This window comes from Triplophysa dalaica, chromosome 8, assembly GCF_015846415.1.
Source record: "Triplophysa dalaica isolate WHDGS20190420 chromosome 8, ASM1584641v1, whole genome shotgun sequence".
NCBI lineage: Eukaryota > Metazoa > Chordata > Actinopteri > Cypriniformes > Nemacheilidae > Triplophysa > Triplophysa dalaica.
In genome coordinates, this window is record NC_079549.1 from 2,147,698 (window position 1) to 2,291,876 (window position 144,179).

Sequence of the window (144,179 nt, forward strand, 5' to 3'; positions counted from 1 at the left end):
CATTTTCTATTCAGTGCTCTGATGAGGTCAGTCATGACAGAGCAATATGATCAAGAATAGCCCGTTAGACAAATGTATGTGGTACCTCTAAAGTAGTGCATGAAAAGGGAGAAGAAAGGGCACCTGTAAACCGATCGGGAGATGATGTACTTGAAGAAGTCCAGCAGTACGAGTTCAGTTTTGTTAGTGTAACTCTGATCATACTATACTCTATAGATATTCAAATTAAGGAGGAGCCTGATTCGGAGGAGTGGCCTCTGGACAGTAGCTCTACGCTGAATGCCAATGACCTCTCTCACCTTCGTGTTCGTTTAGTGGAGGAGGAGATGGAGGGCTTGAGCCAGGAGGGCAAACGGCTGCGCAGGGTCGCCTGCACCTGCCCCAACTGCAAAGAGGGAGGCGGGAGGTGAGACGTTTTTTTTACACCGTTTGCATTTTTACATTATGCCGTTTTTTCACTGGGTCAAAGCAGTGTGACACTTCCCTGGTTTTTAGATCTTGTTCACTCATGCATTCAAATGCGATGAAACATGCGGCGGTTTGAACAATTTTAGGCGGGTGCAAAACTGTTTAAAGGGGACGTTATCAACAACAATTAAAGAGGCTCCTGTACATTAATATTAGCCGTCTGTTTTGCAGTTTCTACTGCAGTAGTAATAAATAAAGCACCACAGTGCAGTAACCATTACAGCCAATGTTGGTAGATTTCACAAAGACTAAATGTTAGCCTGTTTATCAGTCTTCGTTGTTTGGTTTGTTGAATTTTTTATCATTAGATGTGTGTAATATACTTTTGTTCCGACTACATTTTCGAATGTGTTGAAGGGGGTCTAACATGGGCAAGAAGAAGCAGCATGTGTGTCATATAGTCGGTTGTGGAAAGGTGTATGGAAAGACGTCTCACTTGCGAGCTCACCTGCGCTGGCACTCAGGGGAAAGACCCTTCGTCTGCACCTGGATGTTTTGTGGAAAAAGGTTCACACGCAGTGATGAATTACAGCGACACAGGAGAACGCACACCGGTACTCTCAACCTCTCTCACACACACAGTAGTTCTTGCCTTCCTGTCTTCAGCTCTGTTCCAGAACCTACTTGCATCCGCTAACTTTTTTTGTGGTGTGCCCTCTGTGACAGGAGAGAAGAAGTTTGTGTGTTCGGAGTGTTCGAAGAGATTCATGCGCAGCGATCACCTGGCCAAGCACATAAAGACGCACCAGAATAAGAAGGTAGGGGGCGGAGCAGTGGTGGCTAGCGTGGGCGGGACCATGTCCTCAGACAGCATCATCACGGCGGGGGGTACCACGCTCATCCTCACCAACATCCAGCCGGGCACTATGCAGGGCCTGGCCACCGTCAATGCTACGGTCAACACCTCAGGCTCACAGGAGCAACTGGGTACAGCGGAGATTCCTCTGCAGTTAGTCTCCGTGTCTGCCGGGGACACAGCCGAGTGACCACATGACCGGATGTGGCGCAGAGGTGGGAAGACATTCATGGGAGGAACCGCTGCTTTGGGATGCAACTTGAATGTTCTGTCGGACTGCTAAGGTTCCGTCTCTTCCTGTATGACGTCACATCCTCTGCTACGGCCTCAGACTTCATACATCACTCACGCATATACTTTGCTTTTATACCTTTACATATTTACCCTTCTTTACGTAAATATGTACATTTACGTGAATGCATATATACACACATATATATATTTTACAAATATAGAGTTATTGGGGGTTTTGTTCATCTTTTTATGGGGAAGCATTATTTCTTTTCACATACAACACTGAAATGCCTTATCTTGTATTATAAGCTGTCGTGTACAAAGCTAAAGTTCTTCAGGGGTGTTTTAAGCACCTGTTTCAGTATGTATTTGTTGGTATGAGGTTTCATTATGTTGTATAAAGAATGGAGGAGCGGTGGGGAACTGGTGGCGAATGTTCAAGTTCACAAAAAATAATTTTCATTAATTACAAACCCTCATGTTGTACCAAACCTGTATGGATTTTTCTAAAAACAATTTCATGGAGTGCAAATATCTTTAAGTAGCTCCTTCCTACAATAACCCTTTACAAAAATGATTCCTTAAAAAGGTGCTTAAAGTCTTCTAAAGCTGTATGATAGCTGTGTGTGAGGAACAGACTAAACATGTTCTCAGTCTTAACCAGTCCAGGTTTGCATCTATTCATGAAATATTACACGTCATATCGTGTAAATGTTGCTCCAGAAGACAGATTATCTGTGGAAAGCATTTGTTTTATATTTTAGACTGGAGCTTGACATATATGGTAACTTTGCATTGTCATGCGTGGATAAGATCTGTGTGTTTCAACAGAACTTCAGTTTTTTTTGTGTGTCCTTGATCAAATTGACAGCATACATGTCTGAGACAATATGAGGGTGAATACTTAATGAATGTTTTCTTTTGGGGGTGAACTTAAATGTAGTTTAACTCTAGGTTATAAGTGACATTAGTGGTGTACATTTTCCAAACGTGGAGAAAGACAACACGGGAAGGATCGACTCTGAAGTTTAGCGTTGTGCCGTAGGGAGTTGTGAAAGTGTCCAGCTGTGTCTTTAAAATGGCTCCTGAGAATGGGGTCTTATTTGATCTAGTTTTATTTTGTGTAGGGAATCCCAGGCCCAATAAATGGGGAACATAAACAATCATGTAATTAAGAACATTTTATGTATCGTTATTCTCAAACCGCTCGATCGGATCTTTAGTATGCATTTGTTGCAAATGAAGTCTTTTTCAGCAAAAAATGATATTTATATACAGTGTAATCTGGATTTTTTTGTGTGTACAATTGCTTTTCTAAGAACAACTACCTTTAGCTTCACTTTTTTAAGAACTGTATGAGTCAAGAATTGTTTGTATGACATGAATTGGTTTGTAGGTTGCCAAATTGATCTCTATTCATACCCTTTGATACCATGCGCGAGAGGAAAAACTGTTCTTTTATGTCTATATGTGAATGTGCAGACATGTGTTACAGGACCAAAAGAGCAGCTCCTCTACCTGAGCTGTGGCAAATACTGGCACCAGGTGTAACAGACTGTAAAACAACCAAATGCATTGTGGGACAGTATCTGTGTCCTTTACAGCAGGGGTCATGTCTTGGGAAGTCACATCACTAACTGACTGTGTGATGATGTAGAAAGTGTGTTTGGCTGTTATGGTGTTTTGTTGTTGTTGTAAAGGTTTTTATCTTTGTCTGCTCACCGTTACCATGTTGAGGCTCTGACGCCTTTAATCGACATCTTTCGGAGAGAAAGAGATTGTCATCCTTAAAGGAGAATTAATCCCTCTCTCTTTGTTTGATCGTTGAATACTTTGTGAAGAGTTGTCGGGGAGATGCACTCATTGCTGTCTGTTCAAACAAAAGTTTGGCTTTGTTTTCATTTGGTACCGTACAATTATTCTCTTATCTGTTATTTTTTTATTCCTTCAGATAATTATGATTGAGTACTGTTGCCAATTTTAGTTATAAGTTTTTATATCTCCCATAGCCAACAAATTTGTACACTATATCCAGTTTCATATGATTTGATTGACAGGACCCAGCAGGCAAAGGCCACCTACTGAAACACTATTTGTTTTTCTGATTTGATACGGCTTGTTCTTCAGTCACAATGATCCAGATTGCAATTTTACTGTGTTTTCCTAGTTTGTGATGTCTAATTTGCTTTTATTCATTATAAATAGCATCTTGTCATTTCACTTTTATATTTTTTATTTGGTCTTTTCTCCAAGAAAGCTTCATGCTATTGTACAATGCCCACTTTTGAGGGCAGCTGTTTATTTCACACTAAAATGACTAAACAATCCCTATGGTTGTCAGGTGTCTTATTTTGACCGTTTTGTTATATGAATGTTCTGTAGAAGTGTAAACTTTGGATGGCCACCTAACCTTTTATGAATTTATAAATGTTTTAGAATGGGTTGAATTAGTTTTAGATGTCACACAGCTGTTACGGTGTGAAATGTTATGCCAACTATCAACTAAACCTAATCGACATTTACATATGCAGTCCAGAATATGTTTAGAGTATACAAATGAAATATCTGGTTAGATTTTATGCATCGGGTGTGTTTAAAGTGTGATCTTTATGTGTGTGTAAAGTCCAGCAGATGTCACTGCAGCAGCAGCAGGGCCAGAGGAAAATCCCGCGGAATCTCTGACCAGTTCCTGGGACTCAGATTTATTCCTAGACCTAAATTAATTTGGATTCCTTTCTGACAGTCTTCAAATATTTACCACAGAGAGAGCATCCACCTACTGTTCTACACTCTTGAATTGCATTTGGAAACATGTTTATTCTTGGACCTGCTCAAGTGTGAAAGTCATTCCCCTTTTTTCATTTTCAATTTGGAAATATACTTACAGCAATTTCCTCTTTGAGGAGGTTTACAACTACGCAACATTTTATGATCAGAGAGCGTTTTTTTTTCTCTAAATGCTAAATCCAACAGTGTGGAAATTGAATTGCCTGACAAACACATTTGTGCTTCAAATGTATATTAACAGAAATGTGTATATTTCTAAAGTCCGGTTGTTTGAAAGATTTATTTAAGTGAAAAACACTTAAGGTTACAAATATATTTTTCAAATACAAAAACATCCGATGTAGTCTCAATTAATATAGTATGTTATATTAACATACCATGAAAGAGTAAGCAAAATTATGTTTAAATTGTGCTATATGTGGGGAAGACTGGGGACGGTTGCAACATTATACCTCTGGTCAGGAATGAGCTAGACTGAATGTGACCATTCCTTCTAGCCAAACCAAATTTCAAGATGGTAAAGTAATTTTTTTAATCGTCACATTTTTTCTCTGACTGTCTAAACTGTTTGTGTCAACCATTATACATTTACATAATTTATCAGTGTTTTCCTATCTTCTGAAAGGCATTGCTAGCAAGTGTCAAAGCTATTGTGTCTAGCTAGAATAGCAATTTCTTTCATGGCTGGCAGTGTAGGGACAGTTGCAACATGTATGCAACTGTCCCTTATGACAACACTGATGTCAAAACTTGTCATATTAAAATAAAACGATTCTAATTTTATGGATTGATAAATAATTATTTCACTGCCTTTTAAAGTAGATTCTGTCAGACTAGACCACAATGTAGCCTACATTAAAGACAGCTTTACAATTGCCTAAAAAAATATGATAATAATACAAAATAATAAACATGGTTTGTTACTCATTACTTGGAAATGTGTTTTTTCCAATTTAGTCTTACAATCAATTTAACTGTGGCACAAACAAACAACACACAGTTCAGAGAAGCGCGTACAAGTATTTCAGTAGGCTACGTTTTCACTTGTTTCTTATTTAAAACACTTTGCAAGTTTAACTTTTTAATGACTCTGTTAACAAGTAAAGAAATTGCAAAATTATGTTTTTTCATATTTTATATATATTTTTATTAATGTTGCAACTGTCCCTGTGTAGTGTCAACTTTTGACTTTGCGTGTTGAAGTATAAATTGTGAGTTTATTATCATGCATGTTAAAGCAGTGTAGATGGGTAGCTGACAGTGGGTTTAACATGAAACTTTTGTCTTTCTACTAAAAACAATCTCCGCGAAACTGAAGGAAATAGAAAGTGTTGCAGCCGTCCAGTCTCCCCTGTTATGTTTCACCATCGCTTTTCATGTCCACCGTCCACCGATGTTGATCTTTGGTATGAGCGCATCATGTGTGTCGACTGAGATCTTTTTTGTCAAATCAAAGTAAAAAAAGCATATGCTGGTGAGTCGATGTGCTCCAGAAATTCTTTCTTTTATTAGCGCTCATACGATACCGTCCATTTCTTGCCACCTTTCATTTGCATAATTTAATGAATTCAATTCATTGTAATGCAGTACGGAGAGCACGGCGAACATGAAATGACAGTTTGAGTTAATGAAATGTGTTAACGGTATCATCATTTACTTGTATGTTAATTAGTCCAATTAATTTCCAGTGCACGCTAATCTGAATATTGTAATAGCGCTATGCGTGTCTGAAGTCAGGTGGAGAGAGGCGCATACTTAAACGGGGTCCATGAATCATCACATCCTCACCTTTCCACCAAATGAGTCGAGCCATTATTGCCGCTTACCCAGAATTCCCTGCCGGCCCTCCACACGGCGGAGAAGATGCTCACGTGGACTCTCACCTTTGTGCTGACAGATAAAAGCCCGAGCTGTTCACACTGATGGGTGACTTTTGTTTGGATGACTTCTTTCTGATCTCCGCTCCTTCTGATAGAAAGAAAGTGATATATTCCTGGAAGAGCAGCGGGCGCGGTGCGAGCGGATCGATGCCCGTGTGGCCACGCTACAGCACTGATAAGTGAAGTCGCTCTGGTGTGGATGGAGGACTTTCTGCTGGAGCGCTCAGATAACAACTGTCGTCTGTCTTCAGTCAGTCAGTGTGGGTAGTGAGACTCAAACTATCTGTCATTGATTCGTTATGTTATGATAGTTCGTGTTAAAGTTTTAAAACGAGCTTTACAAAGCAGCATTCAAGCCATCATTTTTTGGGGGTCATTGTTATTTCACTTTTTTATTTATTAATTTAAGAAACTTAAGGGGGTCTTGTAGGTTTCCAAGTAAAATATTATTATAAGAAAATGTCATTTGAGATGTATTGTCATTTAAGCGTGGAAGTGCATTTTAAAATTCAGATTCTAAAGGAGTAGTCCACTTTCAGAATAAATGTCATCCAAGATGTTTAAGTTTTTTTTTCTTTAGTCGAAAACAAATTAAGGTTTTGATGAAAACATGTCAGGATTTTTCTCCATATAGTGGACTTAAGTGGACTCCAAAAATGGTTAAAGGTCAAAATGACCGTTTCAGTGCAGCTTCAAAGGGCCTTAAATGATACCAGACGATGAATAAAGGCGGTTTCAGACTAACACTATTGGAGCGCTCCCGGGTTCGATACACATCAGAGTCCGGTTCGTCTGGGTAATGTGAACGCTGTCTTCCGAACTAGGGTGCCCACCTGCGAACTGTACCCGAGTCTGCTTAAAAAGGGAGGTCTGGGGTGCGGTTCATGTGAACTCTAGTACGCCTCACTGCTGATATGAATGCAATCATACCAAATCGCGGTAGTGAACCGCTATTAATGATGTATTCTTTGTCAAAAATGTGTGCTTGTGTTTGTTTCACTCACTTTTCTTTCAGTGTTCTTAAGAGCATTTGCAGTACATTCACAGACGAAAGGGCCGCTGTGTACTCAGGTGTTGGAAACCAAACTAAATTCAAAACATAAATGTATAAAAGTGACACAAGCATATTTATGCATTTTGACGCCTTCTCCTGCGAGGTGCAGGCTGATGACGCAGCAATGCAAGGCTGATGGTGCAAACGACCCGCGGTTCGGACCCAAAAATAATAATATGAACGCAGTCCCGCGGGTGCAGGGGAAAGGTTTTCACCAAAAACCTTCATATCTTTTCGACTAAAGAAAAAAGACGTAACATCTTGGATGACATGGGGATGGTGTCTAGTATACATCATTTGAGATGGATAGTCATTTAAGCGCAGAAGTGCACATTAAGATTTTAACTGAAGATTGTGAGGGTATATTCATTTTTAAAAGAAAGTGACCAACATTGATTAGCTATTTTATGCACTTTAATGGGTGGAAGCAATGGATTTTGCGCTTTAGACCACAACACCAGACACAAACATCAATCATGATGGCAATCATGAAACATCATTCATTTAAAACGACTCTAAATACTGCAGGCAACTAAACATTTTCAACAACTGGATGAATAAAGTAAGCAAACTCTAAAACAGGATTCCTTTTTAAAGATTTTATTGAAAACTGAACAAAATATGCCACAATGCATACTTGGAACCTTTCTGTTTGTTGGCCTTACATAATTTTGCCAGTTTTAGACAAAAACTTGAGGGTCTAAGTCCAGATAGCTAAATAATATTTGTTAGCAACATGCTGTGGACAAATTTTTGTTCAGTACACACAGTATAGTATATTGGCTCACTCTACAAACAAATCTTTGTTGAAGTAACGTAATTACCTTTGTTAGATGAACATAATCAAGTTGGATTTTCACATTGTATAAAAGGTTAATTTCAACCATTCTGAACCATGGTTTAAGAACAAATCAACAGGCAGCTGAATTCTCCCTTAATGCAAATAACAGCGTTTATAATATTTGTACCTTATTGTTTAGGGATGTGTATGTAAATAATGCTGTTTGAATCAAAGGCTGACCCACTGTTGGTCAATACCAGAGAAATGGTCAAAAAGTAAAACCGAGTATGTTTAAAAGTAAAAGCATTGAAGAATTTAGTGGTCGCAATTTAGGATGTGATGCGTGAGGGTGCGTGTCATTTCAAGTATTCTCTTTCATCTGCAGGCTGTTTGTGGTTTGATGTGCCAAATAGCTCTTTGTGAAGTGTTGGTCCCGGACCGGCCCCCACACTTAGAATTAGAGTAATTGGACCTGAGCTCCGCTTTTTTTCAATTCATGTGTAAAGTACACATATAAGAAAACCATAAAGATCTGGTAGGCCAGGAGAAAGCACACAGAGCAATAACACAAAGGCATTTTCAGTCGCATTTGTGACACAATTTGATATTCCTGAAAGAAAGGGCTGTGAGAGAAACAGGACAATAATGAGAACAGTTGGCAGAAATGGTTTATTTTATTATATTTACTTCAGGATGTAGCACATTTCAAAAAGCCAGAGGTTTCATCTTGGTCTCTTCCATTTACTCTAACTGCCTCCCTCCCTTGCTTTTGCTCTCTCTTCTGGCGCTTTTGTGGTGGTTAAAAATGAGGCGGTAATTTCCTAAAATGGCCACTATTCAATGAGACTGAAAGAGCAACAACTTTGCGAGGAGGGTCTTAAGAAGCGTTCTGAGAGCTGTATTCATGTGCCATGTGCTCTGTGTTCATTCAGCCACTTTGTGCTATTCACACACATTTTTACCCATGGTGTCTCTCAGCTCCGGTAAATGTGTTGATATGGAGGCCTAATGTATATTTGCATGTGTGCCGTGAGAATGCCTGCCGTATCTGAACATCTCAATCTAATATCTGAAACTGTGTTCCTGATGGCCTTGTTACGTGATGCATTAATATTAATGAATAAATATAGCGAGGTATAGTTAAACAGCTCCTCTGCGTTCAATTTATAATAACTGTGGCTCGAAATTCAACTAATCTTTGGTTACGACAACAGTCATCGTTTCACCATCTACTATGCTAAACTTTTATTTTTCTGTGTCTGCGACCTAGTGTCAGATCAGAGTTCAAGACATAGTTGCTTCCAATAATCGAAAGCTTATCAGACATCCCAAAGCAAAAATCTTCATAGGAAGGTCTTTGTATTAGGCGGCCATATTTGCAGTCCCTGAAGGAGGGTTTTTCAGTCATAACAATGCATTGGGCCCTAAAACATGAACTAATGCATCTTGATATTTTTTACTAGGAAATATGCACCGATATATCGGCTAATAATCGGCAGGTTGCCGATAGTTTAAAAACACTCCATGATTAGGGCCGATATCTCTTGTATATCAAAGAAGGAAACTTTTTTGACCCATATTTAGAAAATGTTAGGAATTATCACCAGCTATCGGCATATAGTTTAAAAACAGCCGAAGATTAGGCCCGATAGATCCTGTCAATCAAAAGACGAATGAATTTGTGCCCTGGATTTAGACAACGACCCTGTTAACATGGACAACAATAATCCGATATTAACACGATTAAGATTATACTCTGATTAAGATTGTCCATGTAAACTGAGCTTTTTTTAGCTTTATCCGTCTAAACTAGTAATCGTAGTAAACACAAATCGAATTAAGACGGGTGGAGAATTCCTATTTTAGTCACACTATCAAAGTGCGGTATAGACATGTACACACCTTAATCGCACTATTACCCTGCGCATTGGAAATTTCGCAGCACTTTGCGACAGGTTACACGCACGTCAGTGGACGGCCGTTAGGTTTTACGGCAAAAACAAGCTGGCTTCAAGCAAGAAAGCACATTTTTGGTCTGAACGGGAAACATGAAAGATGCCACAATTGTAGAAAATTAATGAAACACCAAAAACTGAATGTGGAACCATTGCGAATACAAACTGTTTGTTGATACATGAGATTATGGAGGGAACGTCGAACGCCGTGGTTTAGGGATGTAATGACGTATGCCATTAATCCAACTGTGTAGTGTAACATGTAAAACTGGAACATGAAAGGTATATTCTTAAACTAACTCATGTAAACACACTAACCGTAATATTAGCTTACTCAGAATAAGTCAAATAATTAGATTGCTGATGTCAATGTAAACGTGATCACCAGTTTGATGTTCAATATTAATAGTCATTATATAAATGACTAACATTCAGAAAGTTAAGAAATCCGTATCGGTAGATATCATGCAGAATAATCAGAAAAATGTGTCATCGGTGCATCTCTATTCGGAAGCAGAGGTCATGTTTTACTACACAAAAGTGAAAATTTCCTTTTAAGGGGGTGGAGGGGTAGGTTGTTAACGTTTGTTTGCTTAAAGATAGCTGCATGATCCCTCAGTGATTGAGTCAGGCTTATGTAGTCTTCTAGAGTTTGTTTCTCCTCTAAGTGTCTTTAGAGAGAATTCTCTGCATTCATCGCACACGCGCGTCCTTGATCAACCGCAGAACTGGCGTACTCTGAACCCGATCGCTTTCCGCATGCTAGTAGACTCAGCATGGACCAACTCCATAACCTGATATTCCCCCTACGGCTGAATATGGCCAATTTTGCAGAAGGTCAGTGATTTCTCCCCTTTTCTTCAGAGCAGAGACAATTGAGTGACCTCCCCCCATAGAGCCAGCGAGGCTCAAGTGTATGCGAGAGAGAAAGAATACCTCATCCAATCTCTGTTGGAGTGATGCAAGATGTGTATGTGTGAGGGTTGGTCTCAATGTGGAGGCTACCTGTGGAGGTTAAGACAAGGTGGGTATTATGCAAATGAAGCTCCAGCAGTCCCAGAATGCTTTGCTCTGGATTGTCTCTCCCTGAAAGTTTCCTGCCATTATTTATAATCTGCATTAAACTGCGGTGTTCGCTTGGACACAAGATTGAGAGATCCGCAATTCCAAAAAGAGGGAGGGGGAGCACGAAAGCACCCTGGGCTGCAATTGTGTGATGTGTTTTGCTCTGGCCAAGAGGTGTGTTCTATTCACAGGGTCTAATTAGGTGCTTTCTTGTTTCAGAGAAAATTACAGGTTTTGTATCCCTCTACTCTACCAGAGAGGAACATTTAAATAGTTTATTCTTCGTCATCATTGTTTGCTTAGGAGTTGTTTAAGAGATACTTTGTCTGCATCTTGTGTGATGCAGGCATCGTTTTTGAGAGCACCTTTCGGTTTGTTCGATCCGGAATACTTTGCTTTACTAATTTAGTGGTGTTTGGCAAGCATCGCTATTCCTTTTTTATTCAGGGTCAGGGACGTGAACGAACCTATTACTTGACTATTGACCAAACAAAGCTATTACCTTAGGTAAGGGTGCTATTTTCGGAGTGATCGAATGTGTTTTCAGCATGGCGAGATGAAAAAGTAGCAACAACCCTAAACATCTTACACCTTATTAAAGAGACTTTGGGTGGTTGTCAAGCAAGTATCTGGCAACCACTCTGAACACCCTGGCAACACCGCATAGCAGAGTTTTGACATTTCGGACAAAGTAAATGTCACCTTTTTTGGTAAAAATCATTTGTTCCCAAAGCAAACGGTTGACAAAATCGGTTTGTTGCCAAACATGTGCAGCTTATATATGTGTGTAGTTATTTTCCATATTGCATTTACTTTTAGTCCCTCTGAAAGCTCAATTTTTCACATCCCTCTCACAGTGAAATTGCGAGTGCCTCAGAAACTATTCACTCAAAGACAGCGAGAATATCAGCCAGCAAGAAGAAGAGCGGAAATCGTCTCCGTTTTGTGGAAATGTACATTAAACGGTGTCAACCTCTGAATCGAAGGAGATCGGGACAAGGTCCCCATGGCGACAGTTCCGGGAGAACCCATTGAGAGAAATGAAAACTAACCCCTTGCCTTTAGAATGGCAGGTGGCCGATCGCTCTCTAGATCTCCCGTCACGTCTTTGGCAAGGTTGACACGGGTAATGTCCATGAGGCAGTACCATCCATACGGAGGACGATGTACATATCATTTCAGTGGCTGACTGATTGAAGACTGTAATCTGGACAGAAGACTTTCTCGCTTTGATTATAGTCGTCCATCCAGCAGGAGAAAAATGTAGCACCGCGGCCTCCTCGGCGCTCGCGCGACGCCATCAGCTTCTTCAGAGCTGCCCCGTGGGCCAGAACAATCTCCATCCCATTTGTGTTCAGGGGACACGTCGCTCGGGTCTGTCTGCGAATGACAGACACATACAGATTCATTTGACTCCCAAGGTCGTCGCGTTTCACGCAACCACAAAAAAAAGACGAGGAAACTTAAAAAAACACCTCTTTCTTTTGAGACGTGCGTCTGAAGAGCACCTGTGATTACTGAATAGGCCTCTTTAAGGGACTGACCCCGGCGACGGTCCACACTGCTGAAATGCCAGCGTGTAAGTGGATGGAATAAAGGGTGTTTTACATGAAGGAACACTTTTCTTCTGAAAGCCCGTCTCGCACACAATTCCCTCGTCTCGTCCGCGCGCAACCCCCAAGATCGAATCTATTTTCTCCAAGATGTTCGGCCTACTCCCTCCCGCTGTTGTGGGCTTATCTCTCGCATTAGGCCGGGTTCTAAATGGGCGAGATTTCAGTGTTGACAGTCGCTCGCTGCTCAGCAGACAGACTGTAGCGCATTACCACACGTTCCTTAGCACATTAGCGTGTTCCCGTGGGAGAAGTGGGTTCAAGATGATTGCCCTCTCTTACACGCGTTACTGCTCTTATACGGTGTTAGACCTGCCATCATTACCGCTTTGCGGCGGTTCCCACAGCAACTGGAAGCCGAGTATAAGCAGGTGTCGCTTTGGTGTGAGGTGAACCTGTCAGACTGGGTTGGGACGTGGCGTCCTGTTAGGACTTTTCCAGAGTCGATCGGGAATCAATAGCGGGAGTGAATGTTTCGCTTTAAAGTTTTATGAATCCTTCTTCATTCATGTCGTGAAGATTCTTGCATATTGTTTACCACTGAATCATTCCTGGTATGGTTTGTCCATGCATATCACGCCCATGGACTTCTTTTTCGACATTAAGCTTTCCCTTTAAACTAAACGTGAGTGTGTAACAGAAGTTGTATGTCACAGAATTAAAACACGGGAGTGCAGTCCAGTCTTGTGAGACTACAGGACTGCGTACGGTTACACAAACAAAAATGCATGCACACAATGGCTCCTTATCCACAATCAACACCAACATTGAACAAACGGCGAAGTCATTGTTTTATTCGATACCCATCAATCACGTTATCGTTCAGATATCCTCCACATATACTTGAGGAAGCGTCCTCCCAAACTCTTTATTCTTGTAAAGTAAGCATCAAATTAGTTTTTGACTCATCTTGTTTTTTTCCCTCCCTCAGTTTATCTCGTCAAGTCTTCTCCTCCTCCCACCCTCGTCTCTCTCCTTGTTTTTCTCCTCTAAATGAACAGCTTGAGAAATAAAGCAGAGGAACTTTACATTGTGCCGGAGAGGGGGGTGAAAATTACGGGCAGTGTCAGATAATTGAGCTTGTCTTAAGAGACGCGCTAATAACAGCCACAGATGCGGAAGCCGTGTCAGTCTGTGAACGCGCTGACAGACTCTCTCTGTCGCTGATGAGCTGCGTAGGGGAAATCGTTCCATGCAAACAGCTTCGTTATTACGATCTGGCAAGCGCCGCGCATGTGTGTACCCAATTCAGCTTGAACTGACAGAATCCGATTGACCGGGACACATTCATGCCCTTTATTCTCTTTATACTCGCCAACAATGCAGATAATTACTGCGGCAAGAAAAACTGAAAATAGAATTTCGCTGCGTGCAGTTGGTAGGGGGGGGACAATGCGGGCGCTGTCACCGGGAGCATTTCTGTGCCTGATGAAATTGGCCCAGTCACTATTTACTCACAGTGGGTGAATGTTTCGCTCTCAGACAGCTTCCTACATTTCCTGCCTACCTGTTGAACGTGCAAGTCTCTGCCGAACCTTCTAAAGACGTTAAACGCAACGAGACCCATCTTTTTGTCTTATCGCCGTGATCTGATTCTAAATCTTTTGTACCACTGTAACACTATCATTAAACCATCAGTTGTCAACATTGTGCTTATTTGGCAGCAGTGTGACCTTTGACCTGGCCTGTTCTATCTGGCATTGGGTCACCAGTGTATTAAGGAAACGTTTACAAGACACTGTTTTAAAATAAAAATGACATTTATTTTATGGGGGCCTTGTATCACCTCCATGAACAAAAACTTACAAACTTGAGAAAATGGACGAGTACTTAAAGCAACACTTTGTAGTTTTTTACCTTAAATAATGTCTTTAAAATTATTTAAGTGATAGAAGAACTCTTAACTGGACGAATTATACTCCCGCTGCTGCCTCAGCAGCCTCAGAGCGGCTACGACCACACTCTGTGTTTCGGGTCGGTACACACAGCCCCGCCCATCCCCTGCTGGCGGAAGAGTGCCACATGGTTTCTAAACAACGTTTCGGCTTTCGCCGATTTCTTCAGCTTAGTAAATAAATTCATGTGTATTGCGTCACCCACGGGGAAGCTTGTATAGCGATATTATTTACGACACTGGTAACAGACAATTGCGCTTATCAACCACATGGGGGAGCCATAAGCAAAAGCTCTAAAGTGTTGCTTTGAAAACAAAAATGTGACCCTGGATCACACAACCAGTCTTAAGTAGCACGGGAACATTTAAAAAATAAGTCAAAATACATTGTAAGGGTCAAAATTATGGATTTTTCTTTTATGCCCAAAATCATTAGAATATTAAGTAAAGATCATGTTCCATGAAGATATTTTGTAAATTTTTTTGTAAAGTGGATGGCCAGTAACAGTGCCTCTTATTAACAACAAGGCAATTTTCTCAATATTTTGATTGTTTTGCACCCTCAGATACCAGAGTGTTAGACGGTTATATCACCGTCAGATATGATCATATCCTAACAACCCATACATCAATAGAAATCTTAATTCTTCAGCTTTCAAATTATGTAGAAGTCTCAATTTCGAAAAATTGACCCATAAGACTGATTTTGTTGTCCATTGTCACAAATATCAATGCCGGACTACAGACTCCAACTTCACATTTTCTTGACATCTTGCCGCTTTATTGTCCAGGGTCACTTTGATAAATAATCTAATTTTATTGTAGGTCCAGAAAAAATTGCTCAATGATTTAGGCATTTGATTGTTCGTATGTAAAAAATGTGTATGCACACAGCCATGTAGGGGTGTTTGCAAAGTTACATCGCCAACTACCGGTCTGACATGCATGATATAAAATATTTTTAGTATATAGTTGTCATGCAATCATATCCTTAGACTACAGGAAGGTTTGATGTGTGTACTTTTTTTTATACTTGTACTTTTTGTTTACTTCTTGTTTACGTTTTGTTGATGTCTCTGTGTTGTTATTAAAGGGGTTGACTTTGTGTGGTTAACTTCAGCAGTTAACTACTTTTTTATAGAGCGTCTTTCTAGCATCTGCATCTGTTCTGCCATCTTCCTTCATAAAAATATGATGCAGTTAGGTGAAGCGTCTTAGTATTTTGAAATATTTATTGTTGTTATATTTTAGTTAATGTCCTTTCAGTGACAGCCAGTCAGCGTTGTCATGAGTCACATGACAATTACATTTAAGGTGATTGGTTCGAAAAAGACCTGTATCCAGGCCAACTTCCATCAGGATAAATAGGAATGCTAACGGATAGTTTTCTCTGGGTGTTACTGACCTCGTATCATTAGCCGGCGGGTCAGTTTAGCGCCATGAGATCCGTCAGCATTTTGCTGCCACACAAGCTTGTCGTTATCAGGAGCGGAAATGCTTCGTCCAGAGAGATGAGTGCCGCTTTGTGCTCGCCATAGACCTCCTGCTCTCTCTCTCTCTTTTTGTTGCTCTAACAAGCCCTGCTCAAGCTCCAGTGAAGCGAGAAATTGTAAACTCTGAGAGTGTAGGTAAAGATAAGGCCGTAGTGTGTGTCTCTCCCAGAGAGAGATCAGATAGCACACACCCACAGCAGGACACCAGCATCCCAGCCTCCTCCTCTAATCCACACACCTTTGTATTCACTTGCAAATCCTCCCGTCCCCATAAATATGTATTAGCACCTTAGACGCTCCTCAATAGATCCGATCAGATTTGGGTCTCTCTCACTCGTTTTGTTGCATTGTGTCCCGTTGCGTGAGCGTAGAAAGCATTTGAAGTCTTTCTGTGGTAATACACAGATACGGGATTGGATGTTGTGCTGCAGGTATTCAGGCGCACAGCGTGTTTTACGACTGTCGTTTATATAAAGACAGCACAGGAGTGAGAAAAAGTGCAAAGGGCTTTCACCTTCAAACAGAAAGAGGTAGATCAAGCTTTATCCGTGGTGCTGTTTGCTGATGCACGGGTGTATAACAGATGATGAGGCGTGACTGAGACCAAACATCAGACGATCGGGTGTGAAAGTTACAATAAATGCAAACAGGTTTCGTTTCTACTATAGTAAGTGGTAAGAATTCAATTATATCTCAGTTGGGTTCTGTTAGAAAGGGAGTGTATGTGTTACTATAAGGCCTATTCCTAGAAAATATTATGTAAGAATCTCTGCTGAAGTTTTAAGGAATCACATTTGTGGACAGTCATAACCACATCAGTGTTGTAAATCATAATGTTAAATAATAACCTTTTAATATTCATATTAATATATATACATGCACTGTTTGTTCATGTACTTTTCTTTTTTATATATATCACATCTATATACAATTGCGTATTTATTTTTATTGTTGTTAAATTTGTGATATTATACAATTCTCATCATGATTTTCAAAAAATAAAATTGGTTACACTTTATTTTAAGTGTCTTGTATTACAGTGTAATTATATATTGAAGAACTGAGTAATAATAGTTAACTACCTATACTTACTATAATGGTTAGGGTGTGGTTTAGGGTTAGTTACATGTAATCATACAAAATTTTTAGTAAATATAACTATTTTGTAAAATTGCACTGTAAAATAATGTTACCAAAAAACCTTCTGATTTCTATTTTTATTCTTAATTTAATTCTTGTATAATTGTACTGCATATACAGTGGGATGAGTGTTGTAGGTTGTATTATAAATCATACTACAAATGGATGTGTATGTAACAAATAACTTAGAAACAAATTCAGATTAGCTGTCGCCAAAAATAACCCACAACATAATATATGAAGAGTTTGGTTCCAAAATGAGAGAACTCATGTTTTTTATTATGTGATAATGTTTTATTGTGTTTCATTGTGTAAGTTAGCTGTATTTTGGTGTTATTATGGCTTAAATCAAAACCAACGGCAGTTTGATCGATATTAATATAAATGCACCATTAAAAAACATAATTTTTGAAAATGATCTCATTTTGGAAGCAAACTCTTCATATACTTTTTCTTTGGAGTATTGTGTTACAAGCATCGTTTGAGTGTCAATAAACCCAGCATATAACATTTAAATTGTTTGGAGAGTAAGTGGTCAGAGCACAAAAGTTTGTCAGAAACATTAAATATTATCACACACTTCACCGTGTGTATTTGAGGATGCATTGCTCAGTTGGTGACAGAACCTGTGTGTGTTTATATGAAGAAATAAGTGGTGCTCTGAGATAAAACTGTTTCCCAGTGGAGCAGCATCACCTGTCAAAGATGATCACAATACCCAGGAGAACACAGAACAGACAGACACGCTGTCATCATACAATTACGCCACCTATTACAACGCCACAACTGCACCTCACACACACACACACACACACGCACGCTTGCTATTCAGATCACTGTTAGTTTAACACTTAAAAGTGTCTGCTGCAATCTAGCTCTCCTCGTTCCTCTCTCTTTATCTCCCTCTGGCTTTTTATGAATATATAAATATCCACACAATCTGCGTATGCATTTCTTGTGTCATTTTGCCATCATCTCTCTGAAGGTGTCAATCTTTGCCTGGCTTATTTTTGTGCCTCTGTTCATTTTGCCTTTTGTACTCATGTTTGAAGATGAGTTCAGGACACTGGAATGTCTGGGTGGCGTACCTACAATTTTTTTTTACGTTTTGCCGTATGTAGGCTATAATATGCACAGTATGCTGTTATCATTTTCGGTATTCGTGGAACCAGGGGTGGATAAGGACTAAAAAGTGGCCCTCAGACATAATACACAAGCTTAACGATGCACAAATCATTCTATAACAGCACAGTTTAGAAACAAATGTTTCTAAGGACCTTTTAAAGACACGTTGCAAAGCCAATAAAACAACAAACATTGAACAGTAAAGGCCAGTGCAGTCTAATCATCTAACAGACATCAGAATTACATAAAAGCCTGCGTAAACATGTCAGTGTACTGCAGGATAATGTATTTGAACTGTTTTTTAATGACACTTTACTGACCGTGACATGTAACACAACTGAGTCAAAGATTCAAGTTTTACCCTGTTTTAAGTCTAAGGGTGGTGACTTTCCACTTATGACTAATTTCCAAGAATTTACTAAGATGCTGCCAAAAAGGTGTGACTAGACTTTGCTAGAAGCTCTTGTTTTATTACATGAAATATAAAGTCCAAAATCAACATACAAGTCTAAACAAAAGTGAACATTAAGAATTAGAAACGGAGAAGAGAGAAGAGAAACATTCACGCTTTGGGCTTAATAACTTCGTAGCTTCAATTAGCATCATACAACTGTACATTTAATAGTAATTTGCAATAAGCTGTATGCTATCGGTTATGTTTTCAGGCATGTTAAGTCGAATGGACATCAAACATCTTGCATTATGTGACAAACTACCTTAGTTTTCATTAAAACTGCAGCATTCACTAAAGTTAAGTAGTTTGCATCTCTTAAATCTTACCGTTTATCATTTTTGTGGTTATACAGATGGCTTTGTTATTTTTGACTTCCCATATTTCTCTACTTCAGTCATCAAACTGAATTCGCACTTGTGCTGTGTCTAAAATCGCATACTCTGACAGTACGTACTGAATTTGAATAAGTACATACCTTTAGGCCGTTAAACCAGTCCGTTCTCTATAGTATGAATACAAGCCATTTTATTACGATCATGTGATATGCTTTTTGACCTATGACGTATTAACAATAACCTATACATGAGAGTGATTAAAACCCAATTTAGTCACAAGAAATGTATTTATTGGCACTTGTATTAAAATTCGATTTACTTTTGAAATTTGATCGTTGCTCAGCTCCCGTGGCATCAAGGGATAGAGAAGTGTCCATCCGATCCACAATCACGAATCTCGGCGGAAGAAGTAGACCATTATGGGATTTTCTTGATTAATGTTTTTTGCATCATGAGGTTTCAGACATACTAATTCATGACTCATCTCATACTTCTTTTCGCCTACTATATAGTATGGAAGTAGGCGTTTTCGGATGCAGCATTGGTTTCTATTAGAGCCCGCCTACCGAACATCTGTCTTCCAGTCTTCTTCAATCTAATTAGCTGAAACGTCTGTCTTCTTCAGTTCAATTGGTATAAGTTCTGCTTGGCCTCTGTAATTTGATTGGCTAGAGTTCTCCAAACCCTGATTAATTGGCCAACCTTTTGACATTAAAGATCCCTACTACCGCTGCAGCTAGGGCACAGAAAACACAAATATAACAAATAAGCAAAATAAAATTTTACTATTATTATATTTTCTTTATATCCATACAATGGGCTGGCCCACATTGAGCGGCGGCCCAACGGGAAAACTCCTGGTCCAATTCTCACTGTTAACTAGCTGCTTATTGGCTGTTTTTCGTTACATATGAAGCATTTTTTTTTGTGCCTTATTCCACAAGACCCAAGCTCCTACCCAATACCTAAACTTAACAGCTGCCTTATACACAGTAATTTATTGAGGCAAAAGCCGTAATTAGTAGTTAAAAGTAAAAATGTAACCCTAATCTAAAGTGTGACCGTATCATAATCATAAAACTATATTTATGTGTAATGTACATGTTTTTACACTGCTAAGTAAGGCTGCACGATATATCGTTTTAGCATCGATATCGCGATGTACGCATGCGCAATAGTCACATCGCACGAGTTGAGATGCAGGGAAAGTTTTTTTTCTATATTTGCCTGATATAAAGTAATGAATTCTGATTTATAGGTGATTTTTTTTTACAAAGCACATGTTCACGTTTTTGACACGCAGCCTTTGCATGCGTGCGCATGATGAAATGAGCGAGGAACGGGAGAAAAGCACCGAAATGGACGACTTGGTCGCAAAAAGAAGCGCATCGTCAATTATTTGGAAATATTTTGGCTACAGAAAGGATGATGTTGACCAAAAACAGGTACTTTGTCGGGAGTGCCGTGCACAACACGCGGAAACACAACTAATTTGTTTGATCATTTAAGTCGGCACCACAGAGCTCTGTATGACGAGTGCAAAGCCAGATCTGATTGCCGTCCAAAGCAAAAAACTATTTCGGATGCGTTTGCCAGTGTTATACCATATGCAAAGGGTTCCAAGCAGTTCTGTATTTCTACACATCGCAATATATATCGCAGGAGAAAAAAATATCGCAATGTACGATTTTTTCAATATAGTGCAGCCCTACTGCTAAGACTAATATTATGCTTTGTTTTAAACGCATCCGAAATAGTTTTTTTAAATGTAGTGCAAAGTGTTTGCAAGATTTAAGGTTCAAAATTGCTGTATTTTCTAAATACCGTGCATGTTTGTATCTCCTCTTTGCCCCGCCTCTATGAAACATGCAGAATTTTTACAAAGCTCATGGCTCTGAAAAGCGAGGTGTGATATTATTGTCCAGTTAAACAGTGCGAAGTGATTGGTTGAATACTGCAAGCGTGTGACGGAAATGTAACGCCTCTTACCATATCTGGAACATCAGGTTCCAGAGCAATTGTGCTGACAGGTACGCCACCTTACTTGCGTATAAATTTGGGCGGTCATAGTCAAATCATACCACGAACTGACATATATTTGTGGGGGTGTGGTTACACGAGAGTTTCAGGCAGGTCTGAGTGAGCATTCGCTTTTAGATGGAATGGATCTTTTGTTCCCACACTTAAATTTTAGCAATTTTACGTGTGTCAAATACATGCATGGGCAACACACCAAAAAAGGTGGAAAACACAAATTCGCGCCATATGACTCCTTTAAATGTTGTTTTACACAGACAGTTTATTTCTGTAATTTGACTATAAAATAAACCATAAAATACTCTAAAAACGTTAAAAGCTCATTATTATTTATACTCATTATGTGGTGTCACAAATAAAACATGTTTTTTTTTTACAAAAGCGTACACTGCAATTTGTTTTCCGAAAACCTTGGGATTTTTTTCACCATAGTTTTATGGCAAATACCATATTAAATTTGGTTTCACAACACATAAAAGTGTGGGTAAAACATGGTTGATATTAATGCAGAAGTGCACTTATGATTTAACATCCTGTGTGACAGTTGAATTTGCTAATATAAGTGTCCATAAATGTCTTAACTGCCAAACGTTATGGCATTTATAAATCTATGTTTTAGTAGACAATGTTGTGTTTATACGGCACAGTATACAGTACTGTAATATTTCACTCTTTATGTTTACTCATAGTCTTCTCATCATCAAGTTGGCCTAAAAGGGTAGTTGCGGTTGTTATATTTCGATGCATGTATTAGTGAAATGGCTTCTGTAATGAGAATAACATTAACTGAACTTGACTCTGTGATGAATTCCAAAAAAAATAATGACCTGCATGGACAAATCATTTGTAATAAACACTGCAAATATTCAGTTTTGATTGAATGGTGACTGAAAACAGGTCCGACGTGTTCTGTTGATTTCACGTGTAGTAAATATGCATATGTGTTTATGATGCGTGTGTCGTATGATTAGTGTGATTGTGTGAGAGCTGGACAATCAGTATATGAACTTCAGACTTGAGTCATCACAGCGTGTTGCGGTCTGATGTATCAAATATTATTATTAACATCTAGTTAAACGGTCATTAATGAGTCATAACTAAACCGATCTTGAAGATTCGAGCTGTTTTCTTGCTGTTCTCCCCTCTGGCATCATTGAGTATGGGCTTTTTTCTCACACGCTGTGTGTATCTTGGCACAACCTCTGCCCATCCTCACTCACCTGTGTGAAGTTGTTCCCCAGATGCAGAGATGTCTTGCGTCAGTAACTACAGATTGGGCCGGTGTAAAGGACTTGGCCAGCAGATTGGATTTAACAAGCCAGATGGTTTGTAATTGTCTGATCAGTTCAGTGTTTGCAGGATTTTATGCCTTTCCTTATTATTTGTTTTGCCACTTATCATTTCCCATGCAAATTCAGCCATCCCTCAGCGGGGAAACACTGCGAGTGTCCATATGTCTGTCCACAAACACACACATACAGGCATCATGAATACATCGAGGCGGTTTTAGTGTCCTCCCTGGAGAAAGGGATCCATATGTTCCCGGGTCATTCTGTACGATTAGTGACGGAAATAATATCTGCAATTACACATTTCATAAATTTATAAAACTTGAACATTTTCAACAAAACTATGGTGATATATTCACAAACTTCTGTTTCTTCTATGTCACGAACAGACAATTTGATTGAATCATTTGTCATATATGTTACTAAAAGACATATTTATATTTCATTTGTCAAAAGAAACCTCTCAAAATGATTTGCTGGATCCGGGTTACCGTGTGTTATTAGTTTCTTTTGTTATCTGGGAATAACGAACCTGCAAATGTCGCGACTGGTCAATCAGAATCGAGCATTCCACGAGCTGTGTAATAAGCAAAAATATAATTTTTAAAAGAATTGAAAAGTATATATGCTGTTTGCAAGACGAAGAAACTTTTCTGCTACTTTTGTGATTTCGTGTTTGTCACAGTCATGTTTAACGAAGTCGGCATTTCTTTCTTCATACCCTTCGTCTGGTTACCACTGTAACCTGCGGTAATAATATCCCCTGCAATACTCCGGCTCTTCTGTGTATTGTATTTTTGGACATCCAGGAAAAGTTGACAAGTTAATATGAAGTCCACACACAGGTATTCATTTCCATCCACGCTATCATATGATTGATTTGCATTTTATGTTGAAATAGTTCTCGGCTGTCTCGGACTGAAATGCAATTTAGCCAGTGTAACACGTATGACATTTGATGGACCTTGAAAATGAGAGTGTGCTGGATCTTTATTAGTTGCACTAAGAGCACTTTAGTGAAGACATTTACCTTACACCTAAATCAAAAAGGCTTCAGAGGCTTCAGTATCTGTGCTCACTAACATGCTGGTGGTTCAGATTGTGTGGCCACTTGGTTGAGATAATTTGGAGAAAAACTTAATTGCAATATTTTTATGGTTTTGTATATAGAAATGTTTGTCATTCAGATATTTATGTGCTTCTTTATAAAAACTAGTATTTTGAAATGTAGCTCAATGGTCTGTAACTGTGCTTTTATTTTTTGTTTAGGTTTTATTTTTTCTGATAAACCTCACTTCTAATAACTGTTTTGCACTCTTTGCACTATAAGAAAGTATAAACACTCATATCTCCGTGTAAGAGATCCACCCTGTTTGTTCAACACTGGAACAAACCTCAACCCATTTTTTACATGTTTAAGTTTAGTTGTACTGACTTCCAAAAGTTGAAATAACTTGAATAATTTTGGACGAATCAATTGGATTAAAACAATAAATCAAGTTTAGTCAAAGTCCGTTTACGGTAGTCGTGTGGCCATGTTTGCAAGACCTCTGGGCAGATATTTACATCATAACAAGTCCACAGTCCGGTCTACTTGAATGGAGGCAGATATTTCTAAAATCACTGCCAAAAATCATAACTAAACGGCATATTTCTGATCAATAATTAAACGTGTCATGAACTGAATCATACCTTTGGTTTTTATAGCTTAAATTGAGATTTTTTTTTTTTTGTCTGAACAGGCTGGCAAGTGCCTCAAGAGACCCCCGCCCCTTTATTGATTATTGATTGATAATTGGCTCTTTTTACTGGAAGGCGGACTTATTGAGCATATGACCCTCGCGATTGGTTGTGGCGCATCTTGTTAATATTGGTTTAGCTGACTAGTCAAACCATTTTCTACAATGAACATGTGTCTTTCTTTTGTGTTATCTTGAACAGCTTCGCCGAAACAAATGCAAATTTGAAAAAGTCCTTTAAAAGTAAACTCGACACAAAGACTTCCTGTGAAGTAACTCCATGACCTCTGACCCGCTCACCACGACAGCCACTTGCTGGCTATAAAAATGCATCTTAACTTTGATTTCAGGAAGTCTCTTGAAATTTCCTTTAACTGCTCACTTTCAGCTTTTTCACATTATAGCCCACCTCTCCTCCACCAATCAGCTGCGAGCAGCGTGGCTCGTACTTGGCGCCCTGCAGTCGTGTGGCTTAATTCCCGTGGCATTTGAAGTGGGCTAGAGAGTTTCTCCTGGAGCTAAAGGGTTAACCCTTCACTCGGCGCTCCGCTCCTGGCTTTGTCACTCTGTTCTTTATGTGGATAATTAAGTCACTTTAAAGCGATCTTTTGTTTCTTTTCTTAGGTGTGTAATGAGTACGATCGCTTTTACATGCACCCAATCAGAAACAGCTAATCTGACCATATTGTTAGACAAGTGTGTTCCTTACTGCTCTCTGCCACAGGAGATGTAATCTGAAACAATTATGCCAATCCCTCGGAACAGTATGGTGCGGGTAAGTAGCTTGTTTTCCACCTTCGTCAGGTTACATTCAATGGCCTCTGGAATGACACCGTTTAGACTGCGAGCCGGGGGAGTTGGAGGGGAGTTTGTCAAAGTTTATCCAACTTCTTGGCGGCTTGCGTTTCATTCGGGAGGTAATTTTTTTATTTTTTTTGCCAGCAATAAGTGTTTTTTCTCCAATGATTCTCAACTGCTTTTGCCTCAGATTTGACATCAGATGTCATGCATACAGTATCAATGATCATACAACTGTAAGCAAAACCGTAACGAGTAAAAACAGAACGTTATGAATAATACCGTAAATCGCAATTTGTCTCAATATTTGAAAAGCACAGTGTTTTTCCGTTCCTTAAGAAAAACAGAATTTGGCCAAAAGTTGTGTTATGAGAGCTCCCTGTATATGTGTTATTACACAAGTTTTGGGTTCCATGAATACGTGCTGGTTTCGTTATGCAATGCTAAAACATCAATTATTCGGGTTGGTGGTCTTATTTTTCTGTTGTTTGATTGCATAAAATGTATGATACATTTCTAAAATTTCATAAAATGGCACATAATCTGTGCCCCCCGGATCTATCTTTGGACCCCCTGGAGACCACGGCCCCCCTGTTTGAGAGCCAATGCTCTAGTGACCTACAAGTGACAAGTAGTGGACTGTTGAAATAAGGTGTTACTGTTAATTTCATAAAAGAATTCAAGGAAGTCGAACATGTCTGAAAGAGTGACAGATAGAGGGAGATCTTGTCCATATCTCAAGCCCTATAAAATCCCTCCCACTTAAGTTTTTCAGCCCACTCCTCTGAAACAGCCCCTTCTGTTGACGCAGACCCATTCTTTCCCTAAGCCAGGGAAATGTGACAGACGACGTCCAACAGGATCTTAAATATCACCCACAGGAAGTGGACTCAAGGTTGTAGAGGACTGCTGCCTACCAGGGGCAGATTCAGCTCCCCGTTGAGCCCTTAAATTTTATCACTCCCGGTATTTGTCCTCAATGGCAAATTAACAGCCTTCGCCCTACGCTCGGATTTCCTTTCAGGAGACAGAGCTTAAATTCTTTCTAACTACCCCGAATTTACTACCATTCTGCTTTTCACGGGACAGAACGAATACCGGGACTAAAGGAGAGGAGATAAAAATTTATGGTATCTTGCAATTTAATGGTTGAAAAGATGCAATTTGAAAGATCATAAATTGTGAAGGAGCGCACGCTCCATTGAGCTTGATTCAGTGCTTGCTGTTAGAAGTTGATTTGCGAGTGTCTGCGGCGTGTGATTAACGGCCCGATGAGCCCGAGCGCCGCTAACCGCGTTACCACTAATGCTGCTCATTAGAATAAATAAAATAAATTGACTGCGGCTCTATGAAAACTCTGTAATGGTTAAAAATCAAAGAACGTCACCCGCCGGCCCGTACCGAGATCCTGATGCCCGTCGTCACCTCTGTCGCCGGCAGGGGCCCGGCTGTACGACCCCTGCTGAGGGACGGAGGAAATACGGCCGGTGGGGAGGATAGACGATTGTTTAGTTGACTGGTAATGGTGTGTCAGGGGCCTTTTCGCTCTGAATGCGATTTGCGGAGAGGGGGTGGCGGTTTGTGCGCTTATAATGCATAAAATTGCATTTCAAGCTGATAATCGGTGGGCAGAAAGAATCTGTGAGTGTATGTGAGGCCGTCGCTGTTGTTTCCGCCGGGCTTTGGCGCTGGCACCCTCACAGCTGTCACTCATTTGCACGGGGAACGGGCGTTCAGACGGTGCCGTTAGAAGGGATTGTTCAGGATGATGGACTTGTTGCTCTTGTACAGATGATGTGGGGGCTCAAGGTAGACATCGAATTATTTAAAGAGGAGTGGAAATAGACTGCGGAGACAAATTTATTTTGACTGAAAGAGTTTCTTAAGGTTAAAAGTCATGGAGGGTAAGATTGTACATCCTAATCTTGAAAGAATAAAAAAAATCAAGATATAACTCAAGTTAAAACGTTTTTAGACACATTCCTGCAGATTCTCTGTGCAGAATATTTGTGCAGTCAGACGAAAGGTGCCGCTGAGATCCTGGAACATGTGCTTTACTCGTGGAGCTCTCGGCAGGTTTCCAGCCTCACCAAACACTCCCATAAACTTCTGTTTCTATCTATCACATCACCACTCAGAAACAAGCAGCTCTACTTATGACTTTACCCAGGGAAAAGTTTGGTGAAATTGTTTTTTATTGTCATAACACTGTTTAGAGCATAAGAAACAAAAAGGACAACCTTTTTGAAAAATTATATTTTATCCACTGTGTGAGATTTTTCTTTCATTAATCCATTTTTAGGTTTTCTTTAACCAAACACTGTACAAAGATGATTCTCAACTGTGTTATGAAAGTTATAAAAAACAATTTGATGTATTATTTTCTTTTATACAATTTATATAATGGCCATAAATGAGTAGTCCAATTGTATGCAATAAAGATACATTGTATCTAATTGCATATTGATGTAACAACAGTAATTCATTCTCGTTAGAATATTCAATATTTCTTATTTCTGTGCTTGATTCTCCAAAAATCCCTTATTGACATGCACAAGAGCAGAAGAAAAAAATCGATGTCCTGTTTCATAACAGAAAGTCATATTTGGAAACCTGAGATGGTCATTTACAACCAACAATTACGAATCATTTCAATATTATTGTGAGGCAGACGAGTAGGCTGCATAAGATATGCAAGCAAGCTGTTTCACTTGAAATAAAGAAGTTGATCTTTTCTGTGGGAAAATACGGGTTTTAGATTAAAAGGTTAATTAAGTAAAAAGAACTTGCTTAGCAAGTAAACAGATCAAATACTGAGTAATGTTCCCAGTGCTGTATTTTCCTTCTTTATACACTATGTGCTTGTGGTGCCATTTAGAACAACATGAGTAAATGTGTGATGGAGGAAGGCGCTATACTGTCCCAGTGTTGTGTGTGTTGTGTCCCTGAGGTGTTTGTCGTCGCCGTTGTTGCGCTTTTCAGAAATCCTGCGGTTGCGCCGCAACATTTACGCGATACACCTCTGTTGAAATGGCGCGACGATATTCCATGAGAGAATTTCAGGACACCCTGAAGTAATTAATGAAGAATCCATTTCAAATTTATGTTTTGTCCCTTTGCGGATTTCCCCGGATATTTCCTTTCAAACGGAGAACAATGTGCTCAATGACTCGATTATGTTTGTTTGTGTTTATTATGTCGGCTGTGCTGTAAATAAGCCATGTTCATCGGTTGCCAGCCTAAAACTTCATATCTGAAGGCTGCCAAATGACGGGGTCAGACGGAGCGGTGACACAAACCATGCTGAGCTCCATTCTGTCTTCTGTTCCGTGGCATTTGCACACGAGAAGACAATGGCACGTAAAAACCGAGGGGCTAGTTCATTCAGAGTTTTCAGAGCTCATTCACACACGTTTGTTAGTCAGATATCAGAATGAGAGCTTCAGGCTTATTGTGTGGAAGACGCAGGGCTTATGAATGCTGTTTTGTTTTACACCACAATCTGAATCCGAGAGGAGCGTGAATATAATGTCATTGTTTGAGATTTCTTCCCTTTGGGATGTGGAGCTGTAGACACTGCAATAATGTGTTTTACACTCCTGTTTGTGTGTCTCTAATTTTGCCAAATGTTTTTGCTTTTATATTCTTTCTACGAAGCTGCTTTGAAACAATGTGGATTGTAAAGCACAATACCAAAAAGGTTTATATTTAACTAACCTGTTCAATAACTCGTCGAGTCAACCATAATACTTTTGGAGAGGAAAAAATTGCAGACACATAGTATACCTCCCACAATACATCTCTAATTTAAAGGTCCAGTGTGTCATTTTTTTGAGGATCTATGCAATATAAAATTCATAACTATGTGAGCATATAGACCTTACATAATGAAGACAGATGTCTTTATTATCTTAGAATGAGCTATTTAGTATGGAATTGGCAATGTTGTTTCTACAGTAGCCCTAAACTGACAAACTGCTCCTCAGAACGCGTCTCATAAATACGTTATTTCCTTCAGCAAACAAGACCATATCTTAGACCTCGAAAGGGAGGGGTGGAGTGAGCAGTTGGTTGCAATTCGCTACCTCACCCCAAGATGCAGCTAAATTTCATAAACTGAACCATTTTTGAAGAATGGGAACGGGAATTTTTAGTTCTCATATCTTCTTGGTTGGATACATTTTTGGGAGATATGGTCAATTGATTAAGTTGAAATGTGTGTTTAGGTTGTCTCATCGATATGTCTTTACATTAAAAAGCAGCTTCAATGTTGGTTGGACTTGAGAGTCAGATTTCGTGTCCACATTCTGTATTCTGTACTATTTCATATTTATATTGCGTTATTTGGCAAAAAGGATCGCTATTTTGCACTGAACAATGACGTCATTGCCAACAGAATCAGATACCTATATGTACTTACATAGGTGTCCACATGTTGGAAATGTCTCCCCATATTTGGAAGGGACACCAAAATAATCCAAGTAAATTACACATAAAATATTTAACACAGGGGGGCACGGTGGCTTAGTGGTTAGCACGTTCGCCTCACACCTCCAGGGTTGGGGGTTCGATTCCTGCTTCCGACTTGTGTGTGTGGAGTTTGCATGTTCTCCCCGTGCCTCGGGGGGTTTCCTCCGGGTGCTCCGGTTTCCTCCCCTGGTCCAAAGACATGCATGGTGGGTTGATTGGCATCTCTGGAAAAATTGTGAGTGCGTGAGTGCGTGAGTGAATGAGTGTGTGTGTGTGCCCTGCGATGGGTTGGCACTCCATCCAGGGTGTATCCTGCCTTGATGCCCGATGACTCCTGAGATAGGCACAGGCTCCCCGTGACCCGAGGTAGTTCGGATAAGCGGTAGAAAATGGAATGGGAATATTAAACACAATTAGATAAAAAATGAGTCTTTAATATTCACTAGAATGCAAAGGCCATACACAAAAGACATCCTACAGGCACATATGAAATCATAGACCAATGTGGCTATTTCTTAAAAAAAAAACGTTTATCGATAAAGGTACATACTCATTTATTAGCTTTAATAATGATGTCTTCAGAACATTCAGGTCATCCTTCAAATAGTCTTCTCCTCAGATGTCACGCCCACGGACCGTTGGCTGAACGTCTGATGCATAAGATGCATTTTTTGGGAAATACTTCAGCACGTTCGAGGTCATCATCTGATTGGTTGAAATTTACAGGTATAAGTATTCAACACAATCGACTTAATGCTTAGTTCTTCGAAGTATGCGAGGTTCACGGCATAAAGTCATAATCATTGTTGTTTCTGTTAACTTTTGACACGTTCGTGAATTTACACCGGTCTGTTACTGCGGGGACATTTCCACACCTCTAAACATCATGCGACACAAAAGGAAACGTGATTGATTGCTTTACCTGTCAGTCACAAGGCCTCTTGGGCGGGCCTTGGCCAAAGAAAGCTTTGATAAGTTCCAGAACTTCGGTATGAAGGTCTGGCTACACGAGACTACCCTTCAAATAATGTCATCCTCTAATAAATTCCAGTCTATACACTTTCTCCTCCATCCCAATTCTTCATTCAGTTTCTCTGTCAATATCTTCCATAAGTCTGCACTTTGTCTTAGCAAAGATGAAGAGACTTGTGAAACTCAAGTCTAACAAATTTCGAGCATCACATCACATTGAAACCCGTCACAGGTCAGTCTTTCCTTGTGGAGTCATGTGCCGTTATTTCACCGTAGTTCGACCCGTGCCTCGTTTGTTACCTACAGCAAAGCGTATATGAATGTATAATGAAGCGTAATGATAGCGGCACGTGTTCTCTATAGCAGAGTCGGTTTCACTGGAGGTCAGAGCCTGTCGTCAGGTAACACAGAGGAGCGCCGGGGCGGAGGAGGTGGGGTGACGGGTTGAGAGGGACTTCCATTCTAATAGCACCTCGCTCCAAACTTTAACCAACACTCTCCTCATCACAGTGAAGTGGCGGGAGGACGCGTGCGGAGGGGGGGCGCAGGTCAGCGGCGCCGTGAATAGACCTCATCAGTGAGGGCCAGAGATCAAATCCTCGCATTACTGGAAGCACAGTCACCTCCACGACCCTGGCAATATCGCACGCCTAACGCAATTATTTGCAATCAGCAAATGTGCGATTCATTATAAAAGATTTCTTACCCCGATATAATTTGCTATTGTTCGGCGGGGGGAAAAGCCACACAAAGGGCCTTTTTAAGTGTTATTGTAGAGAGCGGAGGCCTTTGTTTAAGACACTTTCATATCGCGGTAGTTAAAGTCTGATTAAAGTCTGAAACGGTGAGATGAAAATGAGCTCGTGTAATGTAGCGAGTCTTGCTGCGAAGGAAATGGCTGGTGTTCTTGTACACACTCTCTATTGAACTGATTTGTAAATAGACTTTTTGACAAAAATCCTACAATTTCCGTGTCACTTTTCCCGCCGGTGTATTTTCACCTGATTGTAGGCGAGAGAACTGCCGAGATATAATCAGACGCTGTGTTTATGGGAAAGTTTTGCGTCGGAGAGACTTTAGGAATGCTTAGGATTAGATTTGCCAATGTAAATATCAGACTCGCGCCGGAAGAAATGGGCCGCCGTTTCCATACCCCTTATATTATGTTTTCTTTATACGTCCTTTTATTTAAGTGTTTTCTTCAAATGCTTCTGGAATGACATGATATTTGTCTGTAACATTTCAATGTTGGAGTGACATGATGTTTGTCCTCAGCATTTGCTTTGGCATTTCAATTCGGCACAAACGGTTCAGACAAACTTCCAGCGTGACTTAATGTGTAAATGCGTCTGTAATGTGCAGATTAATGCTGGATTTATGTGTGTGTGTGTGTGCTCTGGGGTTAAACGTGTCTGTTGTTGTGCGTTTAAGTTAAAAACTCTCTATCGTTCTGGTTTTGCTCGTGTGCCTCATTACAGAGAACAAATATCTGCCTCATTTGCATATTTCTCAATCTCTATCCGTGTGAGTCTCCCGCATAATGCTTCCGTGCAGATTGTAATGCAATTATGTTTTTTTAAAGCTTAATGCAATGCAAACAAATGAGAGGGAACAACAAATCGTTTTGAACTGTAAGCGAATAGCGAATCTCTTGTTGTTATTTTACATTATATGGTCATCATTTGATAGAAAGTTAACCATTAAACCCATTTAAAGTCTGAAAAGAATTTGATGAGAAGCGTTCCTGGGAAATCTAAGCACACTTTGAGGCTTTGATGAGTTCTCTTCTGAAGGAGAAACATATGGGGTTATTTTCTCTGATATATAGTTTTCAGGAGAAATGCATTAAAGATCATTCTAACTTTTTATTTGTGTTTGTAAAACCATCAACGATATTACACATTTTTTTTTTGTTATTCAGTTTCTCTAGCATGTCTTGTATCTCAAGGGTTTTAGTTTGGTGAAATGTTGGTGGTGTCAGCTATCATCACATATGTTAATAGCTAATATCAGTAGAAATGAGTTTGAGAAAGTGTGTTTGAGAATCTGTCAACACAAACAATACACAGTTCTACTATGAATACAGCAAAGATTTCACTGTCTTTGACTAACTTTAATTCAGAAATCTGCTAAATTTAAAGTTAAGAAAGCAGAACAATAAAAAGGAATATATAAGATATCTCTAGCAAATCTTGCAAGTTGTGAGTTAAATTATAATTATTAATAAATAATAGTTTATGAAGAAGATTTTGTTATTTCCTTATCCAAACCTGAATGACTTTCTTGCAACACAAAGCTTCGGTTTTCATAAATTTTTACTGTATGAGTAAAAGAGTGGCAACTTTCCTCAGAATGTTTATTCTATTAAAAATGTCCTAAAGGTTCCCAACCACACAAGTGTGACAAAATAAAAGACTTTGTTTCAATGACACTTATCCTTTAAATCACAAGAGTCTCAATGCCAGCCGGAGTCAAATCACTGTAAACACATCCTGTAAAAAACGCCAAAGTTTTCTGCTGTAAATGTAGTTTTTTTCCTGTTTCCGTTTTTCCCACCGTATTCCAAAAATACTTTAAAAAATCTGTTAATAAAGCAACAAAATTTCATAAAATGACAAAAAAATTGACATAAATCTGTCTTTTTTTACAGAGTACAGTATCTCAAAATGAACTCAAACACATGAATTTTACTGATCAGTTGGTCTCATTTGCATCTTTTTCTATTTCTCCGAAAGCCATCTAAGTGCAAAGAATTTCTGACACAAAGCTGATATTTCCTTAAAAGAGAACAGAGGAGTCTATCAGATCTCCTCAATAGTGTGTATTTTAACATTATGTGTCTATCGGATTTGATTTTAAATTCATCCAGCAGTACATAAACACTCATCCAACTACGATCATACAGCTTCGGTTCAAGGTTAAAAACTGTGTGTATTTCAGTCCAAGAAAAAGAACACAAGAATTCAGAGTGTGCGTGTGTATGTGTGCGTGCGTGAGTGTGTCGAGGCCCGGCGGTGCCCGCAGTGTTACGGGGACGTGTGTGGGAGGGGAGCGCCTGTCAAGAGAGCTCATGGAAAGATAACAATAAATGTCTAATAATGACAGTTAATGAGCTTGATTAAGTTGATTTGTTATGGAAAAAAAGAGTGAGGGCAGAGGAGAGGCATGTAGCCACCGTAATAAGAGATTCGTTTTAATAGATACAAATTCAGTGGGGTTTTGAAACACAATGGGGCTGCATGGAAAATTAGCGAGAAGCACAAAGGGACACCAGATTAATTCTGTCACCGACATATTCCTGATAATTGCAGCAGCCGCCTCATGTCTGAGTTCACCTGACGCTTATCACTGTATGATTTGTATTATTTTATTCCCTTCTTTTGCGAGACCGTGACATCGGGAGGCCAGACACGTAGCGGTGAAGTTTATACGTTTGTCATTTATCTTTCATATCATCCTTGAGCAAAGTTGTAGTTCGGTGACATTTGAAGCGATGTCACATCGCGCTGTATAATTATGTTTGTTTTTTCTCCATGCTCAGGAACTATTGTATACGTGTTCTATTATACATTTTACCTGCCTTCCATCTCACCAAATGCATAAAGGCTCCAGGAGACCTCGCGCAATGCCTTCGTAAATATCTTTCTTGCAACTTGCAGGGAAGTTTCATGGAAGGCGTCTGAATGTGATACTTTTCCGTCTGTGTGTGACCTTTGGGGAGGGTTAATTAGGATAAAACCTGTTGAGAGATTTTTCCAATGAGCGTTTTGAGATTCAGTGTATTCTGAGGATTCAAATGGTTCTTATATTCCCCGCAGCAGTGTGTGTGTGTGTGTGTGTCTCCAGAGGGACTGCTGCTTTAATTGAATACATTAAAGGACGAGAGAGCTCTAGGCTTTATTTATTTGCTTGCTGTCTCAGACTTGTTTAAATGAGACCCACTGCTGCTTCTGCTGAGCTCTGCTCCTCCGGGTGATGCTCTCTGGGTAAACACTCGCTGTTTAGCTCTGCCATCAGAGTCGTGTTCCTGTTATCCAAAATGTTATTTATAAATGTTTCACCCTTGAGCCACGCTTTGGCAGCCCGTAAAATGGTGAAAAGCGGCTTTAACACATCATGGTGGAGATGCTGTGCTCTTTTGGAGGAGTAGTTAAAATGTGTGCCGTTATTTTGATGTCCTTAAAGAGAGCTTCCACCAAAAAAATCATTCTTATCTCAAAAATGAAACGGCTTCACATGCTTCACAACTCTTACCTGGTGGAACATCCTTCTGAACTCAGTCCAGTCAACCACGTCTCACAACAATAAAAAACTACTTAAAACCCATCTCTTCTGTGAATACTTCTGTGAAAAAACACTAACGCTCTCTTTCTCTTAACAGGTCTAGCTTTTGATGAAACTAGTAGCTTTATATTAGCATCCTTTGTATTATTGCTTCTGTATGACATATCGCTTATTGCTCCCTGTACTCTCTGTAAGTCGCTTTGAAGCGTCGGCTAAATGACTAAATGTAAATTTATTCTTTCTTATAACTTCTTATAACTTTCTTAAAACTTATTTTGGCATGAGTGGTATCAGAGTTGGCACAACAAAAGAGGTGATGGACTTCTCAGATGTTTCTCCTATCATTGCTTGAGAGAAAGGAAATCGAAAGAGAGTGTCATTTTTCAAATTCGTGAAGAGTATTAAGGTGTATAAATAAATGTTTATTAAGTATGATACCCAATGAGTATTAAGGTGTATAAATAAATGTTTTAGAGGTCAAATAATCTGGATTTGGGTAAATTTGATGAGAAATGTTGAGTTCATATTGAGATCTTCAATAATGTTGACTTTTGATTGCACACTTGACATATCTGAGGTCAGATTGAGACATAGTTGACATCTATTCTGAATGGATTGAGACATCTGCTTCTTTTCTAGGGGAAATATCTGAGACAGATGAGATTGATGGAAAAACTCCTTTTGATTTCCATTTAATCTCATCGGAGATTTCATTGAGATGTTAAAGAGATCTCATCTGTGAAATACAGTATCTGTTTTATAGGATGAAAGATATATGAGTATATATGTGAAGGATATACTGTATAGAAGTCATCATTTGTATTTCAGCGTTGGACATTCCTTCAACTAGAATGCTGCATGTCCTCTCTTAAAGTGATTTGTTTCAATTTTTCTTAGTGATAGTTAAAAATAGTTTTCACCCAAAAATGAAAATGATGTAATTATTTACTCTTACTATTATAATACTCTTGTCATTTCAAACCTTTATGACTTTCTTTCTCCTGCAGAACACAAAAGAAGATATTTTGTAGAAAGTTGGTAACCGAACAGCACTGGACCCCGTTCACTTTCTTGTATGGACACAAAACCAATGCAAGTGAATGGGGAGCAGTTAACAACATTCTTCAAAATGTCTTCTTTTGTTTTCTGCAAATGATAGAAAGTCATACAAGTTTGAAATGTCTAGAGGTGGATTAAATGATGACAGAATTTGTTTTGGGGTGAACTGTCACTTTAAAAACTTGTCTATTGTTATTTTTTAAGGTAAACAGATGAATAGGCCCTCGAAAATATAGTCATCAGATGGAAATTCAGGGTAGTCGGATATTGAAAAGTTTAGAGGCCAGAGAATGTGTATGTGTGTGGGCTGTGAAATGGCTGATTTGTGCTTTACCGTGAGGTCATAATTCACTGCTGTCTCCCCGACATCCGCCACATTTATCACCCCTCACCACAAAACTTAGGCACCACACACGTGCACATAAACAGCCGCTCGCCAATCCATCTTACCACAGCTAATGAATGCATGTCACAGCGTGCTATGCCTCATTTTTGTCATTTTCTAGTCCACTGAATGTTTTGTACTTTTGTGAAACTCTCGGAGTCTTTGACAGGTAATTCACGTGTCTTTAGAGGGCCAGAGTCTCAGGATTGTGTGGGTTGTTGAAATTAAGCTAATCATGCCTTTATATCTGGAGCAGGTGAGAGAGGAGAAGGCTGTTCTTGAGATTTTTCTTGCCTACAATACGTTTAATCAATATTCTGAGAGTGATAATGGCTTGTAAATGCATCTTAAAGACATGTATAGAGCCTTCACTGAGAAAGATCCCTAATCACACACACATTGGCGCAGTGACATTTCTGAAAGCATCAGAATATTCACCACGATGACATGAAGGCTAGGCCTTGATTTTATCCATCATAAATTGATTGAACCCTCACATATAAAAGAAAAATCACAGATCTCTTTAATATCGCAATTATTTTCGTAAGATGTCTGTGAGTTTAAATGGAGAACAAACGGAAACTTTTGCTTAACTGGACAGCTCGTAAAAAATGTCATTATTTTCTCACCCTCAAGTTGTTTGAAACATGTTTAGATTTCTTTGTTCTTTTAACCCATAGAAAGATATTTGGAAGAATGTTTGTAACCAAACAGTTCTGGCCACTATTGACTCCCATAGTAGAAACAATTGCTATGAAAGTCAATAGTGCCCCAGAACTGTTTGGTTTTTCACATTCTTCAAAATATCTTCTTTTGTGTTCAGTAAAAGAATGAAGTGGATACGGGTTTGAAACAACTTGAGGGTGAACGATCCCTTTAAATGTCTCGAGTCGAGTTCCGGAAGAGATGTCAAACTGAGCTCAGATTTGTAAAGTCTGCAAAGTCAATATTACTGAAGATCTCAATATAAACTGAAACCAAATTGACCCAAATCCAGTTTCATTTATCTTTACAAACTACAATTACAGTCTTATTTGTTCCTTTTGTCATTTCTCCGGAGCAGTTTTGGAAAAACATTTGAGGCTTAAGTGAGTTGATACTTGAATAAAACACAACTTCATGAAATCATTTGCGCTATAAACGAACATCTCAGCAATACAAAGATTCTTCTGGGCTGGAACTGTTCTTTTTTTGTTATTTGATAGTTGTTGTCTTTAAATATGCAATAATTGTTCTGCCCAAAAGCATGACACTAAAACAATGTTTGGTCCAGGTGATATCAGCCAACTTTTATGTTTTGGATTTAGTTTAAAGACAAATCCGAACTTTATTTTTTTATAAGATAAATCAATAATTCCAGGAATGTTAATGAAAAGCTACAAGTTCCATAAAAAAACAAATATGGCCTGTTGATTTAAAACACTTCATCTGAAACTGTAATGGATCTTGAACCCAACAATCTTATTGTTTTATATTTTGATTCCGAAACTGAAACCAGCAGATGTGTACCACAACACTTCCAGAAATGTTGGTGTTTATCCTTTCAGACTAATTCAAAGCTTTCTTATGTGTATAGATCTGAGACAGACCTGATACACAAAACCTGCGTTCCGTTCCCCGCAAGAGGCCTTTGAACACTCATGCCGGTGTCCACACTTCCCTTCGTGTATGTGTCATAAAGTACAGCAATTTAAGAGCTGACATTCTTTTTAGTGAGCAACAGTGGGCAGATCCCTGAACTTGGTGATTAAGGGGAAAAGTGTGACGCATTTATACGGCGAGCGTGTTTGATAATGAATAAAGATTCAAGCTTTAGACCCAAATGTGATTTTTTTGTACCGACTGTGGCTAATGTAGGCAGCGTTTAATCACCCTCGATGACAGCAGAGAGCGCCTTCATTTAACCTTCGCTGAAGATCATGAATTCTAACGTTTTTAATTGGATACATCATTTAACTGAGGGAACGGAGCAAATTTTGTGCAATTCAAAGCGCTGTGATTGACAGGCAGGGGCAGTAAGGCCTGCCACAATTAAAGAATATCTCTGTTCACTGCCCTTGTCACCACACACACACACACGTGTGATATCGCTCTGTTTGATCATTGAGATGCAACAACATTACTAACCTTACCTTGTTTTGAAAGGTGCCGAGAGGTGAATGAGATCTTCAGGCGAGGGAGGTGGTAACCTAAGAGCTGCTGACACGCGCTCAGTTTGACCTGACAGCTGTAAGACATCAATTAAACCTTATACAGTCGTAGCCGTCAACACTCTTCCATCTACAGAACTAAGCAAAAATGTCTTTATAACCAAACATTGAAATATATTAACTAGAGAAGCATGGATATAACATTTCTCCACCGATACCAATAACCGATTATTCCGAGTGATATCTGCCGATACCGATTCTGAAGGTTGTTATTTATTCAAATAAAGACTATTAATATTAAACATCAAACTGGTGATGTTTCTTAACATTTTCTATATACAGAACACAAATTCATTGCATTTTCCTGTTCTCTTTTGATTGACAGGACATATCAGCCCCGATCATCGACAGATTATTGGCCGATATATCGGTGCATCTCTAATATTAACATTCACTGTGTAGAAAAAACAATAAGTATAATCGCTCCTCTTCAAGCAAATGAAAACTTTAGCTTGAGTCTGCAGGGTTTTATCTGAAAGTCAATCTCACAAATATAAGAGTTTCAGAACTGAGAAACTGAGCTCAGATTGATGAGTCAAGTCTGCAATCAAAAGTCAATGTTTGTTAGGATCCGACAATATTTGGCTTAGATAAAACTATTAAAAAATCTGGAATCTGATGGTGCACAAAATTGGAAAATTTTGAAAATGGCCCATTGCAGGCCGTTGCCAAGAAGAAAAAGATTTGTTTTAACGCTCTCTTTCGGCTTACTGCTGTAATGACATTGTGGTGGGTAGATGAACCCAAAAGTAGAAATTCTAAGCTTTATATAGATACCACACTCGAGTATATAATTTCCAGAGCGGTGGCAGTGAGTGAAGTTTGTAGACGTGTTTCCTGGCATTTTTGTTCGCGATTTTGCTTCATCCACTCACTAAATATATTTATTATATAATATATTTATAAACATTTTCATTGAAGTTATCTTCCTGATCTTTAAATAATATCCTAATGATTTTTGGAAATCAATAGCCAAATTTTGCCACATACTCTACACTGTAAAACTTTCCTGTAGTTTTGCAGCAGGTTTTCCAGTAGATTTAATTAACAATTTTGTTTTAAACATAAACTCACCTAGTTCTTATTAGGTCACTTTTCTTGTTATTTAAATGCATCTCAATTGAAGAAGTTTTGAATATTTTTACTAGAAAACAAAGCAAAACTGCTAAGCAAGAATGTCTTTCGATTGTTGCAGTGTTGCTAATGCCAGTAATGAAACCAGTCCCTTCTTGGTCATTTTTAATCTCAAAAGTCAAAGTGTGTTCATTTTGATTAAAGTAAAGTTGAAAAATATTAATTGCAATACTAATTGTTAAAAAAGTATTGAAAGAATTAAAAAGTAATTGAATCTACAGTAAGTTACTGGCAAACCTGCTACAAAACTACAGCAAAGTTTAACTTGGCTTTTGCCACAAATATTCCCGTGCTATCCTTAAGATCCAGGGTCACATATAAACTCAAACATTTCCTATCAAATTGACCTAAATCCTGCTTCTTTTACCTTTACAATCTACATTAATCTCACACATCCACACTCATTCATATATTTGCACAATTGTTTCACTTCTTTCTGTGTTTATTTTTCATCAACATTTTAAGGAGAAATTAAATGAAACGCAACCGCGATCCCTTTGAAAAAGCAATTTTTAATGAGTAAAATATTTCTCTTGGTTGGTAGCACATCATTCAAAATATAATTCTTAATCACATGTCAAGCATTTCAGCATCCGTCTAATTTGTCCGACTAAAACATTTTGAAAAATAATGAAGCATTTGAATAACCGTACGGCCTTTGTTGCCAACAAGAACAAGATCTGAGACCTGAGATCATTCTTCCTTTAAATGAATTGATAAGTCATTTTGATTGTTATCACAACAACGGACGATCACACTGTTTGCTGTATTCTGTTCTGTTCAAATGCATGTTTTCTGCTGTCCACGTTTAAATCACACCTGTGATTATTTTTGTTGGAGAATCACCGTCTCGGACCGTTATACCCAGCGATCTCACATCACTCCTAATTGAAATGTTTTACAGTCGCGAGCTTGTTCCTCGATTTCTGTGTGTAATGACTTTGTCTTTTGCCCTTCTGTCGTCTGTCTGTCGCCCCACGATGAGTCCATAACTGTGTCAAGTGGCTGCTGGTGAAATGCATTTGCAGACACCTAATTGTTTTCTTGCCTCTGAGAGCTGAGAAATTAATGTGTGTAACAGTCTGCTCCTCTGTGACAGAACCTAACCAGCCAGAGCATGTTTGCTTAAAGAATCAAGCTCCAGGGTGTAATTTCATATTTTGCAATTACATTTTTTTCCTGTGACAATTTTTTATGTATTATTTAAATTATTTTAGCTCTGGGATATATTCGGGGTTTTTAAACAATACATTACTTTGGGGATTTTGGGAGAATGCGAATCAGGCATTTAGTCAACACGCTGTGGCCTCGTTTCATAGCCAGATTCAGTTCTGAAAGCAGATGAGTTCAGACCCATCACGCATAATAACAGTCACGGTCAAAGGATAATGTGGGTTTTAAAAACATTCTTGGGTCGTTATATTCAAATAGTAAAAACACCTTTAAACTGCTTTAAATGTATATTTTGTGTTTTAAAATATGAACATATAGTGCGTATTGTTCTACAAAAGAATGATAGTTTATATTTAGAAGTTTCAGCACATTAAACATTAAATAATGCAGATCATTACATTCACACGTAATCATAAACGTGAATCACAAGCTTAAAAAGGTTTACACAGAAACAAGCAAACAGGAAACATTACATGATGTTTGGATTTAACGTTACTGCCTCCACATCTATATTAAATCATCTTTAGGTCTTTAAATGCAAACACTTTTATTACTATAAATCTTGAGATGTTTTAATACACAGATTCTTTGTGTTGTCAGATGTAACGCTGTCTTAGCATCATGATGTTGTGTGTCACAGGTGTATAGCGGAGAATACAGTGTACATCACATCATGTCACATCCAGACAGACGTCTTGAGGAGGAAGCAGGTGTGTTTGAACAGCTGTGGGGACCGATCTATGTGATCTAGAGCAGTGTGGACAACCATCTACAAGCATTTTAAGGACCGACTGATATTGTCAGTTGCTATTAAGCAAATAGCACCTTTAATATGAAGAGACAATATTTACAAAAAATTATTTGTTATTGTTTGTGAAATGTTATTTGTTGTGCCTATGTATCTGCTAACTAAAAAAATATGCGACTAAACATTGTTTTAATATCTAAATCAAAAATAGTTTGTTGTTGATTTTAAGTCATCTTAAATAAAAATATTAAAAAGAACAAAAATAAATCTTCCCTAAAATAGGGGCAATTGGATACAAATATACTTTTAGGTTTTTTTTTTTAATGCTGGATCACTGAATGTCTGAACTCCACATAGCTCTCAAGCTCTGTTTAGTGTCTTATCTCATAAAAGTTTAGAAGATCTGAATCTAAGTCAAGTGAACACACATTGATAAAGACATGAAGAGATTAAATGCACCGTACAAGACACTGTGGATAGAAGCGTCTGCCAAGTGCATAGATGTAAACGTAAAATGTGTAAGGCAATTCATTTGTTCTGTCTGAGTATTTTATAAAGAAAGGTTCCTCTTAAAAACAGAAACCTATTTCCATGAGTACACTTATTAACAAGCCTGTCTTTCTGGGAGGGTAAATAAATACATTTCTTTCTTTTCTCAAATAAATAGAATTTTCCCAGAATACAAGATTACCATTGACTAAAACTTTATAACAAGAAGTGAAAAATACTAGAGCTATAGTATAGTTGTTTTAGTTGAAAAATCTATGTGTACGTATTGTTGTCAGAACATTGTATACATTTAAAATGATTTCATTTGTACAATATCTTATTAAACACCCATAAAAATACAGAGACCGAATGAATTAAAAGTTGACTTGTTTGTTTTCCGAGTGTCCTTATCAAACAATATATTTTTATATGACTTAAGCTCTCTCTGGCAGGCTGTGTAGTGTAATGAAGTGAGGTGAATTGTGTGTTACAGGTTATGAGAGAGCAGATTAATGAGGTAAAAACTAATGAAGCTTACGAGTGCCTCCACATCACAGCTGAGAGACTCTCTCTACTGCACTCATAACGGATGAGCTCAATAAAACTAGTCCATTCCTCTCTCTCTCTCTCTCTCTCTCTCTCTCTCTCTCTCTCTTTCTTTCTTTCTATCTCTCTTTCTCCCTCTCTCCTCTCTCTCTCTCTCTCTCTCTCTCTCTATCTATCTATCTATCTCTTTCTCTCTATCTATCTATCTCTTTCTCTCTCTCTCTCTCTCTCTCTATCTATCTCTCTCTTTCTCTCTCTCTCTCTCTCTCTCTCTCTCTGCACACATTAAGACCAGCAGTACCTTTCTCATGTACTATTACCAACAAATCCACTCTGCCCAGGTCAGACTGCCACACACTGAACACACGAAAGTTTCAAACACAGCTGTTCATTAACATCATGGAGATTATAACTTGGTTTATTTACAGCACTGAATCTTTAGGAACCAAACATTCATTAGTTCTCAAGTTTACTGTCTTATAACACTTGGTAAAGCTCTGTTGAATGTCACAATAGTCTGAGTCTCAAATCTGATCTCCGTTCGGGTGGATTATACTGCTGTATACTTTCTGATGAAATATATTTGAAAAATAATTCCCTGTCATTTAAAATAAATGTTTTGAGACATAAATCTCATGCACCATTAAACCACAAATATGAATTAATATAAAAAATATATGATTGAGTAAATTTTAAATACATCATTTTAAGTTTAAAAAGTGAAAAAACTCCTTCCGATCATGCACACAAGAAATAAATAATCCACGAACTTCATATAAAACACAAACTGTTTTTTCTTCGATAGAAATAATCGCTTGGTTTTGCACATTACAAATATTCTAAACACATGTGGAGGTTTTGTGTATGCAACTCAATGACTAAAAGCTGTCTTTTACCAAAAAGTGAAACTAAAATATGATTTCCTCTTTGTTGGGTGGATCCTTTCTGTGGTCAACGATATTAATATTTAAAACAACACATATAAAGGTTTTCCAAAACCAAGACAACTAATAATATAGGAGTTTAAAATGTTTGTCCAGCTCTCTCTCTATGACAGGTGCTCATGCTGCAGGTGAGAAAGTGTGTTGTATCGGAGCTCCCCCTTCAGGCGAAATCCAGCATCGCACTGCACTTCCTCAGGTAAAGAACAGAGCCGTGACTGTAGGTGTGAGCCCTTTACTCATCATTAATAAAGACTATAAATCTTAGGGGAAATGCCACATATTTAAATTGTACAATACAGTTTGTTTATAAAGCTTTCTGGTTAAGAACTATAAAAAATATATAAATATTAATAATATATTATATTAATAGATGGCCCTCATATACATTTTACATTCTGGTATGTCTGTTATGGTTAAAAGTCTTTTTTTTTGAGAGATAGAGATAGAGAGAGAGAGAGAGAGAGAGAGAGAGAGCCTACTTAAATTCCCTATTTATAGTCATCTTATCTAGTGTGCTTTCAGGACTGCACTGTGAGTGCACTTGTGCATTCTTTTGTTAGGGTGAGTTAGCAATTTCCTGCGAGATGGAGTCACTGCTTCAGCCTGTCGTCTCTCTGTGATAATATCTCTGACACAAACTGCTCTTGAGCTGGACTTCATAAATCTCTCACCAACATCTGACACTGGAGACACAGTCCGGTGAACTATGACCTTATCAATAAATAGCTGGACTGAAAAAGGCACAGGCTACCGTGATACTATTTCTAACAATAAACATTTGGCACAGTAGGAGTATGCTACAGTGTTGTCACATGATCTCTTTATGTTAGTCTACATGAAATCTTTATGTATTTATGTACATAATTCAACACAGTTTTATACACTATAGACCCTTTTACTTGAACTATATCTATAGCAGAAATAGTAGGAAACATGAATGATGTTAATTTGCTTAAAGGAACATGGCATTTTTTAAGATATTATTCAACTGTCAAATGAGTGATACATGGGTCACAAAATTAATAAATAACGTATTTACGCATTAAAGAAACTACGTTTTCCTAAAGTCCTCTCTCTCTCTCTCTCTCTCTCTCAATCAGTCTTTAACTGTGAGAGATTCTCAGCAATTTGCTTTTAACGTTTTTTTTTCTCAACAGATAAACATCAGACACGTGAACATTAGCGGCCCGTAATAATAAAAACTCCATATTTTACATCGCGCACGAGCACGAGCACTGGGCTGCAGCACCGCAGTGTTCACGGGGCCACGTGCACGCTGACCCCAGCAGCGCAGGAAACAGGTAACGCACGCGCCTGCACGCACGCACGCACGCGTCGTCTGTCGCGCGCTCATTTAGCGCTACGCTGCGTTTCATAATTAGCGCCGCGAGGCCTCATTAAGTTCGCTCTAATGAATAAATATTGTATTTCATCGCCTGATTACCAGATCAGCTCGACGCTCGAGCGTCGTAAACAATTATTTCCCTAAATATTCATCACCCTAAAGTGGATGATCATTGGTATTTAATACCAGTATTTTCGAGTGCATCTTTATTATGCAAATAAATACTTCTGAAGCGTTTGTTTCCTGCGGATCCGAAAAGATTCACTTTCAGGAATTAAAACAAAAATGAATTATAAAAGTCACGAGACACGACATAAGAGTCCAAGTTATCGGTCTTAAATATTTCTTTTAAAACATTGAAATATTATTAGGCTACTGATCATCAAAAATAATATCGTGTTTAACTATAAGTGTAGCCTAGTAGTTGTAAAATATTAGTGTCGTTTTTTTATCATCGCAAGTTCCCAATATCAAATAAGTATAAATACTGAAATTTTGGGAGGAAAATAAATTGATCATAAATTGGATTTGAGAACTAACAAGTGTTTACAGAAAACAGGAGCCACAAAAGCATCATAAGAATGTGATATAAACACCAAACCAGATCTTTCTTAGCTTCTTCCCAACCACCATAACATCTACTTTTATATACAAATATGTACAATAGTTTGGGTTTGTACAATCGTGTAACAGAATTTACATTTGATCTGAAAATACCATGGTATTCGGTGTAAAAATGGCGTTTTATGTGAGAAATGGTCAAGTCCTTGGTGATCTTAAGGAGAGGAGAGAAAAACAGGAGAATGAGTGAACGAGCTTTAACAGGGAAAAATGATTCACAGGTATAAGATTTCCCATTAGAGTCTGCTAATTATTTCCACACCATTAGTGTTGGCTCTCTAATGAGAGATACGAACAGTCTGCAGTATATCACGGCGCTTTCTCTCTCCTCTGCGGGGTAATAGACCCCCTAGTCCCCCCCTTCCTATGCCCTCCTAACCCACAGGGGCACAGAGGGGCAAGAGCTAAGGGCATGATCAAATCACTGCAATATTCAGCCATGATTGAATTTCTCCTGAAATAGATGTTGAGGTGGATTCACTTGTGTAAGGGGCCGTTCTGAGGCAAATGTAAGAGCATAGATGTGTAAGAAGATTCGTATTAGGGATAGTTCACCCAAAAATGACAATTCTGTCATTAACTTGCCCTCAGATTGTTCTAAACCAATCTAAATTTCTTTGTTCTGCTGAACACAACGGAAGATATTTGGAAGAATGTCAGTAACCAAACAGATTTCATCCTCCATTACCTGGATAGTAGGGAAAATAAATGCTATGGGAGCCAATAGGGGACGAGATCTGTTTGATTACTGACATTCTTCCAAATATCCTTCCGTGTGTTCATCTAGCAGAACAAAGACATCGTTGCAAGTTTGGAACCATCTGAGGGTTAGCAAACAACAGCAGTTTCATTTTTGGGTGAACTATCCCTTAAAATTAAGATAAAAATGAGAATTAAAGTTTATTACGGTTATGTGGCTAAAGAGAAAATACATCAGCAAGTCAAATACAAGAACATTAGTTGTTTTTAGCGTGAACAGGACTTTAGCCAGGTTTTTTTTACACCTGGTGCATTAAATTACATTCAAAAGTAAGAAACTAGAATGTTAAAATGACCTTTTGTATGACAAGTAGCGTTATGTTTGTTAAAGTTAAAGTATTATCTGCTTTCTTTACCCATTAAATTTAGGAATGACTTTTCCATTTTTGTCCTTACTTGCCCCAAGAACACCAGACACAGAACTTTAAAAAGGCACAACGTTTATTCGAGTATTACAGCAGTACACAGCGCAGTTAAAACAGCGCCAAAGCTCAAAACGCAAGAATCTACAGATTCCAATAACGCTAAAGTATTGCAGCCAACAATTAAAAACCATCAATACAGTACAGAGATAAAACCCCTCCCTTTAGAAACAGAACACATTATACATTTAAAACAATGCAAATTTAAAAAGCCTTTCATGTAGACAACGGCCTACGCAAGTCTGAACATGTGCAGTAGATTTAAGGATGCTATAAATCATGCTTAAAGTTTGAAGGAAGTCAGGAACGTTATTCTTGAATTCGTCTAAACGCAGGTCCGGTTTTATTCAGCCTCCTCCAATTCTTTCTTTAAACTGTGGAAAGAGGGAAAGGTTGGGATTAAATTTACCGATCAGGCCTACAAAGTACATTGTGAGCTATTGAGTTTATACATGAGCCAAAAACTGAAATATGAATTCTAACAAAGCTACGAATAATGACCTTTTCAGATAAGCATGGACGTTGTCATAGCCGTGGTACTTGGCCAGGTACACCAGCACACCTGTAGCACAGCGCCCCTCTCTGGCCCGGCAGAAGCTGCAGTTACAGATACCCCTGCAAGGGGGGCAGTGCCACTCCTAAAATGAAAAAAAAACATCCAAATCACGAACCAATCATATATACAATAAAAGTTTACAGTTTATGAAGCGTCACAATGAGAATCAAGATTGGAGATCTCGTGGTGAACACAACTAACCGGGTTCATGAGTGCGTCGTGGACCTCTTCTCCATAGCGGTTCTTGAGACAAGGCCCGCAGAACTGGCCTCGAACACCCACACAGTCCGGGTTACGGCAGTTTGTCTTAGTGTCTGTTGTTTTCTGTCGACACTGATGGCAGGTGGAACCCTGATGGAAAAACATGCGTGAGTATATCAGTGATTACAAAACAAGGCGTTTCATTGGACAGAAATCTGGATTAGTCCGACACATGGTAGGGATCTGAAGGACACTTACTGTGGCACGGTTGTAAGTCTTTTCTCTGACATTAACGCAGATGTTGTCCAGTTCAGCCTGAGTGATGTCCTCCACAGGCCTCACGACATGAGGAATCGTAAGAGAGGTGTTATAACTGCGCCGACGCGGTTCCCTCTGAACACACGGCGAGAGATGATCAATAAAAACCCAAACAAAATGGAGCCAAACGCAACATGCAGCCTCGAATTGAACTACTTAGAAAAATACAGATTTAAAACGAATTTCTCACCTCTTCTTCAGCATCATCATGATTTCTGTCCTTTCGGACGAGGCTGTACTTGTCATCGACCTCATCCTCCGGAGTAGGGGAGGGCGGTCCGTCTACCAGAGAACGCGAACGTGTGTGAGGGCGAGACGCCCGCTCCGGATTCCTCCGAGCAGAACCGGGCTGCATCGAGCGACGTGGAACACGAGGCTGTGCGGACAAAATAAACCATTACAATCTGAAAAATAAATAGAGGATAGAAAGAGAAAAAAAAAAAAAGATCTAAAGCCTCACCGTGCTGCTCGGAGATAAAGACGATCTTTTAGGAAAGAGGCCGGGAACTTTGTCGAGCTCGGCCATGAGCTTAGCAAGCTAAACAGGAATTTAAAATCGGTAGTTAATATTCACTTCTAAACTTGAAAAACTAAAAAATTGAATATGTGATGTACGCATGTAGCCGTACCATAGCTTTGTTTTCTTTAATGTTCAGAGCTCTCTTCAGCAAGAAGCTGCCACCCTCAGGGTCTCTGGTCTCAGGTTTGGGTTCAGGTGCGGCAGGCTTTGTGGGACTGGCCCGTTTCGGCGGGAACTTCATTGCTACTTTAAGTGTGAATGATCGGCGAGTTTTCCTGGGAGGTGAACAGGTCTCGCTGTCAGACTCCATGTTCTGAAAGAAAACAGATGCCATACATGAAGGTTTTGCTTCTAGATGCATTTATGAAGAGAGAGAGAGAGAGTGCGGTCACAAACCATGTCTGTCATGTCTTCATTCAGGTCGTTCTCAAACTCGCTGCAGGCATCTTCCTCCTCTGCCACAGGAAGTTCAAACGCCTTCTTGCACTGAGCTGGGGATCTCGCTTGTCTCACTGGTCCCTTCTATTAAATAGACAAAAAGTCAAATACAAACTGCAGCGAAGTAAAAGTTGGGTTTTAAAGAAATGAGGTAAATCTATTTCAGCAGGAATGATCAAGTTGACAACATACCGAGCTCCCAAAACCATCAGAACCGAAACTGTCACAGCTGTCATCCGAGGAAGAGGTTTCCATGGGAACCGCAGCTGTGTTCCTGTAACTGCGCAGGTTCATTCTGGTGGAGGGGGGAGACACCATCTGCCTCTGTACCACACAGAACAACACAGACATTTGAGAAATAAACTAAAACTTGAGGTAGATCAGTCTAAGATGTGCAACTCGAAAACAATGCGTTTCAATGCTCCTAAGGGACATTAAAATAAACTTACAGAGAACTTAACCGATTTGAAATTCAGCAGACCGCTTTAAGGCCAGAAACGCGACTGTTTTATTTAATCTAACGTGTATAATAGTCTAGATATCATTTTTACAGCTTTTTCAACAGACAAACAATTGATCAAACTTTTTTAAAAACATTGGGGAGCTCAATTGCCCCAACCTCGGACCTAAAAACTTAGAATCACTTTGCAAACTCGAAAACAACACAAAAACATGCTCTTAAATATAAGCAATACAGGACGCCAAAAAGAAAACATCACCGATCAGCACATTTCTAAGCAGCAGTTGGGATTTTGCAACCTTTTCACTTTAAAAAAATAAACTCCTCACGCCGCGTGGACATTCATTTATTCTTTCACTAATTCATTAAACACTAAAAAAGGATGTTATACTAAACTCACCTTTGCACGCATCTTGGAGTAATGTGATGATTGAAAGATGTAGAAATGTTTAATATAAGCGTCTAACTCTCGTGCACACGAATGAGCCTCTGTGTCCCGCGCCGCTTAGTTTAGTGTGGAAGTTCGCGCGTAATTTTTTGAAGAGGCGTGGCTCTGTTCCCCGCCACAGTCGAGTCCTGAAAGATGCGTAAAGTGCATAAAGCATCTCAAACAACTACATTTAAGATACTGGAACTGTGTATTCATTATATCATGTTTTAAATATTTTATAGTTGATATCATTCGTTTATATGCCTAAAGATATTTAAATAATGATAATCATTGACAGTTCTTTATTTGAAGTAAACTGTGCTTCGAGGATCTTTCGCTGTGGCGCCAAATCTCAGATCTTATTTCAATAAAGATGCATAAATCGCGCGAAATCTTTTTGTGTTCTTTTGAAGAAACAGGCAACGGGGTGTTTTAGAGTAAACGTTTTATTTATGTATTATAGATAGATATGAAACATATTCAATATAACAATAAATATAAATTTTATAAAATAAATAATTTCACATAATAAAATATCTCTTTTAGCAGGGAGACATACAATGGAAAAGGTATTTCATCACTACTACCCTATTAAAAAAAGGAAATGCCAATGAAAATTCATGATTTATTAGTGAAAATAGAAATGACTAAAATGTAAGCCCTTGAAGTATATAACTACTGATATATCACGTCCATGTAGGTTATAATTATGGTAAAGTGACAGTAACTGACTGTTGAAACAACCAGAGTTAAGTGTCTGGATTACGACCAAACTTTTATCCCACAACCACAGATTAAAACTCCCGAAGACCCAAACTGACGACCCTCAACTTCGGCCCCGCCCGCCTCCCCTCCCTCCTCTCCGCGGGCGACCTCTGGTCGGCCTTACTTCTTGATGTTTATAGTCCAGTTTATTCGTTTTCTTTCTTTCTACTTTGATCCATTCCCCATCACCAGCCTCACCCTCCTCAGTCCCTTTCAGCTTCACCCTTTCAGTCACAAGTGGCATCCCCGGTATTGGGCGCTGGTTGTTTCGTGGTCGCCCGCCGTGTTGGAAGCCTCTGAATCCTTTCTGAGTCGCGTTATTAGCTCCCGCAGAAAACCTCCTGGCACCTCCTTCTCCTCCGGTGATCTTTAGCGTGTGGTCTTGGTATGTGTTCCTGGTGTAGCTGTTTTTGGCTCGAGCGCTGGCGGGCCGCTCTCGATCGGAGGCGCTCTCAGATGTTGTGCTGGATGGGCTGCTGCCCTTTGACCCCAGGTGGATGGTGGAGAGTTTGACTGAGAGGGTCGGAGAGGAACTCCGGGAGTCTGGCCATGGAGAGAGAGGGCTGCGGTTGGGCGATCTCCTCACGGCAGCGGCGTAAGACGATTGGTTCCCGAGCACAGATAGGAACTGAGGGAGGCTCATCTTTTCAGGGCGGCTCGACGGGCTCTGGACCGCCTGCTCTCTCATCTGCTTCAACCTCAGACTATTAATCCATCTGGAGTCAACACCTGATGGGAATAGTGGCAAACAGGTTGACGTTAGTAAGTCAAAAAAATATTCCTTTTAATACATCTCTCTGTAAATCAGTTTGTGAAGTATTACCTGAGTTGGACCTGCTTCGGTTGTGTGCTTCTTTGATGGTTGGTGCTGTATCGATGAACAGCTCTACAGGTTTGATGACGTCCCTCCCGCTGTCTGGACTCCACTGCAGTGTGTGAACATGTCTCGTGCACTTTGGAGATCTCACCTTACTCTGGAAGAAACAGATGAAGAGAACTCATTCATCTCTCATACTGATAACATATTAGCAGCACACACACACTCTAACACCTGTCACTCTTTAGGTGTTTATTAAACATACAATAATATATATTTTTTCCAATATGTGTCGAGTAATATTGACTCTTATTTAGCACATTTTACCATGCTTAGAGGTCCAGTGTGTCATTTTTTTGAGAATCTATTGACAGAAATGCAATATAACATACATAACTACAATTTTCATACTTTAATAGACATCAACTGTCTTCAGATGTGTATAAAGACCTAACATAATGAAGTGTTATGAGCCATTTAGAATGAGTCATTTCTATCTATATACACGGCGGGTCACCTAACATGGAATTCACCATGTTGTTTCTACAATAGCCCTTAAAGGACAAACTGCTCTAAAGAGTGTGTTTCATGAATACGTCATCTCCTTCAACAAAGAAAACAAAAAAGTGACGACATTTTACTGCACTGTCATCCGTCGTAGTGCTTTGAAAGGGAGGGACGAACGGTGGAGTGAGCCGTTGGTTGCAATTCACGACCTCACCGCTAGATGCCACTAAATTTCAAGTTCTTGTAAATTTCACCAGTTGGTCAACATTCCAACCAATGGGCTAGTTTCACAAGATGGCGCCGATAAGCTTTCGGGATGCCAGGATCAGCAGACTCATTTCCAGTCGTATAACACTATCGAGTTGTTTTCACATAACAAACTGTTAAGCTATGTAAAGAGGATCTGTCATATGTGAATTCCTTCTTTTTTAATTAGACATTCAGTGTTATACGACCGGAAATTACTCGGCTGCCCCTGGTGTCCCAAAAGCTCAACGGCGCCGTCTTGTGCAACTAGCGAATTACAATGTTTAAAACAAAGTCACCTTATGGAAATATTTTTGTTGGTCATCTATTACATACCTCATAGTTTACTATGCACTCAACGGTTTGTGTTCCAGATATTCCAACTATCCATTTATCCATCACGAACGGAGGCTGGAGAGTAAAACAGTAAAACTCATCGATCTGAGGCATACAAGCATCATAAAATGGTCTCCGTTCTCTTCACAGTTAGTAAATGGAGTACATATTACTGGTATAATGCCACATTCACGTCAGAAAGACACAACCTTAACTAATCTCCTGCATTCTTCAAACTTGAATGGAAACATAATGGATGCATCATTTCTTCTGATGAATTGCATCTCTCACCTTGGTCATTTTTAACACGTCTACATCTGATCTGTTGGCATTAAAGGTCACGTCTTTGATATAAGCTATCGCCACCTCATCTCCATCACGCTCCATGTACATTTTCCATTTACAGTCCTGCAGAGGTCAGAGAGACACAGTGAGATACACGTGAGATTACCAGACAGAAGGAGGTTAAAGTGAGCGTACACATGATACACGCTTTGATCAAACAGCTACATATAGACCCATATGGTTGTGCGAGTGTAAAATTACCCAACAGCACAACCTAGAGGACACCGATGGGTACTTATAACACGCTATTTGTATTCTATGGTCTTTTAACAAACAATTTTAGGATCTAACTATCATTCAATCAATCAAAACTTCAATACCCAGCAATCAAGATGCTAATGCGTTTTTAATGTTTTAAGTGTGTTGCTACTGTATGCTGTTGCTAGGGTGTTGCTAGGACATTTTGAGTAGCTGCTTAGAGGAACAACTCGAAAGTTTCTCAGTAGCGGAAGTTAAAAAGAGCTTCAGTCTTTAACACAACCGTACATATGATCATCAATAGTAACAATGTTACGCTATTAACAGCGTTGATCTTTGCTCTGTTCCATCGCTGTGAGACAGGTAGGTGTGTCATGTGAAAGCAAACATATCCTGGAGAAAGTGTGAGAATTAATCATTGAACGACACAGGGCGCATTCATTGACACGCACACACACACACGTGTTTCTGAGTCAAAAAACGAGGAGGGATCAGAGTGCAGAGATCCGAGCGTGTTTGTTTCTCAGGCATAACAAGAGCCACAGACCTTAACATCCGTTTGCATTAGCAATGGAGATGAGGCCTCTCGCCGAGAGGGCACGCCAGAACCGTGCATGCCGGGTAGAGCGGTAATGATCTGTCCAATCTGGCAGCCCGCCGCCGAGGTCAAAGGTAACCGTTTACAGCACGCGGCCGCACGCGGTTCATTCTGCGCACATTTTCAAGGCATCTCAGGAAAACACGAGGGCCGTTTGTGTGAGGTTCGAGTGATTTGAGATTCAGTGTGTGTGTTTGGACATCCACGAGTGTAACACGTTGGCCGTACGCTGCCCGAACGTTAGCCCTGCCCTAATAACGCCAGAGGAAAACAATGCGCGGTAATGACGGCCAGCTCGGTGAGCGTCTAATGACACCTCATGCATAATTCAACAACTCTCCGGCGACTAAGCCCTGATATCCTCATTAACCGAACACTCGGCGCTGTCAGATGGGCGAAGCACAATCGCAGGGCCTCATTTAGGCTTTGAGAAGTGCAGCTGGTACTGCGACACCGCCAGAACGAGAGCGCGAGCGGGGGAAAAGGCAGAAAAAGCCACGAGCAGAGCGGGTTTGTTTTATTTAGTGCAAAAAACCTTGCGGTTTGTAAAAACAAGGCTGACACGGAGGCTGACACCAGGCAGGGGAAAATAATTAGCTCTCATTTTCTCAGACTCCTGTTTCCTTCTCCCCGCTGAGCGTCTTCCCCACCAAACCACCACATGTCAGGAGAAATAGGAGGCAATTAGCGGCCCCGCTTCAGCCCCGCCGCACGCGTTGAAAGGGGACTATTTATGATGGGACAATGAACAGCTGAAAGATTAAATAACATTTGCCTTTTAAAAAGAAAATGACTTCTGGCGAAATTTGTGATTAAATTCAAACGGCAAGTGGAGACGCAGTCGCTCTCCTGTGTCAGGGGTCCGAACAAAGGCCCGCCGGCGAGTGGGGGTGGATGCAACGCGCCGCTCCAGATGAAATAAAAATATTTATCTTAGAGAAAAGGAACGAAAGCAAGAGGCTCCGAGAATGCTTTTAGCGTTCGAAGGGACTTTAACAGGCATCTTTACTTTAAATCGAGGAGCGCTGCAAGAGTGACATTAAAAAACATCAGTTATGACAAGACGTCACATCACCAACACAGAAAATGATGAGCAAAACACAAATGATAACACAGCGTTTAAAAAACACATCTAAGAGCTGTTTATTAAATCCCCTCAATGTTCAAATTCAATGGGTTATCATTTTAAAGGGATATTTTCCCCCAAAATGAACATTTTGTCATCGTTTATTCACATTCGTGTCATTTTAAACCTGTATGACTTTCTTTCATTTACATTTAGATTTATGCATTTGGCAGACGCTTCTACTTACACTGCTTTATCCTTTACATTTTACATAGGGATTTCCAATCACCTGGGATCGATCCCACAACCTTGCGTTGTTAACACAATGCTCTTACCACTGAGCTACAGGAAAGCTTTCCTCCACAGAAGAAAAAATATGAGATTTTTTCAAGAAAGTTCTAAGGTCAGCCAATGTGAACAACGTCGGTACCCATTCACTTCTTACGTACGGACACAAAACCCATTCCAGGCAGTAGGTACCACCATGGTTCAGATGCCAACATTATTCAAAATATCTTCTTGTGTTCTGCGGAAAAAGGTCATACAGGTTTGAAATGACAAGAGTGTGAGTAAATGATGACAGAATCTTCATTTTGGTGTGAACTATCGCTTTAAAGTCACCATGCAATCAAACAGGACAATTCAAAGTGTTTCTCCCCTCCAGGCCCAACTTACAACAAACCAATCAAAGACGAAAGGGCAAAATAAAGCCCTGCCCTCAATATATCTTTCAAATTTCAGAAGGCGTTTCACACGGATACACGTCACGATATGGAAAAGAAGTCAATCGCAACTTCAGTTTCATGGTGACTTTAAACCTTTAAACTAGTAACACTGTGTGTGTAATAAATTAACGTTTATAAATTATTATTCTTACTTGGTATGCGATAAAACAAGTAAGAAAAACAATAACCCACTGAGAAAACGCATATCAATCCTTCAGAAAACCCAAGCAACCACCCAGAAGAATGACATAAACACTCAAAACACCTTAGTAACCGCAACTATTGATTCAGTTATTGTGCTATTATGATTCACGTGGATTCATTTTTGTCTCAATCATTTTTCTTTCCAAATGAATCATAGGAATATGGAGTGTTGCGATATAACCCGATGATAATTGATATTGTGGTAATACTACACACATGATAATATCATGAATGGTTCCGTGTCATTATTTAGTTGACACTCGTACATCGGTAGACATTTTGCACTGTCATGTCACATGGTTACAAACTTTCTCTTTTTTATCTCCCTACACACGTGTTTTGAGTCTGATTTATTTGGCGAAAACCACCAAGTGAAAGATGAATTGGACTAATAGCTTCTCTATTTTCCCAATTTCATCGATATTGTGATAACGCCTTTATTGTATGACAGCCCTACTACGCATGCTGAAGAGTAAGAGAACCGGTGCTGTGATTTACTGTGTGTCCTGTGCCGGCTTTCCAGTGATATCCAAACACCAGCTCCAGGTTTACGGTTTTCTTGCTTTCCTCCTCTTCCACAAATGACGAACCGTCCTAAAAGAGTGGATAGAGGGATCATTCAGATGTAAAGTAGCATTCTGATCGAAACAGAACCGCACGCAGAACCATTGTGACAAGGGAAACAGACCAAACCTTGATCAATGGAGGAAAGTGGAACAGGCTCAAGTAGTCTTGGGTTAGTTTCTCAATTTCGGTCTGAAAAGAAAGATTTGACATGATGTTTAAAACATTACAAGATGGATTTACGCGGGGGTTATGCAGTGCCACTGACAATCAGCCAATGACCAGCTGTGTGCCAATGTAACGTACTGTAATTATTATCCGTTAATGGACCTTCAGCAGCAAAACAACAATTAATGCCATTGTGTATCACTTATGAACATATAATTCATGCTTTGGGATATGTCATATACATCCAGTGCGATTCATTCAACAAATCACGCTCTCTATGGACGCACGCTCTAATACCTTAGAGGTTCACGTGTGCCATGTCAGTTCCCATTGTTTCCTGGAGGAACGCTTTATTGCTCTGCGGTTGCTCTGTGAAAGTTCAGGACCGGGACTTAATGGAGTTCTTAATTATGTTTTCATTTAACCATCAACTTAATCTCTTAAAATTCGCTAGTTGAAACAAAAACAGACACAGATCAAATTGTTTCCATAGTAGTGGCATGTGAAGCTGGAGACGAGGCAGACGTTATATATTTTTCTCCTTGTCCTCTAGAATAAAATACGATAAGGAGGTTTTGTTTGCATTTTCAGGTTGTTCAGTTTTTAAGCACGAGTCAGATCTCTCAAGTTCTGGACTATGTTAGACATCTTAGTCCTCTGTCAGCCACCGTAGTGCTTGGAAAGGCAGGGGTTCATACACTGGACCTTTAAAACCAATTTGTAAAATTGTGATTATTTTTCCGTTCAAATTAGCTAAATATGATGGGATTCCAATTTGATATGCACAAATATCGGTTTTGGACTGCCAGTTTGAACGTCCAAGCTGCTCTAGAACAGTGGTTATCAACAGGGCGCCCCAGTTTTCTTCCAAGGGGGGCGCCTATTTTAAAATGATACAGAATGAGCACTATATATTTCTCACTATTTGTTACGTTTTTATAGTTAATAAAAAAAATTAAAAGCAAGCTCTTAAATACTGTTCTGCCAGATTTTGGCACGATTCGTGTGTCGTAGTGATTTGAAATATACGACAGCCGACACAGTATCTGCAAAGTTTCATGATGTCCAGACAGAAAGACCAGCATGTTTCATTGTTTTCCATTCTCCACGATGGGTTCAGTAACATCCGTTGTGTAAACCAATAACCTCTATACCTCAGACCTTTTTTGCGATGCTCTAGAATACAGACTCTTTTCTCTCCAATAGCATATGTGAGTGTGTCCTTGTGTCACGGTTACCTTGAGGTGTATGATATGTCCTTTGGACGTGACCCCCAGGTCTCTCATGTCATTCTCAGACAGCAGCAGCAGCCTCTGTCCTGTGATGTGGTTCTGCTTGAAGACATCGGCGTACTGCTGCATTTCTCCATCACCTGCACGACACAAGCACACACATCTGTTTGTCTTGAAGGGAACTTTCCTTTGACCTTTTGTTGTTTTTATACTGGGCTAATTCTATTCTTAGCTAACCATCCCTCTAATCTACTTCCCCATAAACTCTCCCTAACGACAACCTTGTTTCATGATTATTGACGCATTTTTTAATAACGGACCCTCTCCTGACCCAACAGATTCTGTATATGCAGGTATGTGAGTAATATGCCTCTACAGGGGTCTTTACAGATGTTTTCTTCCCAAAAAAATACTCACAAAACGACTAAATGTAAGGTTTCTGTGTTTGTGTGTGGTTGTTTTATGCTACAGTATGTCATGATGTCATGGAGCTGGATTCATGGATTATATTTTACTTCATGCTGATTTGCGAGGTTCCCCCTTTAGATTCATCAAATCAGTGGTTCTCAAACTGGGTGCCGTGGCCCCCTGGGGAGGCCCAAGGTGGATCCAGGGGGGCACAGATTTTGTGACATTTTAGGAAATATTCAAATTTATCATTGATTTTATTCAATCAAACATAAAAATTAAAGCCCTCCAAACAAAAGAATTGATGGTTAAGCATTAAATAACTGAATTTATTTTTGGTTTCTTTGAAATTCTAAGTTTAAGATTATAAGTCTTTAGTTGGGGAGGCCACAAGGGGGGCCTTACAACATAAACGTTTGAAAACCACTGCATTAAATACACTCAACTGCGGTGGATGACAGCTTCATGACAATGAAATCACACCTTCAAAGATCTGTTCCATCCAGAAATGCTGTGAATGCAAAATGTGAAAGTTAAAATACAAATCTAAAAATCAGCCAAAAATGTGCAGATTATATAATTGTCAGATATAATGCTGTTGGTTCCAGAAAACAGAAAGAAATGTTTTACACACCACATGTTCTTCTGTCCAGGAGTGGATTTCCAGGTTTGGAAGAAGCTGTCAGACACAGAAGATAGAGACATATACATTTGCAAATAGCAGCCACTGGCGTCATCTTTGATATTAAATTTACCTGCTGTACATATTCAAGTGCAGGTTAATTTAAAGGACTGAACTTGGGTAACTGAGTATAGACAGGCTTTCTGGTGCTCTTATAATATTGTGTGCAGAGGTTCTTTAATATAACTTTTTTACAAAGCAGAAAATATTATTTTGAACATCACTATTGTCCTCAAAGTAGATTGTAATCTAATAAAATGGTCTGAACTTTATCTAAGACCTATGGACATTTAGTCAATTAATATAATATATTATTATTAGGTTTATTTTTATATTCATTTAATGAAACTATAGTCATTTAATATAAAACCAGACATGCCTTTCCAGCTTATGTGAAAATGACCCTTAAAAAGAAGAGAAAAAGACATGAGAACAGTGTAACGTGCATTAGAAAATGTGCAGTTATAAGAAAAAGAGAAGTTATAAAGTACTTAAGATTGTAGTTGGATCATTATAATAAAAACTATGTTAATAGACTTCTCGGCTAACCCACAACTAGCCTATCCTAATGTCAACAGTCTCCCAGTTAGCATACCAATGATGTATAAATGCTTGTGAGAAACCATACAGTACACAGCAGCGAGGGACAATTTCTCCCCTGACACATTACAGCAGCAATCTGTAACTTTTGGGACAAAATTAACTTATTTCACAAGCCTGTGAGGACTCGTTCAACGATCATCAGCATCCTAATAATATAATTTCATTTTTATGTATGTATGTTCATAACACTTCACTTTTTCCACACAAAAATTAATACAGCTAATGCGAGATTGTTTCGCATACAAAATACAACATTTTTTTTTAATTCTAATCGTTTGGATCAGAACAGATTTTAAAAGACTATTCTAAAATCACAAACTGTGTAGAAGAGCTTAAGATGAAAATGATGTACATTTCCGTTCTACTGGAAGAAATATTGAAATACTTTATCTCGCTCTGTTTCTCGTTCTCTCTCTCTCTCCTTTGCCGGGCGTGAGCTCCTCACTGTTCACACAGCTCAAATTGGCCAATCTTAATGTCAGTGAAATGTCAGTTGTTGGTAAGTGCGCGCTGTCCTTGCCACGCTGACACACTGTTCTCTCTCGCTCTCCTCAGCATGTGGCCATACATCCACTTCATTTGCCATAAATAACATCCATAAGGACCTGGTGGGCGTCAGTCCCGCTCACCTAATAAATCCTTTATAGAGAATCAAGGAAAGTGACTGCTCTAACCTCGACAGCGAACAACACAAGACTCACGCAAACTCGACTGAAAAACACCATGTCTCTCTCACAAAGACCAACGGCACCTTCAACAAAATAAGATTTTTAAATAAGCTTGTGATGTAAACACTACATAAACTCCTGTACTTATTAAGTACACAACGCATGTTACTGGAGGATTCACACAGCAAAGAAAATCTTATTATAAGTTTTGGTTTGAAATAAAAAATCTGACAAAGGACCATTCTTTGCAAGTTCTGATGTAAGTGTGACACCTAACCACATTGTGGTCCTAATCACTATCAGAGCGGTCAAATCCAACCATGCCCGTCGTCATGGTGATCTGGCGCCCCTCTCTAAGTGAGCAGGACTTTTGTTTGGCCCTCATGAGGACCTGTACACCCAACTGGAGCAGATGAGAAAACATCCCAGCAGCAGTACCGGACCACACATCATCTGTCCATTTGAATCCTCATAAAACAAATCTGAGCTTCACGCTGGCGCCGGAGGAAGAAGGAACTGAGCGGAATGAGAGAATGATAAACCAGAGCCAAAGAAAACATCACCAAAAAAAGGAAAAACAGAAAGAACGGATAGAAAGGAGATTTTAAAGAATGATGACGCACAGGTGAGCTGCAGGTGAGCCTACCTTAATGCAAGAACCATTTCTAATTCAGACACTAAGTCACGTACACTACATTGTGAATACAGTCGTGGCTTGACAGAAACTCACTGGTGTTCTGGACTGTTCGATCAGTTTTCTCTCCCACATCTTCAGTCGTCTCTCTCTCGCCTTCAGCTCTTGTTCTTTGGTGCTCAGGTCTCTCTCCAAACGCTTCAGACGCTCCAGAGTCGCCTCAATCTCACACCTGCACACAACACATATTCAAAGAGAACGTTCATTGAACAAATACTTTTGCATTTCAATACCTACTTAATGGTTCAAAGTGTCATATTGACTGTGCGTTTGAACAATTTTTTTGAGTAAAGCTGATTTGTACCAGTTCGTGGTGTTTTATTATTTCAAGAGAGAGCGGTCAAACCTGATATTCTGTGATATCTGACTGAAAGGGATACTTCACCAAAAAATGAAAATTCTGTCTTCATTTCCTCACCTTCGAGCTGTTGCAAATCTGTATTAATGTCTTTGTTCTGAAGAACACAGGGAAAGATATTTGGAAGAATGCTTAAAACCAGACATATTTTGACCCCCATTGACTCCCATAGATAAAAAATTACTTTGTCGTTTTTTTGGTTCTGTTGAACACAAAAGAAGATATTATGAAGAAAGTAGGACAGCAAACAGTTCTGGGGAATTTTTTCCTACTACGGGTTCAGTGGGGGCAAAATCTGTCTGGTTATAAGCATTCTTCTAAATATCTTTCTCTGTGTTGATCAGAACAAAGACATTCATACAGATTTGGAACAACTCGGAAATGATGACCGAATCTTCAGTTTTGGGTGAAGTATCACTTGAACCAGCAGAGGGAGCTGAACATCCTCCTTCACCCAACTCACATTCATACATGTTTCTAAATGGATGTAAAATGGAACCCATGACCTCCATTTGAACCGCCCACTTAATCTGACACTCCTTCTCATTTAGCCCCGCCCCATTCCCCGGCTCTTTTTTTTTTTACCGTTGCCAAGTAATCTGTGAAATTGATTTCCCTGCTTGTCTCTATCTTAACAAACACTACAGAAACGTTACAATCACAGTTTTCACACAGTCTCCCTCATTTGAGTTTTCGTTCTGTCTCTTTGTATTTCGGGACGGGTGGGAAAGCAGGCGTCTGTTCCTGTTTCCTGGCCCACCTCCAGACGGGTCTAATATAGCATCAAACACACAGAACTTTCTGGACCACCCGCACACAATGTGTGTGAAGGGAGACATTCTCAATACTGCACCACTGAATGTGGATTTGAGAGCTCGGGAAACAAATGATGTCTTATCAACACCTTTGTTTTATTTTATTTATCTTGTCAGCAAAAAATTGTGATTTCCACTTGATTTTAAGAAGTCAATTGAAGAAGCGTACGTGTGTATTTTCTATTCCTTAGCCCACGAACATTTCCACATTTATATGTCAAGACATTATTTCCTGTTTATTGAATCCCTGTCTATGTGTAGATTAACTGATGGTTAACTGTTGTTATAGGGTTACTCAAGGACAAACAAACAAAACACACACAACCGTAAATCACATGAATGTTTATTGTGTAACTGTACCTCCACTCTGCTTTATTGTGCAGGAAAGTGTTGCACTCCTCAGGTAAGTGTGTGTCGTTCCACATGGTCTCCAGTGTGTACAGGATGTGTTTGAACAGCGGTCTGTCCTTCAACACATGTTCACAATCAACATCAGAAACTTGTGCATTGTTTTACATGTACAGTCTTAAGTACAGTGTTTTAAGGGAAACTCCACCCAAAAGTGAAAAATATGACATCATTTACTCCCCTCGCTCCCAAGTAGTTCCAAACCTGTATACATGTCTTTGTTTGGTTGAACACAAAGAAAGATATTTAGAAGAATGTTGGCAACTGACATTTCTGGGACATCTTTGACTACTAAGCTGTCAAACGATTAATCGTGATTAATCGCATCTAGAATAAAGGTTTCTGTTGACATAATATGCCTGTGTGTACATTCACATACATGTAGATATATTCAGAACATATTTACATGTATTTATTTACATTTACCAATAATTTAATATATACAATTTATATTTTTCTTAAATGTATGCATGTGTGTATATGTGTTTATAAATATAAAATTAAAATGCACATTTCACAGACATATATTATGTAAACACATTATGTAATCTGGATGCGATTAATCGCGATTAATTGTTTCACAGCCCTACTGACTACCATAGTAGGAAAAATGTAAATGTTGGTCAAGGTGCCCCAGCACCGTTTAGTATCCTTAATTCCTCAAAATGTCTTCTTTTGTGTTCAATGATACAATATTTTTTCTATTATGGTAGTCAATGGAACCCCAATTTTCACATGTTTGATAAAACTTGAGGATGAGTCATTTATGACAGAAATTTCCTTTTTGGGTGGAGTATCCCTTTAAATAATACTATTAGAGAACTGCTTTACATTTTTAATAATTGTTTATGTTTTTTAGTTACGACACACTCCTGTGTCAAAATAAATGTAGTATTTTACTTCCTTGATAATGAAATTAAATGTGTGTATAGGTTTATTGAATAAAATGCCTTTTGAAAAAAAAATCTAGTATACAACAAGTAACAAACATAGAAACGTGTATAGATGCCAAATTAGACTACTCCAGACAGATCGTGATGTTAAGCATATTTTAAGGTCTTTGGTTCTCGTTTGTACAGTGTCTCTGAATTGTTAAAAATGGCCACTCAAAATGCTTGCTACGAATGCGAAAAACGCAGAAAATCGAACCCAGTCCGAATTTTTTATGAGAGACGAAAATATCGGTGGCAGGTGTAAATGTGATTGACACAATCAACGGGTTTTCAAAGACGTAATGAAATTGTGCAGCCTGTGGTTGTAAAATTCTCTGTGGTGTTAATTCCTATATTAACGGGAAAACTTCATTGATCTCTTATGTCTAACATCTAGCAATAATAAGAAATTGTACGGTTATAGCGCCACGTGTTGGTCAAGAGCAGAACGGCAAATTTTGCCACAACAGCACTCAAGATGGCAATTCTGATAGCATCTTTATAATGTTTGGGTCTACACAACAGCATGAATCATTTGGTATTCACATTCTGTATGTGTATGGATGCAGATGCGCAGGCTTACTCAAGTTTTGACAGCGGAGTTGCCAGATCTGTCGCAAAACCAGCTCAATGGCCAATCATAACCACAGCAAAACTATCTCAATGACAAACTGGCAACACTGGTTCATGGCCCAACGTTTTACGTTTAAAACATGTATACATGTCTATATATCTATGGTAACCAGTGTTGGGTGAAACTAGCTACTAAGTAATAAGTTTCTGTAATTGAATTACTTTTCCCTCGAAAAAGTAAAGTAAAATACTTCTGATGTACTTAAAGTAAATACTGTGTGTAATACATGTGTGTGCAATAGTAATAATTAAAATCTGTGCTTAAATGTATAATCATCATATTTGTGATACTTTGCTCAGTTTATTATACTAGTTTATGTGGTTTACTTATGTATTTGAATGAATTAAAGAGTTCATGTCTATCCTTGAATCACTTAACTAATCAAGGTTAATAAAGGATATAGAAAGTAATTAGTAAGTTATAAAGTAATTAAATAGTTTTTGGAGAGAGTCATTTGTACAATAATCTAATTAAACTGTTGAATATGTAATGAGTAGATAGTAATTAATGACTTTTTCAGAGTAACTTGCCCGACACTGATGGTAACAAATGCAGAGGGTTAGGATTGGCTGGTCAGGATTGGCTGGTTAGTCCTCTCTAATAAATGCTATGTGAGTAACAGATGGATGTCAATGCCATTTATACTTTTATGAAGCGCACTGGAATGAGAGGGAACCTTTTGAATAGACCTGCCACTTGATGGAATGAAACTCAAGCCCTGACATTAAACAGACAAAATGAACTTTGATTGGGAGAATTAGAAATGTCAAACGGGAGGAGAGACATTAATAAAACACTTATTACAGCCCTGACCCGGCCATCATAAATGTCTTATCTTTTATTCTTGCATTAGCAGCATTCGCATGATCTCATAGTATAATAACATGACTGATGTCGTAAAAGTGTTGATCATCTATCATCAGTTATTAAGAATGACGTTCTTCACTCTTGTGTAAGCATGTGTATGGGAAAGCAGTGTGATGGAGAAGGGTTTGTGTGCTTGAACATGTATTGTTTTATCATCCTGGTGTAAACACAAACAGGCCTTTGGTCTACAAGGGCCCATTTCAATAAGGAAGTTCAACCAACACCGAGTATAAATCTGAACTCTGAGTTGATTTACTCAGAAAATCGCTACTCCGAGTTTTCAGTTTCAGACCAGCTGATTTGAGTAAGTTCACCCTATAGGTTACGCGCGTGCACCATGGCTATAAAAAAACATCATCAATTGAGTGAAGATAGCACGATTCACCATGGGAACGGCACGTGACAAAAGCGCTCTGTTTATTTCTCGCCAATCGAATTGGATGTACTGTTACAAGCGTATGGTGAATATTTATAAAAAAGAGCAACACAGCCGCAGCAGCAAAAGAAAGAGAGTTGGCGTGGGAGAAACTTGCTTCACGTGTTAATGCGCAAGTTTATATGTCAATCACTTTAATCACATCCAATTTATTTTGTTGAAACTGTGAAAATGGAAATTATTGTCTCTCTCGCTCTCATGTATGTGCAATCCTTCTGCAATAAAAAGATCTAGGCAGCAGCTGAAACTGAAATACAATAACATCATTCATTCAGCAAAGTTTAAAGAAATAAAATGCTCTTGCTAGTAGGATGCCTGATTGGGAAATGTTAAATATACTACTTAAACTGGCCTTAAAAGTTAAGATAAAACGTCCAAACCGTGCCTCATAATTCTCTCCCGACATAAATGTAACTCTCTGCGAATTAATGCAGCTTCCTCATCTACGGGTTCCTGAATGAACGGACATTCCATTTTAAGGTCTGTGTGACTAAATTAAGCGCGATTAGGACACAAATCAATAATCAAATGGCGTATGCAATTTCAACACCACTCGCTCTTCGAAAAGGGGGCGGAGATTGTAACAAACCCTGGGTTTGCGTAATAAAACCTGCTCCCGACCAGGTTAGGTTCACGGAGTATGTTACTCTGGTTACTCACTCGGAGTATAAGATACCTTTTCGCGGGTCGCGGGTTTGACATACTTCGCGTTCTGAAACCAAAAACCCTGAGTATTGCGTTTTCTAGGGTTGACTTACTCTGAGTTTGCACTTACCCTGCTTTCTGTAACGGGCCCCTGTATTCGCATTAAAAAACAAACAACATTGTGAAGAACGTTCCCTTAAAACAGATAAATAAACATGTTTCTTACTTTTGGTTCAGTCGCCCAGCAGCTTCTCATCAGACAGGCAAAACTGGCTGGACAGCTACTGGGAATCGTCAACCTCTGCAAAACAAACACGTCTAACATCACACAAACAAAACTCCTGATGTACCAAATGAGTGTCATGGCCAATGAGAAGCTTCACCTCGTTCTTCTCAACCACCAGCCACGCCACCTGCAGCCCCTCCAGACCTTTGAAGGGGATTTCACGTGTCAGCATCTCCCACAGGACCTGAAAGAACACCACTTCAAACTGAACATCATCCAGAACTGGACATCTCTGACAAAAATGTGCAAAAGCCACAGGCCTTGACATGACAAAGATCATCGCTCACCACTCCATACGAGTATGTGTCACAGGTCTCAGAAACAGGAAGGCTCTGGATGACTTCAGGTGCCATCCAAGGAAACGTCCCCACCAGAGACATGTGGGTGGTGTGGGAATGAAATCTAGACGCCCCAAAATCACAGATCTGATGGACAACAACATAATCAGACGATGGGAAGATTTTACAAAAATGTATTCGAACAAATTCAAGGGAAAACATGGACGGACGTGTACCTTAGGTATGTTATCTACCGTCAGGACAACTGTGAAAAAACACAATGCGTTTAGCTGATAGATTTGGAAAGTATTAATGCTGGTTCACCTGTAACGAGGGCTGAGAGAAGAGTTTAAATAAACACTACAGTTTATCTCTTACACGATCTACTGTTAAAGTCTCTTAAACGTGGCAACAGTCTTTCCTCCTCACATGTGCCAAAAGAATCATCACTGGAACCATAGACACGCATAGATGCCAAATGTGGGTGTTTTGGAACATATTATATTACAGATGTCTCCACAATTATGAACCATGAATAATAAGCCAAATCCACGTTTGACACAAATGAGTTTTCACAATTCAATATGACAATGAACAGCTTTCCAAATATTACAATTATGAGTAGCGGATGACACGATGTTTTGTACTCCACAGTTTAGGGGTGTCCAGATTAGTTTAAGGATTTATATAGTCGAATCACAATTGTCACGTCTTGGCTATAGTCGACTGAAAGAACATCTGTTTAGAACAGAATAAACAGCTTTAATACATAAAAAACCAGATTCAAGTGACAATGTGCAAAACAAATGTGTTGAGGCAAAATGTCTGAAATGTAGGGGAACATATTCAAAACAGAAGCCACAAATAGTCAAATTAATGGACATTTTCCTTAAACATCACATAACAAATCCATAAAATGCTAGACCAGATCTCGCCTCAAAAATATTTTTAAAACTACTTGATAATAATTCAGTATTTTTTACGCAGAAAGAAGTGATCCAGCCTAGGTCATAGCCAGATAGGGATGGGAATTGATAAGAATTAAACGATTCCGATTCCATTATCGATATTGCTTATCGGTCCGATTCCTTATCGATTCTCTTATCGATTCTCATTGGGTGAGGGAATAAGTACAAATTTGTTTGTTTGTATTAACTCGCTTTAATATCTGATAAGAACACAGCACATAATCAGAGTATACACAAATTATGTGTAGCAACCTCAGAACAAACCTAAAAGTAGGCTACAAAGTAAAGTCCAGGGACCTATAGAATTTTTCACATTCATCATTGGTCCAGACAAAAAAATAAAATAAAACTGCCATTTAAGTGCCCTAAAAACACAGACTAAACAGTCAAGGAAGAGTTTGTGCCTTTGGGAATATTCTACCGGAAACAACATTCAACTCAACTGACATACAAAATAAAAAGAAGTCTTCTGTAAAGACCACAACTATCAACTTAGGCAAATTAAAAAAATTGTGCAGAAAAATGGTCATGTTTGCCCTCTCAGGAAGGATACGAGATGAAATAGCGCTCTCATTAACTAAACAGAGAAGTAACCTTCGGCATTAATAGCAGATGACGTCTCGTTAGCTCCGCTGCTGCTTGACTCACTTGTTGTTGTTGTGTCGTTAAGTAGTCGTGTATCAGACACGCGACAGTCCTGCAAATGAATTGCGTGCTGTGTGGCCAAATGTTTCTGCATATTGGAGGTAGTTCCCCCCTTTGTCGAAATTAAACTTTTACAGTTGTTGCAAATGACCGCATTGGCGTCTTTTCTAGTGAAATATAACCACGCTTCTGCCTCGATTACATGTGTGCTGCTTAACCAAAACAACGCAGCGCGTGCGTGACGTCATGATGATGACACGTTTGCAACGAGCGGAACCAATAAGCGGAATCGTTAAGCAGGTACGCTAACGGTTCCAAGGAATCGATTCACTGGGCACCGGTTCTAAAGAAGAACCGGTTCTCGGTTCCCATCCCTATAGCCAGACCTCGCTCACATGTGCCGGGGGATTCTGTACCCATCGCTAAAAATGTCCCGTTTCTATACATCATAAATAATATTCTTGCCAGCGCGGCTCGTGCCCGTCTGCTACGCCACTGCCCATGTAACCAAAATGACATGATCCCCATTGCATAACACCTCTGTGAAGATTCGACTGTGAGATTGGTATTCGAATCAGGCTCCTCCTATAGAAGCATCGAATCTTCGACTATTCGGGGTCACCCCTAACACAGATAGTAACCCATCATAAGCGGTAGAGAAATCATGAAATTCCCTGAAATTTTTAACCCCAACTAAAACCTGAACAACACACTAAACTTATGGATTGGGTAACAAACCATTCCTGGACTTGAGGTCTCTGTGAATGACTTTGACCGGAGCTTCATCGTGCAGATAATGCATTCCTGTGAAAAGATAAAAGCATGCAGATACGCAGCTGTGATGAATCAAAACAAAATGCTCGTTGAATGGTGTTTGAAGGAATATTCTGGGTAAAACATCATTTTAGCCTCACTGACACCATGTGTTGTGTATAAACAAACTGGAAGCGTGTTTACAATCATGCCTTTACAGTCTAGCAGAAATATATTAACACAGAATTCTTCAGTAACCATTCTGAATATCTGAGTTGAAAGTTGACTAGAGCACACTTTTTAAGTGAATGAACTTTATGGGCTGCTGATGACATTCCTGTGGATGGAGTTTGCGCCCTGTAAACTTTATGATGTGTCAAATCCCTGTCATATACACTTCTGCTTTTCTCACAGGTTTCCCACACAGGGCTAGCTAGTCATGTCTCCCAGGAAATGTTTCTCCGTGTTGTGTTTTATTTGAAGATTTCTTTTCTTTTTCAGATATTCATACAGCTATGTGTATGTGTGTGAGTGTGTTTAACCTTTAGCGATGTCCATGGCCCAGGTCATAATCTGTTTCATGCTGATGTGTTCACTCTCAGAGCTAGACAGGTAGTCGAACAAACATCCGCCACTGGCATACTCTACAATAAAACACATTACACATTCAAACAAAATAAAGATTGTTGAATGTTGTTTTGAGCAGGAGTTACAGGGCCCTATTATCACGATCTAAGCACAATTGCACTCAGGGTGTGTCCGAATCCACTTTTGCTAGTTTAACGACGGGAAGAGGGTCGGCGCGGCAGGGCGCATGGTCTAAATGGGTTGTCCCGATTCTCGCAATGAGTCACGGGAGCAATAAACCAATCAGAGTGTCATCTCTCATTCCCTTTAAAAGCCCGTTGTGCTCGGCCCATGGTGCATTCGCTATTTTTACGGCAGAATTTGCAAGAGTAAAGACTGGACGCTTCTCCAGAGAGGAAACGCATGCTTTAACCTCACGCACAAGAAGGTCATTTACATGACCAGCCGGATTTTTATCTTCATATACACAATAATAATCTTTTACATATTAATCCATTTCTTTTTTATATTTGGCATGTTTGTGTGCTGCTGCGGTTCCCTCTGTTTAAATAAGTATAAAGTGATATATTTTTTAAAGGGAAAGTAAAAATGTGTCGTCATTACTCACCCTATTGTTATTTCAAACCTGTATGACTTTCTTTCTACTGCAGAACAAAAAAGAGGATCATTTGAAGAATGTTGAGAACCAAACAACAGCAGTCCCAATGGACCTTTATTATATTTGTGTCGGTACAATAGAAGTCAATGGGTACTGCAGTTGTTCAGTTACCAACCATCTTCAAAATATGAATGAATGAAGAATGAGGCATTTATATATAGCGCTTTATTGTGTATTGCTGTACACCTAAAGTGCTTTACAATTATATGAGGTCTCTATTCTTATATTCTGCAGAAATAAGGTTTGAAATGACAAGAGGGTGAGTAAGGGGACATTCACACAGAACAAGTTTTTCCATTCCAATGCACAACTTTTTCATTGTATTTCTATGTAAACACGCGTTTGACAGACGTGCATAAACCGCTACGCTAGTGTCTCGGGTCTTTTGCAGCGCCGCGCACATTAGAATCGCGTTTTTTGACGAATTTCAGCTTTTACATGCAGTCCTGCTCAACGATATCAGTTCCAAAGTAGTGGACCTATCAGAAGAATTTGGAGGCGGGGCAAGCGTTGCGAGCTTCTGTTTACAGTAGCAAGTTGGCGTGACATGCCAACATGGCGTAGGCGCCTCGAGAGTCGAGACCCTTTCCTGAGCGCTGCGACGCCTTTTTAGAGAATACGTGTTCTGTGCGAATGGCCATTAAATGATGACAAAATGTTTATTTTAGGATAAACTATTACTTTTAATGTACAGTTTTGAGCGTATGTTACAGTAGGTTAACATACTGGGACAAATTCAGTTGCTGGGATTTTGTTTGCATTATTTAAAATAGAAGCCCATGTAATTTTCACCAACCACAAACAAATCAGTTTAACCTCCACTATATGGGTTTGAAGGGCATTGTGTTCGATTCAAATAGACACACCTTAAAATAGACAAAATTCTACTAAAAACATGTTTGTGCGTTACTGATATGGTAAACTGTCACTCTGTTGAACACTGGGTTTATTACAATATCCTTCCCAGACTCATGTGACTTTATATATGTGGGTCAATGACGTGACATGTATTTTTTGTGTCCAAATTCATTATTTTCCTAAAAAGAATTTGAATAAATACATGTCATATATCAAATGGATCTACAATATGTCCTTTATAAGAAACCCATTTCATTTTATTGAAATTCAATAGATTTTTTGAGTTTTGGTGTTTGAAAGACCAAAAATGTCAGGTGGTGCGACCGTCCGAACATACAAACAGAGAACAAAACTGAGAAATAAATCTTAATTTTCTCAATAAAATTCTTAATAAAATATTTTGGCATGATTTTATGTTACATTTCTTATATATGAGGGGAAAAATACTCAGTGCTAAATACATTAAATGTATATTATTTTAAATTAATATATGGTCGAACCACCTGACATTTCCTTATTTGTCATTGACCCATGTGCTAATATATCCATACAGTCAACAACACACATGCGATGTATGCATTATTTGACATGTGAACATTTACATTTTTCCTTAACTTATTTGCGTGTCATACTGTAGTACCTATTTAAAGCATGTTGGAAACACACAGCAGGTAAAGCAACACATTTTTGTTTCATACACGTGCCATTAAACGCATGAACTTTGACACTGGAGTCTGTCTTCATTTCAGGACACGCCTTTTAAGAGTGATTTTATCTATAGATGTGTCTTCACAGCGAACTGTAGAAAAGTGTGTTAATAATCATAAATACTACTGTGTGTTTCACATGAGCACACATCATATGATGCTCAGGTTATCAGATGGGGTTACAAGGTTCAATTACACACGCAGGGGAAATTAAAATCTTCAAAGACAAAACTCATCTCGTCCTTTAAACATCTGTCACCTTTACCTGCGCTTTATTACATTTACTTTTCATCAATATCACATTTTACAATCACTGTTGCGTACTGAGTCAAATTCACAGCAGATCCAGCGCTTATATAAACAATAGACAAACCAAAGTGCGCAGATTTCTCATGAACGTGTGTGAAAATTCAACATTACAACAGCCTACTGGACATAATGTAACATCACACAATCTCGCTGTGATACGGGATAAATCAATCACAAGTTCTGAAAAGCCACAACATTTGACCTTTTGGATGGATTAACACTTTTATACGCTTGTTTGTTGTTACATGACTATAATGGAAAAAATTATATAACAAAAACATTGACAAAAAAAGCATTTGAATTAATTTAAAACTTAAATACACATAACTGTAAAATGGATTAAAAAACCTTTGAAATTAAAAATAAAGATGTCACAATATTATACACTAAAATATAATTGTTATCCATGAATTCTCCATGTAAATTGCAAGAGACCTATCTACAATTTTTGGTTATAATAGACCACTTCGGAAGATATAAACAACACTGGTCCAGAAAAAACTTCCTGTTTTAGTTTATTTAAATTGCACAAAGGTGTTAAAAAGTTTTAAAAAATAACCGGAGGTGCTGCTGTCTTGGTGTGTTTACATCTTGCAAAGTGGTCCATGTGTGAATAAAGAGTATTTTGTTGTTTTAGTTCGTTATTTGACTAATAACAAACCAAAAGTAAAAATTCTGGTAAACTCAGATCAATGGTGACCATTAATAAATGTAAGTTTATTGATTAAAACATGTTTTAAAGTGCAGAGACTCATGCTGGACACTGACCTGTAACTATCCCATAGTTCGGTGCTTCCAGAACTGCTCCATAAAACTGGATAATGTTTCTATGACTGAGAACACTCAAAATGTCTGCCTGGAAACACACACAAAGACAACAGATAAAAACATTTGGAAAAAACCCTGTTAAAGGAGTAGCTGTGTATTTATTTGTGTTTAAAAAGTATAATCTTTTTTTTGGAAAATGACTAATCGTTTCGCTTGACAACAACATAATTCATCCGCTGTTGTAGTGTAGAGCCGCAATGAACCTGAAATTGGGACCGTAGCCTGTTAACTGTCACCCGTTCCGTATACGGGACAACTAAGTTTGCGTCAATATTGTGCATGTAATTTCTAATCGAATCATGACAAACTATATATCATTGGAAAGGTCTAAGACTCTAGAATACAGATTTATTTGGTGTTTTTTAAAATAATTTATGTAGGGAGAGTAATTGATTAGATGTGCTTAGATTTTATGTTACACATGAAAACATGTGTTTTCATGTGTAGGCTCAAAAAGGGCTCCGACAGTTAACCAACAGCCCCCCGTTGACATCCATTATATAGAGAGGAACCCTGCTTACCTCATAAGCCTCAATTTGATTTTGACAGAAGAAATAAACACACGGACGGCTTGTATGACACGTGGGTGAGTGAATTATAATAAAATGTTACATTGTATTATATATAAACTACTCCTTTAAATGAAGGTAAAAGAAAGTGGAGCTTAAATGCATCAATGTCAAGTTTCGTGGTATATGTACATGTGTGCATTCCTGACGGCATGGACGCCACAAGTTTATACAAATCTTCATCTCTAAACATTTCCCACAAATCCAACTTCATGGCTCAAATCAGAAATCATTCATAGAGGCTAAGAAGACAGATTTTACATGTTCTTGCTCCAAAATTGATTTTTGTGTGTTTTCAACCAAAACATTACGTATTTCAGGTGTAAATGAAAAGAAATCACAAACTTTTAATTTGCTCTCAAACTTTTGCATTAGACTTTATGTGATTAAACAAATTTTCAGAAGTTCATCGTTCTATCGAACGGTAGCGTTTTAAAGGACTTTTACCCAAACAGCATGTAAACCCAAAGCAAACGGTACCCACGTAGATGCTACCAAAGTCATTACGCACTAGAATCACTATGTGAAGAACAATGACAACAATGAATCTAGTGCTTTAATGTAAATACACTTCACCCCAAAGACAAACACTGCACTCAACTGAAACTAATATGACTTAATTATGAGACAATTTTCTCTTAAAGACACAGTCTATGAATTTCTGTTCACAAAAGACACAGTGATAGTGAGCCGGGGGGTGTAATCACGGCGGTCCGACACACAGAGAAGCAATTAAAATGATTATCACACTGACAATTAAAGCCCGTGTATGACTCCCACTCACCTCTTTCTCAATCTTCAGAAGCTTTTTCACCGCCACCTCTTTGTCCTGCGAGAGCCAGCAGGCGCGATACACGCTCCCGAAACTCCCTCCGCCGCAGTTCTCGTAGAAGAGGATGTCATCGAATTTGATTTGCACAAAGGAGGCACCCAGAGATGCCATGGCATAATGGCCCTTTGAAACACTCTTCTCTCCTGGAGAAAGACGAGACAAGCAGAGAAACGAGATATGAGGTCCCGATGAGCTCATGAGATGAGTTTGAGACACACACACACACACACACACACACAGGGGTACTTTAGTGAGGACAGCTCATACGCTTTTATTGTTTATTGTATCAGGCAAATGACATCTGTCCATGCATAACCCTCCCACAAAACACTTTTGGGAGTTTATTCAGTCAAGCTTGTTCAAAATAATTCTAAAGGCTGACTTTTACTCAGATTTTCAGGCTGGAGACTTGCGGCAGAAAGTCTTTGCCGGTCTGCAGATTTGATCAGTTTTTGTATTTCTATCTGAAACTTTCAAGTCTGCAAGTGTATGATGTCTATTTAACAAAAAAATCTGTAAATCTAAATTAGTAATAAATAAAGCTGATTTTGGCCAGCTTTGATCATACTGAATTAAAAGCACTAGAGTCCATGTGACGGTATATATCGAACAGATGTATTTCTGTTGAATGTTCTTGTGTTGCAGGAAATGACTTAAACCTCTCAACAGACCACATGAAACCTCACCCACTTCACCTGATAAGATGATACGCTGATATATGGGTCATATCTGCAGATGCCAGAATCTATTCAGTCTATATGCACATATGCTAATGCGGCCATCTAAAGAATGTATTTGTTTGTGTTTGTTAAGGCCCGCCTACTACCACATCTACAACAACCCCTTAGTGTTAAACTTGATCAACTTTTAGCAAAAAAGATGACTACAGTAGAGCTGAATCCCATACACTTACATCGACTCAAGAACCCATATCAAGAACCACAATAACAGTCTTAAGGACCCTACTGGAGAAGTGCCCTAGCAACCATCCTGAACATCCTAGCAACCACACTTCAGTGCCCTAGCAACAACTGTACAACAACATCCTAGCAACACCTTAGCATTGTGCTTTCACAGACAAGTTTTCAGTTTTTTGTGTATTTACATTTGAAATTTTATTAGATACTTTCTTTCATTTTATCGTTCACTGCATGTACTGGAAACTCATGACTCTGGAGTTCCCAGCACTGTGGCTTACCAGTTGAGCTCCAGTTTAGAGAAAATAACAGTTTGCATTGCTTGTTATGCTCTTTTTTTCTGTTTATCATATTAATGTTTATCACATAAGTGGTTTCAGCATCAGTGGTTGCAGAAAGCAGCGGTTTCTGGTAGACCTCCACAAAGAATGAGTTTGTATGTCATTTAAAACAATTAATGTACAATAAAATTTTACTGTTTTATGAATATAAATTATATCTAAAATAAATTGTTATATTATAACCAAACAGACCAGAAGTTAACTTATTGATACCGTCTATAATCATGCCATCTGCTTGGTTCATATCAGCTATTGAAAATAAACCTGTCACTTATTACCGTTTTCTATATTTATGAGAGCTCTCTCCATCCATCTATTCTTTTGCTGCCCTAAGGGCTCTCTCTGTTATAATATCCAATCTAATATATTTTTAATAAATTAGTTGATTCGCTTTATTGGAGTTTTTTACTTTTTTTATTTGACTTTCATTAATTAAATATCTTCATAAACATAAAATACCACCAACATCTTGGAAAACGAGGGGGTGAGTAAATGAACAGCTATTTCATTCAGCGTATTGGGGAATATACAATTCTATTAAAAAGACAACATCCCTTAATATAAAAAACAAATATGCAATATTTGTGTGCATGCTTTAATATATGACCTGTAAGTAACGGCAACAAAACCAGTATAAAAGGAACAAAATGCAATAAATAACGGAAATACAAAATCACAAGTAATTATGATATAAAAAACTGGCCCGCATCCTATTTATACTTTTGGAATCTGGCCCTCAAAGAAAAGTAGTTGAAGATCCTGGTATATAACATGTCATCATCCATGTTTGGCGATTAATATTCATGAGGCTCAGAACTTACACCGAATGACATCGTTTTGTGAGCTGAGCTGTCAGCCCCTACGTTGCAAAAAATGGAAACCTTTTCTGACGTTCCTCGTCGTGTTTCGCCGTTCCTCACACAAATGCAGTGAACAAACACAGCTGAGCGTCATTGATGGGCGTGCTCTTTTTCTCACTGTAGCTGGTTGACGCATGCGCGTAGCTTTTCCGGGAGAATTGCCCAATAAGGGAAACGTTGTTACGTAACGAAATTTCATGTCCGGAAAAACTTTCTGAAACCTCAACCATCCTTGGGGGAGTCCATCGAGCACAGAAATACTACATCATGGGCCCAGCTCGTTTTTGACAAGCTGGCCATGTTAAGCATGAGAAACCAGCACGTTTAACAGTGTAAAGAAGTGCCCCCCCTTTAAAGAATGTTGATAATTAAACAACACTAGATCCTATTGACTTCAATTATTATTAACTCAAAACCACTGACACATTTCATCTTTTGTGTTTCACAGAAGACAGAGTCAGATACCGGTTAAGGTAAATAAATGACAGGATTTTTATTTTTGCATGGCCGAATCCTGGGGGCGGGGGATCACTGTATTATCTGATATATATGCATTTATATTTCTTTTCAGCCAATAGGATCACACAGTGTTACTCCACTCCATTCATATCAAGGCATTACTACAGTAAGCACCGGAACAAAAAATTAATTTTACATTTTCCAGATGAAAGTAAAAACCATTTGTTAATGCAGATCTGCCATTCACAACGTGCACTTTTCAGCCCTATGATGAAAATTAATCCATTACAGTAATATCTGAAAGAAATCTCACACTGCTTCATATCCCATTCCTGGAAACATAATAATGCATTCAACATGATACAGTAACTATTATGTAACACGTGATCTGGCCTGACCTCAGCAAAGATGCGCCTTGCATTGATTGACATCTTAAAAATCTGATGTTTTAGAAGTTCTCACTTGCAATCATGGATTAAATGTTAACAGATATTCACCCTGTTTAAAGTCATTGTGCATGAAAGATTTGTGTGTAATAAGATTCCAAAGTATTTCATCCTGCGTGTGATCCCTGAACAGGTCCAGACGGATCCCAACATCAGATTCGACACTGATCTGTCATGTATTAATATAATGTTATTACAGTGTAACATACCCGCTGTCCTCCGCTCTTCTGTCAGTTTCGTCGTCAGGAATATAAAGAGTTTATAGAAGATCTTGCAGTGATCGTGTGACCAAACGTCAGATTCAGACAGCGCGGAATTCACGTGTTACACAACAACAACTTCCTGATTACAGCTGTCGAAAAGCGAGAGAGAGAGAGAGAGAGAGAGAGAGAAAGAGCGCGTCCAGCTGCAGAAACCCAGACAAACAGCGACTCCTGGCGGACACAGGCTGAACTGCATCACTGGTCTCGATGTTTGTTAATTTCGGAAGCGTCTTAATTTTGTAAAAATGCTAAAAAGTATAGTAAATAACGCATTTTATTGGTCAAATTCAGTAAGTTGTTTGTTAGGGTTGGAGTGTTGTTAGTATAGTACTCATAAAAACAATGGAATATCCCTAGTTAGATATTGAAAAGGTGTTTGAAGTCAAATTAATACAATCATAAAGTTACTGTAATAATTACAATATACATTTCTGTAATAAAATAAGAGACTAGCACAGAATGTAAAATGTAATAGAATAAAATGCAATATAATGAAATAATGCCATACAATAAAACAAAATCAATTATGATGACGGATGTTCACTAGTTGGGCACATAATTCAGATTTTTTAACAACTGATGCAGAATTGTAGTTCTCTATTATGAGAACGTATACATTTTAAATAAAGATAAGATTGAATATGCATCTTAATACAGGTTTATTTACACATCACAGAGAAAGGTATAAAGTTCACGGTCGAGCCACGGAGAGGCTTCTGAATGTGCTCTTATCAATTCATTTAGATATGTATTTACTTCATGCCAAAGACGATATAAATATCTTAACAAAACGTACATCCAGTTCAAAACATATTCACAAACGAATATAAGAAATATAATCATTTGGTCTCAGATCAACATGTCCTCCTCGCCTCCTTCTTAAGTAAAACGCAATCAGAAAGAAAAATGCAGAGCGAGTTAGACTCCGTAAAAGAAGCTTTAGGTTAAACAAGACGATTCTGTTTACATTTAAAGAAATGTGTGTAAAACAGATGATTATGAAATAATATTGTGGACTAAGAGAGAGCTTCTTTAGCCTGGAAGCAAGGTGAAAGAAGAACATTGTGCAGAGTGATATGAAGCCGTACACTGAGATGAAGCCACACTTTCAAACAAGCAGTCAAAACCAGAAAAGTACTCGTAAGGAGGCATGTTAAGACTTTACTGTGCAGGGATGTTTAATACATCTATAGCTTATTCACTGGCGGACATAAAGCAGCACTGATACTGTAGTTCTGTAGTGATGCGGCTCAGGTCCGGCGCGGCTCAAGCCGGTGGGAGAGCTGTGATAGGGTACGCTGGTTGTCAATCACACTTATATGGCGCACGTAGCTCCACACGTCCTGATGGTTTTTACCTGCTACCTGAGGTGCTTCTTGATCTATTAGGACAGGAGAGAGAGAAATGTATTGAGATTAGGTGAATTAGTTTAGTTGAAAACATGGTTAGTTGTTCTTAGCATCACTATTGCACTAAGGCTACCTATTAAAGTTGACTAATCTGTCCTTCTCTGTTTGTGCTACAGATGTGAATCTGTAAGTTGCTTGTGAAACTTATGGAGGACATGTGCGGTTATATTGGTGTTTAAAATGACTTTAGATTTGCTAAATATATCATGAAGACAGAAATGAGGTGTTCTGATTCAGACTGTCAAGCAACCATGCAGAACAACGCAGTCATACCATAGCAACCATTCAGAACACCCTAGCAACCGCATAGCAACATGACTAGAAACACCATCTGCTGGGTTCACACCCAACGCCAACAAGCGCGTTCCAAGCTCTTTATAACGCTGCGTTCACGTTAGCTCTACCATCTTCCTATTGGCTGTCACTTCTGAAAGTCGCTCTTCATTTGCATGAAGTTGAAGATTTCTCAACTTTGTCGCGTCACTACACACACCCATCCGGTCGTCAACGGTTGCGACTGCTTGTGTCGCCAGAAGTCACCAGCTCTACATTGAAATGAATGGGATTGTGTTGCTTTGTTGCTTGGAATGTGAACAAGGGGTTACTCTGACAGAAAGTTCTTTATAGTAACGCGATCTGACAAATATTTTCAACCTTCACTGAAGACAAGATTGACACGCGTTCGAAGCAATTGCACCACCCGATTCATTCGCACCGCCTGCCGCGAGTTCGCGTCTATAAGCATTCTGCATTGACTATGTATGTCATTTACTCACATATCTGTACTACAGTTTTTGGGTAATTCACAAAGCATATATCATAATTTCTATTCCATTACACTTCAAAAAATACATCTTTATGTGTTTTACATATTTTTAATACAAAGTATTATAACATTAAGTTCTGTCCACCACTGTTACTAAGGGACTTACTAAATGGCTGACTTCTGCAGTATCTCACGATTCTCACCGTGTTCGCGATCATTCGCTGAAAAACACAAAGACTAAATTTGAACCCGTCTTACGTATGATTTAAATCTCAGAGATGTTAAAACAGGTAAACTCACCATCTTCTCAAAGTTGACCAGTCTGTCAGTGAACGTTTTGTTACCCTCGTGTGTGAATGTCATATCTGAAAGATGAAATGTCAACATGCCAACCTGCATTTTCTTGAGATCTTAAAATGTTACAATTCAACCTGTTTTTGTGCTTCCTTTTAAATAAACATTCAAAAAAATTTACCCAGAATATTATCTGTTTTATGACTTACATAATGACTACACCACACAAAGCTTACAAAAATATTTAAACTATAATCGATTATATCGATTCAGGGGCCGGATTCACGAAACGTTCTTCAGACAAGATTGTTCTTAACATAAATTATACTGTATGAAGTTCATAAAAATGTTCCTTATTAAGAAGTTCAAATATTTTTTTAAGACCATCTCTAATTTTTCTTTAGAATGAAATGACTTTTAATTTGTAAATCACTCTTGAGAAAAACATTTTTAGCTCCAAGTGAAGAAGTTTTTTCGGGAATACAAAACATTATTACGTTCTTCTTAAATTACAGCTTAAGAAAAAACATGGCACAGTTACGAAGAATTTTCTTCACATCATTTTTTTTGCGAATCCGCCCCCAGGTTTATGCTGCAGTTTTATTGTAAACCATTTTAAAACACTGTCAGTCAAACATTTGGCCACATAAATTAATTTATATTTCTTTATTTATAAGTATGTCAGCTCTAGTATTCCAAGTGTGTTGACTAGTGTACTGTAAAGCTCACCTTTGATCAGTAAAGGCATGAAAGGGATGATGGGAGGTTCTAGCTTGGCCATTGTTAGTCGGTACGCTCTGTGATTCCTGGAAGGATCCTAAAATGAGAGAACATAGAGTATCTCTGATGTCCTCCTGAAGAACATAACCCAGTTATATCTTACAGTTCAGTCAAAAGCTTCTCAGTATTTGACTAGAAAGTGAATCTGGCGCAGTCACATCAGGCTGGTTTGGGATGCTCAAGATTCTGTATATTATAATTGATCATGAGAAAGTGCTTGAAGAATGAACAAATATGCTTACCATCAGGTTTTCAAACTCTCCGTAAAACTTCTTAAACTTGCTCGGCAGTTTCTGTAAGAGAGAAAACTGAATTTTAACAGCTCAGTTCGACCGATGGATTCTTTTCTTCTTTCAGTACGAGGTTCAGTGCATCGGATGAGCTCTTACCTCCCACGTCTGATTTAGTCGACAGACGGCTGGATTTGCCAGACCCATGATAACGGCAAAGAATGAGTTCAAGTTCTTAAACTCTTTACAGCTTTAAAAGAGAAAACACATACTGCTCAGTTTATTACAGCATTTTATAAACACTATAGTGTAATACAGAATAGTGTACGACACTGACTTAAAAGAAGAGTTCAACCAAAATGTCTGGCATTTCACTCACTTACCAAGCTGTGTTTCAAACCCGAATGATAATCATACTTCATGAAAAGACAAATGCTGAGCAGAATGTGCACCTGCTGTATTGTATCTTATACAGTCATCTTAATGAATCTATATGGCGTGTACTGTAATGTTTTACGGTGTTGATTTTTCCTTTACTGACTTCAACAGCAGCTCATAATGCTGCATGCTTCTTCCATTTAAAGAAACTGAGCAACATGAACATTCAGCTACACTTCTTTTGTGTTATACAGAAGAAACACAATCATACGAGTTTGAAACCACATGAGCGAAGTAATATCCCCATTTATCGTGAAATCTTCCTTTAACTTGATTAACACATCCTCTGTTGCAACACACATCTGCATTTAAAAAATAAGATTTGTCCACACTTGCATCAGCGTTAACTCTTTCCCTGCCTGCATTTTTATATTATATTCACAAAACTATTAATTAAACAATTAAACAATTAATAAATACAAAATAATATAAAAGCATCTGCTTAAATTATTATTTATATTAAAACAAATATTCTAGCATTTAAACATTTGTTTTTATATTGACACTGGAGAAGCTTTTATAAAAACATTTCAAATAAAAATGAACGAAAATCATTTTAGTTTTAATCCAGACCAGATTCCTAAAGATGATTAAACAGATATTTATTTGTGTTTGGATCTGTAGATGCTGCACTCTTTCAGAAGATGTGCATCAGTGCCCCCTACTGTATATCAATTAAAAGTATATACCGGATAAACTTGTCAGTGGAGGGGAGGCGTTGTGTCATTAATGACGTCAATGGAAGGAAAGAGTTGCTTATTACAATGTTAAAGGGAAACCACAACGAAAAATTGAAATTCTGCCACAAATTAAACTTCAAAAGAGCAGAATGTAAGTCTATGAGCGGAGTCAGAAAGCTCCTGGACCTCTTCAAAACGATCTTAATTTGTGTTCCTGAGATGAACGGATGTCCTAGTGTTGTCGAATGACTCAAAAGTCATGGCAGAATTTAAATTTTTTGACTAAGTTTTCCCTTTTGCACTGCTGAACAAAACACAACGTCACAGGCATGCGCATAGATATGTTTAATGAGCGACAGAACCCAAGACTCACTGCGCTGCGATCTTGATGAACTTCTTGAGAAGCTGGACACGTTTGCTAAGTGTGGGACACAAACAAACCTCTGTGACCACCCACAGCTGCACCTCATTGAACCTCCGCAGGAACAGATCCAGATTAGCTGTGGTCTTCTTAAAATGCTGCCGCCCGAACGTGTGATAGATCAACTCATGCTGAAAGTAAAACAAGACGATTGATGTACGGTGCCTTTAGTGGTACAAACTGGTTTCCTAGGACCTTATTATTATTGATTCATCCTTTCCAAATAACCATAACTATTGAAGAGGCAATAGAAAACCTGAAATGTGAAGTGACAGAAAGCGAAACAGAACTGTGTGTGTGTACCTCATGTACACAGTCGAAGAGTTCCCAGTCATACAGCGTCATGTGATGAGCCAGATCTTTAGAGCTCATGAGCTCAAACGTGGACATGGACCCTGCAGACGGACCCTCCTGCTCCGGCAGAGGAGTCTACAACATAAACATCTGAACGCTCAGTGTTTGCTGGAACATGTTTAAAGCTGATGTGTGTTTTAAGAGCAGTCTCTCACGAACCAAAGAGTCCAGCTGATCTCTGGTGCAGACGAACAGACGAGCGTTAATGCTCAGTGAGGAGAAGATGGACACATCAGACGACTTCAGAACCTCTTTATCTGAGAAACACAAACACACTCAGATAATACTCAGTGTGATGTATTGTACGAAGAGTTCTGTACCACAAGTACTTTTGCATAAGTTTCCTGCTTCTCTGATTTTGGTCCAGAGGAAAAAAAACTGAAAGCTCACAAATGTTCATCATGATTTTTTTAAACTATTGTAAATGCAACTTTTTGGTGATCCTTTGCATTATTAGTGTGACTCGAGCGTGCATGTGTTGTGAGTGTTGTGTGTGTGTGTGTGTGTGCGTGCGTGCGTCCGTCCATGCGTGTGTGTGTGTGTCTGTGGGCGCACGCATTTGTGTGTGTGCATGCATGCATGCGCGTTAGTATGCTTAAGTCTGTGCATGTGTGTGCGTGCGTGCGTGTGTACACGTGCGTACATGCATGTGTGTATGTTAGTATGCGTATGCGTGTGCCTGTGTGTGTGCATGGGTGCGTGGGTGTTTGTGTGCTTTCACCTCCTGCCGAGCCGAGGTGGATGAGCAGAAGTTCCTCGCCTGACCCCAGTTTATCCGTTACCGCGGCGATGACCTCTCTGACAGACGCGGCAACAGGCACTCTTATTGTGGTGTAGGTGTGATCACTGCAGAACACTTTAAAGAGAACTGCAATGACAATATTTAAACAACAATAAACATTTGAAACAACGGACACACACTGATTATTAAAATAAATATCAATAATAAATTGTATTATTATAATCATCAAAATCCTTTTATTGATGATTATACTAATATACTATTGTTATTGTGATACTGACTTCAGTATAAGTTATAATGAGCTGTATTTAAGAATGATATAGTTATATATGTACTGAAAAGAATAGGCCTATATTGAACAGTAAACGCAACATCTATAGCTCATTTCTTCTTATAACTTATTTATTTCCTCTGTGACTTATGAAATCAAAAAACGAACACTAAGTTTGAACGCTTTGTGAAAAATAGGAATGATATCGGCAACTAAATCAATTGGTGTTAAATTGGTCAACAGGTATTGGCGCACCCTGATGACTCACTCTCATCGGTGCTCCTGATTGGCTGTCGCTTGAGCAGTCTGTCGCTGCCCGTGCTGAACTGACGTAGTAAGACTTTGTGCTGAAATGACCGGGAATTAGTACATGACAATATGAATGCAAAAACTGTTACATTCAGGATGACTTGTGTGAATTTTCACCTTTTTTCGAAAGGGTCTGTCGTCATCTGAACTGTAAATAAAGTCCATTAAAAACCGAGTGAAATAAGTAAAACATATCAGTCGTGGTCTTGTTCTAAAAACTGTTTTAAAAACTGTGATCTCACTTTTGCTTCACGATCTTCTCTAGTCCAGGCAGATGATCCTTCAGAGCTGGAATAAGTCTGGAGTCTACGCACACCGTCTCATAGAAATCCTGCAACGGCAGAACAGACCCACACATCTACACAGGACTCGGGTTTGGGCTTGAACTAAATCATCTTCATTGAAGAAATTGAATCCCAAAGCTTGTGAAAACGTGTGTGTGTCAGGAGAAGGTACTGACCTGGAGGAAGTTAAAGGAGGTGTCCTCTTCTTGCAGGTGGTCTGTGTTAATGGCAGCCCACTGTAACACCAGACGAATGACTCTGCGTTTGTTATTGAGAGAGTAATCCATCCTCTCCTGTTCACTGCCCTGAGACGCCTGAGCGTGATAGGTGCACCGCTGCTAAGGACTTTAGAAATCAAAACTTGCCTAGTGCACTCATTCAATCCCATGGTGCACTGCAATACCTGGTGCACAGCATTTATACCCTCATGAAGCTGCTTTACACATTTTTCGGCTCAGGACATGTGACCAAAAGCACAACTAGCCATGCCACGGTGAAAAGATGGAGTACAACTCTCTGTGAATGTGTTTGAAAGGATATTGGGCCACGAGGAGAGGACACAGCTGACTGTTTGGGACAAAGACACCGTGCATAAGTAAAAAGTCATCCATAGCGGGATCTAGAGGGAAATGAAGGGAAACAGACAGATTAATGAATATGTTTTTTTAAGTTTTATATTTAATAAAATTATATATATATATATATATATATATATAGTGTGGGTGTAACGTAAAATCACATCTCTGTGACAGAAGGCACTAGGATTCTGTGCTCAGCCAATGAGAACCCTTCGTGCCACTTTTCAACTGTCAATCATTTTCTAAAGAATAGATGGTTTCATTGGCTGGCCTGACCCCCAGTTAACTACCGGTTTGTGTTTGGCTAGTGTCTAATAATATAACTATTTATAGTTTATTAAATTAATGTTAATATTAATTTGTATTATTATTTCACGTTTTTTTATAATTGTTTAAAATAAACAATTTGTTGAGTTTTGTTGTATGTAAATTTTTGGAACGGGTTCTGCAGTTTGGTCGCATTTAAACAAACCGTATGGTGCAGTGATATCTAGCGGTTACGTTTGGTATCGCAGTCTAAATTCAAAATGTTGGAGAGACAAGTTTAGCCAAGCAACGCTTCTTCTTGGTTTCTTTAGATCATTATAGGAAATAATCTATAGACTCCTTATTGTTTTTTGAATGTGTACCGGAAGATAAAATCCGTCTGTAGGCTACAGTATGGAATGAAAGAAAACAGAGAGTGTCAGTTTATTATGCAAGAACTCTGTTTTGTCAAAGCTGTTTGTTGTATGAATTTATATTCTAGGGTGTTTGAAGGTCAATAGAGTTCACTTTTAACATTTATTGGACGACTGAGATAACACACTTGTGCGGTACCTGTGTATTTTTGTATCTAAGTCTGGAGAAATTGATAGAAAAAGTTAAATTGCTTACGGGTACATGCAGGTTGTAAGATGACGCTGAAATGTTTGTTGATAATTCTGATTATGATTGACTTAAAGAAATAGTTCACCTAAAAAAAATTCTGGGGCACTATTGACTACCATAGTAGTCAATAAGTTTTTTTTTTAAGTATAGTAGTCAAGAGTGACCCAGAACTGTTTGTTCATAAACATTCTTTCAAATATCTTTTCTTGTGTTAGGCAAAACAAGAGAATTTACACAGGCGAGTAAATGATGACAGAATGTTAATTTTTGGGTGAACAAACCCTTTAATAAATGTAATGTGTGTGTAAAGTGTAAAACCCCTCATCTGCAAAATCTAAATATAGACTTAACAGAAAAAAATGTGTTGTTTGAGGGTTGAATGTTGGTAAAGAGATTCATGATTCTGAACCTGAGTCTGTGAACTGAGAATCGAGTTTCATTGTCTCCAGAAGATGTTCCAGGATCTTCTCCGGAGTCCCTGACATCACAGTGTACCTGTAGAGGAGATGAGGAAACACTCACATGTCCTGATGATTGATGCTTGTACATGATAAAACTTACAGAAGAAGAGAAATGTACTTTAGAGGAGAAGAACTGGACCCTCTGCTGTTACTCTTCTCCAAAACTAACACATCCTCTTCGTGTTCCTTCAGACGGACCGTGTTTGCCTCCACATCCTAAACACACAAACACACATTTATACATGTTGTATTGCTAATGGGGATAATAAATAATAAAGTGGGGCTGTCGAACAATTAATCACGATTATTGCATCCAGAATACAAGTTAACATAACTTATGTCTGTGTACTGTGCATATTTATTTTCTATTTGTAAGAGAATCATATGACACATTTGTAAGGTGATTCTTCTACAATGTAGTTGTTGTAATGTTCTGGTGTAATTTAGCATCACCACCAATAGATGGAGACTCACACTTATTTCTATTTCCTACTTCACGAGTTCTCTCTTTTTATCCCAACTCATTTGTTTAAATACCTATTTCTTTATGTATTCTCTGAACTAAAAATAAAATGAATAATACCCTTCTTGTACCATTCATATACCTACATTAGTTAACCATATTTCTGACTATTTTAGTCATAAACTACAGATGTCTTGTCATTTCAAACCTGTATGACTTTCTTCCGCAGAACACAAATTAAGATATTTTGAAGAATGTTGTTAACTGGCACCCGTCCGCTTGCACTGGTTTTGTGTCCATACAATAGAAGTGAATGGGTGCCGCTGCTGTTCGGTTACCGACTTTCTTCGAAATATCCTCTTTTGTGTCTTTTGTGTTTGAAAGTCATAAAGGTTTTTTTTCATTTCTGGGGGATTTTTCCTGTGCCAGAGATGGTGGAGGATGTTGTATGAATTTATATTATAGGGTTTTTGAAGGTCAATAGAGTTCACTTTTAACATTTATTGGACGACAGAGATGGTGGAGGATTAGACAAACACACATAAACGGACAACAACAGATGCGGATAGCAAAGGAGGAAACAATAGACGATAATGATAATTACTCTCCATATTATTGATAATTATGCTGATCGTACATTAACGACACCAAATTGTATAATAAAGTTCTTTGAAGAACGTTTATAGAAAAATTGATGCACACATTGTAAATAATGACCCCTGACCCTGAGGATCCTGTTGAAGTCCTCTTTGTCAACCCTGAGGAAGTGGCAGTTGTCTTCTCTCAGTACAATGGATGCGGCCCGAGGTGCATCATTCACCAGAGCCAGCTTGCCAAAGTCATCTCCCTCATGAAGTGTGCATACCACACCCTGCACGACACACAACATCTCCACCTTATTGATGTGCGCATCCACTATGTTTTGAAAATAAATCTATGCAATTCATACTGACAACATATAAATAACATATTTCCTTAGGGGGCATAAAGTAAAACCAACAATTGTGTAACAGTCCTAAAATAAAATGAGAAAAAATCTTAAAAAATAGGAAAGGCCAAAAAAGTGTCATATTTTGGTATTATGAACAGTACTATTATTAGGACGATTCAAAGCGTAATAATATGTTTCTTAAAAGTATAATTACTAAAAGAAAACCATTTGGCTGTGGTTTAACCAACCATAGTTACTGCATTATTCAAAAAAGTGGGATCATCTGTCTTGCATTATCACATAATAAAATCTGAGCTGTTGTGTTGAATGTGAAGAATTATCAGAGAATTAGTCTGACCTTCCCATAGATGACCACATTAACTGAGCCCTTCAGGATGATGTACCAAGACGTCCCTTCCTCCCCCTGATTAAACACTACAGGAACAAAAGAGATCAATAATGAAGACAAAACAAGTCGATTATAATCCACAGAGACATCACACATACTAGACATATTCTGGGATTATTACATTGAAACTCGGTAATGGTTTAAATCCATTTAGCACGTCTCGTCGGGTTTGATTTGTGAGGATAAAAGAGCCGTAACGTTGACACTTACACACCGTGCCTGCTTTCGCATGAGACTCGAAGATTAAAACCCCGGATAATTCCCTCTTCACCTAAAGAGAAAATAACACAATCTCTACTGTATTATTAACACAACAACTGGCCATATTTCAACTTTATATGAGAGAACTTCATATTTTAAATAACAAATTGACTTTTTTATAGTTCTTGTACAATTCTGTGATGATAATGATTGTGGTAATATTTATTTTCATGTGGCATCAATGTTTTAGTGAATATTTAGCTCAAGTACATTTTGAGTTTATATCATTATTCACGATACGTCAGCATATTGCAAATAAACAAAAACTGAATATACATTCATATTTTAAAAATTGTTTTCCAATTGTCACTATCAGAAAATTCTAGAAAGTCTGTATCAAAGGTGGGATGAAGCGATGATGGGTGACTACGTCTGGAACTTGGTTTGTTAGGACAGTATTAGTCATAAAACACAAAAACCATCAAATGTACACTTCTGAAGTTTTGGACGACTCATTTTTAGTAACTGTTGTTTTGAGCTCACTGTTATGCCGGTACCTTGTCATTTATGCGTACGAGTAATAATACCAAAATGTATGAAAAAAAAGTTTTGAGTACTGTGAATGGTCAAAATAAATAAGGTGATTTTCTTGTTATCAAAACTTTTAAAAAATTGTTACATTGTGTAGTGAACATAGTTAATACAAGTTGGCTTTGCATGCATGAAAAATCATAAATAGGTGACCCTCCCATCGTTTTTATTCTCAGGAGAAATTTCAATTATTGTATAAAAAAGAGCAATATATACATTCTGAACAACATCTTCTCTTATGTTCCACACAGGAGTGATAAACTAATACAGATGTAAGTAGACTCACAGTAGTGGAGAGATGTGATAAGGCCTTTATATGCAGCAGCTCCTCATAAATGATCTCTAAGTCATCTGATGTCCTCTGTCCAGGCCTGCAGTGAAGACAATGATGTCATGAATCTGGGACTTATTCTGAATATTTACAAAGTTGTACCCGGTGCAGATGTGACTCGCAGAACTTTCAAAAAGGCATCTCTCCTTCAGGGCACAACACAGCCTAATGACTCCTCAGAGAGAATTGTGGGAAAGTTCAGAGGAAAGCAGCCAAACAGAGATCTGGATCAGATCGCTTTATAACTCTCAGCCCTCTGGGAGACGTATAATGACTCAAATTTAAACGCGAGAACGTACTGTTTCTTCAGGATCATCCGCAGATGGGCGTCAGGTCCGATCTGAGAGAGGAGGAGGAGGGAGTCCTGCAGCTCTTCGTCACTCTCTTTCTTTTCCTCTTCGTTGGGACGAGGGGCGTCCTCCATTTCGTCCTCCAGGAAGCGATAGAAAATATATTTATCTTGAAAGCTCAGCTCTTGATCCACTAAAGAACACAAACAAGTCAACTCATGAAAAATATCAAATGAAAACAAACATTACAGGAACAGAAAAGGACATTTACAATTCTAAGCATCCTTCAGCCTCATTTCAGGCTTTTCAGTCATTCTTCCAACATTTATTCACCTCATGTCGTTCAAAACCTGTATTTGACTCTTTCTTCTGTGAAATACAAAAGAAGATATTTTGAGAAATGTGTCTGTATTGGAGTCAATGTGGTCCGAAGTTGTTTGGTGAACAAGTGGTCTTCAAAATATCTTCTTTTGTGTTCTGCAGAAGAAAGTCATACAGGCTTTGAAAGACGTGAGTGTAAATAAATGATGACAGAATTTTAGCTTTTGGGTAAACGGTTACACAACAGGTCATAACGGGTGGTCACACATGTCTACATTCGCACCGTGGTTTAAAACTCCCTCCTCCAGCAGCACCTGCCACATGCCCACCGCCTGAACACGAGAGTGCACACAGGAAGTGTGCTGCAACAGCCAATCAACAAGCTCCGTTCCCATGCAGCACTGCCTGCATCACACACGTGCAGAAAACATGTTACAGGTAATACAACACATCACAGACTGCTAAACCAGTCAAAACAAAATACAAGTATATAAAAAATACATAAACAGTATTTAATGTAAGAAGCTTATACATAAAAATAAAACTCATCATGTAAATTAATATATGCTGTGTAGTATATATATATATTCTGTACACGTATATATTATAGCCTCAGAAAACATTAAGAGACCATTTTGGAGACCTGATTTATAAGGTGTTTAGATAAAATTATCATTTTTGTTTAATTCGCCGAACTATATCTAAACTAAAAAAATCTGTTTGCATTTATTTGAAGAAAATGAAAACTGGAGAAACAGGGCAAAATAACAGAAAATATGCTCCGATGCATTTTCCAGACATCGAATTTCAAATTCACTTTTAAGCAACACAACAGTAATATTTGTAAAGGGATTAACTAAAAGTTTAAAAGTATTCTTATGTGATAACTAAATCAAAATTTGGAATGGTCTCTTAAAGTGATAGTTTCCCAAAAATGAAAATTCTGTCATCCTTTACTTACCCTCAGATTGTTTCAAACCTGTATACATTTCTTTGTTGAACGCAGAGGAAGATATTTGGAAGAATGTCAGTAACCAAACAGATCTCATTCCTCATTTACTACCATAGTAGGGAAAATCAATACTATGGGAGTCAATAGGGAATGAGGTCTGTTTCTGATGACACAATTTTCATTTTTTGGTGAACTATTCCTTTAATTGTTTCCGTGGCTGTATAAATACAGTTCAATATCAATAGAAAAACATGACTAATAAAAATAATTATGTCGGAGACCATCATATGGCGCCGGTGCGTCCCATAATGATTGTTATGGGTGCATTTACTGTTTTTAAATGAAATATTCAATATTTAAAATAATATAAATGAGTTCATATAAAAATATACTTAATTACAAGAATATTAAATGTGCATTAAAGTAACATTGAGACGTCTTTAGACACTTACCTGTATGACTTCAGGTGGTATTTTCTGTCTCTGATCATGTGAGGCGCTCGGGACAGGATGGTGTTTCTTAACACTTTACCTGCTCGCAAGATCTTTTCTGAATGCACCTGAGAGACAAACAGAGACAAACCACTCAACACACGCCACGAGTCAGTTGTGATGGTTGTTATACCTGTGTAATGGATTTGGGATGAAGATTGAATAAAAGATGTCTGGAAAACAAACACAAACACGTTCAAAAACAGAAAGAGGGAACAGAAAGAAAATGCAGGAATGGGAGGAGATGTGGGGCATCAGAACGTACAGTCTTGAATCGATTTTTAAAATGTTAACAATATAATAGATATTGATAAACATCAAGAAATACTTGTTTTTGGCTGACATAAAAACATAATAAATGACAGCTGATAAAACAATTATTTCTGAGCGAATTAACAACAATGTCAATCAATGTCAGCACATGACAGTCTGTTAAGCTTTGGAGCATTTGTGAGATAAGTTTGTTCTTGCGTGACATAACAACTGAACCTTTGGAAGACTGATTCTGCCGGCTGTTATACAAACCCACAAACACTCACAACAGCATTGTACAGTGCGAAAATAGACGGTAAATATGACAAACAGGGTTGACAGGTTGCTTGACAGTGGAGGACAGGAAATGACCCGTGAGGTCAAAGGAACAAAAACTGGACAATGGGAAGAGGACGCCAGAGTCACTTGTTTATGTTTAGATGGGTTTTGGAGGTGAGATGCTGGGAAGGAAGGATGTAGAATCACAACTGACGCACATAGGAGAAAGGATAAGAATCTATGGCTCCGTTTATATTTGGCATTAACATGCGACATGTATCTGGATGTTGTTCACATACACATTGAAAAGTGATCGGAAAGTTTTCCTGATCAAGAGGTAGTCGAGGACGCATTGTGATCAGATCTCAGTTTGATGTAAACGCAATCCAGCCATTTTATCTACATTTACCGGCACAAGTTTACAGAAAACCCCACCCACTATCATTCATCTCTGGTCTGTCTGAAGCCTGTCAGACCGCGGATGACAAATACAGTGGAATGTTTACTCTTGCTCACAGTGTATCATTATTTGCAACCTACAGAGGATGTTTGTCAAATCATACGAGATGTTTACCTTGACCACTTCGGCTTTATCATCACTCTTTGTGACTGCCACCAACGGGTTTTACCCGCACACACAGGGCCAGCGGTGTTTCTTAAACACATAATTTGTTTATTTTCATGTCACAGACACAAATAGCAACACTATACCAGCTTATTTTCCAACAGAGGCTACTTGTGTGTGTGTATTTACTGTATAGCCTATGGTGTAATATACTCCCGCTGTCCCGGGGGCTGCTGCCGTGTCTCGGTGTCCCCGAAAGACACAGAGTTTTGAACACACCGTATATATCATTTAAACACAAAAACACACTATTTAGGGCGCAGACCAAAGAAATGACATGCTGTAACTTTCAGCCAAACCAACCCAAATAGAAGAGAACGATATAAGTTGTCACTTTTGATCATAGTGCTCCGGCATACTTATGTGATTATTTTATGTGTCTTTGAGGGGCTGCCGGCTGTTATTATTTATATTAAAACTTTATTTAAGTGTCTTCCAGTTCCCGCCTTCTTCCTTCCTTTTAATGAACCTTCACTACATCCCCGCACCAGGGCTATTTTTAAATTGCAGGCTTATTAAAATAATGGGTGGGAAACTATAGCGATCCGATCACATATCCATGTGGAAGCCACTTGATGTCGACAAGTGTAAACTCGCTGTTTCCTGATCGTCTGAAGATCCGATCTGCTTGTTCGGATCACCGAGATCGCATGTTAATGCCAAATATAAACGCACCCTGTTTCTTTCGTAAGTCACTCAGTACATTTAACCGCATTAAACACTCACAGTATCAAACACATATATACAATGTAATGTGAAGAGGAACACTAGATTTATCCAAACATGTATCAAAAAAACTAACATGAGTATAACCAATATGAAACAGGATTACTACAAAATACCTTAATAAACATTTGCCAGAAACAAAGCTTTAAAAAACAGGTCTGAGGATTTACAGCGGGGTGACACACAGACACTACGGCATTTTTGTGTAAACACAAACCTTTTTTAAGTGTTTGAATGAGGATCCAGGTGAGATGTTGCTCAGGTTGTCTTTGTCAGGCATTCCTGTCAAAATAACACCAAGATCATGTTTTAAACACTTATCTTTTAATCAAGATACTCTGCATGATAAATCTTAAAGATCTGATGGAGATGTGTGTAATCTTCAGCAATGGGTCATGAGGGGCAACAGGGGGGCAGGCCGGTCATCATTCACACAAATGAAAAGCTTTCTCCGTCAGAAACAACAAACCATTTAGATCTCAGCCCTGCAGTCTTACCTTTTTTTTACCCTTTTCCAAGATTTGATGTTTCTAAATCCAAATTCAGTAGCTTCTTGACTTTATAAGGAGTTTAAGAGGAAAAAAGCTTAAGGCACATTTAATGCTTCCTCAAACAAGATCTTTCTTTATATCTTCTCCTTTGCCAATACAGATTTCCAAACACTGCTTGCCAAGAAATGCAATAATAAAGAGAAATTTGTGTATGTACACATCCCTCACAAACCGACCCATTCTCATCAATTGTGTATAAATAACATGTGTTTTAGTTTAGCCAAGTAACGGTTCTTCTACTAGTAACCCAAAATAATACTGACTAGACATACTTTAATCTTGTTAGCTAATGTAATTTACTTGTTATTTCAGAAATATCTACAGGGACTGTATTCTGCGCGGATGTGTACCGGAAGTTGTGTTTGGGCCACAAAAGCGTGCATGGGAAGTTACTTTGTTTATGTTGGTTTGCTTTGAAATGTCTATATTTAAAATCATTTCTTCATGTTTCATAGAAGAATGAAATTCACACAGTTTAGAATGATACGAGGTTGTGTAGATGATGAGAGAATAAAGAGATTTTTACTTACTATCAGTGTTCGGGCCGCTCTCCATAACACCATAGGGAGGGACCAGAAGACCAGCCATACAGTGACGATACTTCTGAAAAACATAACAGATGGCACAAATGCCATCATATATAAATAAAGCAACCTAATGAAACACATTGATGTGTGATTTCTCAGAGCACATTTAAAAAAAAGTAAAAAACATATTTGGCTTTTCCTCTGAAACTACTTTTATTTCCGGTTGACATCATCTAGACCTCCTTTTAACGCCCCTCTCATCCAAACACGCTTCTTACGATAGAATGCGAATCCTGATGGATGAAATCAAGTCCCACAATGTACACTCCAATAAGTTGGGAAAAGTAAAAAAGATTAAGATCTTTTGAGTTATGATGTTCCCAATTTTAACTAAGCAGAGCTATCAAGTTTTGAGTTTGTTGTACTCATGCATGTTAATTCCTTTTAATTTTGAACAATTCTACATGTGACCTTGGATCACAAAACCAGTCGTAAGTAGCAAAGGAATTTTTTCGGGCAGTGGCCGACAAAACATTGTATTTGTCAAAATTGTCGATTTTTCTTTTATGCCAAAAATCATTAGGAAATCTATGAAAAAATTGTGTAAATGTCTTACCGTAAATATATCAAAACTTTATTTTTGTGAGTAATATACTGTGCTAAGAACTTCATTTGGACAACTTTGAAGGCGATTTTCTCAGTATTTTATTTTTGCACCCTCAGATTCCACAGATTGAAATAGTTGCCTACCTAATTTTGTCAGATCTTAACAAATCAAAGGCTTATTTATTCAGCTTTCAGTTGATTTAAAAAGCTTAATTTTGAAAAATGGGTTTTGTTGTCCAGGGTCACAGATATCAAAGATAAATGGACGTTCATCATTGACCAGACTTTTTCCTTTCTAAAAACTAAAATAACAAATCATTTCAAAATGTACTCTCCGCAAAGCATGCTGCGAACTGAAATTCATTCCCGACAAATCGTCTTGAATTAGCTTGTTTAAATTAGTTACAGGAACTCAATGGTTTGTACCACTTTTTTATATAAATTACGTAACATTACTTTAACTATTTAATTACTTTGAACATTCGGGTCTACAGTGCACCCTACAACTGCTCTATAGAAAAATGTCACAATATGGAGGTAAAATGGGTTACAAATGTTGTTGATGCGTTAAAGACATCTCAGGTCAAAGAGTTGGTCATATATGATTCATGGATGCTCACACGCATGCCGAATGTTTGTGTTACAGATGTGAATGAAACCTTGAAATTTGCATCACTTCACCATCAGATGATAAAACAGGTCCAACAGTCATTGAGGGACGAACCTGAATCATGGACCAGAATATTGGGGTCACTTCTTTTGTACCACCTAGCAACCACTCAGAAAACCCTAGCAACCATCCTTTGAGATGCAGTTCAGGGAAGCAGTATGAGAGGAAGTGTCTCTGTAATCTCTTTAATCAGGTCTGACTCTGGATCAGAGAAGATTAGGATGGATTAAACCTTTTGAATTACAGATCGAACAGCACCTATACTATATAGAGGTCACACACATGAACATGTCACACAAATCTGAAATGTTTCTGACACACATCGCTTGTAACACACATATAATATTGTGAATGCTATCAAAGGTGCAGGTTTAAGGTCCTGTGTCGGTTTACTGTCATTTTATACACCTACAAGAAACCGACACTTAAACTAAGAGAGTATTATAAACAATAGCACAATAAATAAAAATATACTGTAGACAGACAGACAGACAGACAGACAGAAGTCCTATTGAGGCACTTACGCAGGGTTACTGAAGGAGAAGTGCACTTTACGTTGTTTTGAACACAAGACACAAGAGACATTAGAGTCCATTTAGCGTAGAATTGAAGAGCAGTAAGTCCTGCTTGTCCATCGAGGTCATGTAATCTGTTTAAGAGTCCATAACAGATCTAAACTGATTGGTACCTCCCTAAAGACCATATTCAATAATACAATTGAGTTCTGTATCCATCTAACCCGATACAGAACAGAAAACAATAAGCCAACCTCACACACCAATCAGTAAGAAAGAAAAATCACACAAGATATCATTCATATCATAAAATATTACTCCTTGACATCAATGGTGCAAATAGAAACGGTCTCCTCAGATATTACTCCAGATAAAAGACCAAGAAACTCACAAATGTCTCTGTTGTAGTCTCAATAATGTCACAAACCGAGCTCAGTCTGCAGGTCAATATTGTTTTATCTCAATATGAACTCAAACATTTTATTCATCATCATATTATTACAATCCGGAATTCTACAATCCACATTTTACTGATCTATTCTCTGCATGGATTTAACCAATTATCTTCTTTATTTCTGTTGTATTTCTTCGAAGCATTTAATAAAAATCTGAGATAAAGTAATTTAATGAAACCCAACTGAGAACCAATGTCATTTTAGATATCTAAATTAAAACTTTGAAAACTTTTCTTTTATTGAAATCAAATAAAATGTTGCCCTTAAAATGATTGGAACAACTTGCAATGAATAAAAAATAAATTGTTGCCTCAGAAATAAACTGATATAAGTTTAAGGCGCTAAAATGATAATAATAAACAAAAACTAAGAATAAAAATAGTTAATCTTAAATAGCCACATAAAAAGAAATAAGTAATGAAAGGACAAAAGCAAATAAATAAACTGCTAAAAATGTAACTGAAATTAACTTTAAAAACTAAAAATCTAAAAGTTAAAGACTATTTAAAATATTAATTTAATAAATAAAACTAAAAACTAAATTTTAATAACTCTGCTGAGAAATCTGTCAAATCTCCTGAGCTGTAAAAGAGAGATTACATTTTCCTCTTAAACTCCTTATAAAGTCAAGAAGCTACTGAATTTGGATTTAGAAACATCAAATCTTGGAAAAGGGTAAAAAAATCTAATTTGTCTGAATGTTTTGGTGCCATTAAATAAAGCTCAGTGACTATTTCCAGACAGATCCATTAAGCAGGACACTTGAGACAGTTAACACAGTTTTTCTCTGGTGCAGATGTGAGATGTTGCTCTGTAGTCATCGTCTGTGATTGATGCTCCCATAAATCACTACAACCTAACCTAATATGTCAGTGCGATTATCGATACGTAAGAATTGATATGCCGAAAGTGAGTAAAGTGCCATAAAATGTTACAGACATGCTTTACAGATACTAAAAACGTTAATGCTTTCAGTGCAATAAATACAAACAATCATGTCATATTTTGTTATCTAATGCAATGATCACAAAGTGTGCATTAAACGATGTCAAAAGTTTGGGTTTACTTGACTGAAATGATTCTCATAATCTTATTAAAACCTTTCGCCAGAAAGTGCTTAAATATCATTGTGCCAATTTATTCATTTATTTTATTACAAAAAAGCTGTTTGATAAAATGACAAGAAATCATTTCAGCAAAATTATAGACGACTACACTTAATTTTGGGGGATTTAGAACTAAGTCCTGTTGAAACATCCATAGTTTTAATAAGTGTACTGTTGAATATTCTACTTACAATGTGATAAGTAATATAAATATGAACTGTTTATTGTCCTGAAACATTCATGTATATATTAGACTGATATGACACGTCAAACCCAAATAACATACACCACAAGCATTAGAATGACTGAATGAATACATTTTCTAATCTTATCCGTTTATCTCTAGTAAAACCACCGCTCACTTTAAACTGTTTCATCTCCAGTAATGAAGAGAACATTTGAGCAGTATGAACACAGAATGAAAAATCCTTGCAAACACAATACATTCATGACTGATAGGCAGGGCTCGATTATTCAATAAACACTTAAATTATTACATTTTTATCACCGTGTTTCTGAGCTGGTGTCAGTCAATGGTGAGCAAGTTTTTATTTCTGCACTGATTGTTGGATTTAAAAAAATATATATTTGAAAAACACTGAACAACAGAGCTGTGAGCATCATCACATTACACATATTGAATACACAGAGGTAAGGATGATTACCAGCATACACAATTATACAGCAATCTGTAACACTGGTGATGAAATATCCAAGTCTACAGTCAGACTGAACAGTACAAGACTTAAATTCACAAGTGAATGTCTGTAAGCTGAAAACAGACAATCTGCTCTTACTAGTGGTTTCCATGGTGATGCAAAATTTGAGAGTTATGTGTGTAGATAGTCTGGATCATCACTTGTGTCTCATCACTGTACCTGATGGACGCCTGTGAGAGGTGAGAATTAAACTTGAAGTCCAAATACTTTCTTCTTAGTCTGGGTAAAGTTATACAGTACGTCATTTGTAGGTAAAGTGTGAACACTGTGCTGTGCTGTGCTGTGTGGTTTGTTTCAGTCAGTGGGACCACTTTGTCCAAACAATGAGAAATGATGTGTTTGAGTTAAAATAATACATCAGAATGTGCATTAGAATGCAGTTTTTTTCATGTTAATTCTGTGTTTTTATCTTTTTTTTGTCATTTGAATTTTAGTTTCAGACACCTTTTAAATGTATGACATTTGTCTAAACGTCTTTTTTTTCAATTAGTTTAAATGTTAACTTTTTTATAATTATTGGACACACCTAAATTCCTAATACACCTAATACAACATGACAAATTACCCACAACCCCCTGAAGCTTTAGTGGAGAGCTGTGATTGGAGGAGACATGATAGCCTAGAGGTGCTTAGTCAGACTGATATACAAACACACATGAAGACGGGGGCAAACATATTTATCAAGTCTTTATATAAAATATATTTAATCTGCTAATGGCCATATGCTTAAAAAATACAAATACAGTCACATACAGATCTTCACACATGTTCGGTGTAGACTAGAGATTTAGTAGATGTTCATTCAAGCTGAAGTGAGTAATGAAGCGTGCATGCTCAGGGTGTGTGAATATCTCAAGAAAACTCTTATATAACCCTCCTCTACAAATAACACAAGCTACTGGAGACCAAAAACAGCAAAGATTATCAACAGATTAGAAAAGAAAGATCAGATCACTTTATTTAGTATACGTCTGGATAATTATTATTCTGCTCTGGAAGAACCATCATTTCAACCAAACAGCCAGTGATACATAAAGAATATACAAAAATGACTTATAATTATTTTTCATATTATTTATGTACCAATTTAACAATCGTAATAAACAACCCTTTGAAACGTAAAACGAGACTTTTATGTTGAGTTATTTAACATATGAATCATCGAATCAGAGTTTTGAACTCATTCAGTTAAAAGAAAGAGAGAGTGTATTAAAATATCTACTGACTATTAAAAATATATTTCTATAAAGATCTAAAAAATCACCTGTAAATCTATAAAGATGTCACAAAAGTGTGTGTGGGTTTGTGGCGCTATCATTGGCACAGTCGATTGTGTCGGTTTAAGGTGTGTTTTCAACTCAAAGTAGATGAGGAGTTCTTAACCATTTTCTTTACTAATTCTGTCAAATGATGCATAAACTACAGACTTTAAAGAGATCTCATGTGATTCTCTGTCAGACACTTGCACCAGGTAATTTCATAGAGTCTGTCTGTTCGATGTTCTTTGTTTGAGAAAGATTTCAACTAACTTGTCATCACACAAAAATAAGTTAAGAATGGTTAGAGTTTTGGAGTATAATGAAATTGGATGTTTGAAACTATTCATTAAAACTGACTTTCCAAGCATAACGCTTTTATAGAGATAAAGCAAATAACATCCGAATTAAAACAGAGACGGAACATATTAACAGGAAATGAAATTGTTCTTCGCCAAAATAAGTCATTCTGGAGATGTTTGTGTCAACTGAAGGTCTTTAATCTGACCAAAAACATGCCAAACTACACTTAGCACACAGAACCAATAAAAGTGTCCCATCACCATGACAACCGCATCCTGCTGAGAGATTATTACAGTTTTTACTTTAAAGATAAATTAATGTTTTCATCATCAGTCGGAATATAAATACACGTTCCTCTTTAAACTGTATGCGAACAACAAGAAATCTCTTAAAAGAACTGTGATGATGCTGTAAATCAATAAAGATATTAGATGGAAAAAATCATGGTACTTCAATTTAATGTTAAATACTTACAGTACTAATTCAACATTTTTTTCCAAAAACAACAGGGTAGTGTTTTTCATACTTTTTGTGAGGGATATAAAACCTTGTATTAGGCAAATTCTTAAAAATTAGTATGAATTATTATTATATTATATAAATTATTATTATGTTTTAAACTGCATATTATTAAAATGATATGTCTCAGTATTCTTACAATTGTCTACAGTAACCTTCGAATCATACAAATATTTACAAAACGTTCTGGATGAACCCTACAGTGAAGTGATAATTATTCAGGTTGTAAATCTGAAAGTATGTTTTTGGATGATTGGCCAGTGTTCAATTATCGAGAGATGAAAGCCACATCAAACCCCACAGACACCTCAAAGAGAGGCTGGTGCTCACTTTGAAGGAGCATCTGAGAAAATGATGGAAGGATGCAAAAGAAGATGTCATTACTTAAAAACGAAGCATGTGAAAGTGAGTCTGGAGCCAAAACGCACAATAATGACACAGCTGCTATGCAAGAAAAACTTTGTGTCCGATGAGATCAAGATAAAGCTGTTTGTTTGAGCAGGATTCAAAGTGATACGTGTAGCGTTAATCTAACACAGCCCACGCCTGCAAAAAACATACCTGCAGTGAAATACAGAGACGGGAGCTTTCATCAACAGAGAAGACACAACTTCAAGACTAGAGAGAGAGAATATTATTATTACTATTATTCCGTGTAACTTGAACTGCCCGGAGAAATCTGCCTGGAGTAATGAACTTAAATCACACAAGTACCCAAAACCTTTTGAGCATAAACATCTCAAAAAAGCATAAAATCAGTCCAATGGTGCTGCTACATGTGGATATTTAAATATTATGGACAAATATATTATGGCCAGAAACACCGTTGAACATTTCATTGAATATTTCAATGTGCAATATTATGTTAAGTTGAGAACAGAAACAGAGGCTTGCCAGACAGCTCATAAAATCAAATGAATAGACAAATTCCCTTAAAATGACATACACAAAAACATATCTTCCTCTTATATCTTTAAAGAAAAGTGATCCACTGCACTTCATTTCATTGAATCATTCACACAGATTACATAACTCTCAAAGGCATTCTGAGCAGCGTCTACTGTACTCTCTCTCTCACAGTGTCACACTTCATTACAATCTAAGTGAAGACCTGTTGTATCAGAAATTAACATCAGTAACACACGCACACAACACACACACAGTCCCACACAAGTTGTGCGTATTGCATCCTGACTACAAATCTCACAGGGGATAGAAAGAGCAGAAGAATGGAGCACCCTTAAAAAAGAGCGACAGACAGCATCATGTGGGGAAAAGGTCAAAGAAAAAGGATGAGAGTGAACGTTCAGACACTTACCTACAGCGATGACCAACCCATGAGTGTAAGACACTGAAGCAGTCAGGACTGCACTAGCTTTCTCTCTCTCTCTGTAGCTTTTAGTATGTGATACAGAGAGCCTTATTTAACATGTTTAACTGTATCTCTCTCTCTCTCTCTCTCTCTCTCTGTGTGTGTGTGTGGTCTGAGCCAACGAACACGTGCATAACAAGAGCCAGAATGAATCTGAGTGTGTGTTAGGAAGATTGCTGATGTAGTGTGTGTGTGTGTGTGTGTGTATGGTTGAATGGGCAGCTGACCCCCCTTCCTTTTAGAGTGAAATGGTTGCTAGGCGATTTGAGTACTCCAATCATCATGGTCTAATGACTACTGACTACGCATACACACATACTCAAACACACACACATTTAGTAGATATAATATCTCCAACTATGTTTACTATTGGTCACAAAATTTCAGGAATAATTTAGAATTTTAAGCTGCACACAAACTTTCACATTAACACACGTTTCTTACAACCATGCTAAAGGTATCACAACTTCTCTCAATAATTTAGTATTTTCAGTATTCTTTTCAAATGTAAGACAAATGGAAAAGACACAATTGCATTTACTGATAATAGAGACACTGACTTTCATACAAATATTCTTTGGATCAGATCTGTAGCGAGACTCTAAGTTGTCACAATAGAAATCTACTGTTTCTCTCAACTGACTTGAGTGAAACTTGAAACATAAGGTACTATCTATAAATAAACAACTTAATACAAATATTAGGGATGTAACAATATCAAAATCTCACGGTAGGATAATATCTCTGTGTATTGCCTGCACTACTATATTTATTTGCTATATTTAAATGACTAATGAAGAAAAAAGTGCCATGCGTTTTTAATAAACAATTATTGAACATTGCAATGATGTAACAATTAACCATGTCATATCCTCTCCTCTTTTCTTTATCCTCTAAACATACTGTAACTGTAGCTTTGAGGTATGAGGTATATTATACGATTGGTCAAATTACTTTAACTCTCTATTATAAAATAAAAGAACTGCATAAGCTGGACCTTGACATTGGTAATATCTATAATGTTGTTTAACATTCTCTATTCTGTTAAGACCTATCATTTCATCCAGTCATGTGACCGCGATAATATTGAGATACCATGAAATTAATAATATTGTTAAATCTCTGACAAATATCTGTTCTTTATATCTATTACATCTATAGCTTTTCAGATATAAACAAACGAAAAACATATATATATATATATATATTAAATGCATTTTTATATCAAATTTATATATTGCATGTACTTTACAAGGCAATAAATGGATGTTCAATATTCATCACTTTACAGCTTACTAAGTTTAAAAAAAAAAACGGAAGGATAGCTCGAGGAAATCACCGCTGTCATTGAAAATAATCTTAAACAGCTGAACTGAAGTGTCACGCGAGGGTCATTTAGATTTTCTGACTGCTTCACATCCTTATAAAGCCAGTTGACCCCACACCCTCAAAGAGTATAAATCCTACTACAATCATAAAATCAATACATCTAGTCGAACACTTTAAAGGGGTCATATGGCGCGAATATGTTTTTTTTTTGGTGTGTTATAAGTTGCCCATTCATGTATTAGACACGTAAAATTGCTAAAATTTAAGTGTGGGAACAAAGTATGCATTCTATCTAAAAGCGAATGCTCACCCAGACCTGCCTGAAACGCCTCGTGTAACCACACCCCCACAAATCTACGTCAGTTCGTGGTATGATTTGACTTAGACCACCCAAATGTATACGCAAGTAAGGTGGTGTACCTGTCAGTACAATTGAAGAGGAACCTGATGTTCCAAACATGGTAAGAGGCGTTACATTTCCGTCACACGCTTGCAGTATTCGACCAATCACTACGCACTGGTTAATTGACCAATCATAGCACACCTCGCTTTTCAGAGCAATGAGCTTTGAAAAAAATCTGTGCATTTCAGAGGTGGGCAAAGAGCAGATACAAACATGCATGGTACATGGAAAATACAGCGTTTTTTAACCTAAAATTGTGTATACACATAACATTACATCTAAAACAAACAATAATATTCATTTTAGCTGTGTCATATGATCCGTTTAATCGTAAATACTGGAGCGGCAATGCGACGTGGAGTTTGTGCAGTGGGTTTTCGAGAGCCAGGAGCTCTGTGTGTTTGTGTCAGATTAAAGGCCAGCTGTCCCTCTGTAGAGACACAGGCTTCAAACAAACATCACAATCACCCAGCGCACGGCTGTAGGCTTTGAAATAGAAATGAGTTATTTACAGGTGCTGCTGGTTTTGCCAAAGCTCTCTTTTATCTCACATCCAGTTTCCCTTAAATGCCAATGATCAGCCAGAACAGGAACACACTGTGTTACTTATACCATCATTATATGATTCATTAATGATAATTATACATAAACGGCATAAATTAGACCTGCATTTTGCCGTTAAATATTAGACAGTTTTATCAGTAGTCTCTCTTTTGCTTCTTCATAAACCCCAAGAGTAGTTTCTTCATTTTGCTCTACATGATTTATATAACATGTCATTGTAAGACATCTTCTGACAGCAGGGGCATTTGATGCTGGGCGATGAACAAATACCAAAAAATCTTTACCTCAAATACTTGCCATCAGAGACAAAAGCTTTGTAATATGGCAAATATATAGTTCAATACCACTTCTGCAAAATGAATTTTTGTTTTGGAACAGCATTTCATCAAAGATTTTGGATTATAGTCAGTTCTCCAAGCAAAGCAAAATAAATACATATAATGAATTGTCAACCTGATTAACGTATGTCTTTTAAGCTAATAAAATGATTTTTTCTTGGGAAAATAATGCAAGAACAGCGGATGAATTATAGTGTTTGGATGCTAGCCGCAACACTTTTGTAATTTGACATCTCATGTGTGTGTGTTGTTATCATTGTTGTGTTTGTGTAGCCTGATGTGGGTGGGATGGGAACTTGGTCATGGAAGCCTGGCCGTCCCAAAACCCCCGGAACACTCAGTGTCTCTCTCTTTTCCTGTTAGTCAGCTCCGTGGGCATCCCACCCAATGAACCAACATTATACTTTAAATATACAACAAATGCATAAACAGACACACCTCTCGCTCCCAGCGGACATGTGATTATATACGTCAATTTTACAGACCGAATTTGCAGCCACACAAAATCATATATCTTTTGTGAATGCTCTGGGGTGTAAATGGTCAGGAAAAAATCATGCATGACAGGGAAAAATCTTCTGTGTCATTTAATGGATTAAATTCAGTCAACTCACCATAATCAGCTCAGTACAGTCTGACTGACAGCCAGTGAACAGTTCATTCATTGGAACGAAATAGTTATTAATACACTTTTATTTTTTGGTTTATTAAAGGTCCAATGTGTTATTTTCTGGAGAATTTATTGACAGATATGCAATATAATTTATTACAACTGTATGTCTTCAGAGGTGTAACACTGTGAAAATTGATTTGTTTTAACTTAAAAAAGTAAGTTAACTGGGTGCATCATTTTTTTTTTATTACGTATATGACGTAAAATATTAGTTGATGCAACATTGTAAAATCAACCAATATTTTTAAGTGTTTTAATTCTATGTTTTAAGGCCTCAGTGTAACTTAATTTTTTAAGTTATAAAAACAAATCATTTTTACAGTGTAGTCTTACATAATGATGTCTTTCATAAATACGTTATCTCCTTCTGCAAAGAAGCGAAAATGTAAATTTTTTACATAACTGCCACAAATAGATTTTTAGCAGACGACCTTAGATACAGACGACCAGAGACAATATTAATGATGAGATAAGACATTTGCTCAGTCATATTAGATACAGCTGAGAACTTCTGCTAGTACACGACTCTCTCAGATCCTCCACACGCACACACTCTCACAGACTCCTGTGATGTGGCTTGTCCCTCTCTGACCCGCTCTAGTAAAAGCTTCCCATCATGCTCAGTGTTACTTAGTGCCCACGGCCGACAAAAACCAAAACGACAGAACAAAAGACTACTCAACTCACGCTGTGCACGTATTAACATATGTACAGCTCTATTCACCTTTACATTCATGCACGACCTGATGAAGCACAATTCATAATAAACATCTTTGACTACAATGTCTTAAGACCATATGAAATTGGTTTGAAAACTACAACAAGAATAACTATAAATTAAGGGACATTACTTTGAGAGTTTATATTTCAGTACGACTGAAAATAGTACAAAATCAGAACAATCATTCTCTGTGGGATGATAAACGACCAATGGCAACATTTAAAGGTTCGTGTTCAGAACCCCACTGCCCCCTGCTGGACGAATGTGATAAAGCGGATCAAATCCATCTCCAATATTTTCATAGTACTACTATGACTGTAGAAATGATCACACATATCATAGGTAAACAAAAAAAATGACGTTTCAGTTCATCTCTGACATTTTTTGTCTCACTATTGGAGTGTTGCCATACTGACCACGCAGGGAGTAAACTTTAAATTTAAGTATTCATTTATTAAATATTCAACCTTTAGAGCAGATGTTGTAAACAAACACATATGGAAGAACCCAGAAAAAAGACAAGAGAGCAGAGAAACTCAATATAATATGGAAATATCGAATCTTCCAGATCTACGGAAATGCGCAAATAATATATTAACATGGTTTAAAGGGACAGTTCATCCCAAAATGAATTTTGTCATTATTTATTCACAATCTTGTCATTTTAAACATTTAAAGATGATATTTTGAAGAATGTTGTTAGCAAAAACTCTTGGTCCCCATTGACTTCTGTATGGACACAAAACCAATGCAGGTCAATCGGGAGCAAAGGTTTTCTGTTACCGACATTTTTCAAAATATCTTCTTTTGGGTTCTGGTGTAGAAAGTCAAACATGTTTTAAATGCCAAGAGGGTGAGTAAATTATGACAGAATTTTCATTTTGGGGTGAACTACCCCTTTATTTTAAATTAATATGTTGTAGTCAGCAACCTATATTCAGTACATTCCAATAATCAATGACTGCTAAACACCATGTGCATATATCAGCATCACCTTTTCTCATCTAATGCAAAATGTTTATGATTGAAATAACTAATTGTGGACAGAAGCTTTTGTGAGTTTGTGCAGGGGCACAACAGAACTACTGTTGCATTTACAAACCAAAAAATACACCAAATTCGAAAAACTAGATGATTCTTTGTATGTGTACAGATGCTCACAAAATTACTATTTTAAAGATTCATGCAATAGCGTGAAACACTTGAAATGTATTATCTCGTCACAAATGCTGGTTCTGTGTAGGAGTTTGTGTTTTTGCATACCTCCCACAGGCTCCTGAAGTCCCTCTGCTCAATCCGCAGCAGTTCACTGAACTCTCGGGTGACGATGGTGGCGTGCCGTGGAGTGTTGTCCAGTATTGACTCCCCAAAAGCTGTGCCGATGCCCAGCGTACAGATGGTGACAGCATCCTGACATGAGAACGGGCACAAGTTAAAGGAAAACTCTTTCAGAGGTGGAGAGAGACAAAGGAGGGGAGGGGTAGAGGTCATATATAGAAACAAACCATCTGAGATGGTTCTGATGAGAGACCGCTGAACTTCCACTTCAGACCTCTTATAACCGAAGCAGTTTCACTCAACACACACACGGAGGGAAAGAGAGAGAGGACTGCTTCTTCACTCCTCAGAGATTTATAGAGCTTGTTCTAGTTTTCTATAATAAGCATCTGCACTCAATAGAGATGTTTCATACTCAGTTTCATTAGGGACAGGATGCATAAGAAAATAAATATTTCTGCTTCAAACCTCAACCAGCATGCATCTGGACATGTGAAATTGAGCTAGACAAAATCTCATGCTGTGGTAAAACACTAGCTATGAGGTAGGACTACGTAATATATTGAAACTATCGAAATATCGCAAATGTGCATATTGCAATATTTTGTCATAACAACATTTTTTTATTCAAAAAGTTACGTATAGACCAATTTTGATGACGTTAACAACACTGATCCAAAGCTGGTCCAAAATAACTTCCTGTTTCAGTTTTTGAAACTACACAATGGTTGAACAACACGCAACTAACAGAACATTTTTAACTGAATCAAAATGAAAACACAAATATCTTAAAGTTTAAATTATATTTGTGATTTAAATTAAAACTATAATAATAAAACTGAAACTGCTTCTGGACCAAGGATCTTGGGAAGTGGTCTATAGTCTATAAGTTTTAGGTTGAAGCCGATAGAAAAAGAAATATCGTATCGCATATCGAATGTGGCATAATTTAGCATGCTATCGCATATCGCATTTTATATATAATAGTGCTATATATAATAGCATTTTAGTATAATAATGTACCTGATGGTTTGCTGTCTCAGACACTTTGACATCCAGAGACCCAGACAGGACAGCATACCAGTTAGTGCCGATATCACCCTGCCTGTACACTAACAGAGGAAGCAGTGTAAAATAAAAATCAAATCACCATAATGTTTTTTGTTGTATCACTGTTTGTGTGGGACTCACGGGTGATGCCTTTCTCCAGACATTCGTAGAAGCCACACAGACAGATCTGCTGAAATAGAGAAGGGTGGAACTTTTCAAAGGCCTTCACACTTTTCAGACGGGCCAAAATAATGTCCACATCTTCCCCTGAGCGTTCCTCTGGTCTTCACATTCAACACATACAAAACACAGACAAATAAACAGTCAAGTCAATATGAAGCTGAATCCACAAACTATTCTACTTTACCATTATGTTTGGTATAGTTTACTTTTCAAGTTTTACCGTTAGAAATATAGAATGGGACCTGGTGTAATATATCAGAAATACATTGGATGTTGAAAAATGGGCATTCCAAACCAAAATAGAGCTAGACTCAAATGTCTTAAATGATTACCCTGAATCCACACCCGAATCCTAAGAGAAAAGCTCCATGAACTACAATTCCTCAGGGGTCAGTGTTAGGACCCATGTTATTTTCTTTATATATCTGGGAAATATTCGTAATGCTAGGTATCAAAACTGAAGATGATTTATTGTTGTACATTATCAGCTTCACAAGCTCTATAAAATGTTCAGAGCTTTGATATTGTGCATGATATATTGTTTTGTTTGTTCGAACTTAAACAGGTTGTATACAGATCGAATTAAAAAATCATGTTCGAAAGCTTCTGTGGCATGCGAGGAGATACAAGGGGTCGTACACCAGAAACTAGAGCTGCAACAGGCAAACCAGGCGTAATGTAAAAACTTTATCAACAGACCAGAAAACAAAGAGATTGCTCAGGGTTGCAGTAGTTACACTAATACAAGACTTCGCAGAGAGTGACTGAGCAAAACAGGCTATAGGCAGAGTGATACGGCTAAAGACAAACAGCCCGACAATGATGAGGCATAATAAGACTGAGCAGTGGATTGTGGGAAATTCAGATCATAATAGGATTGTACCAGGGATGTGATGAGTGACCTCTGGTGGAAGACATGGGTACCCTAGCTGATGTTCATGGTCGTACTACATCCATCCAAGGAACAAAACATCTAAGTTCAAATGTTTGTTTTAAAAGCATCTTGCTTTATCCCGTGACACAAGCCCACTAGAGGTCAGACACACCTGTGCAAACTCTAACATCATGTGAGCAAGTGTGTTTAACAGGGACTAAAAATCCATTTACTGTGCAAACATTTCTACAGCAAAAATGAAGTCACCCTTCCAATGTGAGCAACACATTACTAAGTGCAGATAAAAGACTCAGATGTCATTTTCATCCTAATGTGTATTTTGCATTTAACTAATCAAGTCTCAAAAGTAGAATTCATGACCTTTATATAATTCGGTTTCAAACAGTGCTCGATATATATAGTTGTTGAGTTCAAATACGGCTCGATTGGAGACATCTGGACATCTGCTGTCAACATCCCTCTGTGAAAACGACGTCAGGTGACAGAAGGAGATAAAGATGCAGGAAACGGAGAGAAATCAGTGCTGGGACATTTACTCTTTAAAACCGACCTACGGCCATCTGCTTTAGATGTGTAAATATTGATCGACATTGAGATGGAGCCATTCATTGCAGGGAAGAGCAGGTCAGAGCCCATTAGAGTGTGTCATAAACACATTAAGACAGAAGTCTCTGCCAAGTTAGATAAAGAGAATATAATGTTAGCTAACTGCTGTGATGTTATAGATATCTTGGTTTTGGGTTTTATGTCATGAGCAGTGTCCATTCACATAATAACTGCTCCGAAAGGATCGTTTTTCGTTCGGAAACGTTTCATGGATTTCCATGAAAGTTCTTAAAAGCAAAGCTTTCTGTAAGGTGCACTATAATGCAAGTGCACATGTTTACCTCATTTGTAAGTCGCTTTGGATAAAAGCATCTGCTAAATGACTTAATGTAAATGTGCATGGGATTTCACGCTTACGCTATTAGCAACATCACCAAAAAATGAACAAGTTTACAAAACACTCAGACAGATAGTCCCGCACTAAATTCATGACATAGGATGCTATTTCCAGTCCTGAATTAACCTTTTTTGTATAATAAACACTATTGTTAAAGTGCATTACGTTATCAACATGAGGATGGAGAGATTGTTCATTTTGGGTGATTCTGTGCCTTTAATGATGTTCTGTCTCTCTCTCTCTTCATGAGTCTGCAGTAACACAAGCACTGCAGCACTGGTGACCTCCTCCTCCAGGTGACAAACAACCCAACACAAAGTACACGTGTACAATACATCTGCACTCATCATAAACACAGACTCACACGTGAATGAATGAATAAATCAATCAACGCAATGAATCTAAAATCTACTGCAATCTGAAGCCCCGAGATTTCAATTCTCCATCAGTCAATCTGACAATCACAGTTTTATGAGATTGAAATGATTTTGTTTAGTGTTTATAAATGAATGATCAAAGGCACTGATGCCTAACGGATTGCTGAAGGTGAAGCGGAATAAGTTTGTACCTCTTATCCAGACAGCAGATCCACTCAGCAGATGCAGAGGAGCTCGAGCTGTGTGCTGCGACCATCTTCTGTGAGATCATGAGTTCAAATTAAAGTTCACATCGTCCGAGCATGATCAGAAACACATCGGACTGTCCTGATACCGATCGAGTTTGATACTGACTGTGACTGAGTCTGAATGATCTCTAGCGCTGATGCTGGTGCCCGCCTACACAACTCACATACTACAGAGAGAGAGAGAGAGAGAGAGAGAGAGACTCCGCTCGGTTGGCTACAGTAAGTTCTCAATATATATCAATTCTCGAATTAAAGTGGCTTGATTTTGAGTCACTAAATGCACGTGGAAAATAACTTAATAAAATAACTTATTGAATATCAAATAAATGCATGAAATTAGATAGCTATACATAGATATTATATATCGTGATAAATACCAAAATTGATTAGGGCTTTCAAGTGATTAATCGCGATTAATCACATCGAGAATAAAGTTTGTGTTTACATAATATATGTCTGTGTTCTGGGAATTTTAATTTTGTATTTATCAACATATACGCATACATACATATATTTAAGAAAAATATAAAAAATAATATGTAATTTCAATTATGGATAAATATAAATAAATACATGTAAATGTTTACTAAATATGTAAACATGTGAGTGTATGTTTTTATAAATACAAAATGAATATGCACAGAACACAGACATATATTATTTAAACACAAACTTTTATTCTGGATGCGATTAATCGCGATTAATCACTCAACAGCCGTAAAATAGATCCATATGAAAAATATGTTTAGTGTTTACACTTTTTGCCATATCATACAATCTTAAAAAAAACAATTTTAATTTTTTTTTTTATTAGATATCTGTCTCACTGATTTTGTGAAAGATCTCTAATGAAGGCAGTGTTTGTGGGGGAGAAAAACCAAGAGTGATTTCCTTTTACGTGTGAATCATATCCAGACTGGTGAATGTACAAACAATGTAATAGAAGTGACAGATTTCACGAATCTTTATCTTTCATTCCCGGTTTCTAATAGAAAATAAATGGCTTTAGTGTTCAGGTGAGAAGTCTTATCGGAGGTTGTGTACAGCCAGGAAAACTGATGTTTCTTTGTTTTCTGCAGGCATGAATTCCACACCCAAGCATATTAACACGCTGTAGAGCAGTCTCATTATAAAGATGTGCAGTCAGCAACCTGGGTGAAGAAACTCACAACCATCCAGAGAGAGAGAGAGAGAATGTTAATGTGAATGTGCTCAGAGTGATGCAGTTCAGAGTTTCTGACAGGAACAGATACAATTAATACATCTCTTTATTAATAATATCCGATTTACAGTTAGCCAGACTAACTTCCTCTTATAGATGGTTTAATTTTAACAACATAAACAAACGTTACTGCGCATGTTTACTTTTGTGTCCAACTAACTTAACTTCCGGTGCACATTCACAAACAATAAAATTTCTGATAACAAGCAAAAGAAGCCGAGAAGAACCGTTTCTCTAAACTTGTCTCTCCAATATTTTGATCTTAGACTGCGATACCAAACTCAACCACAGCGCCAGACAAAATCAAGTTATTAAAAGAGAAACATGAGAGAGAAGAGAGGTTGAGAAGAAAACTAGTCACCCAGTTTTTTTTTAAAACAAGTTGATTTACGTTCCCTGTTTTGTGTTATGGTATTAATGAACATAAACAATCAATTCAATCAGTTACACACCCCAATGTTTTATTACACAATAGGCCAAGTAAGTATTTTTATTTAGCTCAAGTATACTGTATGTGTGCAAAAGTATTTGTAACTTGGTAATGTAATTAATATTTTGGTTTAGTTTTTTTATTTATAGACTAAGATTTACAGACTCACTTTTAATTAATTAATTAATAAACAGTTCAAATTGATTTATTTTTTGTCTCTCATTGAAAGCAATATGCAATAACTCTTTGGGGGCCCAGATACAAATTAGCCAGAGGGCCCAGAAACCCTAGCGGCACCCCTGATTACACTAGACAAACACAAACCGGAATTTAACTGGCGGTCAGACGCGCGTCTGATGAAACGGTCTATAGTGTTTCTAAATGGTACCCATGGACAAACTCAGCATTTTACACAAACGTGTGTGTGATGAGATAAGATTAAAAACTTAATCAGAGCACTGGGCATCCATGCGTTAACCTGTTACCTGGCGCAGCCCTTTTTTAGCCTACACATGAAAACGCTATTTGAACTGAAATAGTTGTGACTCATGAATGCTTTGGGGTACAGACTTAGGGTGGTCTCATTTGAAAGAAGACACTTGGAAGATTAGTTCTGGTAATTTTTTTATTTAGTATTTTTTTACAAAAAAATGTTATTTTAGTTTATATTTAGTGCTATAACAAACTATAAATATGTTATTGTTAGATTTTATATAAAAAAAACATAAATAATCGATATGTTTCCGCCTAAAAATGTCAAAAGGTCAAATCCTTAGTACCAGCCTTTTTTTATGAAGTTTAAGTTTGATAGACCAAATGATGTTTCTGAGTGTTTCAGATGCAGTACCACAATAATCCAATAGGGGCACGTTTGCTTTTAATCTGACAGTGGAATCCGCAACAGACAATCAGAATCTTCTTTGTCAATTTTTTTATTCTTCACATGAAGAGACAACGAAAATTGAGACAGGAAAAAACATGAAATGTACAAGTTATTGTAGTTTATTTTTAATGCAATAATAAATTCTTCCTGAACTTTATATTGACACCTAGAATAGAAATGAAACACATTTAAAATTACGATTTTTTTTAAATGACTGTTTAATTGTCTAGTGAGTCAGCCTATAAATGAGTATATTTATTGTTATTAATATTACTTGATTAAAATGTTATTATCATGATGCTTATGGTGAGATGAATTATGTTTAGTATTAGACAATGGAGTTGACGCCATTATGCAATAAATCCAGCAGGTGGCAACACTTACATTCAGTTCAGAATTTAAGAAGCAACGTCCTAATGTTGTTTACAACTCACTACCAATTTTTGTTGTCTTTTATTTATTTTAAGCTCCTCTGACTAGTCTAATTCACATAAGCAATGGCTTTACTTGAACTATTTTATATTCACTCTAAATTCTGTGACAACCCCCTTTGCATGTGTCTCTAAAACGTTGTTGCTATAGGCAATTACATTATTGTAAATAATAATAAATATTTATTATTGCATAATTATTATCTATTGTTTCAAGACAATAATTATATGTTAAAATATCAATTAAACTATCAAGTGCTATATAAAGTGTAAATAATTGCATCACATGGTTTGGATCTCATTATTGATTTGGTTTCATTTTGAACAATTCTTTCTGAGTGCTTTTGGAAAAAAGCCACACTATTGAGAGGATGATAAATCTCAATGGCTGTGAGAACTGATAATTCACTCTGTGATCTGATTGGCTGACAGTATGTTCCTTTATTATTGAAGATAATTTAAGAATGTTTCAAAAAGAAAATGGTGCCATTGTTAAATTCTTTATATGTATTTAAATCTGTATGTACGTTCCAAACCATGTTAAATACCAATCATTGTGTCTAGTTTACAAGTAAAACAATTCACCCATTTTTCCGTCAATGGAAGCGAATGAACAGAATGATTTACATACTTTGAAAAGCAAGTATGTTTAGAAAGGGCAAAAAATGTGAAGATTTGATCTTGGGAAAATGTGGTCTTATCAGCCATCAAGAAAAAACAGACTTTGTTAAAATGTAGGAAGGTCACAGTGACGTTCTGAACGTGTGCTACAATCATTTATTTAGATCAAGGGATAACAGTCGAATTCTATTAGTGTGTATTTGCTAAAATAGCCTCATAATTGTACTATTTACTATCTTTTACAATATTTGTTTGCATTGCAACAATATTTCAATGTAAAAGAAGATTATTACTCCCCTCTTTGTTATTGTAGTCTTTACAATGTAACAAACAGTAATGAAAACCTGTCTCAATACAGTATATCTGTTTCTGAATTGGGTAATTAGAAAATTGTCCATTATTATTATGATTAATTTATTCACAAAACTGTCATTTATAAGTCTCAAATGCTGTGTTAGATTGAATGCTTTTACTATTATTCTAAAATGAAAAGGATATGCCAGATCAACATAAAGCACTGATTCATAAATCTGATAATCTAATACAATTTAAATGAGATCAACTGTGATTTAAGCATCTAAAATTACAATTTGGTGTCATAAACTTCATCATATGAACTAAGTTTTATTTTAGGGTACACTGTTTTAGTTGTGCCCTGCGATGGGTTGGCACTCCATCCAGGGTGTATCCTGCCTTGATGCCCGATGACTCCTGAGATAGGCGCAGGCTCCCCGTGACCCGAGGTAGTTCGGATAAGCAGTAGAAAATGGATGGATGGATGGATGTTTTAGTTGTAACTGTTAATACAGCTGAGTGTGTGGCTGCTTGATTCTATGAGTATGAATTATGTCCTGTCTGTAAAACTCGTCTTTCTCAGAATAATGATAGCCGGCTTTAAAAGCTCATAATGGATATGACGTTTATCTGAGTCCATTCATAAAATAACAGAGTCCAGGAGAATGTAAATACTCAGTGTGTGTTTATGTTGTGTTAAACACAGAGGAGGGTGGAGGGCCTGTCTATGATCGACTCTTTAGATAACTCAATCCCAGGATGAGCAGGAATGAGAGAGCAGGAAATGCCAGCGATCTGTCAGCCCCTCTCTGCGTTTCTAAAGCATGTTTCTAACTGATCAAAACATTAAGATCATTTTAGTACTGCAAGTCTTCAATAAAACTCTGTTAAAGTCTTTATTTTGTGAAGTTGGAACTACCCAAATTGTTGTACTTTTTAGCTACTACATTTATCAAGAAATAAGTTAAGGAAGTATATGTTATAAGTATATGTTGTCTTAGGATAATGATTGCTTGCTGTTTTTATGATATCTATATTTATTGTCTGTTCTGAAATGGAGATTGTGAATAGTGGTATAGAACTCAACTTTCATTTATACTGAAAGAAAAAAAAAACATGTTTGGGCAGTTCAGAAATTCAGAGCAGAGATTTTGGGAGACGCCAAATTTCGCCCATGCCATTTGTATCCATGCAGTATTGTTTGCAGACAGTTTTTTGGAAAAGATAAAACTGGCAGATACACTAAAGCTAACATTTTTGTAAGATTGATTATAAGATATAAAAAGATGCAAAAAAGTCAAAGTGGCATCAGTTTATACGGCTTTATTTAACCTAATTCACATCTGACTGAACCAGGCCCTCAGTGACACACACAAACAACAGAACTGGAGGAAATCTGACACACATCTGTGAACACAACTGAGAAAAGAGGTTTACAACTGCCACATCACACTGACACAATAAACCCACATGCTTGTGTTCAGCAATTCTGACCATGTGTTTCAAGACAAATGTGTATTCAAGCACAAACTGAGCTCGTTCTCTAACAAATTGATTTCAATGGCATGAAAACATACAATGAACCTCAACAAGATCCCTGAGTTTGATGAATTACATCTGAAAGACACTTCAGATAATATTTATAAGTATTTAAGGGCAGTATGTCCCCGTTTATTTTACTTCATTTGTTTATTTATTTGAATTACTCACAAACAAATGTGTCTCTCTGTTTAGTAAACACAATAACAAAAGTGAACAATAAATAAACTTTTCAAAGAAATGCTTTTATTTACTTTCGCTGCATATGCATTATACATACTATTTATGTTGATATTTTCATCATGAGTTAAGCGATGCAAATTTATGCGATTGTGATTAATTTATTAAATCCTACTATGACAAAGGCGTAGTTTTGAATATTAATAAGGGAATATTGACCGACTCTGTAGACATGTAATCATGACATAATGTAATCATGACATAATTAATATTCGTTAAATCAACCTTGGTTTTAGTAGGATGAGTCAATCTACAGTTGGGAAGGGGGTTGGGATTAATAACAGCCATGGAATGTGCTCGTGTGCGCACTCCTGGTTTCCGCGCACCAGAATCGGGGACGCGCGGCCGTGCGACAGGTTTGTGAAGTGTGTATCTGTCTGTGTGTGCGTGTGTGTGTGTAGTGCCCAACAGGGAAGCAGAGTACGCTGGAGTGGCTTTGGGATGTTTAATTCAGTGGCTGTAGCGAATCGGTTCGTTCGGACAGTTATAAAATGATTCACCAGTCACAGCAGAGTTGGATATTTTGAGTAAAACATATTTGCCGTGAATATCAATGATGCTATTTTTAAATGATGTTTAGGAAATTGTGTAACGAATTGCATTATTAATTGCATAAGACTAATCGGTTTTATTGAGGTTTAGTTATGCTTTCAGTCAGATAGACTTTCTCACCAAGCTTAAACTGAAGTTTTACGTCTCCAAGAAACTTCACTCGACTAAAGAACGCGAATCGATTCGAAAGAATCATTTGCAAAAGAATCGACTCCTAAGAACCACTCATTCTAGATTTGGACAGGAGCACTAAGCTGAAGAGCCATGGCGGTGAAACAAATGACATGGTTGGATATCTAAATTACACAGAGCACAAGCACCGGCGTCCGACCACTATGAGATATTCGCGAAGGTAAGAGACACAGTTGAATCGATTGCAGCAACTGATTTTCGAAACTTTAACTTGATCGTTCGCTGAAAGTTAATGCTGGCTATTGTTCCGCGGCGAATCCCGACTGGAGCAGCTCAGTGGGTTTGGTGGGCAGGTTTAACGATAATCGCGGTGGCGCTTGATCATTTGAAGCTCGCTTTGATTTAGAGTTTAAACCCGAACACGAACTTTAATCGATGACGGATACGCTCAGATATTGAGCTTTAGATCAATAGAGACGGATGGGTCTCCCTCCACATGACTGTTGGAAAGTTTTTGATCCGAGTTCAAAGTTTCCTTCATGTTCATGCGGACGAGTGTCGGTTAGATTTGAAATGACAGAAATGACGTATGTGTCTCGCGCTTGCGTGTAAATCGCGTTCAAACATTTAATCTAAAATTCTTTCGGTTGCGATTTTTACATACTTCTTTTCTTCGCAGATGAGCTCTGGCATTCCATTCAGTGTCTCATAGGAACCAGGAAGAGCTCATGGCATTGTCCCGCTAAGGATTAAGCACCGTACCTAAAAATTCCGATTAAAAGTGGGGCTTTTAAAGGTCAGTAAGATGATAAAAGCCGAAAGCAAGGCTGAACGCAGCCTTCGCAGCGCCTCTCCGCATAGAAATGCATACACGTCGGACTTCCACGCCATTAAGTGCTCCTTTGATGGGACCAAAACCGACAGCGCGGCCAAATCCTATGCTAATGGGGCCAGCGACCCCCGGGAGGACTCAAGAGGGCGACCGTTTGGCAACCGGGTGAACAAAATCAAGAACATCTTCCTGCAGATGGACGGTCAGCAACAGCCGGAGAGCCCGGAGGCAAAACCCGTCACGTCTCCCGTGTCCGTGTCCCCAGTGTCTAAGTTCCCGGTTAGCACCAACAAAACCCGCCTCGGTAGTGCTAACAACCAAGAAGCACACAGAACTCCTCAAGGAGAGGAAGTTGAGGTAGATAAATCCACCCTGGCGGAGAAGTTTTCAGTCACCAGAAAGCTCTTTGAAAGGGGGTTAAAGGAGCAACCCTCCGCGGAGAGGCCGGTAGCTGGCAGAGTTTCTACTCGCCTGTCCCAGGGGAGGGGGTCTGAGGAGGGGCGCGGGTGCCGGAGGTCCTTTGGATCTTCTGAAGATACTGTCATCAAAAGCCCCACTTCAACCGTACCGGTAGAAAGGAGGGACGTTGAGGACTCCAAGGAGGTCAATAGGTTATCGCTGAATGCGGGGCCCATTTCCAGACGCTTGGAAAGCTTCATCGCCGATGGTGACAATGAAGACTCGATAGGAGCTTCAGCTAAAAGCCCGGAAAAAGTCAGCAGCCCCATCGAAGGATCTCTGCGAGGAATATCCCAAAAACCAACACCGCATGAGGCTGATCCCAGCAACAAACCCGTGTTCCAATTCTCACCTAAAACGGATATCCAGTCTTCAGTGGTCGGCAGTCCTCCATTCAAGTCCACGAGTCTTGTTTCTCCGGTGTCATCCAAACTAACCTCCCCGACCAGCGAATCACTGTCTCCCACTACCCACAGCCCATTTAAACGCTCTCCGCCGAGTCCACCTAGTCCTCAACCGAGAGACCTTCAGCCTCTACCCTCACCAAACAGTTTTTACAAGGGCACGAGGAGCCCCGAGTTACCAAAAAACGAGAACGACGAAATTCAGAGCCCTTCCAGGGACAAAGCTCCCGAGCAGTCTCAACTATGTCTGGACGCCACCAGGGTTGGAGTGGTTCGGGCGGAGCTCGTGGCGGTCCAGAACGAGTCGTCGGAAAGCGAGGAGAGCGAAGATGACCTTTTGGATGATGTTTTCATAGAGGTGAGGCAACAAAGGGACCTTAAATCTGAGGTACCGAGTGAAGATTTCATTAATGCTCCAGAGGTCCTGTCATCTCAGGACCCTAGGGAGAAAAGTACAGACGTTGAAGAACAGGAGGAGGATGATGCGTGTTTTTTGACAGCAGAGCTGAAGAGAGAGGAAGAGAAGGAAGAAAAGGATTTTGGTAATCGTGGAGAGAATAACATTCTTGAAGATGATGAGGATAGCGAGCAGGAAGATCCGGACGAATGCGCATCACCTGCGTTTTATAGTTTTGAGAACGCTGCATTTGTGGATGATAAGGAAGGCGAACCGGTTCTGAACCAGGATGAGGATGTCTACGAGGAGTATGATGAAATTCCAGGTCTGTCTGAGGAAGAGGAACGGCCTTCAAGGAGGGCAATTCGATTCTCCACTCAACCGATTCGGGTAAGAAATATCATCCTTACAGTGGGAACGGTATTTGGGAGAATCTCTCAAATACATTTCAGTTTTTAAATTGTTTTTTAAAAATAATTTTTCATCTATTTTTAGCTTTTGAGTATGGACATGTTTTTGCGAGATTCACTTTTTTACCTTCAGTCCATGGTTGTTTTTCTGATTTTTTATTTTTAATACACCTTTGAAGTGTTCTCCGATGTGTATTTCATAATTCTGTCTTGTGTATTAGCTGAAAATTCTGTTTCTGTGATCTGAACTGGAAGTTATTTGATCTGTAAGTTGGTTTTTATGAATTATTGGTGAATGAGGAGTATGACACGTCACTGTGGCTTTAGAAAGGAAACATTTGAGACTTCTCTGATGGAGTTGTTCCTCCTCTGTATGTGAAGCCTGAGGTCACGTATCTGACAGGTCGGGCAACAAAGACAGACTGCTTACAGAATGTTTGTTGGGGGTATATTTTTTGAAATATTGTGGTGGTTCATGAAGAGAGCGAGGAATGACCTGAAGTGGTGGCAGTAGGTGGAATAGATTATTGGAAAGCGAGATGTATTGCCCTCAGTCTTCTTGTGAGGAACTGCCTGCCAATAACTTATTTAGGTTAGATTTCACCCCATATATGAAATAATGAGTTTTTCTAATTTATTGTCTAAGGAGAATTGTGAGAATTTCAAATTGACGACAATTACAAACGTAAACATAATTTTTAAGACACCTCATTCTGTGCCATCGTATGACAGACAGATAGCACACACTGCCACGGGCATATGGTGCTGGTGGTCTACGCTGCTTTTATGTCCCGTCCAGCTTTCAGACATTGAACTTCAAATGTCTATTAATCCACGTTTCAGTTATTCATTTCCACCATGTTATGCATTCCTCCGCTCTGGAATGTATCCGCACCTTTGCTGGCAATGATCAACAGTGCTTTCCATTTCCAGTGAGCTGTTAGAAATGAGAAATTAACCCGAGACCGCCATGGTGGTCTCAAGCTGACAAAATACCAGCATGGGTCTGTTCCCGAAGCACTCCTCCACCTGAGATGTTATGCCTGTGTTCTCTGAAGGGAACTTTAAGCTTTCTACTGGCAAGACAGGTGTGCTCGCATGAAGTGTGTAACATCTCTCATTTTATCGCTTGGTATGTGTTGCCGCTTGTACGATACTGTTGAATTGTTCTAGTCCTGTTTTTTTGTGTGACATGTATGCATGGATTTTATAGAACATAGTTTTCTGTTGTGCGAAAGGCGTGATTTGTTAAGAATATCTGAGTGACGTATTGAAGGAGTTCGATGTTTAGTGCTTAAGGTTAAGGATTTAATGAAATCCAAAACCTCTGTCGGTTCCGCCCCACACATTTGCTCTCTTGCTTCACCTCTGTGATTGTGAAATGAAGGTGTGTTACTGCAGGTCCTGTCCTGGCACGAGGGAGACATTTTTCGCCATTGTGTTGCATTTCGGTCCTAACATGTTCAGATAAACAGTGTTTGCAGAGTTGCTGTAATAGTGGGTCAAACACGTCTATTATAATTCTATCTAAAAAGGTCTTTTTTTTTTGGTTTGTATTGTAAACAAAAATATCTTCTGAAAAGCTTGACGCAGTGTTTTGACGTCCAAGTGAAACAGAATTTATCCTCTGGTTGTAGTGTATGAGGTATCTTTTGTAACTGGCACACAGAAGTCTGCATGTGTGTAGTATGTAATGATGGTTATCAGACCGGAATGAAATCAGCTGTGGATGATTTATAGATGTGCATTCGGTTAGGGAGGCTGGCATGTTTCATTGGAATGAATGAATGTAAATGAGGATTGACGAAATGTCTGTTCAGTGTCTTGCAGCAATGTTTTAGTCGATGAAACATGAAATATTTCAAAAAAGATTTAAAAAATAACCTCATTATCATCCGCTCCCTGTAAAGGAAATTTACAGTCTGTAAAAAGGTCTGTATATTTCCAATGGTTCACACCGTCGTTTGGAGTCATTTTTTCGCCAACATCAACACACACAGCAGACTGTTCTGGTCAGTGCTCTCTTGACCGCTGTCGAGGTTTGTCTGGTAATTTTTGGAAATTCTTCACAGCTTCCCCTCAGATGCACTCAGTTAATGTGTATTCACCTGGGATGAGATAATACTCCGTTAAAAATATACTTATCGCATCGTCTGTCTCTTGACTGTTTTATGGAAAGTTTTATTGGAGCTCTGTAGTAAATGTAATCATTAACGGATGAATGTTTGATTGTTCTGGTCATTTTTGATGTTAAGCACATGTAAATAGGTTTGCATTCTGCGTTTGCATCGTATCAATACAAAAATAATCTGGATTGAAAACATGGGAATTTGGTATAATCTCTGATGATTTGACAAATTTAGTCATTAAAAGTGTCAAAATGAGCGAGTTTGTGTGTGTATACTGTATTTATTAATAATTGTCTTGTCAGTTGAGATCTAGGCTCAGTGTCAGACACTTTCCCAAGGGGCATTTCCCAGACGGACTGATCTTTCTCAAAACCACAAGCTAATTGGCTGGCTTTACGTGATTTCCATAGTCTGAGTGCTCAAAACTGTGTTTGCAAACTTTGGTGAATTTGATGAATTATGCTTTTATCATGGATGCTGTAAAACACATTTAAGTGGTTTGTCTCGCACATGTAGCACTTTACGAATTTTTTGGCACAGTGCAGAATTGTAGTTGGTGACTTGACATACACAACTTACTTACTTTCGCCTACTATATATAGCATAAAAGTAGCCGATTTCGGACGTTATGGTAATTCTTTTGCGATGTATATTTGGAGTTTCTGAGCGAGAGCGCCCTCTGGCTTGCAGATGCAGCTGCATTTAACCATATTACTTCACTGACAAACTGCGCAAAAAAATCACAGGCAACCAGCAAAATGTGTGCGGTTTATTTTTGATCAATCCTGCAGCTGTAGTGGCAAGTCAAGACAAGTTTTGTTCAGCTACTGTAAACCCAAGATTCAAAGGGGAAGAGAGCTTCAAGCCAGTAGAGCGGCTCTCACAGTAACCGGAGACTATACCGTAGACGAAGACAGAGTCCGAGTATGAGAAAGAGAGAGACTCTTTGTTCTGTAGACAGAGTATAAAACTCCCTTGATCAATATTAGATGTGTCTGTATCCACGGAAGATATTGTGATATAAAATGGGACAATATTACACCCATTTGTGCCATTGCTCCAGTCAAAGATAAAAACAATGCAAGTAACGTTTCTTTTTAACCAAACAGGCTGTTTTTCTTAATGAAAGTGTGTGTTGTAGGTGGTTGCTAGGGTATTGCTGTGTGGTTGCTGAGGTGTTCTGAAGGTTTGTCGTGTGGTGTTATGTGGTTGTTAAGGTGCTTTTGGTTGTCGACTGGTCCAGAAGATCCATTTTAGTCTACTGTACCAGTCGAAAATGTTTACATTTACAAATGTTTGTTACTGTTTCCGTCTCTCCCGAGCCTAATGTTTTGTCAAGAAGTATGAGTTGTCCACATACTGTAGCATATCAAGTTCAAATTGCCCATGTTATGATTCTTTAAAATAGCACACTTTTGGCACTTACATTATTAGAAGTATTTATTTTTCTTTCCATCTAATCATGTAATTTCACGGTCAGCAGCCAAGCTGAAATGGTTGTATTTTATGACATTTTTTGAAAGCTGTTTTCTCTGCAGTTTTATGTTGTGGTGAAGGTGTTAAAACCATAGGTTACTAGTGTGGTTGTGCGTTTGTGTCTGTGTGCGTGGAACTGTAACGTTATAGCATTTGTCAACTGAAATACACAAATACACACAAGAAAACATTTGTTGGTAGTGTGTGGTTGTAAAGCTGTGGAAAACAGATGTGTCTTTCTCTCTCTCTTTAAGACAGAATTATTCTGAGGTGTGTCAGAAATAAGTGTTTACATCACAATGGCAGTGGAAGTAAATTTGAGCTTCTATCCCCTCAGCACTTTACATTCTTGATTTAGAGAGACACTCCACCCCCCCCAAAAATTATCTTTATATTTTGTCGTTTAGTCAGCCTCAATTTATTCTGAATAACATAAAGGTATTTGGAAAAATTACATATTCAACAAGATATTTCAAAGTATTTGGGAAAGCAAACCGTTGTGGGGCACGTTTGACCAATATTTAATATTTTCCTACTATGGTAGTCCACGATGGGCCAGGAATGTCAGGTGCTAACATTCTTTCAAATATCTTACTCTGTGTTTAACAGATCAAAAAAATGTATACAAGATTGGAATCACTCGGGTAATTCATGACATAATTCAATTTTCATTTTTGGGCGGTGTGTCCCTTTAAAAATGTTTGGGCTGTCACTAAAGTAACATTAGTGTAATGGAATTATTTGACACGGCATTGCTGTGTGGTTGCTAATGTTTCCCTAAATGTTTTTACACTATTATATATCACATTCATGCATTTGGCAAATGCTTGTATCCAAAGTGACTTACATTGCATTGTACTTAACATTTATTTCTGTTTATATGAGTAATCCCCTTGGATCCAACCCATGACCCTGGCATTGCTAGCCTAGTACCATGCTCTAACCACTGAGCCACAGGATATTTTGGTGTTGTGGGTGGTTGTCAAGGTGAAATTAAGTTAACTTTCTCTATCTTTCTCTCTGACTATTAGGGATGCCTCAATTCTCGATATAATATTGAACCATTCGGTACTATCTCCACGGTTCAATACATGTAAGTGAATTGTGCTTTTTCCGGTTTTGCGTTAAAATGATTTCAATGCGCCTATTTTTCTCTCTGAACTGGCACTGTCCGTGATTATCTGTATATAGGGCTTGAAAGATTCCTCAAGTTATTCGAAGACAAAAAATTATTGAGGCAAATTTGACACAGCAGAATAAATTACAGAAAAATATACAGAGGGCAGAGGTTTTCATTTCTGCTCTGACAACAGTGTGTGTAGTTGCGTGTGTGAGAGAACATTGTGCTTGGTACGTTCCTTATCTTTAAACCAAACTTTTAGGACTTCAGCCGGCAAAGTTGATCCTTCCTGACTAATGTTTACAGTACGTATCATGTCCAAAGGCTGAAAGCTGTCTTTGTGAATGTTTAAACACATTTGGGCCTAACAGGGATGTACAGTGCGACATGTATGTGTTTACCAGTGTAGCCCGCAAGCGATACAGTTTGGCAGGTGCATCACACAGAGCCTCTTTATGTGTGAAGTGCGTTGGTCGTTGTTCTTGATTCTTTGTGACATTAATCAATGGTGCACCCTGCACAGCTATTTTACTTAGTTTACTTAGTGTCTATTTTGCGAGTGAAACTTGTCTTCGCGCTTCATTGAGTCCATATAATTGAGTCCACATAACAAAATAACTGTTCATCAATGAAATAATTGGTAGAATATTCGATCACTAAAATAATAGATAGTTACAGCCCTACTGTGCGCTAATATAGATCAACTCATCCCCACAAGTAAATATCTAATAGCAAGTGGAGTTTGAACGGCGAAGGGCTGCATGGAGAACAGACGCAGGCTAGCCATCAGAAGCACCAGAACCTAGCGGCTTTATTGAATGCCTGTGGTACTAAAGTGTTAATTTCAGAATTTGGCAGATCAAGAATGTATTTCTTGTGTTTTATCGCAAGAGCGCCTTTGGGCAGCTATTTAGCGTTGCATTTCTTCCAATTTATTGTAATGGCAGTGGCGGAGCTTGTTAACATCTACCATCTTTGGCCATGCCCATTGAGCGCTAGTGTTTGCAGTGTTAAACACGCAACACACGATTGTCTGTTTAATTCCATTACAGCAATCGCAAGTTTGCATAACATTATTTTAACTACTCTGATGCCCAAAACTTCTTCAAGATACTTGTTTTCTATGATGTCGAACGGTAAACCAAGAACTACAGTGAGCTGCCAGTGCCAGTGCAAATCTTTACATTTATTCAACACACAAGGAAACGGCAAGTTGATTTTTGTTTAAACAGAAAGAATAAAGAGAATTGCAATAAAATTGTTCTTTTCTTCTTAACTTAATATTTTCATCAGTTGGATGTTCTCTTTATCCTAACACATGTCTCTTGTTATATTTAGCAACACAAGGTGTGTTCTTCCTGTTTACTGTGTGTTGGCTATGAATGTGCATTTGTGTGCTCTGGGTGTTATATTATCTGTGTTTGGGTGTGTGAAGAGGGTGGAACTGCACCTGTCGTACACCTCACCACACTTCACTCCAGGAAGTTAAACAACCAATCCTCAAAGCTACACAAAAGCTTGACACACTTTCTTAGCTTTCCAGATACATACCGAAGGCTATTGTAAGAGGATAGTGCATAATATTAAAGAGTAGATAACATGAGAACATGAAAATGACATTTCATGCAGTGTGTAATGTTGTCATCTTTGAAAGTAAGCAGTCTACCAAGTTATAATCCGAAGGTGAATGAATAACAAAGTTATTGGATGGGAAAAAAGGGAGTCGACTCTGAATCATGCAAACGAGTCGTCCCTAGTCCGATTCACGAACCGCCGGAGATTTACATCACTAAATATAGTCCTGCATACACCTTGCTAGGACTGCCAGCGAAAACTTCATTCTTCTCCACCAAACACTGTAGCTTGTGAGCCTCATTCGCGGTAGACCAATCGCAGCAGACTAGACCATCTGACCAATCGCAGCAGACTAGACCATCTGACCAACCTCATCATACTAGGCTAGTGGAAAGGAGGGGATTAGACGGATGAATCGCGGAACGAATCATTTGAGAGTCAGTCAAGACATAATGTAAGAATATTTGCCAATTATTATGAAATAATAGTGTTTTACACCTTCTATGTACATAAACTTGTTGTTAGAAATCCCTAGTTATGTACTCTTTAACACAAAAAGCAAGCTTGGATTTTTACTATTTCTCTTCTTTAACATACACGAGATCAGCTCACTTTACCGCTGATATCATTGAAAAGCCTTTATTTAATGATAATGACCAGCTAGCTATCTGTACATGCTTGTTACATGAACATTTACCAAATTAATTGAGAAGTACAAATTAAATATGTGTGTATTTTATGTCAGGGAACAGAAAGCAAGTAATATGACAGGCATAATGCTAGCACAGCTTTTTATTACGAAGGTATAGCAACACCGTTTTAAAGGCCTTTGATCTAATGTAATTTTTATTTTGCTTTCTTAAACGCCAAAACACAACTCCAAAAAAAGTCACATACCCTATTTTTTTGTACATAATCTATATTTCGTTGGACCGCCTTTATCTTTGATTATAGCACGCATTCGCTGTGGCAGCGTTACGATAAGCTTCTGCAATGTCCAGTATGTCAATTTTTTCCCCTTCCAGAGTTGCATTCATTTTTCACCTAGATATTGTATTGATGATGGGAGAGTCGGACCGCTGTACAACGTCTTCTCCCGCACATCCCAAGGATTCTCAATGGGGTTAAGGTCTGGACTCTAATCCATGTAATAAATGACGTCTCTTGCTCCCTGAACCACTCTTTCACAGTTTGAGCCCGATGAATCCTGGCATTGTCATCTTGGAATATGCCCATGTCATCAAGGAAAGAAAGAACCCATTGATGGAATAACCTGGTCATTCAGCATATTCAGGTAGTCAGCTGACCTCATTCTTAGTGCACATAACGTTGCTGAACTTAGACCTCCAATCCAATGGGATGCTCTTCCCTATTTGCTTTGTTAAATCCATGTGGTGAAGTTTTTTTGGACGGGCAGTTTATGTGGCCACTGAGTGAGTTTAATGGTACTGAATAGCACAACTTTTATTAGAGGATAATACATGTCTAATATGGTGGTCAACATCATTGACCACCATGGCAGGAAAATTAAAATGATAGTCAAAGGTGCCAAAGAACTGTTTGTTTTCCTTAAATCATCAAAATATATCATTTTGTGTTCAACAGAAGATATATATATATATATGTATATATGTATATATATATATATATATGTATATATAAATATAATTTGTCTACTATGGTAGTTAATGATGTCCTAGAACTGAAAATTGCTGACATTGTTCCAAATATCTTTCTTTGCGTTTAACAGAACAAAGAAATGTATACAAGTCTGGAACAATTTGAGTGTAAATGATGACAGAATTTGTATTTTTGGATAATAATATTTAACAAATAATAATACATGGCATTTTTTAATGAGATTGAACTTGTTTTTAGTTTCTATATGAGATCAGTTCTTATCAAGATAACACCAGTCAACCGAAAAGCATCTTTGACATGGCCTTAATCTGTTGATATTGTCAATAGATTATATTTTCACAGTATGTTCTTTACATAGTGTAGGATGTTCTCTGTGTTATGTAGAAAAAGTAAATCACCAAAAATATATTTATAGACGTTTGTATACAATTTGAATGATTACTTCATGTAAATATGTATGTGCATGTACTTATAAATACAAAATAAATATGCACGATCCGTTGCGTCTGTAAGCAATCTTCACATTTAGTTACGTGAGGATGAGGACGAGAGAGGAAGAGTGATACAGTCAGACAGGAAGCTGTGTGAATGTCTGTCTGGCGCGTGTAACTGAAGCAGGTGTGAACAGCACAGCACAGATTCTATTCCTCGCTCACCGAGGATGAACGATCAGGTTTCAGAAAAGAAAGGGAACATTGTTTGAATTGCTGGGGTCGTCCATGGCAACAGGAGTGCTGGAAAAGAGAAAGAAAGCGAGAAAAAGAGGCCAAGCGTAACCACAGAGCAGTGTCTGTGAGGTCAGTGCAGGCCTGCCATTCATCACATACAAATACTGTACATGTTTTCTACAGCCAATTACGGCACAATTATTTGTCTCTCATTCTCCGTCTCGTTCTCATTTTCAGTATGTTAACAGGTTTGTATAGATTCCTGTGGTTACTGTAAGCTACACTGCAGAAAATCACGTCGACTTGCTTTTCCAAGAACATTCTTTAAAGGAATAAGTTTACCTACAGCTGTTTTTTTAGTTGGCTGCACTGATGTGTATATTGCAATGGATATGTGATGTATTATTTGCTTAAATATGAAAAGGTTTGTGAGAGAAAACCAACCTTTTGGTTTAGAAGACATTTGTTAACCAGCTTTGGTCATTTGGAGCCCTGTTGATGGTTGTTGATGTGATTTTTGAAACTTCAACATGTTGACCCTCATATCAGAAGATGAATGAATAATGTTATATTAGCTGAATAATGTTGTGTTCAGCTGTAGAAAGTACACCATGTATATCTTGATGTTGTGAAGAGAGGGAACAAAGAATTTTCACAATTGGGTGTATCTTGTTTAAAGGATGTTTTGATATTTGAATGGAAGTAGAGACAAAAGTGTGGACGTAAAACCACACTATTTATTCAGTCACTCCTGTTGAGATTCACAGTCAGCTTCTCTGTATATTTTGCTGCCCACCCGACTGTTGTTTACATTCAATACTATGAAGGAATGTGTGTTTCCTGTCCCACTGTTTGCAATTGCCGTATCTACAGATGTAAAAAATGGCAAAAAGTCAAAATTTACTGGCTGGCTGTCCAACTGAAATGTAATAGATTAAACGTGAGAACTCTTTCAATGGCTGTGTCCATATGCGGGAGCTGCGTTCTTTGAAGGCTGCATTTTAAGCCTGATTGGGTCACAGAACTGCGACTGAAGGCTGGTAAGGCTGTCCTGATTCAAAGGTTGCTTCAAATGCAGACCCAAAATGCGACCCTTTTTCCGTGGGTTTTTAATTAAAGATCGAATGTATCCTTCACAGCCTCGGGTATCCAGAGATTCATTGCGCGCATGTAAATCTTAACATTTTTAAATAATCATTCAAAACTTTAATTAAATAAAAGTATGTGATTCACAAAAACCGTCAATTTCAGTGTTTTAATATTATAGGATGTTGTTCATTAACACTATTGATGCCTTATTGTGTTTTAAATTTCTAAGGTTGGTTAATTTAATAACCATCTTCTCATTTCAGTTGGGATCTTGGACTTTTCAGGCTGCGTTCTTTGAAAAACAAGTCCTCATTTATAAGTCTGCAACCCTCACAAATGACTCTTGAATCTGTTCTTTAATGAATTAGTAAAATAGACTCATGAATTTGAGTTGTTAGTTCAAGTCTTTCTAACTAATCATACTCTAATTCTGTTACAGAGATTACTTAACTAACATCTGCATATTCATTTTGTATTTCTAAACAAATACATGAATACATATTTACAAGTATTTATTTATATTTTCCAATCATTTAAATTATATATTTATAAAAAACATCTGGCACAGTAAACAGACATATATTACACGCCTCCAGACTAACTTTTTTTACCAGGAGCACTGTAGCCCCTGACTGAAAGCGCAAGCTAAGGGGGACACCTCAAATCAGCCAGGAAAGTAATGCTCTTACGCTGTGTGTGTAAACTTTTTTTAATGATGACCTGGATTGTGCGCATCCGCAGTAGCGGGAAACATCGGTGACGCGAGTGACCCGTGCAGTTGACAATCACACACAGTCTGCACTGGTGGCTGGTTTGCCTTCTACTCATCTTTCCACATGAAATGACAAGTAGAAAAAAATCCAAATTTGAAGGTCGAACATACTTGTACAAAATACTTGCACTGCCACGAAAACTGTTCGCAAAATGCAACCAATTAGTCTCAGCCTTGAGTCCTGTTTTATTCTGGATACAATCATTGTATTAATCGTTTGACAGCCCTAGCAAATACTACAGAGTGCAACATTTAAAGGGGCAATTTGTAAAATCTGCCGCTAGGGGGCGCACATTCAAATCAGATAATCAGACGTGAATAAGAAATCACAGTTTCTGATGATGTAAAGTAAAGTGTTGCGTAAATGACATTATTTTATTTCATTGTTATGAATTAGATGTGATTCATAAAATGAATATATTACTATTTAGTAGGGATGAGTCACGAATTTCGAATATTCGAATAGTATATTTAATTATCGAATTTCGAATAGTGTGTGCGATCTTGAAAAACTCGCCGTGTTTTCACGTGTAACGCGTTCATGTAACCAAAGGGTGGCGCTGCCAATAACAACACACCTTAAACCTAAAGGCCGTCAATCCAGAGACATTAAAGGAAAACATTTTCCCACAAGAATTGGTAACGAAGTTACGCACACTGTAGACCCGCGTGGCATAACGGAAACGATAAATTGATATCAAAAATGTGTTCTGTGTGTGGGGGTCCTTTAATAAAATGAATGAGAATAAAGTGGAGTGTAAACTCTGCAATGCAAAGCTGGTTTATCATGGATCAACAACTACGATGCACAACCATCTGAGGGCGAAGCACCCAGCAGGTCCATCCACAGGTCAGCAATCAGTAACTAGTTTATGGTCAGACCAACCAATTTGGATCAAAAACGGGCCGATTAAATAACGGCTCTAACTAGCAAGATGATCGCTGAGGATATGCTTCCGATCGGCTTTGTCGGAGGAGAGGGTTTTAAAAATCTTATGGAGTTTGTACAGCCCGAGTTTACTGTTCGTCTAAACCATCACTGCCAGACTGGAGAAACTTTTTCATGACAATAGAAACTGAAGCCTTATGAACTATTAATCCATGAAATCTCTCCGAACTGTTAATAATATGTTTTACGCGTGTTAAGTCTGGTCTAAAGTCTTTATGGCTTTAATATATTTTCCTGATTAATCACAATGCTGTTTTTAAGTAAGTATAAATGTGGATGCTCATATTTTAAATGGAAATGTTCTAGCATTATGAGCGGTTGATGCTGATCGACGTACTGTTAATAAGTGCCGTCATTCGGTTGTTAATATATTAATGTTTCAGCACGTTATTTTAATGAATTGCTTAATGTTAGATTGCATATTCAATAATACATAAAGCAGTGTGCGGTTATACTGATTTGAAGCGTAAATGTTCTCTCTCTCTCTCTCCGTTTGTGTGTGTGTAATACTGTAAATGCGTCCATGTTGGGGAGGGGTGCGAATTTCGAATAATCTTCGAATAGTTCTCATCGATCTTCGAATATTAATTTTGCTTTAAATGCCCATCCCTACTATTTAGTTATATGATCTAAATGACCGCTTGTTCATTAAATATATACATGACACTTGTGCTAAATAAAAAAAAGACATTCAAACAATAAGACCTTGTTGACAGATAAAATAATCGTATCTTTTCTGTCAGTAAAGGAATCTAAACAGTTGCTCACCTGTCTAGTAAAACACATGCAAGATCATTGTCTCTGTCTAGTAAAAATGCAAAACAGTAAAGAATAATTGTGCTTCATAACGACTGCGCAAAACAAGATAGAGGCTCCTCAGCCAATCATGTAACAGCCTCTAGTCTACTTTCCTTCATTCTGCGATTATTTTGACTAAAGAAATAACGCCATTGACAGGCGACTGCTAGACATGGCATTGTGTCACTGGTTAAAATGGCAATTTTCTCATGATTTATGAATAGTTGGAAACATTTAAGATATTGCAAGTACTCAAATTAACAAAATATATAACACAAGCCTAGTGGTTTTTGGACTGTATCTTTAACAGATGGATTAGGGATGGGACTATATATTGTGTCATTTTTATGCTCAGTTTTGAATTACAGTTAAATGCCGCCACATCCGAAAGCCAGAAGGCGCTCTCGTGCAGAACCTCTTAATATGGGACACAAAACAAGAAACATTTACACATGTATTTCCAGGAAATGCCAAATGGTCATATTCTATCGCTGTTCTTCAAACCTTTTCAGGTATTTTCATGATATTAAAGTATATTTATAATGATGATGTTTGACGAGCGTTACTTTTTCACATGCACATTTTAAACGACTCGATCTCATAGTGATTTTAGATCGAGCAGTACTTCTTTCTGATCGAAGAGCCGTAGTTCAAGGAAGAGCTGTGCATAAAACACAGAATCCAAACCTTTGCGATTTCAGAATCGCCCTAGACAGGTCAATTGTGTGAATTGAAATGTATAGTCCAAGCCTGAATATTGATATTCTTGATTATAAAAGCATTCTGTGACATTTTACTTCCACATTTCACTTTCATCCAATCAGATGTGTTTTACACTTGTCCGTCTGACTGTGTGCTTTAACTTATCTGAGCATAAAAAAACATTTGTGATGAACAGTGCAGTTTAACATTCATGATGTAGATGTATTAAAAAATACAGTTATTCTGTTGTGCTGACAGTTTGGGATTCAGTGGATTTAATTGAAACCACAACTCTCAATTGTACAAACCTAGAATTACTGAAGAGTTTGGATGACTTAAATGTTCTCTTTGGCCAAAAGGAAACCCTCTAAAGCTTCACAGTAATAAACAAGCGGTTAGTGGAGATGTTATCTGCTCTCGGTCGCCCTCAACTTCATTGTAGCAGTTGTAGGAGTTCTCATGGGGATTATATGGCGATCTGAACGTCCATTTTACACAAGCAGAATGACAGCGTTTACTTGATATATGTGTTTTTTTTCCTTGTTGACATGTCGTCGCTCAAGCTCTGACATGTTCCAGGTAGTCGACACACAAAGAGAGTGAAATTGTTTATTATCAGGTTAAATTATTTCCTTGAAGAGACTCGTCTCTCGTTCTCTCTTTGGGTCGAAATGGCTTTGCTCTTCTGAGAATACAGGACCCAAGAAGTACTCTTTAGGTTTGAGGAAGACGTGCATGTAGTAACTATTCTCACAAATCTCTAGCAAAGTTTAAACCTCAGACCTCTATACTTGATTTAGGTTAGTTCATTCATTCTTTAGAATACTTGGTTTTCCTTACATATTTGTTCAGAGACCGACAAAATGTTTGGTGAAAGCAGGATAGATCATTTTACTCAAACCCAGTGTTTTGTTGTTTCTCTCTCACTGTATTCCATGTTGTGTGTTAGACTTGTGAACTCTCACCTTTTAGTCTCACTGTTGACTGACAAATGTTTGCTGACCATGATTCACAGAAAGTGACATGTAAAGTAATCAATCCAATTTTTTCCTTGTGTACTGTTTAGGGACAGTGTTATCTGTAGGGCTGGACAATAATTCGATAACAATATCTATCGCAATAGAATTCATTTTGATAATGTTGATTTTAAACACATTTTGGGTTTTTTCAATATACATTACACGTCCGGGTCTGATTCCCCGTTCTGCTCCGTGGCAGCGGCTACTGTTGTTAGGGAGCAGCCCACCGTCAGGACCGTCAGGACCGTAAATCTCTAGTTTAAGTTGAACATTGATCATTTATGTCCGTATGTTTATTTACTAAACGGAACTGCAACTTACTAATGCTGCTATGCTTTTAACTCAATACGAAAAAAAATAAAGGTAAATGTGGCCCTTCCTGCGTCGGGAGTTGGAACCTGATCGAGCACACGCATGCATAAGGTTTGCATGTTGTAAACATGATGCGAGGTGCTGTGGTTCTCGTCCGGTGACCACTGGCGCTTTAAATTCTCCCTTAATAAAGTGTTTGTGAGGTCTTGACTTAAAATGCAAGGAATAATTGCCGCTGTGTTCATGGTGTGTGCGACGGGCATGATGCACAAGTCATAAAGGATCATCTCTTTTCTTCTTAAATACACTATTGGGCGGAAAATAAACAAACAAGTTTAACCAGTTCTCAATGACAATTTCGAGGAGACCAGAAACTGAAGCATTCTGTATAAAAGACACTGAAACTAATTTAAACTGCTCTTAATGTCAACTTGCAGGACAGTGTGGTAAGTCTTGTATAAAGTTTTAAAGAAATAAATAATAATTTAGTGCACGTTAATAAATGAAGATTATTAAATTTTTCAAGAAGCTTTCAAGAAGAAAAGTGTCAGGTAATAGGGGCCTGTGCCCCAGTAGAGCATTGAAGAAACGCCCATGCTTTAAAGCACAATTTAAACAACAGGCCTGAATGAGTTATTTAATTGTGAAAAACTACGTAGAGTCTAAATGTTGTAAATTACAAACCTGCTGGTTGTAAGATCTGGTTGGTTCTCTGTGAGCACTAGATGTGTTGTCGAGGTGATTTTGTCTGCAGTAGACAAAGACGTCTTTCAGCCGCTCTTGAGGACCAAAGCCTCCTGTGATCCTTCTTCAGAGAAACTGCTGCTTTCATGTTCTGCTTTGGCTTACATGGCCATTGTTTGTGCAATAACAGAAAATGAAAAAGTGATCTGCAATATCGAAGATCACAAAGCTGAAATACATGGTTATTGTGTGTTATTAGCTGTGATTGATTGTCATGGGGTGTTTTTTGTGGTCTCTCAGGTGTACTGCACATTCTCCAATGAAGATTACGACCGGAGGAACGATGACGTGGATCCTGTGGCCGCATCTGCCGAGTACGAGCTGGAGAAACGGGTGGAGAAGATGGATGTGTTTCCTGTAGAGATCGAGAAAGGTGAAGTTTTCACTGAATCCTCAGACGGTCTGGGATCTATTGTGTGTGTCACTGGAGGTGATTGAAAATAATTGGTCATGCACCTGACATGGTGCTGGCTGGTGGGGATCTTTTAAGGGACTTTTTTATCTCTCGAAAGGCTATTATCTCATCAGTCAATTCAAAGTATCTGGTGTCAACAACATAGTTCCTTCTGCACGACAACTCTTTACTCTCTCTGGACCTTTCGATCTAACAGGTTGTTTATGTTACACTGTACCTCTTAAGGTGGTAGCTCACCCTAAAATGTAAATTGTGTCTTCCGTTTTTGAAAAAGGTAAATAGGTCACACTGCTTTATTTGATAGAATTCGTTTTTTGGTAAACTATTTCGTTAAAACTACTTTTGCAAGCCTTTGTCTGATGTCAGAATGTTTAAGTTATATTGTTATAATAATGTTAATTATTAAGTTATTTTTTTGGGTGCTTGTTTCCTGTTTTTTTTTTTTTGTCTGACAGACAATTGGGAATTGCGAGACAGTTTTCAACACTCATTTTTTGTGAGCTGATCTTTTTTTTTTAACAAAAAAAGTTACAGATTGCTTTTTAAAACGGGGTTAGACAGATGTTGATGTAATGTTGAGTCTGTGGTCATGAGCTTATGGTCATTTCTGAATTACCCATTTTTTTAAAGCTCCAGTTTTGCCTTGTGGATCATTATTATTACTAAGATGGGAGACAATAATTCAATTTTATTTATATAGCGCTTTTCACAATGTGCATTGTTCCAAAGCAGCTTTACAGGGGAAATTAAGAAAAACTCGGGAGAAACCAGACTCAGCCGGGAGGGCCAGATCTCCTCTGTCGTGTCAAAGCTGCACTCAGTGACTCGGATTAAAAGTGACTTAATAAATGTTTATGAAGAATAGGGAGAGTTTATTAGTTGTGATTTAGGAAATTTAATTTGTTGAAACTGTTTAGGTCTAATAAGGTCTTATTTTGTGATCGATATCAGAGGAATGTTATAAGCAGGGAAAATACTAATGGCACAATAAAATGACAAGTATTAAAAGAATCTGATCTCTAACAAACCGCTCTCTTTCTGTCTCTCTGTGTAGGTGATAAAGGGCTGGGGATCAGTATTATAGGGATGGGTGTTGGGGCAGATCAGGGTCTGGAGAAACTGGGCATCTTTGTTAAGACCATCACTGAAGACGGAGCCGCGGAGAGAGACGGAAGGTGAGATGTGCACCGCGTCAAAATAACACCAAGGACCTTGTTACGTGACAAAAGATTACATCCCTATGATTCTGTGATATGCTGGGGCTGAAATATCCGATGCCCCACGTCAAAACAATGCACCAAGATGTCTCTGATAATCCAGTGCTGAGATACGGCACCTCACTACACTGCCCGAGTCAAATTAATCCCTGGGTCTCTTTTATTAATATTAATAAGACTGTCATATATCTCACAACCCTTTTCACTAGTGCTGATCGTCTTTAACCATATGATTCTACTGAACCGCTGATGTTCAAGTCTGTATGTAAAGCATTACTGATGTGATCTTTGCATTTGTGATGGGCGCGTCCTCATGTGGAGTTTCCTGAGGGCATCTGGAGGCAGGACACATGTGTTTGATCTCTCTGTTGGGCAGAACGTACTTTGTCCAAACACACAAGGTTAACTGTGTGACTCGGTGTCAAAGCAAAGAAAACACACTCTTCCCCTTCCCGGCAAATCCCAGCAGCGCAGCGACCTCAACTGTAAAAGCCGGCTTTGTTTAAAAGAATCTGCCGTTCGGAAAAAGTTGCCTAGACCCAGAGATGTTATTATCAGGCGGTGTTATTTTTGTATTGCTATGAACTTGCATTGAGCATGTATTTTAAGGAAAAAATGATTAATTGTCATTTTTACGTTGTCGTCGGGGTTCCATGGAGGTGTGAGGGAGTTTGAATGACACTATTAATGGATTTATGACACAATCAATAATATTCCAATATTATCCAAATATTTCATCACAAAAAAGTTAAGCATGCATTTGTTGTGACACACAAGGCAGATGTTAAACTGAAAGATGGTGTTGTGTTCCAGGATTCAGGTGAATGATCAGATCGTAGAGGTGGACGGCATCAGTCTGGTTGGTGTGACGCAATTCTTTGCTGCGACTGTCCTCAAGAACACAAAGGGAACTGTCAGGTCGGTCTCATTCTGCATACCACTTACTATTGTATCATCAGATAGTTTAGTAATATAAATAAATCCATTTGGAGGGGATCAGAATTTGTACATCATACTGAATGCGTACTAGGGCTGTCAAGATATCAGATTTTCACCACACGTTAAACAAATTTGCGGAAACGATATTATCACAATATTTATTCGATGTTTAAAAAGAGAAATAAATGATACCATCAGTGAAAATCATCTTCTTTGTCTGTTATTTGGTCAATAAATCGCACTCATAATAAAAGTGGATGGAGGGAGAGGTCATAACCCCTGCCACTCTCGAAGCAACGTTTTGAATGGATGCTGAATAGTTTACGATATTACGTCTGTGTACAATTAACACATCATCCATAATCTTTTATTTTAATATCACGGTTGTTGTCAATATCAGTATTTTGTGACACCCCTAATGTGTACCTATTTGCTTTCCTTAAATGTTGTCTACGGAAACATGTGACCACTTATGGTTGGATCGACGGAAACGTACCCGCCTAAAAAATACTGCAGTTGTAGCAAGACACAGTTGTGTTAGATTTTTACCAATACTGATAATTAAAGTTAAAGAGAAAGTTGTAAAAATACTTCAACTTTTTTAGGCAGAAGCCATTTACATCTATTTATACATCATAACTATTGGTCAACCTTCATGTTTGTGCCTATTGTTATTTACCCAAAGAACTTGTACAACCTAGTGTTTAATTATAAAAAAATAGCTGTAAAGTAGCATTTTTAAAGTTTTTTTTGCTGTCGAGCTTATTCTAGTACAATGTCAACCTTGTCTACGAACACAATGCGGTTTTAACAGCTAAATATGCTAATGCACAAACCATCTGTTGTTACTTTATTGTTATTGGTGCAGATCACTTAACTTTATAAATTGGTGCTATTTTATACGAGTGTAATGCTCCGTGAACACGCTCATTTCTATAATAAAACCAGGCAGAAGTGCAGAGGGTAAAGTTCATGTTGTTTACTACACTTGTCTGTTTGCTCTTCACCACATGCAAATAAGCACAACACACACACAGACACACACACACTAGAACTGCTTGCTCCATTTGATTATGCCGTTCGTGGTATCGGCTTACGTCAAGCACTCATGTCCTTCAATCACACCCGTGCAGGTTTCTGATTGGCCGAGAGAAGCCAGGTGTTCAGAGCGAAGTGGCCCGGCTGATCAGTGAGACTCTGGAGCAGGAACGACAGCAGCAGCAGGTGGACGACACCTATGAGCAGTCCACCGAAGAGGTCAGAAACACACACCTGTACATCATCACACTGCTTTACGTGTGCTCACAGGTTTACTGTAGTGTACTCATGCTACTTGTTTATTTACACATATTATTTTATTCAGTGGATTTGCTATGAAGGAAGTTGGTAGGTGATGTGTAGCAAGTGGGGCTGTTGAACGGTTAATCGCGATTAATCGCATCCAGAATAAATGTTTGTGTTTACATAATATAGGTCTGTGCACTGTGCGTATTACGTTTGTATTTAAAAAAGATTTAGATGTATTTATTTTTTATTACCAATAATTGAAATTGTATCTCAACATTTATTAATCTTTATATTTTCAAAAAAAAATCCTAAATATATGCATGTATGTGTATGTGTAAATACAAAACTAATATGCACTGTACACAGATATATATTATGTAAACACAAACTTTATTCTGAATGTGATTAATCGCGATTAATCGTTTGACAGCCCTAGACTAGCAAAATGTTTGCATTCTCTGATATGCTCTGGGATATTTTCATTTCTGATTTTTTGAAAATGTGCAAGAAAATTAAAGGACACAAGTAGGTCGCTCAGAGTATATATGCAAATCGAAACCTCAAAGTGGCAGTAAACGTACGAGAACGGGTTCAGAGGTAAAGAAATGAGAAGTTTTATAAGAATGCAGTAGTGTAGGAAGATACGAAATCTGCCGCCACAATGCTCGAGTGTGCTGGATGGTTGCCAGGGCATTGATGCATGGTTGCTAGGGTGATCTGTGTGGTTGCTTTAAAGTCTGGTCTCTGGGTTGATCCCTCCTCCATGATTAGGATTGGTTTATCATCCGCCTGACTGAAATCACAGTTGGAAAAGTAACAAACCACACAATGTGAGTTGGGCTGGGTTGTGTGGTGAACATCTTATCATGATGTGAGTCATTCTATAGTGTTATGCAGAATTGCCTTTTTATAATCTAGTGACTAAATACTTATAAGCCCATGTTCACACAACCAGACTGTTTGAGCAGCTTGAACTAGATCAGAGTCATTGTTTTGTGTCAATGTGCGCACCAGTCATGGCTTGTTTATAAAAGCTGGTTAAATGCCCTAATTTACCTCCAGTCCTGTCCAGTCCACCCATTTTACTCCATGCTGTATTTACAGAGTCACGATCAGAGGCGTTTAATGGTTGTTGATGTTAAAACTTCAGGTGTCTGTGCAAACTGAATCTTTGGTTGTAAAATGGTCGAACACTGGAACACATATCCGTGTTGTTTTACAGAACTGCTTTGGATGAAAGATAAGGAGTATGCAAAGGAAATGTAAAATTCTATACTCTGCGACACACAAACAGATGGGGGTGTCTTCACTATGATGTTGTTTACTCATAGTTGTTTAGAGCACTGTGTTTATCTGGGTACATAGGGCGTGTTTAGGTGTTATCTGAGCATCGTCTACAAAGTTTATATTTCAAGGCACTTCATAGAGAGAGGAAAATTTCATAGCCCATGATTTTCATTGCTTTTCAATTTTGACACATTGTAAACTATTTTCCAACATTAACTCTTTTTGGACTTGTTTTTGTTTTCGTGCCTTCAGGGTTTTTATAGTTTTCATTTAAGGTTTATTTAGGGCTGTCAAACGATTAATCGCATCCAGAATAAAAGTTTGTGTTTACATAATATATCTGTGTAGTGTGCATGATAATTTTGTATTATTAACACACACATCCATGCAGATATTTAAGAAATGAATAAACATTTGTATATCATTTCAATTATTGGTAAATTTAAATAAATACATGTAAATATTTCTCAAATTTGTATACATGTGTATGTGTTTGTATTTATAAATACAAAATTAATATGCACAGTACATAGACATACATTATGTAAAGACAAACTTTTATTCTGGATGCGATTAATTGTTTGACAGCCCTAATATTATTTAGTATTAATAATATTTTACATTAGGTTTTAGTTTTATGCAAAATTTTGTTTAGGTTTTGGCAATTCTGTTATATGCTTTTTTCATTTCTATTTCATATCTATTTATGTTCGTAAATAAATAATTTGTATTTTATTTTTTGTTTATTATTATAATTTTTGTGCTTTAAATTTATTTCAGTTTATTTTGAGCCAACATTTTGATTTTTCCTTTAGTTAGGAAGTTCCAATAATTTTCAGGTCAATAATTTGGTTTCAATGAAAATAAACGTTTTTAAAGGACTTAATTTTAGTTAGCTAAAATAATAAGTCACACTTCAGTATTGGGGGAAATTCTTGCTATTGACAAACCATTAACTACGACTTTCCCCCCAATAAACTCTTCATTTGTTGCTTATTAATAGTTATTAAGTTTTAAGGTTTAGGTATTGGGTAGGTTTAGGGATGTAGAGTATGGTCATGCAGAATTGCCAATATGCCAATAATAGGCATGCTAATAACAACTAGTTAATAGTGAGAATTACCCCCTATACTGAAGTGTTACCAAATTATAATAAGCCTTACATCATGCTTGTATCTATGATGTCATCACAGGACGAGCACTACGAGGATGAGGAGGAAGGAGGGGAGGAGGGTATCCTGGGTTCGAGTTTTAGCCAGAGGAATGCGGAAGTGCAGGACCTGCCTGAGAGCGAGGACATGTTCCTACCGTCAGACATGGACACCACTCAGCTAACTTTCAGATTCAAAGAGGTAGAGGCGAGTTCTCGGTTTAGTTGGAAATTGAATACTTTCTACAAAGATTGGCATTCATCATTTGCTAATTTTGCATGTTTTGTTTCAGCTCCAGATGAAACACAACATCGCAGAGGCTGAAGTAGATGAACTCAAAGAGCGGGTAAGAACTTAAATCCAACGTTCGAATCAATCACGCGCATAGCGGTTAAATGCTATCGTCTTGTTTCAAGTTGAGGGAGTCGGAGGAGGAGCGGGCGGCGTTGGGGGCGAGAGAGGCTCAGTTAGAGCGGACCATTCAGGAGAACTCTGAGAGAACCGCTCAGATGGAGAAGAACTGGCTGGAGGCTCAGACTCTCTGTAAAACCATCAATGAGAAACTCAACAACACACAGAGCCAGTATGAAGAGCTGGAAAACAAATACATCAAAGCCAAGAAACTACTCAAAGACTTTCAGCAGAAGTGAGTCCATGATGTCAGCACTGACCTCTGCCTTAAAAAAAACATCTGCACTGTCTTTATAATACACTTTAAAGGAGAGGTTGTTTTCTTCTTTTACACAAATGTAATATTTACAATTAAATGTATCAGACTCTTTTTTTCCAAAGCAACTTACATCGCAATGTCCTATACATTTTTATATACATAGGTATGTGCAATGCCCTGGGATCGAACCCACAACCTTACGTTGTTGACGCAATGCTTTTACCACTGAGCTTCAGGAAAGCTACATAAATCATAGGGGTCCAGAAACTGTGAAGTTTCAGCTGAAAATACACCACAGATCTTTTATTATGCCATGCTCTAATTGCTAAGTTTTGCATTTGAGTAGAAACGCACTGTTTTGGGGTGTGTGTCTTTAAGTGTAAACCAGCTTATAATCTCCGCCTCCTTTTCACCAGAAAAAGCAGCCAGGGCTGTGAGCCTGTGCTTCCAAAACCAAAAAGGGTTACATAAAGCCAATGAGAAACAAGGACTCGTCTTTAAACACTAAACACACACATCTGTTTTCTTTCAAACCATACACACTGCTGTCTACAAGTGAAAGTAGCATACCCAAGAAAGAAGGGTCACAAAGCTAATGAGAAACTACTGTGTCTTGTCTTTGGACACCAAACACATTTCTATAAGCACACCTGCTTCCCCCCGGGGCCATTCGCGAAGGCGCTCCGGTCCCTGTTGGTCCGGTTACGACGGCTTTCGGGAGTGAGACCCGCGATCGCGTCACAGGGTTTCACGGGTGAAATAACAAAACGTGAGGGTGGCCGGAGCCCATACCGGTACTTACAATGTCTTTATTTGCTGCTTTGTGTGGAGGATTTCCATTGAAAACAAAATAAATCCATTGCTCCCTTGTCTCCTGTGAGGCTGCGGTAACATTGTTCTCTGTTTGTCTTTCCACCCAACAGTAGAACAGTTAGCATGATTTGCTTTCTTTTGCCAGGATGTTAGAACTTCACACACGCGAAAACAAAATTGGCGGCAGCGCCATGGATGGAAACGTTACAAAAAAGGCGAAAATTTTATAATAAGAACTGCTACCTACGTAAGATGGTGAGCGAAATCTGATCCGCTCGTTTTCTCATAGGCTTGCAGAGATAGGCTGACAGCAAAGTTACTGGATTGTCATTTTTCACATTTTCGGAGTTGGCAAATGCACCAGAGACCCGATTTTAGCACTTAAACATGGATAAAGTCAGTTTTTTTTTTAAATGACCCCTTTAAGTAGTAGTTCACTCAAAACGGTACACTCATGTCTGTGCCGATGGCCTTGAGGTTAGCGTGCCGACATATAGTACCAGTGCCCATGCGGCAGTTCGATTCCCGTCTCAAGCATCATTTGCCGGTCCCTGCCCTGGCTCTATATCCAATGCGTTCCTGTCCGCTCTCATCTGTCCTATGGTATTAAAAAGGCGTAAAGTACAAAAAATGTACACATCTTTTAAAGTCTTTATTCTGTGAAGTCTCCTAGTAGGACATGTGTATGTGATTATAGCATACATAGTTATTGCGTATACATGGGTTATTAAAATACATTTTTGTACTAATGTTGATACATTTTAATACAGTTTGAATTTACATTTTTGGTAAATTGAGATTTTTGGGATGTAGGTTTCACGCTCAACCTGCTTGGTCACTGAGCCCCATATTTGTATGTTCTTCAAAACATCTTAAGTATTCTCCAGAATTGATATTTTTCTGTGAGCTCAAATTTTTTAAGTCTCTTGATATGAAACTTTGTTATTTGTTACGCAAGCATATGATGTCATGTTTGGAAAAGCGGCGCCTTAAGAGTTTACAAGGAAACGATAATGCCGTTTTCAAATGTTTGCGTTTTCAGTCCCCCAAAATGGCGTTGTCGTGGAAATGAACGGCCAAAACGCATTAAAAGTTTTCAGTTGAAAATGGTCGCGTGTAAACAGGCCTCTAAATGTGTGTTTGTTTTGTAGGGAGACCGATTTCGAGCAGAGGGAGGAGGAGCTGAAGAAAGCTTCAGAGAAGAGAGAGGCCGTATATAAAGCTCAGATAGAAGATCTGCAGCGGAGGGTAAGAACACTTCTCATTTCACCAAAGACAAACAGATCAAGCTTTCATGTTCTGTGACATCTGATCATTCTCTGTGTGTTCGTAGTTGTCAAAGCTTGAGTCTGGTGATGGTGATAATGAGCTTTCATTGTCAGCCAGAAAGTCTGCAGATTCACTTCTTCTGGGTAAGTTCTGTTTTACCTTCATGTTTTATGTCTCGTGGCTTTTTAATGACGGTCTGGTGCCAAGATGTCATTGATCGTGAGGTTGTGTTGACCTCAGATTGCCTGAAATGTATTAAACTGTAAATGATACTTTCAGTAAACATTATGAAGAGATGATCGTAGACATGAATGTAGTTATGTTTAGCTCAACTGAGAGAGATGTGAAGAGTGATCTTCTCAGTTGTTTAAAAGATTAAAATGACAGTTCACCCAAAAATGAAAATTCTGTCATCATTTACTCTCCTTCTTGTCATTTCAAACATTTATGACTTTCTTTCTTCCGGAGAACACAAAAGAAGATATTTTGAAGAAAGTTCGAAAAGCACTGCACCCAATTCTCTTCTGTTGTATGGAAACAAAACCAATGCAAGTGAATGGGGGCCAGTTTCCAACATTCTTCAAAATATCTTCTTATGTTCTCTGCCGAAGATAGAAATCACTGGTTTGAAAGTAACAAAAGGACGAGTAAATGATGACCTTTATTTTTGGTGAACTATCAGTTTAAGGCAACTGTCTAAGTTTAATGAAATGTAATAGAAGGGTTTGAAATCTCAGGGGTGGACTGGAGTGAGGCGGTTCCTGAGACGGAGCGTTTGGACACCAGTGTCCACCGTGCCAAAGGTCAGCTGGCCCAGAAAGCCAAGCGACAGCCGCCATCCCGCAGTAAACTGAAAGAAACTCTCAGTTCCCCGGGAGAACATTCACAGGTGAGCTTAAGATGAGCTGAAGCCTGTCATCACGTGTGGATGATTCTCACCTGTTTGACGGCCTATGCGTGTTTCTCTCATTCAGGATGGTGAATCAGTCAGTGCTGAAACTCCTCCGTCTCGCAGGAGATCATTCCGGGAGAGT

The 144,179-nt window shown here is 38.2% G+C and overlaps 5 protein-coding genes across 8 annotated transcripts in view; 2 read left to right on the forward strand and 3 right to left on the reverse strand.

Annotated features, from left to right (window-relative positions):
* Positions 1 to 3,825, forward strand: part of sp3a (sp3a transcription factor) — a 7,822-nt gene extending 3,997 nt beyond the window's left edge. Inside the window, 3 exon segments of the mRNA XM_056755162.1 lie at positions 217 to 406; positions 826 to 1,022; positions 1,135 to 3,825. Of these exon segments, the coding sequence (XP_056611140.1) occupies positions 217 to 406; positions 826 to 1,022; positions 1,135 to 1,454 (707 nt within the window). The 3' untranslated portion in view covers positions 1,455 to 3,825.
* Positions 3,826 to 46,499: 42,674 nt separating this feature from the next.
* cdca7a (cell division cycle associated 7a) lies at positions 46,500 to 49,521 on the reverse strand. Its single transcript, XM_056755340.1, has 10 exons — positions 49,392 to 49,521; positions 48,724 to 48,855; positions 48,490 to 48,615; positions 48,203 to 48,406; positions 48,034 to 48,111; positions 47,764 to 47,949; positions 47,514 to 47,648; positions 47,256 to 47,405; positions 47,000 to 47,136; positions 46,500 to 46,872 (listed from the first exon to the last, which is right to left on the reverse strand). The coding sequence occupies exons 1-10, from the start codon at positions 49,401 to 49,403 to the stop codon at positions 46,842 to 46,844; spliced, it is 1,191 nt and encodes a 396-aa protein (XP_056611318.1). The 5' UTR covers positions 49,404 to 49,521; the 3' UTR covers positions 46,500 to 46,841.
* A 328-nt stretch (positions 49,522 to 49,849) lies between these two features.
* On the reverse strand, positions 49,850 to 77,098 carry map3k20a (mitogen-activated protein kinase kinase kinase 20a). 2 transcript variants are annotated; one of them, XM_056754259.1, is made up of 20 exons: positions 76,854 to 77,085; positions 73,574 to 73,764; positions 72,161 to 72,248; positions 68,815 to 68,916; positions 68,258 to 68,323; positions 66,143 to 66,171; positions 65,916 to 66,053; positions 65,726 to 65,812; positions 65,569 to 65,643; positions 61,781 to 61,887; positions 60,284 to 60,419; positions 58,235 to 58,279; positions 58,084 to 58,111; positions 57,199 to 57,332; positions 55,922 to 55,984; positions 55,727 to 55,822; positions 52,384 to 52,500; positions 52,093 to 52,167; positions 51,010 to 51,160; positions 49,850 to 50,915 (listed from the first exon to the last, which is right to left on the reverse strand). In XM_056754259.1, the coding sequence occupies exons 2-20, from the start codon at positions 73,730 to 73,732 to the stop codon at positions 50,248 to 50,250; spliced, it is 2,364 nt and encodes a 787-aa protein (XP_056610237.1). In that variant the 5' UTR covers positions 73,733 to 73,764; positions 76,854 to 77,085; the 3' UTR covers positions 49,850 to 50,247. The 2 variants fall into 2 exon arrangements, with proteins under 2 accessions (XP_056610237.1, XP_056610238.1); XM_056754260.1 differs by lacking the exons at positions 49,850 to 50,915; positions 51,010 to 51,160; positions 52,093 to 52,167; ... (1 more) ...; positions 55,727 to 55,822; positions 55,922 to 55,984 and having other exon boundaries at positions 57,215 to 57,332; positions 58,047 to 58,111; positions 76,854 to 77,098.
* Positions 77,099 to 77,549: 451 nt separating this feature from the next.
* rapgef4a (Rap guanine nucleotide exchange factor 4a) lies at positions 77,550 to 110,370 on the reverse strand. Its single transcript, XM_056754261.1, has 30 exons — positions 110,201 to 110,370; positions 107,753 to 107,895; positions 107,585 to 107,673; positions 106,547 to 106,693; positions 93,738 to 93,810; positions 92,874 to 92,938; positions 90,736 to 90,842; positions 89,615 to 89,736; positions 89,020 to 89,203; positions 88,676 to 88,760; positions 87,808 to 87,868; positions 87,547 to 87,623; positions 86,982 to 87,128; positions 85,913 to 86,010; positions 85,743 to 85,828; positions 84,426 to 84,504; positions 84,062 to 84,212; positions 83,844 to 83,932; positions 83,719 to 83,749; positions 83,561 to 83,639; positions 83,001 to 83,147; positions 82,439 to 82,536; positions 82,229 to 82,354; positions 81,878 to 82,056; positions 80,546 to 80,636; positions 80,399 to 80,449; positions 80,106 to 80,193; positions 79,383 to 79,447; positions 79,249 to 79,303; positions 77,550 to 78,288 (listed from the first exon to the last, which is right to left on the reverse strand). The coding sequence occupies exons 1-30, from the start codon at positions 110,278 to 110,280 to the stop codon at positions 78,158 to 78,160; spliced, it is 3,024 nt and encodes a 1,007-aa protein (XP_056610239.1). The 5' UTR covers positions 110,281 to 110,370; the 3' UTR covers positions 77,550 to 78,157.
* Positions 110,371 to 116,662: 6,292 nt separating this feature from the next.
* The window catches only part of ppp1r9ala (protein phosphatase 1 regulatory subunit 9A-like A), a 36,152-nt gene continuing 8,635 nt past the window's right edge, over positions 116,663 to 144,179 (forward strand). For all 3 annotated transcript variants that reach the window (XM_056755543.1, XM_056755544.1, XM_056755545.1), the window contains exons 1-13: positions 116,663 to 116,821; positions 117,281 to 119,083; positions 134,338 to 134,470; positions 135,567 to 135,687; positions 136,543 to 136,647; positions 137,802 to 137,925; positions 140,436 to 140,594; positions 140,686 to 140,739; positions 140,810 to 141,039; positions 143,028 to 143,124; positions 143,210 to 143,288; positions 143,883 to 144,034; positions 144,120 to 144,179. The exon at positions 144,120 to 144,179 is cut by the window's right edge and continues 199 nt beyond it. In XM_056755543.1, coding sequence (XP_056611521.1) covers positions 117,407 to 119,083; positions 134,338 to 134,470; positions 135,567 to 135,687; positions 136,543 to 136,647; positions 137,802 to 137,925; positions 140,436 to 140,594; positions 140,686 to 140,739; positions 140,810 to 141,039; positions 143,028 to 143,124; positions 143,210 to 143,288; positions 143,883 to 144,034; positions 144,120 to 144,179 — 2,991 coding nt within the window. In that variant the 5' untranslated portion in view covers positions 116,663 to 116,821; positions 117,281 to 117,406. The remainder of the gene's footprint in view (positions 116,822 to 117,280; positions 119,084 to 134,337; positions 134,471 to 135,566; positions 135,688 to 136,542; positions 136,648 to 137,801; positions 137,926 to 140,435; positions 140,595 to 140,685; positions 140,740 to 140,809; positions 141,040 to 143,027; positions 143,125 to 143,209; positions 143,289 to 143,882; positions 144,035 to 144,119) is intronic.

Excerpts from the sequence above, each read along its gene's own strand:
- cdca7a (XM_056755340.1), bottom strand. Across the intron at positions 48,407-48,489 it reads ATGAAGACATGACAGACATG|AACATGGAGTCTGACAGCGA; the intron begins GTTTGTGACCGC and ends GTTTTCTTTCAG. Across the intron at positions 47,137-47,255 it reads ACGACGCACTCATGAACCCG|GAGTGGCACTGCCCCCCTTG; the intron begins GTTAGTTGTGTT and ends TTTTCATTTTAG.
- map3k20a (XM_056754259.1), bottom strand. The coding sequence starts at position 73,732 with ATGGCATCTCTGGGTGCCTCCTTTGTGCAAATCAAATTCGATGACATC. Across the intron at positions 65,644-65,725 it reads TGGTGGTTGAGAAGAACGAG|AGGTTGACGATTCCCAGTAG; the intron begins GTGAAGCTTCTC and ends TTTGTTTTGCAG. Across the intron at positions 55,985-57,198 it reads GACATATCATACACCTCAAG|ACCGAAATTGAGAAACTAAC; the intron begins GTAACCGTGACA and ends CTTTCTTTTCAG.
- rapgef4a (XM_056754261.1), bottom strand. The coding sequence starts at position 110,280 with ATGATCTCACAGAAGATGGTCGCAGCACACAGCTCGAGCTCCTCTGCA. Across the intron at positions 107,674-107,752 it reads TCTGGAGAAAGGCATCACCC|TGTACAGGCAGGGTGATATC; the intron begins GTGAGTCCCACA and ends TTCCTCTGTTAG. Across the intron at positions 82,355-82,438 it reads GAGATCAGCTGGACTCTTTG|ACTCCTCTGCCGGAGCAGGA; the intron begins GTTCGTGAGAGA and ends TTTATGTTGTAG.